This window comes from Psittacula echo (genome assembly GCF_963264785.1).
Source record: "Psittacula echo genome assembly, chromosome: 1".
Classification (NCBI taxonomy): Eukaryota; Metazoa; Chordata; class Aves; order Psittaciformes; family Psittacidae; genus Psittacula; species Psittacula echo.
Genome location: NC_137735.1, coordinates 78,397,555 through 78,522,788, shown reverse-complemented (window position 1 = coordinate 78,522,788; position 125,234 = coordinate 78,397,555). Strand labels below are relative to the sequence as shown.

The 125,234-nt window shown below is 41.6% G+C and overlaps 2 protein-coding genes across 6 annotated transcripts; both read left to right on the top strand.

The window, feature by feature from the left end:
• The first annotated feature begins 23,212 nt into the window (after positions 1 to 23,212).
• Positions 23,213 to 114,576, top strand: ANKRD17 (ankyrin repeat domain 17). 5 transcript variants are annotated; one of them, XM_080629598.1, is made up of 35 exons: positions 23,213 to 23,875; positions 67,002 to 67,155; positions 67,743 to 67,899; positions 69,998 to 70,145; positions 70,925 to 71,072; positions 72,168 to 72,401; positions 74,377 to 74,471; positions 80,055 to 80,292; positions 80,676 to 80,867; positions 81,223 to 81,332; positions 82,124 to 82,211; positions 82,940 to 83,067; positions 83,528 to 83,671; positions 84,189 to 84,291; positions 85,919 to 86,668; positions 92,806 to 92,954; positions 94,517 to 94,628; positions 94,781 to 94,926; positions 97,049 to 97,191; positions 97,905 to 98,118; positions 98,556 to 98,731; positions 99,400 to 99,562; positions 100,301 to 100,396; positions 101,448 to 101,564; positions 102,385 to 102,556; positions 103,238 to 103,465; positions 103,589 to 103,688; positions 104,419 to 104,574; positions 104,824 to 104,973; positions 105,480 to 107,128; positions 108,994 to 109,191; positions 109,891 to 110,139; positions 111,217 to 111,392; positions 111,740 to 111,904; positions 113,566 to 114,576. In XM_080629598.1, the coding sequence occupies exons 1-35, from the start codon at positions 23,510 to 23,512 to the stop codon at positions 113,623 to 113,625; spliced, it is 7,674 nt and encodes a 2,557-aa protein (XP_080485724.1). In that variant the 5' UTR covers positions 23,213 to 23,509; the 3' UTR covers positions 113,626 to 114,576. The 5 variants fall into 5 exon arrangements, with proteins under 5 accessions (XP_080485724.1, XP_080485723.1, XP_080485722.1 ...); XM_080629597.1 differs by having other exon boundaries at positions 23,213 to 23,866; positions 103,238 to 103,688; XM_080629596.1 differs by having other exon boundaries at positions 92,809 to 92,954; positions 103,238 to 103,688.
• A 1,138-nt stretch (positions 114,577 to 115,714) lies between these two features.
• On the top strand, positions 115,715 to 121,506 carry COX18 (cytochrome c oxidase assembly factor COX18). The gene is made up of 7 exons (XM_080626238.1): positions 115,715 to 115,839; positions 115,944 to 116,047; positions 117,002 to 117,102; positions 117,637 to 117,800; positions 119,672 to 119,784; positions 120,378 to 120,485; positions 121,210 to 121,506. The coding sequence occupies exons 2-7, from the start codon at positions 115,973 to 115,975 to the stop codon at positions 121,381 to 121,383; spliced, it is 735 nt and encodes a 244-aa protein (XP_080482364.1). The 5' UTR covers positions 115,715 to 115,839; positions 115,944 to 115,972; the 3' UTR covers positions 121,384 to 121,506.
• Positions 121,507 to 125,234: the final 3,728 nt, after the last annotated feature.

Genomic DNA, 125,234 nt, shown 5'->3' with positions numbered 1-125,234 from the left:
TTCTGAAATTGAGATTTTAAACATGTCTTAAAGAAACCAAATAATGTGTCTAAGTCTAAAATACTTGCATGCTATTTTCATTTAGAAAGATGTCAAGGCAATGCATCTTGTCTTGCAGAAAGACCATTCAGTTCTCCATGAATAACCACGTAACACTTAGATGATTTTAAAGAATAGTTTGATACATGAAATTTGTACTACTTGTAGCTTTGGCAAAAAAAGTTTACCATTTTTCCATTTTTTGCATTATCTTTATAGGTGAAAACCAGCATTCTTGTTAGTGATTTAAAAGAATGAGGCTCTATTCTGGGAATTAAAAGTGTTCTGCATAACTTTTGGGGGATGTAGGTTGGGAAGCCATATTTGCAGAAAAGCACCTCAGTTTAGTCAGAATGTTAGAAAATGAGATTATTTTCAGGTGGTTGTAGCAAAATCCCAACTTTCTGGAGAATTATGGGAATCAGGATGAACAATCTGGGCCTTTCAGACCTGTGCTGCCTAGCAAAATCCCAGGAAAGAGCTGGTTGAGCACTTCAGTGTGTAATTGGTTTTACTGCCCATATCCCTCTGCCAAAGAAGAATCCATCACTAAAGCATGGATCTTTTGATTAACTTGTAACCTTCAGGATGGCTGAAGGCTACCTAGGTTTTTTGCACAGCCTCTTAAATCACTGACATTTGGATAGATCAGCATTCTGAGTTTGGAAACTTCTGCACACATTTTGCACTGATAAAAAAAGGTGAGAGGTGGAATAGTGGATATAGGGGCTTAACAGCACTTTTTCCAAGAGCTCAGATAAAATGAATACCAGCAGCTGACTCAGCAATCCCAATGAAAGCCATTGTAAAATAGTATAGTGCTTTCCTACAAATATCAGCTTGATTTACCTACATCATGAACCTGTGGCTTCTTTCAAATCTGTACAGAGCATTCACCATAAACACCCATTTAGGTGTCTTGCTGACAGCCATAAAGTGATGGTAAAAGGGAATCAGACTGGAACATTGCCCAAGTCCAAGTGGTGAGAAGATGTGGTGGTGGCAAATCATGCCTTAGAACAGTGTGGGAAATGCTGTCAGGCTGCCCCAAGACAGTCTTCAGGAAAGGACAGCTTTCTGAGAGGGGAAAGGATTTTCTGTCACCTTGAAGTTAAGCACAAGAAAAAGCCTCACTATGCAATGCTGCATCTTGAAAGTTATCTGGAATTTTCCCCAGCAGCATTGTGCAGTGTTAGCAAGAACATGACTGGTCCCCTAGAGTTAATAGGTAAGTTTGTAATACAGGGTCCATGTTTATTTCTAGATATCTTCTGTTGTCTGTCCTGTACTTCATGCCAACATTTCATACAACTGCTGAAAGAGAGATCTGAATGCCAATGCTGATATTTGTTTAACAATATTAAATATTATACTGAGCTTCCTCTTACCCAATTCTCCTATACCGCACTGAGTATACTTCCAACAAATGTGTCCCGGTAGTACAAAAAGGATGCATCAATTGTGTTTTAAGACAAATTCATTTTCACACACATCTGTGTCTGAAGTCACAGCTGGCAACTAGTGTTATTTCACATGTGGGGGACTAAAGCACAGCAATGCCAAGAGTAATTGACCTGGCAATAAAAGGACGCATCATATTTAAATATTCCATCACAGCATGTTGTGCAAAGTGGAAGTGTAGATACCAAGTGGATTACTTCACTCTCATATTCCCACTGGAGAAATAGTTCCAGGAACACCTATTTAATCAGCTTTTGTTTTCATACAGCCAGGCTTCATTCTTCATTCTGTGCTGTGTGCTCTTTTACACTGGATACAACATACTTAGTAAGGATAACGAGATGCCATGGTAGAGCCATTGCTCTCAAGGAATTCCTAAGCCATGAATTTTACACTAACACTTCCTTTATCAGAAAAAAACCACCCATTCATCTCTGTGTTCAGGTGGTTTGTGCTTGAAGGAGATTGCTGCAGAGTGGGAAGCATTCAGAAGTTGAAGGGAAAGCTATTCATGTATCACTAGGATTAATGTTCCTACTAAAAGTTACATGAATATGGACCAAAATGTACTAAAATTGCATGACTTTTGGAGTAACAAATTTGATGTATCATCATAAGAACCACTGCCAGAGCACTTGTGGAGACAAGTCTTTTTCAAAGCTATCTTTCAAAAAGTAAGACTGTTACTAACCCTCTAATTTTGTGGCCCTTAAGTTTATTTACTGCAGTTTCCTGTTTATTTTAAAGACTAAGAGATTTGTTTGTGTGACTGAATCGCGAGCTACACACCAGACCTCGAGAGGTTCATGTGCCAGGATCACAATTACTGTTTTGGAGGTGGTTCTGTTCTTTGTTTTCCTTTGGCTTTTTACTTATCTCACGGTAACAGGAAGGAGGGCAGCCAACTAGCAATTTTTTTTCCTTCCTCAAGATGAAAAACAGCCTTCTGTTGAAGCGGATGGAGCCAATAAAAAGAATGCTGCTTCTCCTCTGTCTGCAGGTGGAATGATGCTGAAAAAGGTGTTGCAGTTTCCTGTTTCCAGCCCTGTGCCTTACAGACATGTCGAGTAGCTGCTATTTCTTTTTTTTCCCCACTGGACTGTATCTCATTTCTTAAATCACTACAATTACCAGTGTATACCTAAATAAATGCCTGTAGTTCTCAACATGTGGTCAGGTACCAGAGTTTACTTGCTCTGGTGCATTATATTTGCTATACTTATCATCAATATTTGGCCCCCATGCAAAACAAGCCAAACATCTCCAACAAATATATGCCTTTATTTGAACAGAGATGGACTCACAGATATAAAATGAGCAGGAAGGTCTATCTGATGAGCAAACATAAACATGGAAAAGATCTGATCACTGTGGCAGAATAGGCAGAGGCCTGCTATGGTGTAACTGACAGCATTCCAAGACAGTGCCTATCTGCTGGGCACATCCTCAGCTCTGACTCTGAACCCTTCATCTTGGGTCATCAGCCACTCTTCTGTAGGTTTACAGAGTTCTCTCTCATTAAAATAAGAATTTTTAAATCAACCAAAATGACTATTCATATTTTCACTGCACCTAAATAATTCAAACACCCAACTCCAATAAGCTCAACTTGTAATTTACTTTCTTACTCCTGCAGTCCTCTTCTGGAACAGATTCAAGATCAAAAGGCTACATCCTCAACACCAAAATAGTTTTGCAAGCCTGAACTTCATGCCAACATCCAGAACACAGAAGCGAGCAGCCAGAACATGCAGTATTTGGTGCTTAATTCAAAGTGGGAAGGAAGACCGCAGGCAGTGTATATTTTCCAGATTGCAAAGCTGAGCTTCAATTGGATAACCTGACTGCATAATTTGACACTGTGCCTTCCAAAGTCCATCTCAAGACACATGCACACACACACATATATATATGAATGCCTTCAATGTTTTAGGTGGTCTGCTAATTACCTGTTAACAGGGCATTTACCTTGGCAGGGGTTGAAGAAAGGTTATTTCACACCATTCTAGCATTAAAAGCCTTCCAAGCAGATGGAGGAGAAGCCAGCGCAAGTCAGTTGTCTTTGTGCACCTTGCTGACCAGGTCAGCAAGATACAGGCTGCCTGTTTTCCCAAGCTCTCTATTGTCAATATTATTGTTTTACAGGGCTGTCAGGATTTATAGCTTCATTAAAGTGAATTCAGTGCCGCCTTCCCTGCAGAAGCAGGTATCCATCGGACACTTCCTTTCAAGCGTACAGTTGGAAAATGGCTTGTGCATGGCCTTCTGCTTGAATTCTTCTGCTAAGCTGTTCACCTCTTGGTTATTTAGTAGGCTTCAGCCAATACATGCATTCCCTGTTCTTCCTAGTTTGTCCTTTCCTTCACTGGCAACAGTAGTGATGCAAAGATTGCCAGCATCAGGCTTTGGAGTCAGCGTTTTCCTACTCACGGTGGCATCTGTGTGTTTGTGTTGCTGTGCTTTACACTACAGTGCTGAGAAGTGTACCCAGTAGTTCACGTTTACTGTTTGACTGGCTGTGACATAAATGTCTGTAGCCAAGTTGCACCAACTGGCTCCAAACCAGTCATTGCAGTACAGTGTCCACTGAAATGAGAGGTTGCTTTGCTTACAGTAATCACTGCATCAGTGTCTGACAAGACATATCATGCCCAAAAACCTAGATAATGTTTTACAGTAATGAGATAATTTATGTACATTCCTAATGCATACTGAGCTCTGCTGGGAATGTTGCACATTTTCACTGTCTGGCCGTGGGTGGCATAGGTATTTACCAGGTCTTTTACCTCTCTTATAGTTATCTGCATGTAAGAAGTCAAAATGTCTCTAATGTATATTATCAATAATGTGTGTTTAATAGTATATTGCTTATATATGATGCCTTTTTTTCATCTACAGAACTTCAAGTCACCATAGGATTCTAGTAGCAATTGTGACCCTCTCTGATCAGAGCTTATTCTTGTTCTTTCCAGTTTCTGCCTTCAATCTCCTACACAGTTGCTTTAAATGTTGTTTTCCCTTAGGAAGAAAAATGAATTTTTGCATAGCTTTCTCTGTGTGATCTAGGACTGCTGTGTGAGAAATCATCTATATTCACCTCATGGTATCTCAGTTTTAGCTCTGCTATTCGAGCATCATACAACAATGTTCAGTGGCTGGGGAGGTGAAGTGTAGGGTACTTCATAACTACACCTTCTGATAATTTGCAGTAGTTTCTGAATACTCTCCTTCCCCTCTGTTCTAGTGGAGCTTACTACACATGCAGGTGATTGCAAGACTGCAAGATCCTTCAGTTGCATGTGCATTTTTCTGTGGGTATTAGTAAAATTGCTTTGTTTAGATGAACTGTGTCTCTTGCATTTCCACCTTCTACTCATTCTGGGTGTTTCTATATAGTAGGCTGACATGGGAAAAGAACCCAAACTAAATATTTTTTAACAAAGGCTTTGATATGATGTAATAATATCTTTCAGATGTGGGATATCTTCTCTGTTGGTTTTACCTGCTGAAAGCAAGCTGTGGGTAAGTTAGTAAGTATGCCACATGTGGTGCAGCACTGAGTTAGAAATCACCTTGTTCTTCCATCTTCCCTACCTATATCTATTAAAAAAATCTGCATTCATACCTTGCTACGTTTCTTGTCATGTGTCTTTACATCCAAAATATTCTCTGTTTCAACATGAATCTCTAAATGTTTGAGTGCTGCCCTACTTTTTGTGTCCTGTACATTTGATCCCCGGGGCATTCCACCATCCCTGCCACCTCATCTCGTAAAATCCCCAATATGGTGATGTAGCTGTTTTCCTGATCAAATGACAGTTGCCAATATCATCCTTTGGGAGCAAGTACAAGAATGGTTTTGTTTTGTCTTGGGAGGTAATACCTTACTGACTATGGCATTGTATTTTGACTCCTCTATCATACACTGAATTGCTTGAACCTACCCAAACATAGAATCTTCAGTACTAGGATGGCTATCAGCTGGCAAGGTCTGTGACTTCTCAGAATTAGGCTCTTTCTTCCATGTCCCCATGACTTTTTCTTCTGTCAGTACAAGTACGTAAACTCCAAAGTAGGTACTTGTCTTGATCATTGTATCAATTTCTAGTTATAAGGTACCTCAAAAACCCATCAGAGTGATGTTCTGGTGTGAGTGAAGTGCACATCTAATTACAAAAAAGACATAGGAAAGAGTTACCCTTGCTGCAGCGTTAGTTCATTAAGCCCTAATGAGAAAGAACCTTTTGCTTCAGTATTCTCTAAACATTTCTTTGATATGCTATCTGGAATTTAAATTGTAAGTGGTGTGGTTTATATTTGTTTCACAATATAACTGTCAGTGGTGATCTTTTTTTCTTTCTCTCACATAATTCTCCAGAGACCTTTGGAATCTAGTACGTTTACTTGACCCCTAGAAACATATTTTGGCACTCAGTTTCCCACTTCCATGCTCTGACCAAGTTTTGCAGCCTGTGTTCTTCTGAGTTTTCTGACCCACCTTTACTGGGTTTTATCCCAGACATGCCATGCCTCCATAGGAGCTCATATTCTTGGTAGCTGCTTGCACTGTTCTTTAAGGTGCCATTTAAAAAGTTGGCCTAGCTGATACATGCGGAACCAATACACAGTTCATTAGTGTGCTTTTTCAATAGCACAGGAAGAACTGATTTTGTTCAAACTATTTTTATTTCTCTGCTTCATTTCCCAACAATTTTGATATATTTTTCATGTGTTTTCATGTTTGATAAACCACTGGATCTGTTTTACTTGTGGTTATGTTTAGCTGTGTACTCAATGTATTTCTAATGATCCTGTTTGTTCCCTGAAAATTCTCACTAAGAGTCCTTGAGGTTCATCCTTTCCACCAGCCTGCCTCTGCCAGGGCTATGTGGTTTCTGATAGCTCATAGATGGCATGCAACCCAAACGAATTGTTGGTGGCACTGTGCCTGGAAAACTGCAACTGGTCTTGGTGGTCTTTCGCAGTTGAGAAGAACCATTCAGTGAACACAGTTCAGTCAAGAACCAAAACTGAAAGCTATTGTTTGTCAAGAGATTGCTAATATTTCTTTCCTAGGATTGACCTACTTCAGATTTAACAATGAAAAAGATCTTGAAAACTTCTGAGTAATGGAAGGAAATGTTTGGAAGATTTTTTTTGGTTTTGGTTTGGTTTGGTTTTTTGTTTTGTTTTGTTTTGAAGTCCTTTAAGGCATTTATCTGTGACCTCCAATTTATGAAAAACACAGCTGCTAACTTTTTTATATGTGTAAGCAGGTGTATTTGCTAAAATTAGAAGAAAAGTGTGTGAACCATTGGTTTTGCACCCCAAGAGTTGAAACTATTGCCTTATGCCTAGAGCGGCTGTAGGACTGTGGAAAATCTCAGATTTTACACAGACTCCCCATTCTGCAGCTGGCACACCCAGATGTTACTACACCCCTGACAGCCTTTGCCCCTCAGCTGTGCTGACGCTTTACCATTTGTCCTGGTTTTCCTTTGGTTTTATCACAGTTTTCCCACTCTGGCCTAAAAACTGCAGAGCTGATAAATATTTTCTCTCACATGCCTATCTCCATAGGAACAGAATCTGTGTTACTGCTGTAACTCTTCTCTCATTTTGGGCTGTTTTTTCTGGTATGGCCTCTGGATATTTTTTTTTTTTTAATGTTGGTTTGTTTCTTGGGAAGATACTAGCTGATTTATAGCAGACAATTTGTAAACGTTCAAACATTAAGGAGAAAGAGACTGAAGACTGATCCTGTTCTCATTCTTTCTTCCATTTCTGAGTAAGCAATTCCTGAAGGCAAAAGCCCTCAGAACTTTGAAAAATAGAAGGCTATTTTAAATGAAGCCCTGGCGCAGGAGTGGCATTTTCCAACTCAAATATCCCCTACTGCCTTTGAAATTTTTTTAGCTAAGAGTCAGGGCCTGAACCAGCACCTTGACAGGACAACAGAAGTTTGTGGAGCCATTTGCACGTCATTGTTACTGTATGAACATGTAGTTCAGTCCTTTCATGTTCACATCATTGAACTAGTCCTACATATACTGAACAAAGTTTTGTCACATCTGTATTCAAAACTATTGCTCCTTTCAGCATCCCTATCAGAACCCAGGTTTTCAATCTCCTCAAAGCAAGTACCTAGATAGAGTAGGTCTGCTGCAGCTAGGACTGAGCCTCTTCCATTTTTTCAAAGCAGGCAGGCAGAGAAATCGTGAAAGCTGGGACTGTCATTTACTCATTGACATAAAAAGATAATCCACTTCTGCATATTACTCTGCTATAATGAATTCTGAGGCTCCAATAATTAAACGTGACGCATTCTGTCCCTGATGAAATTCAAAACCACAGTAAAATATTTCAACATTTTTGTCTTAGCCTCAGAAGCAAAGTTCAGTCAGTCAAACCTAAGCATGTGTACTTTTCTGTCTGAAAAAATCAATTGTTTTTAACAACTAAAAGCTTTTTAAGCAACATTCAAACAAACCATACTTATTAGGTGATCTCTGGCTTTTAGTTCCAGATCCAGTACTGCCTGAAACATGAACCAAACTCTCAATGACATTAGCAGCACGTAATGACCTCCTAAGAGGAGAATCTGATTTGCAGCAGAAGCAACAAAATGTCCTCTTTCTTCCGGGTGCCCTTCTCCTTCATATGTTCTCCTTTACCTGTATCTGTTACGACATAACATATAATACTGGAAACTTGGGAAACCCAATGTTAAGGAAGTGACTAAAAATAGTATGAAACTGAGGAAATGTTGCTTGTTTTATTTTTCTCCTCTAGAGTAGTGCCTGCAAACTCTGATTTTCAAAGGAGCCAAGTCTTTTGGAATATCTAACTTGAGAGCCTTCAAGAAGACTTGATTCTCAAAGCAAGGTTCCCCAGTACATTCCAAGAATCAGAAAAATTTTAGCCAAGACCAAAAAAGCTGATTAAGCTTAGCAAAGATCAGTATGGTTTGTGTGGTTCTCTTAAAAAAGTAATAAAAAGACTGGTACAGAGAGTCATATCAAAGGAATTAAGAAGAGGCATCAGATAGTTCTGTGGCTTTGGTAGAGTCTTAATAGCTGTGTTGCTTTGTCGTTTTTTGTTTATTTTGAATGCTAACCTGAGAACCCTTCTTAAGTCATGAAAAGAAATATTAACAAACTCTTTGTACATGAAGCTTTTAGTGTTGTCTTTTGGATCAATTAGGCAGTGGCTATACTCGCTAGGCCATTCCTCTATATTGCACTTCAACCCCTTGCTGACAGTCCTTGACATCTGCCTTCTGTTCAAATGCTTTTTTATTCTCAGAGCAGCAGTGGTTCAATCAAGCATATTCATAATCTATCTTAGGTATCAAAAATAACTCATTAAATTAAGATGAATTTAGAATTGCCCTTATCTGTCTTCTGTGTTTTTGAGTGTACGTAAGGTTTTGGCTTTTCTCCAGGACTATGAGTGCTGTAAAAACAGAGTGGGATTTGTCTTACTGAGCTTCAGCTGTCTAGTATACAGAGACCTGAGCTGAAAAGAGACTCCAGGCTTCCTCTGAAGTCAGTGCAGATCGAGCTGCTACAGCCATGAAGTGAAGGACACGTCGTCTAAAGCAGGTGCTTGATTTAGCAAGAAGAGGAATCCTGCCCTGTGTCCCCTTTGGTAATGAGAGGGGATCCCCCTGTCCCTATTCATGAACAGCTAGTTGTATCACCTCACCGCTGGTGTCTTAATAAGTATTTTCTAGGCCAGAGTTGCCCGAGACTGCCAGATTCTGGCTCCCTGGGAAGTTGGAAGCTGTGCAAATTATACGTTGAACCAAATTCCTCACAGTTCCTACTGGCAGAGTGCTGAACCTAGTTCAGAGCCAAGACCTAGGACTCACCTCCTGGTGCAAGAAGAGGAAGCCTGAAAATGTGGAGAGCCTGATGTGAACATGAGTGTCACGGTTTCCAAGGTCCTGCTGCACGGTCGAGTGCTTTGGCCTGATTGCTGTTAGCACTGTAAGAGTTTGGGGATGGACACTTTGGCATCCCACAACACTGATGTTCTTGGCTTATCTCCTACAAGCACCGGGCCTGCCTCCCAGCAGGTTTGTTAAAGCCAGTATGATTCCATAGGAAACATAACTTTGGGTCTCATCAAAGTTTATGAGAACTCTGATGTTGCCAGTGAAACATTTTGGATTCAACTAATTGACATTTTAGGTGAATACTGTGCAATAAATAGGCAGACCAGCTTTACTTTATGTCATAATGGTTGCTTGATCAGAAATAGCACCAGCACAGCTTTGCTTCCGCAGAAGACAACAGTAAAACTCAAGAGTCTGAGTGATGGCAGCGCTGAATCCATGGGAAATTACCCTCCGGAATGTATTTGTCATCCCCAGGAATGGTCTTTTGTGATCTACCACCAAAGCAGCTCAAGAAAGAGTGAATGTTTAACATGTCCAAAACTTTCAAATGACAAACATCTTTTAATCTGCTAACCCTGACCTATGTGCAACAAAAAATCCAAACAAATTAACAAGCTACAACACTATACTCTCGCACCAGGGGTCAGCCATGACCTACACTGACAAACGCCCAGTTCTCAGACAAGGAATGACAGAGTCCACCTACTCTGCCTGACCTTGATGTCTCTTCTCCCAAGACTGGCTAGAGTGGTTATTAGCCAGTTTTTAAGACAAGCCAGTGTTTCAATACCAGTATACCAGTTATTAGCCAGTATTAAGACAAGTCTTCTAGAGTGGTTATTATTTTCCTCTTCAAACTTCCAGGAATGTGCAGATTAGGTTGTGTTAGACTCAGTGACACTCTCAGAAATGTAAGCCCACTTGCATTCCACGACTTCCAAGTTGTAAATGCAAATCTGAGGGCTAAATTTATCCTGCTGATCATAAGAAACAATCTTCAGTCTAAAAACTTGAAAGGTGTGAAAAAGTCGCCCAAAAGATGACTGCAGGCCCCATTTTGTCTTAAACTGACCATCTCATTAAACTGACTGAATAGAGACCAATGTGATATGAATTGTACCTGCAAAACTGAACCGTTTTGGTAGGCACCTGATTTCATGCCACAGTCAAATGTAAACAGACCTTAAGCTAAAAGTATGGGCATTTGAACCAAGTATAAAACAAAGAGAACAAAAAGATGCCAGTTTGTCACCCAGGTCTGCCTCTAAATTAAGATATAATCTCTGTGGAAATTCAAGAATTACTTTTTTAAGACCTACAGAACCAGATCCTATAAAAGCTTTGCAGCTGTCATGGTTTTAGAACAATAAATGTGGAAGCCCTTGGCTGGTAAGCTTCACTGGTTTACCGATAGCATGTATTTTTATCAGTCCTCATGGCATTTATTCATGATATATTGCACTGAATTTTCTGTTCTTTTGAAAAAAACCCACACAGTTGTTATATCATGTGGCAACAAATAAAAACTCCCCTGAAATGGACTTAAGAATGGTGTAACATTAGAACTAAAAATTATTGTGTGGATAGGGTGAAATTTAGATTAGACCTCCCAAGGAATTTCTGTGTAGTTTTTTGTTTGTTTGTTTGTTTTCCCAAAGAAAAATAATATTTTTTTTTGATTCCTGGTTATCAAGTAAGCAATCTATCTACTTCCATTTCTGAAAGAAAAATCAAGTACTGCCTCCCTTTAGCATATAACTGCACTTCAAGTTGGATAAGAACAGATTTAAGTGGGACAAATCAGAGGCTCCTGTCTATTTGGCACTGATATTGCCTAAGCAGATGTTTGACAACTTAATAAGATTATCAGGTTTTCAGTGTTGGATTTTTAAATACATTCCGCATTGGCCTAATTCTGGTCATGTTGAAGCCAGTGCTAAAACTCACCTGACTTCATTGGAAAGCCTGTTAGAGAAAAGCGTATGCTTTTGAAAAGTGCCCTGCTTATTTACCCCAGTTGTGACCAGAGAATTGAAGAGTCAAGAAATGAAGATGGGAAAGTGCTGAATAATCAAGCAATAAGAAAACTTTTCTTTTTTTCCTTTTTTCTTTTTTTCTTTTTTTTTTTTAAGTGAGGTAACATTGAAAATCACAGATTCATTCCTGTAAGGTCAAAATTCAAGTCTTTATCCTACCATGAGGTCTGTGCAAGCAAGCATTTATACCAGTGGATTTTCAAATATAAATATGATTGTGTGTACAATGGTTAAGCTCCAGCCCGGACACTGGTTGACAGGAATGGTGTAGAAACAGTTTATTTTACACAAGTTGGTACAACTATAAGTGGGATGCTGTTTTGCATGCAAAAGGCTTTTTATTTGGCCTTGGGTTTGGAAGATAGAGGGTTATTTTACAAAACTGCCAAGAGAGATCCTACCTTGGATCTTCCCATTTAGACACTGTACCGTATCCTAAGGCAGTTACTTCACACCAAATGACACAAACATTTTTAGTCCCCCTGGCTGAAAATGCCCATGACACACAGCAAAAACTTACTGTGGGTTCAGTTACCTCCTGCACATGAGGCCAAGATGGAACTTGGCCTCCACTGCAGATGGAACAATGGTGACAGATAACAAGGCTGCTGCAATGAGCTGTGGGGAAAGCACAGGCTGGAAGGAGTCTGGCTAAATGCAGAAGGTACAAGTATGGACAGTAGAAAGCAGGTGCAGTTCAGATTATGTTGATATTATTCTAAAACTGATGTTCAAGCTTAATCCTTTCCTAAAAGAGAGCACTGGCAGAGAAAGCTGCTATGTGTCCTGAAGTAAACAGGTATCAGCACTTGGTAAGAACTAGCCTTGATCAATAGGCAGCAAGCCTTTCCCAAGAACTCAAGTGAGAGAGGTGTGCCATCTATGGCCAACAAAACTCTGCACAGAGAAACTGTGGTCCTCCATGCTGAGAAAAACCTAATGCTCCTGTGGGCAAAGAATAGGCTATTCTTTCAGTTAATGAGAGACATCATTGCTACAAACGATTTCCAATGACTATTCCACCATAAAAAGTTTGTGAGGTGTTTCGCCATCCTTTGTTGCACTGCTGAAAGATGCTAAGACATAAGAAAACCTCAGTAACATCTGAAAACATGTAGATACCACACAATAAAGAGACTATCAGGTTGGAAGGGACCTCAAGGATCACCTGGTCTGACCTTTAAAAAAGATAAAAAGCCCATTTTATCAATTACTCATGAGACTTTTGTTACCATAAAAGTTGGTCAGAGAAACTCTCCAAGACTCAATTTGGAGCTTTAGAAAGTAGGCATTCTTTATGGCAGTGCTGGGTGCAGACACAAATCATTTAGCAAAGGTGAGCGCACTGTCATTTGCCAACAGTGGCTGTATATTTAGCATACTCATGCATATTCATAGCTTTTCCAGGAACTAAATATAATATTTGCACTCTAATTATGCATGTGCTTTCTTGCTGAGTGGGGGTCTCTGGTGGTCATCAATAGTCTTCCTCGCTGTGTTTACTGAATGATCTCAATGCTTGCGTGTGCTCGCAAGGTCCTAGTGCTGAGTTAGCAGTTGGTATGTCCTTGCTTCTGGTCTGTTCCAGTCTCACTCCACTTTGGGCGCCACTCTGCTATTTTGAAGGCTAGCATCCTTGGTATTATTTACTGTTTCCTTAGTTATCAGTATCATAATGTTACTTCCCCTGTCAGCTGAACATTCCTTTCTCTGTATGTGTTAGCAAGTTAGAACAGTTTGCTGTATTCTATGATGTTAGTTTAAAGACACACACACTATTGTTAGTTTAAACCTATAATTTAAGCCTAGAGTTTGACAGGTAGAAAAACCATTTAGCTTCTTCATGTTTGGCATTATGGGAATATATGCAGCACATTCCCAAACACTAAGCAGAAACCACAGAAGAGAGAAGCATCTGATTTTTTCCCTTAGCTCTAAAGCATTAGAGTTTCTTTCATAGCTAAGTGGTCTGAAATTGAACTTTATTAAAACACTGGAGGGAATGATCATGTGTTGGTTAGTTAATTCCATTTGAACTACAAAATAGCTTATCTTAGAAGGAGAAGAAGTGAAGGACTCAGCTATGAATCTGATGATCTCCTAAATGGTCTTCCTTCCAGTCAGAAGGTGAGAATTTATGTCTCTTAAAAATAACCCAAAAAACCCCCAAACCAAACCAACCAACCAACCAAACACCTCCCCCCAAAAAAAAACCAACCCCCTAAAACAAACTCCCAAAACCCAACCAACCAAAAAAACCCACAAAACTTTTTTATGGAGCTGCAGTTTTGTCTCAAGCTGCTTTCTTCAGCTCAAAGTTCTCTGAAACCATATATGTCTCGACAATTTCACTGGCAAAGTTGTCACCTAATGATTACTATTATTACTAGCTAAGTGTCACGTTGAATGCCGCTAACTCTAATGCTTTATAGGAAACATCATATAAAAAAGATATCACTACCAAAATAACCCATTTTGTTATAGCATACTTGTTCCCTAACAACTAACTCAGTTTCCTAACACCATGGCTGAATCAGGTACCACCACACAGCTGTTTCACATTATGGATGAAAAACATAGCCTAAAAAGACACATTTCTTTAAATCAGCTCCTTGGAAGGCTCTGATCTGCAGCATTCTAACTCACCCTGGGCCAGGCAAGTACCTGAGTGCCGGCTGCTGACCACACTTAGACAACATTTATACAGAAGGTAGGAAATAACTCCATGACAGAGTAAAAAAAGGAGAATAGTCATTAAGTAAGCAATTGTCTCTAATGTAATCTGTTTAATAAAACTCAGGTGTACTTGCTTGGGACTGACAGTGCACATAGGTGGGTAAGTAATGTAGCTTCTTTAGAATATTCTAGCATACAAACTAAAAACCCCACATCTAATATTCCAGTGAGAGTCATAGAAATTTGATATAGTGAAGTGTATAACAAAGCGATCAGCTTTTGCTGGGGTTTTGATTGGTGATTAAGAGAAAGCTTAACTTGCCAATGAATAAGGATGTGCCATTTATTTGCTGCTTGTATTGCAAAGTATGTGTAAGACTTTCAGAAGAACTTTTATTGAAAAATGTTTTCATTGTCCTTACGTGGGTCTTCTTAAATTAAAGAAAGGTATTCGAAATATAGAATGTGAAAGGTACTTTAAGATGCTAGGTAACACTGACAAAGTGTAGCATTCCAAACCTTATGAACAGCTTTTCTGAGTAGTAATAGTCAATAGCTAACAAAGAGGTGTGCAGGATTTGGGTATAGAAAGGTTACATGTAAAGTGCTTTGCTGACTGCAAGTAGGCTGAAGCAAAGGTTTTAAATCCCACTGAAGTTAAATGGCATTTAAGAGCTTTGCTAAACATGGAGAGACTGTAGTGATGTCTAAACTTGTGAATTTATGTTGATACTGACTCCTGGAATACAATGTTAAATCTTGAAAAGGAATATCTTGTGTATAACTGAAAATCACATACTTGAGAAAATGAATCAGATGTTTTAGGTTGAGCTTGATCATCAAAATTCACGAATGAGAATAAATTATCCAGATTAACTCACAAGACATTTACAGGTAAATGTGTATTTTGACTACTGCAGTCCTGTTCTCAAGTACTGTCTTGTTGTACTTCCTTATTTAGAAATATAACTGAATTCATGTTCATAAATCAGAAAATCAGAGAATGACAGGTGACAAAATTAAAATTCACCCCATCAGCATTCATTCCTTCCATGTACATGAAATGCTATTGAAAAGAACAGTGACTCAGGGACACAAAGCTGTTCAAGACAGCACCTAACTTTGTAATTAGCTTTCATTAAAGTCAATGGCATTATATATGTCACACAAGAAAAAAAACAACCTATCTAGTCTACTGGAAATAAATAACAAAGAAAACGGGGGGAAATTTTTTTTTTTTTTTTTTTTTTTTTTTATTTTTTGGTAAGAGAAGAAATGTGTAAGAATCAAATGCTTTAGTAAAATGTCATGTCCAGAATGTTGGGATGAGTAAGAATTTGTCCGTCCAGGCCCTCAATTCTGACTCGTTTTGGTTTTAGCTGAAGATGGATTGCCAGCTTCTAGCTCCATCTACTGTGTCAATGCGAAATAACAGAAAGACTGATCTAATTGTATCCCAACCTCTCCCTAAAATAAGACAGCAGGAATCAGCAATATATAGCTGTTGAAAGGAAATGCTTTGAAGCGAAGACAAAACGGCAAATAACATGAGTCAATGAGTAGAATAGCACACAGTAAACAAGGCAGAGAAGGTTCTGTTTTGGAAAACAGGCTCCACAGGATGGTGGGGGAATCAGATCATTTTAGGCTTTTAGACAATTTTTCTGGTTATCATTTGAGCTCTGTGAAAAAATGTTTTTCATCCATTTTACACTCCTTTTTGAGGTAGCAAAGAAATTTCTTACATTGCCTTCAGTGAAACCAAAATCTCACAAATTTTTACAGAGTTTCTCACCCTGTCTTGTCCAGACATAAACTAGCCTTATAGTATAAATATTTTCCAGGCACATTGTCTGTGAAGCTAGAAGAGCAACAGCTTGAACCTTGTTGTTCTGCATGTCAGCAGACAGCTGCTTGCATTAAGATCTCCTAAGCTGAACAAAGAGAAGCAGTCTCAAGGTCTGATTTCAGAACTAATCAGTTGTTTACTTAAAAAGTGGGTACTGTAGAAATTATCATTATAGACTGGCAGGATTCAAGCAAAACATGAAATGTAAGAAATGTTTAACATCCTGGCTGATTCTTGGGTAGTCCACAGTTCATGCTACCTTAAATGTAAGTAATAAAAAAACCTCAAACAACAAAACATTACTTTGACAAGTAAACTTTGATATTCAAATACAGGTGGTTTTGTCTTCAGGGGTCTTATTCACAGTTTTGGATTACAGATACATTATACATAAAATATACAAAACCTTCTCTTTATCTTACCATTTGCCTTCTTTTTATTTTATCTTCTACAGCACTTGAGAGAATCAGAAATAATTTCAGAATCTCATCCAGATGCTATTTGCCTCTACTTGCTAGGGCATTTTTATACTCACACAGGGTAAACATTTTGAAAGTATGTGAAGCAAATTAGGAACCTGAAACCTACTTTCAGACATCATTTCTGCATGTAACAATATAAGTCTCAGAATATTAATAAGTTTAAAGATTACAAGTGCTTAAGACATTTCTTAAATAAGGTACAGACTCCCAAAGTAATAAATATACTGCAGAATAAATGTCTTTCTAGCTTAACACTTGAGACCATTTGTTAGCTAATCACCTCTTTAGAATTTCAAGTTCAAACTACTGTTATATGGTGGTTACTGCTAGGACTATAGAGATGGGTATAAAATAGTGACTAGATTGTACAGCTCATAGTAAAAAAAATAAAGTACAAAAATTACATAAAAACCTTAATTTTAATACAAAAGGTATTCCTTCCCTTTGCCTCACCAGGCTTAGGATGCCACCAGTGTTTCAGCCCAGGCTTCTGTCAATCAGTCATCCTATAGCACCTACACTGTACACATATTGCTGAAGTGTAGCCTTGTGCTGGCAGGATTCTTACAGGAAGACTGTTTACCAGTCTCATGTCTCTAAGTAGAGCTCTGAATATCTAGCCCCAAAATAGTAGTGCTGTATTAGACATCGCTATTTACTCCTGTGCCGTTATTGTAGTTTCAACACTTGCCAGATTCTTTGACAAAACTCAGCGTGGCTACCAGCTTGCTGGTTTACATTAACATTCACTCCTGTGCTTAAACACTCGAGCTACATACAACAACTGCAACCCAAACTTGGGAGTGCTTTCCCTCAAAAACACACCAGAAGCAGCACCAAGTCCCACTAAACTACCTGAACAAACTCCAAGTATACGGGCAGATAATCATTGCGCTCAGACTAAAATCAGAAGTATTCCATGCTACTGACAGTTTCTAGCACCCCTATGGGCTTCCCAGCACATGCCCTGGCGTCAAACACTGTTCTGGACTTTGATGTCTTGTGGGTGGATGGATGTGACTAGACCGTGCTTGAGGTCTACTTGATTGCTTCTAGTGATGAGATTATGAAGGAACAGGGAGAAGACTGCCCTTTGTTAGCAAAGACTTCATGGGATAGAATGCCACCACTGCCTGTAGAACAACTGCGTGTTTTCTTAACAGAGCACTTGCATATTTCTCCAATGACCCAGTCTTCAGCAAGTTTTGCTTTCTAGGCTTGTTTTTACTTTCCCAATCCTCCCCATGAGGAAGCAGTCAAAGCTGGCATGATGTTGTATTAAGGTTCAAGGACAACTATCAGAACAGTGGTAAATTTTCCATCCCTGACAGTATTCAAGGCCAGGTTGGACAGAGCCTTGGGCAACATGGTCTAGTGTGAGGCGTCCCTGCCCATGGCAGGGGGTTGGATCTGGATGATCACAAAGTCCCTTCCAACCCAAACCAGCCTGTGATACTATGATTCTATGTAAGAGCAGTATCTGGAGAAGGAATATAAATACTTCCAAGACATTCGAGCAAGATGTATATGTATTTCAAACTGACACTGATGATGGAAAAGCATAGGAAATGGCAAAATAACTTAGCTTACCTGCCAAATGTAGACCAGAGTCAATCCCAAAAGGGCCATCATAGGCTGTGTATCTGAGCGTTAGCATTAATGTAAATCCTTCTGTCCACATAGAAGTGCTGCCTCTCGATGAACAGGGCTGCTGTAACTCTAAGCAGTCCTCTCAGGCTAGCACCACCCTGGTTTAATTCTCAGTCTGTCTGGAATTTCTTTACTTCCTTCACTCACAGGAAACTTGCTGTAAAGGAGAAATACAGATAGTAAAAAAATGTCATTTAAAGTAAATGCCATGGCTGCATAAACCCAATTTTTCATCATTATTTTTCATGTGTAATTTATAGTTATTAAAACAGAATGTTTTAGACAAACCTTAAAAATTTCTATCACAGAAAGCAGCACTTTCCTGAATGTAGAGACATTTATGTTCTTTTCTTTCTTTTTCCTTTCAACTTGGTCAGCAATAACTGTATAATTGCTAAACACTTCAAATTTATCATTTTTCTTTGAAATAATTATTTTTAGTTTATCTTGTCTCCCGTTTCAGACAGGTCCTCCTGATTTTGTTTTTTTTATAGAAAATGCTATGCATCAACAAGGTCCCATGAGCCAGTCCTTTTGGTATGTGTGTTGAAGGGATACAATCACTTGGGGTTCACAATTCCCAGAATGATCTGAATAAACACATTGCAGCACATACCGAAGCTGCAACAACTGTAAAACTGTATCTGTCAAAGATAAACAACAAATTCACTCATTCTATAACCAGTGAGAATGGCATTATTTGGGTTTTGGATTAATTTCATAGCTCATTTGAATAATCATCTCATCTGGAGAGGTGTATATATTCTGTGCTTGTACTGTGACAAATATTAAGCCTAGATATACTCAGAAGGACATAAACATGGGGAGAGGGTGTTTGGTAGTTTTAGGCTGACAGCATTCACCCTTTCTAAGAGGCAGTCACTCTTTAGCACTTAAAGGAACACAACTAAAGCAGAAAGAGAAAAATTGATTCTGAAACTGGTGGAGGGAGACAATGGGAAAAGGTAGCACGTTGTGGCAGCTGTAGCAGTCCTGAGTTGGGGGTAGAAATTCGGGAAGTTCTCACAAAAAAGCAAATACAGAGAGAAAATACATGCACCCATCCCTTCATAAAAAGTAAAGTATTTCAGCCATTCAGAAGTACCATTTCAGTGCATTTACAACAAGTTATTGAAGGTAAAAGCTGGATTATATAGTCATTGAGATCAAGAACAAGACACCTTCTTTCACCCCTTTTTCTCTCCAGCTCTCAACTGATCATTTCAGAAGTTCTGAACACTGCTCAGCAGCTCCTAGACTGAAAAAAATACCTAAGAAAGAAGAACTGAGCGGAACCAGAGTGTGTTTAGGACTGCTTGATGGCACGGCACGGAGCACAGGTGGGCTGAACTAGCCAACATGTGTATGGAGTGGGAGGGAGAGGGTAAAATCAGGGCAGAAGGGGAGGTGGAGGTGAAAGTCCAATTAATGGGGTGTGAGAATATGCAACTTGCATGCATGTGTGTTGGAAGGGGTACTGAAGCTCAAAGCAAGAAGAACTTTTTTCAGCTCCTGTATCAGTTACAATAGCAAACAAAACTCGAGATCCTTGCTTTCTGACTTCGATGATGATACTGCTTCCAGCAGTTATAAATGAAACTGAAAGCAGATCTGTGCAGATAATCACAGCACAGTGTAAGTTTAAACATGTCAGTTGTCCTATAGGACTTTTTACAGAATCTATCATCTATCATACATGAGACAGCTCCTGAAAGCATTCACTTAATTCAAACCTCAATTTTTCCTGCTATTCAATCCTATGTGTTAGGTGCAGTGATCAATAACCCAAAGGGAATTGAAAAAATACTGAAGCAGAAGTCACAGATCAAAGGGATAAGGAAGGAATACCATCTTTCTCAAGATTTCCTGCAGTTTTATGTTAGCAACAAACCCAAGTGTTCCAAGTTAATCAACCTCACAAAGTCACAAAAGGAAATGTATTTGTTAGTTACTACTTCCCTGATGGGGGCCTATGCTGCCTTCCCATTGCTATGCAATCCATTCCCTAAGAGCTGTATCAGCAGCACACCCATAGGTAAATCAGGATACATTAAAAAACTTTTGATTATTTACTCTTCCATTATTAGCCTGTCTTCATGATTATCAGGGTGTCTGCAAGATATATGATGAGAAAAGTAACATTAGCCAGCAGCGTGCGCTTGCAGCCCAGAAAGCCAACCATATCCTGGGCTGCATCAAAAGAAGCGTGACCAGCAGGTCGAGGGAGGTGATCCTGCCTCTCTACTCTGCTCTCTTGAGACCCCACTTGGATCATTGTGTACAGTTCTGGTGTCCTCAACATAAGAAGGCCATAGAGCCGTTGGAGCAAGACCAGAGGAGGCCACAGGGATGACCAGGGGCTGGGGCACCTCTCGTATGAAGATAGGCTGCCAAAACCAGGGCTGTTCAGCCTGGAGAAGAGAAGCTGCAGAGCAGCCTTCCAGTATCTGAAGAGGGCCTACAAGGATGCTGGAGAGGGACTTTTCATTAGGGAGTACAGCAACACGACAACGGGTAATGGGTTTAAACGTAAAGATGGGAAGTTCAGGTTAGATATAAGGAAGAATTTCTTTACTGCGAGGGTGGTGAGGCACTAGAACAGGTTGCCCAAGGATGCTGTGAATGCTCCATCCCTGGCAGTGTTTTACGGCCAGATTGGATGGAGTCTTGGGTGACACAGTTTAGTGTGTGGTGTTCCTGCCCATGGCAGGCAGGTTGGAACTAGATGATCTGAAGGTCCTTTCCAACCCTAACTGTTCTATGATTCTATATATCTGTAAATACAAAGCGCTGTTACGCAACCTGGAGACGTTTCGTACCTTCCCAAGTTGTTCAGACCATCCCAGGATTGAAAGCTGACTTCTGCTGGCAGCTTTTGCCATGACAAAGCCAAAGCTTGAATCTAATACTAAGTTTCTCTAAAGGCTGCAAGTGCTTTGGTTGCTGTTGCACTCACAAAAGGCTCCAACTGGTGGTAGGGAGAGCAGGTATAAACTCTATGTCATAAAACCAGAGGGAAACTACTTGCTTTATGCTGCAAGATTAGAAGGAGCAACTCTTTGATCAGAACAGAGGTCACCATCATAAAAGAAACTGAACAAACACCCTCAGATAGGCCACGCTGCCCGTGCCAACAGAAGCTCTCTTTTGTAACTACTCCATCGATTCAAGGCTGAGAAAAAAATGCAGAGTGATAACGTAACACAGTTGCTTTCATTCAAACTGGACTGGGTGGCTCAAAATACCATTCCCAAGCCTAGCAACTTAAATGGATATCTGAAGTAACAAGCAAATGTTGCAGCCCAGTATTAAAACACAATGGGACTGAGAGTCACTGCAGCCCTACTTGGCCTCTATCAACTCAGTGCCGGATCGGACCTTCGCTGCCATTTTCCAGCCTGGTGCTGCACCAGAAAGGGAGGGCAACTCCTTGCTAATAGTTCAAAGGGTAAAATACAGCCCTGCCACCACCCTTCCTGAACCCAAGCAGGTGAATTTGGGGCATTTGGATGGGCTATTCCTCTGCTGGGCTGCTTGTACAGCCACAGGAATCTAAGACGTGTTTTGTTCTGTTGTGGTTTAAGCTGAACCCAGGACATGTTCACAGAAGTCAGGCACCTCTCGGGTCAAGCGATGAAGACAAGGCCACTTTTCCACACTTATCGCTTGAAAAAAGTGACATCTTTTCATGTGCGCATCATGAATATCAGGTGGTAAGGCTGAGGTTACCTGTATTCACTTACAACTCCGTTTTCTGCTTCCTGGGATTGCAGTGAGTAACAAATAAACCATTTGTGCTCGTGTCTCTACGTAAATCAGTAAAAAACAATGCATTCAGCAAAGGACGACAAAGGGATTATTCTTGCCAATCTTGCATAATTTTTTACAGTCATACCAGGAAGTGGTAGGTAGCTGGAACATCCAGTTTATTCCTCGGATCACATCAAAGTGTCATCTACGGAGGTGTTTATAAAGGTATTGTTCAGCTTAGACCTTACACCTGAAGATTAGAGGTTAAGAACTAGAGTTGTAGCTGGATGACTTAGAAATACAGTAACTTATTAGAAGTGCTGTCACACTAACAGTCCTTTTATTAAGGACTTAGAGGCCTGTAAAAAGATGTAGGTTTAGGTAGGATGTAAGGAACATAAAGATTTGGGGAGGAAACTGTGCAGACTTGCTTTTCTGATGAGCGTTGGTGCTTTGAGATTTGTTTTTAAAAGCAGCGTTTCATTTCAGAGGTGCTGCAGACATGGCTCATGCTTTCCAATGCTACCCAAATAAGCATACAGACAACACTTAGGAATAAAGTAACCAAGTAACAACAAGCTCTTTGCATTTCTGCAAAATATAACTGCAATGGACACTATTGGCTTGAAACACTAACACATTTGTAGCGTTTCAGTGCATTGGAGCTATTAACACTCCTTACAGTCATGAATTTCTGTGGTTAAAAACCTTTTCCTTGATTCCCATCCCATTTAAGGGGAAAAAAACCTATGACAGTTCCTTCAGTGAGCATGCATTGATTGTCTGTAGTTAACTGCCACAACTTCTGTTACTGTAGGACCTGACCCACATTGGTGGAGGCAGCAGTTTTGTACACAAATAAACAGGCGAACATTATTACTACAGATGAAAGTCCTAGCCAGACGTAGGAAAAGGGATTAACTGACACAGAGCTCATGGCCAAAGTGACATGGGCATCCTGGCATTTCCTACTTTTTTAATAATACTCCACCAACTTCTTTTTAAAAAAGGGCTGAGGAGGTGGCTCCGAATGCGCTGTGCACTGTCTGAGGAGAACATCACTTGTGGCTAGCACTCTTCAGAGCCAAGTGTACTTGTAGACAGCCGGGGAGGGAGAGCTGCCCCACAACCTTACAAGGACCAGCCTTACCGCTCTCCCGGTATTTTTAGCCTGACGAAGTGACTCAAGGCTAACCCCAGTCTCATCAAACCGCTTTCTGCCTCAGACGGGTGTGAAGCACCAAACGCCATGCAGCGGAGAACCGCGGTTACCTCAGCTGCGGGGCGGAGCCGGGTCAGCCGAGGAGGGAAGTGGGCGCGCAGCGGCGGATGATGACGCTGAGGGCGCTTCCGGCGTGGTGATTGAGGCACGCACAGAAGAGGTCGCCGCGGCGGAGCGGGTGCGGCGAGGGACGGTGGGGCCCTAGCCCAGACCGGGCGTGGCGGCGTCGGCTTTTGCGGCGGGAGTGGTGCCCGCCGCCGCCGCTGCTGAAGGCGGCAGCGGCGGCAACAACGGCAACTACGGCAAAGACGACAAGTATCGCGAGAGGTGGTGCGGCGCCGGCCCTAGAGGTGACCGAGACAGCGGCGGCGGCTCCCGGAGCCTCCTCCTTCTTCTCCTCCCCTTTCCTTACCGGAACCTGAGCGAGGCGGATCGGCGGCTATGGAGAAGGCGGCCGGCTCGGCGACGGTTGTGGTGGCGGCGACCGAAGGAGGTGGTGACGGTGGTGAGGCCGGGAGCGCTACGGCGGGGCCCGGTCCCCCGGAGGGGCTGAACGGCGGCGCCGGTACCTCACCGTCGTGCTCGGCCGGGGCGGCGGCGGCGGCTGCGCCGATGGGGCTGGTGCGAGTGTGCGACCTGCTGCTGAAGAAGAAGGTGCCGGCGAAGGCGAAGCGGAGTGGCCGGGCGGGCCGGGCGGCCAGCAGCAGCGAAAGCAGCGGCGGCGGCAGCGAGAGCAGCAACAACGGTAGTGAGGAGGAGGAAGACGAGGAGGACGACGAGGAAGAGGAAGAAGAGGAGGTCTCTGAGGTACCACGGGGGCGGGCGAGACGAGGTCCCGCAGGGAGGGGAGAGAAAAGGGGTGGGGGGGCTGTGGGGCCGATGAAGGGGACAGTGACCGGGGTGGGGGTCCCGGTGGCGGGGGTAGGCCCTATTGCTCCCATTCTATCATTGCTGCATACTCCAGCTTCCCTGGTCTCCGCGAGGCCCTGCGTCGGAGGCAGGAAGGGGGCAGCACCGGAGCGGCCTCGTGGCGGGGCGGGCCTAGGGACCTGCGCACGGCGGGACGAGTATTGCGGTGGGGGGAGGCCGTGCTCTGACCGCCTTCTTTCTCTTCCTCCCTTCTCACTCCCTTCCACCCACCGGTGTGCCCGGGATTGGGGAGGGCTGGCGGACCTCCTGGAGCGTCACCCGCTCTCCAGCTTGCCCTGTGGTTTTGGGTATATGGGGCGTTGCTGGAGGGAAAGGCGTCCGAAGCGTTGCAAGTGCCCCTCGACCCCTTGTGTGGTGTCTCCGTGTGCGGTTGCCACGATTTGTATCGGAGCAGGAGAGTGTAATGGTGGAAATGGTGCTGGTATGCCGGGGCGAGGTGTTGGAGAGAGGCTGGAGCTCTGGGCACATTGCTAGACACGCTTGTGCTCCTGGGTTTGGGAATAGGTCATCCTGAGGAAAAGAAGTTGGACGTGCAGCTGAAGGCTGCTGAAGAGCTCTGGGCGCTTTACTCTCATCCTGTGCACGCTTCAAACCTGATAGCACCCACCATTCCTATGCAGTGTTGAACCACGTACAAGGAAGCATTATTACGTTGTTTTCGTTTAACATTACGTTTTTCAGGTAGGTATTGCTGGAAAAGGCCAGGCAAAACTAGAAGCTCTCTTCCTGATGTATAGTCACACAGAGCTGCTTTGCATAGTAGCTTTAATTCTGTAACCTTCAAAGCTGAATGTGCACTTGGGGTTTTTTTCTCTATTTTGAGTGGGTTGTTTGTTTTGTTTTTATGTTTGGTTTGGTTTTTTTTTTATAATGTCCTCAAAAAAGTCCACCTTAGGTTTGTAAGCTGTTGTTCTGAACTTTCCTTATATCACTTTTTAAGTGATATATCTACTTTTGTGTTAGAAATTAAAATGAGCAGGAAGAAGGCGAAGGAAGAGTCTGATAGGTTTAAGGCATGGCTGGGCTGAGATGGTGATAGGTTTTTGAATGATTAGGGACCACTCTGCATTTTATTTCTGCAGGAGTTGGTACAGGAAACATTTTATCCAACTTCTTTGAGGTAAAGTGCACACAGTGAGTGTGCAGTTAACAAGTAATTACCCTTGGCATTTTGTTTCTCTAGTGTTAATTTTTAAAAGTGGATATCCTTGTGTAGATAGAAGTTTTGGGGTTTTAAAAGTTAAGATAGGCAGCTATGGTCATGTGCTGAGCTGTGCTGTCTAGCAGTCCTGCAGGTATCTGAAGAACTCTCTTACTCTCTTGAGCATGTGATAAAGGGATGAAGGCCTTTTAATGACTGCAGGTGTATGGGTTGATAGTTAAGCACTGAGGTGAGTTGTGTGTAATGGCAACACAAACCTTCATGAGAAGACATGCAGAGAGTTAAAAAAGGCAAATGGACATTAAACTACCACGAACAGCAGAAGAATGCTTCGCCATTCTCTGACAGAAGGACACATACTGTAGATACCAGTGGTTAGGAAGGCAGTTTTACATCTGGAAGCTTCCCTGATGGTTTTCATAGTAAGTGAAGGCTTTCCCAGTCTGGGTGGTTTGGGATTAAATACTAACCAGGGGCTGGTAAACGATAAAAAAAGTAATAGTACTTAGTTCAGTAAGTTCAGGATAGTGTACATTCTGTCACATACCTGCTTAATTTGTAACAATTCCTTTTCCTGATATTCAGGGTGCTTGCAAAAGACTGTTGTAGTCTTTCTCCCCGTGACTCCAAGATGAGATAATACAGCTTGTAGGACAGGCACAGCTGAAATCACAGTTTTTGGGAATGCAAACAGGAGGAAGGCCTGATTAATGGAGCAGAGGATCTAACATCAAAGTAGTTCCCAGCAGCTTGTGGGGAGGAAATATGTTGTGAGTGTTCTCAGGGAAAGGGAGTTTTGCTTGTCTGAAAGCAACCTGATGCTTAATTTTGGCTTTTCAGAAGCTTTAAGTTAAAAAAAAAAAAGTTACCATGGGATTTTTGTTTGGGATTAAAATTTTGTTTAGTTCAGACGTAGTTGAGAAGAGAATAGATTGTGTGGCTTTCAGCAGTTAGATTGTGGTCTTCTGACCATGGGCAGTCTGGAAGACACTTAAAATGAAAAAACACAAAGTAATCCAAGTTTATGGTTTAGCTGTAAATGGAAACTGTTGTGGAAACACTGCAAAAGACGGTGTTCCCTACAAGCCCTTCTGTTCATTATCTCTATAAACTTAAGACAGTTTGTCTTAAGTTTTTTGCCTTTCCTATGCAGAATATGTTAAGGCTTCTCTAGCCTCTGAAGCATGGTACTTCTTGATTTGACTACTAATGAGACAGCTTCTAAAAATCAGAAGGACAGTAGCAACAAGTCCAAGGAGTTATAATGGGAAACCTGGCAGGTACTAAATGACAAAACTCCCATGAGTGGAACGACATGGTTTGGCTCAGTTGTTGCTGAGCTGATGGAATGGAATAAAAAGTTGCAATCAGACATTTTCACCTTAGATCTCAATGTGGAGGCATAGGTGCTGGGTGAAGTTGAATTGAAATTTCGTACCAACAGCTTAATGAGCTCCTACTACAGTGTTCATGGAAACCTCCAAGGTTGCTTTTGGGAATTCCAGCAAATCGCTGGATTCTAGGTAGTGTGGTCTGGTATTGTCTGTAAATGGGAAATTGCCTTTTCCCTGACCACCAGTTGATTAAAAAAATGGTGAATCTTTTCAGTTTGCAGGAAGAGGGATCTTAAAGTAGAAGTTAGATACTGGGAAGGTCTGCTTGCATGCTTCCTGGCTGAATTGTGACCTCAGTTTATGAAGGATCACGTTCAGTTTCCATAGAAGCAGCCTTTTCAACTGCTCGAAGAGCTGTACAGTTGTTAAATAGGACTTTGTGCCTGTTTAAGTGCCCCTTCTGTCAGGTGATAGCTCACAGGGAGTGTGTGTTCAGGCAAAAGCTGGATAGGTCCAGGGGCACATAGGGAAAATTTAGTCAGTTTACATGTTAGATGTTGAAGGGTGAGGTGAAGGGACATCTCTGCAGATAAGACAAATGAAAGCTGACATAAAATGGGAAGCTTGAGGATGTTATTAGGGTTTGGAAACTAATGTTTCCCTTTTTGTTTGAAAACATGGTTTAGCAGTTCCTTTCAACAGGCTCAGATAAATACAGATAGGCAGTTATCTTGGAAGTGTTCTTATTTTGTTCAACATTAGTCTTGAATAAATAGTGAAATAGTACAAAAAATGAGCAAGTTGCTACTCAAAAATCTGATGTCAGGAGTGCATTAGGGCTTCTCTTATTAAGCACAGAAAGGTTTAATTGTATTATAAAAACTGCTTACAAGCTTATATCAAGTCATTGAACCTGTGGGATGTTTGCTGCTGGCAGTGAAGTTTATAATTGCTTTTCCTAATACAGTATCCATTTTAAGAGTTCCTAAGTTCAATTTTTCCCTTAAGCAAAAAGTCTCATGATGATTAGATCTGCATAATATTCAGTCACATTAACTATACCTGAAAGTGCTGCCCTGTGTAAAGGATGGTTTTGAGATGTTCTGGCTGTTTCTTATGTGTTCTTGTTTTTACTTGGTCCTCCTAGGTGCTGTAAATAAAAGTTTTTATTTTCTCAGCTGCAATTGAATTAGTAATGGAACTGACTAGTAAGAAATAAATAAAACAGCAACCAGTTCTCTAGAATTTCTTAATGCAGAAGAAACTACTTTTAACCTCTTCAGCTTCACATGTAAGGTGTTAATCCACAAACTTGGGCTTACTGCTGTGATTTCAAGAGCATCACAGACACATGGTTGTAGTACTTAAATTGTGGAAGGCTTTAACAGCTTAAGTGTTGATTTGGAACACAGAATTTATTTTACAAATTACTTCTTTTAATCCTAACTGTTTTAATTAGAATTCAGGACTAAAGCTCGTGGATTCTGTAGGGCTGCTGAAGAGCCAGTATGTCTCCCTTGACCATGTTATGGTATGTTCTGTGTGCTATTGCTTTCATCTCCTTGTGTCTTCAAATACATGACTGAACCTGCAAATAGTTCGGCTCTGTCCCTGTAGCATGTGCCACCCTGATGGACACTTCAGTCTTGTATACTGCCAGGTTGTTTATGCTGTAGGTATGCTGTTTATGTAAGTACACTGTTTATGTTTTCTTTCTCCCTACTTGGACAGTTTTTTGCCTCTACCAGTTTGTTTCTTGCCTTCAAAAGAGAAAAATAATAGTGAGATCCCTTTAAACAAAAAAAAAAAAAAAAAAAAAATAAAAAAAAAAATATAACCCCCCCGAACTTCTGTAAGACCTAAGGTGGTTTGGGCATTTTCGTCATCAGTATAGTTACTGTAACATGTAGCTTGGTCTAGCAAGTTACCTCACATCCTGCCCATGGCAGGGGGTTGGAGCTAGATGATAGAATCATAGAATAATAGAATAGTTAGGGTTGGAAAGGACCTTGAGATCATCTAGTTCCAGCCCCCCTGCCATGGGCAGGGACACCCCACACTAAACCATGTCACCCAAGGCCTCATCCAACCTGGCCTTGAACACCGCCAAGGATGGAGCATTCACAACCTCCCTGGGCAACCCATTCCAGTGCCTCACCACCCTCTCAGTAAAGAATTTCTTCCTTATATCCAATCTAAACTTCCCCTGTTTAAGTTTGAACCCATTACCCCTTGTCCTGTCACTACAGTCCCTGATGAAGAGTCCATCCATAGCATTCCTGTAGGCCCCCTTCAGATACTGGAAGGCTGCTCTGAGGTCTCCATGCAGCCTTCTCTTCTCCAGGCTGAACAGCCCCAACTTTCTCAGCCTGTCTCCATACGGGAGGTGCTCCAATCCCCTGATCATCCTCGTGGCCCTCCTCTGGACTTGCTCCAACAGTTCCATGTCCTTTTTATGTTGAGGACACCAGAACTGCACACAATACTCCAAGTGAGGTCTCATGAGAGCAGAGTAGAGGGACAGGATCACCTCCTTTGACCTGCTGGTCACTCTCCTTTTGATGCAGCCCAGGATACAGTTGGCTTTCTGGGCTGCGAGTGCACACTGCCAGCTCATGTTCATTTTCTCATCGACCAACACCCCCAAGTCCTTCTGCGCAGGGCTGCTCTGAATCTCTTCTCTGCCCAACCTGTAGCTGTGCCTGGGATTGCTGTGACCCAGGTGTAGGACCTTGCACTTGGCATGGTTAAACTTCATCAGGTTGGCATCTGCCCACCTCACAAGCGTGTCAAGGTCCCTCTGGATGGCATCCCTTCCCTCCGGCATATCAACCGAACCACAACAGCTTGGTGTCATTGGCAAACTTGCTGAGGGCGCACTCAATCCCACTGTCCATGTCACCGACAAAGATGTTAAACAATACCGGTCCCAACACCGATCCCTGAGGGACACCACTCGTTACCGGTCTCCAGCTGGACATTGAGCCATTGACCACAACTCTTTGCGTGCGGCCATCCAGCCAGTTCTTTATCCACCGAGTGGTCCACCCATCAAATTGATGTCTCTCCAACTTAGAGACAAGGATGTCATGTGGGACAGTGTCAAATGCTTTGCACGAGTCCAGGTAGATGATGTCAACTGCTCTGCCGCTGTCCATCAGTTTCGTAGCCCCATCATAGAAGGTGACCAAATTGGTCAGGCAGGATTTCCCCTTAGTGAAGCCATGCTGGCTGTTACCAACCACCTCCTTGTTTTTCATGTGCCTCAGCATGTCTTCCAGGAGAATCTGCTCCAAGAGTTTGCCAGGCACAGAGGTGAGACTGACTGGTCTGTAATTCCCCAGGTGATCTTTAATGTAATGATGTCTCTTCTAACCCAAACCATTCTGTGATTCCTCAATTGAACTGATGTGGCTAAAAAAACAGGTGAGCCACAGTAGGGTCCATGGTACAGACTACTCCATCTCTAGGAAGAATCTTGTCATGATACTTGAGAAATGCCAGTTCTCACCTCTATGTTACGTGCTCCCAACACAAAGCCCAATATCGGAGAAAATATTTTAATTGGATTGGTGCTGTGGGTGAGATCTTGGTTTTATTTTTCATGAGGGATATGGTAAGTATGATGTAATAGAACTGGCAAGAGCATCCAGTAATTGCTTTTGAAGAGGAGCAGAACTTGAAATTGCCTGGAAGGACGTAAAGTGTGTTCTCAAAAATCCCTGAAGGAACAGGACTGATGAGGCTCTTGGGTGAATCATAGAATTACAGATTGGGTTGGAAGGGACCTTAAAGTTCATCCACTTCCAGCTCTCTACCACAGGCAGGGGCACCTTTCACTAGAGCAGGTTACTGCAAGCGCTGTCCAACCTGCCATTGAACACTGCCACACAGCCTCATCTTCTCTGAGGAACCTATGCCAGAGCCTCACCACCCTCACAGGGAAGAACTGCTTCCTAACATCTCATCTCAATCTCCCCTCTGTCAGGTTAAAGCCATTTCCCCTTGTCCTGTCCCTACAGGGCCTTGTCCAAAGCCCCTCTCCAGGTTTCTTGTAGTCCCTTTAGGCACTGGAAGCTGCTCTGAGTTCTCCCCAGAACCTTCTGTTCTCCAGGCTGAACCAGCCCAGCTCTCTCAGCCTGTCTCCATAGCAGAGGTGTTTCAGCCCCTCACAGCATCTTGGTGGCCTCCTCTTGTGTTTGGGGCCCTCAGCCAGGTTTCACAACAGTGGAATTGGCTGTAACTGACCCCAGGAAGCAGTAGCTGAAAATGTTTAACAACCTTTCATTATTGTTCCCAGGTCTGGGTTTCAGCAAAATCAGCTTGGAAAACTGCAGTAATGATTCGAGTGGCTTTGCCATTTCCTGCTAAGAACCTTTTAATTGCTTCTGGCATCGTCCTGTAGATGATGACTAGCATATGCCCCCACATACTGTGTTACCAGAGTTCATGGGCTGGGTAGGAGGTTGAGTGTTCTGTTAACTGGCTGAGGTGGTAAGCAAAGATAAACCAGTGTCTTTTATGTGCATGGCAAAGATCTAAGGATGCAGAGCTCATCAATGGTGTCTGGTCAAACCTAGTGCATAATTTTTAAAAGACCTTAAAGTTGGTTTTTTTGGGGTGGGTTTTTTTTTTTTGTGTGTGATTTTTTGTTTGTTTGTTTGTTTGTTTTTTGTCTGCTCTATTCAATTGAAGTTATTAGTGAATATCAGGGTTTAAAAATAAGCCCTTTGCATAAGATGACATCTTGAAGAAGGTGGAGCTAGGTGAGCTAGCACCATGTGAATTTGTTTACTTCCTCAGCTATTCCTTCAGGAAATGTCCTTATAAACATCATTCCTGTGAGCAGGCTGGAGCCAAATACTGCGTATTTTAAGCTAGTAATTTAGTCCTTTAAAGAGAATGATGTCTCTGAAAGAGATATAGCTGAGAGAATTTCCTTATCTTCTGGCTTTGAAGGCAAATGGGATTATGCATGTTTGGCTTTTTCCTCTAGCTGTGTTTTAAAACCAGAACTATTTGTGCTTATTTAGGGTATAGCTGATTGGGAAATTTGGTTTAGGAGTTGGAGAATCAATGCTGCAGATCCAGGATAACAAAGCTTAGTTTCTGGTGTTGAAAGAACAAGCCCTTCTAACTTAAAAAGAATACACATTTGGTATTAGTGCTTTAGGCAATTTGAGCAGAATCTCTGGCTGCCTTGGCGGATGTTGTGCTGCTTTTTTTTTTTTTTTTTTTTTAATCCTTCCCCCTGCAATGATGTGCTTTTGGTTTCTTGATGGTATGGCATTTTAGGTGACTAAGTTGAAATAAGAAGTTGAATATGTGCTGTATCTGAAGAGCTTCTGTACTACATGGGACTTCTTTGTCACATCAATAACTGTGAATGGGGAAGGCATATTGTTTGGGTAAGGTCATTTAACACCTCTGCTTAAGGAAAAAAGGTCTTCCTTGACTTGTGGTTAGCCTTACCAGTGCATATAAAGTGTCCTGTGCTGTGTCAACAGGAATGTTTGGAAAAAAAACCTCCCATGGTTGACTAATGCAGGGCAGTATTTCCTCTCTGTGTTCACTAAGTGTTAACTGATACTCAGAGAGGTTATCTCAGTATTCCAGATGTTTTCAGCCACATTTTCCCCCCATATGCAATCTTAAACTGGCAACTATCTGAAAAGCTAAAGCTGTGTGGAGGTTATTACTAACCTGTTGTGTCACCTTCTTTTCCCATTAGGTAATAGTTGTATACCAGGCTAAAAATCATCTAGAAAACCAAGTGTATCTTTCTTTGTGCTTGCAGTATTTTCTTTTAGGCTGAATGTTGTAATTAGGATGACTTTGTTTGGCATTACCCAAAGCAGTTTTTGATAAACTCAAATTACTAGTGTTTGATGTGCAAGTGTCTTTCCTCTGCTATATTTTAGCTGAATCCTGAAGTCTTTGGAGGATAATGGTATTTACTAGGAAATGAGCTGAAATAAACCTTGATTTTATTTTTTTTTCCCTGCCCCACCCCAGTATGTTAGGTTTTTGTGGTGTTAAGCATCAGGAATGGGTAATGTATTCAAATATACAGCTGTCCAGATGCTAGAAAGAAGTTTGGAGTATTAAGTCTGATGAAACATCACTATTTAGAATATCACTTTGGGGTTTTGACCTCCATTCTCCTCAACTTGTACTTGGAACAGTCAGAAAGTTTAGTGTCTGGCTTCTTTTTTTCTTTTTTTTTTTTTCTTCTCTTTCTTAGGGTAAAATTAAAGGCATCTTTAACACCATAGTATGACTGCTTTCTGCAGAGGCTACCTCATTTTTGAGCTCAGATTTATTTCCCCTTGCCCAAATAAAGCAGGAAGGATTGTTTCTGAGCCTGGACATCTGTCCCTTTTCACAGGAGGTGTTTTGTGGATTGTTGCCTCAGCAGAAGGGGAGCATCTGAAAGCTCTCTCTAGGGCAGGGAGTGATTCAGAGATAGGAGGAGGAAGGTCCTTGTCATACTCCCAGTTCTTCCCACACACCAGAATAGAACGAAACCCTTTCTTTAAGGAGAAGCTGGAGGTCCCCAGTACATCTCTGTCTGGCAGGTATCTGGTGACTCACATGTTTTCCTGTCCTGGAGCTTTACCATTTCAAAACTTCAGGTATTTCTTCCCTTTTGTTCAGCCTTGTCCTGAAATGCTTTGCCAGTGGAATTTTCCTTTTTATGCTGTTCTGCAGGTGTGAATTGTTCTCCTCCACAGAATGGTGAACAATGCTTTAATGAAGTTTAGTGTGTAAAGTCATGATGTGGCTTAGCTTTTTTTTCTCAAGTGCTTGGTGTGGTGTTCAGCCTCTGTGATGTGGGAGCTGATCCCACTGCAGTCAGAGGAGTTGGGCTCGTAGGAAGGTTGCAGTGAGCATGCTGCTGCTGCCAAGAAAGAACAAAAAGAGAGGCATTCAGTGCTCCTTCCAGCCATTTCGGAAATGACCTTGTTGAAAGAACTCAGCAACAGAAGAAGGGTGTTTACAGTTGATGGGTTCCTTGATCCTGTCTGTTGGCAGTGTCAGGAGCGCTTGTGCTGAAACAGCAAAGAGCCAGGAACTTGGGCAGGGTTTTTGGTGGAACCATTCATTTAGATGGCTGTCAAAGTAACACTTGCATTGTCTTTGAGGATTTGAATTGTTAAGAATGGTACAGATATGAGAATTCTTGTGTTAGAGCAAGGTACTGACACTTCCTTTGGATCTTCCATTTCAGTGTGGCTGGCACTGGCCTGAAAAGACAGATTTCAGAGAAATATTCTTTTGTGCAGCTTGAAAACTCAAAAGCTTCTTGAGATAAAATCAGCACTGATGGTTTTCTGCCTCTATTTGTTAAGGTTCTTGAGAGTGTGTTAGGGATGGGGAGAAAGAGAGGAATAATGAAGCAGTGCTATCTAAAAATGTTAACATGCTTTGGAGTATCATTGTTTAGTGCGGTGCAGGAAAGCAATCACTTTGCACGCTGACAAGCATGAAGTAGTCACAAAGCACAATTGTGATCAGTGTGGCAGTTGTAACACAAATATCTAAGCTAGTTTAAAGAGAGAGAGCTCTCAATGTAGCAGTTTGATAGATAGATGAACATATGCCTTCTGTCCATCTCCATTGCTAATAGAAGTGAAAGTTGGCATAACAGCATGCTGGTATTTTGGTGAAGCATTGGCTTGATAAAGGAACTTCTCAGTGATAAATATAGTGCCAAACTGTATGTGCCAAACTTGGCTAAAGGGCTTTTGCGAAGCCTAGGAGAGAGGGGGGGGGGAATTTTTATACTTCTGTGTAAAATCACCCTGGGGTGTATTAGAATGGGGGTGGTCAGTAGGTCAAGAGAGGTCCTCCTTCCCCTCTACTCTGCCCTGGTGAGACCGCATCTGGAATATTGTGTCCAGTTCTGGGCCCCTCAGTTCAAGAAGGCCAGGGACCTGCTGGAGAGAGTCCAGCGCAGGGCAACTAAGATGATTAAGGGAGTGGAGCATCTCCCTTATGAGGAAAGGCTGAGGGAGCTGGGTCTCTATAGTTTGGAGAAGAGGAGACTGAGGGGTGACCTTATTAGTGTATATAAATATATAAAGGGGGAGTGTCACAAGGATGGAGCCAGGCTCTTCTTAGTGGCAAACAATGATAGGACAAGGGGTAATGGGTACAAACTGAAACACAAGAGGTTCCACTTAAACTTGAGAAGAAACTTCTTCTCAGTGAGGGTGACAGAACACTGGAACAGGCTGCCCAGGGAGGTTGTGGAGTCTCCTTCTCTGGAGACATTCAAAACCTGCCTGGACACATTCCTATGTAACCTTATTTAGGTGTTCCTGCTCTGGCAGGGGGATTGGACTAGATGATCTTTTGAGGTCCCTTCCAGTCTCTAACGTACTGTGATACTGTGATACGTGTGCTCATGGCTCCCAGCTAAGAAGGTGTGCTTGTGGCTCCTGGTTGAGGTGGATTCTTGGAGATGCACTAGTATGTGTGCTGAAGTTGGGTTCTGCAGACATATTTGGGATGACCTAGTGTGATTACTTGATCTAACAGCTTATCTCTGCTGAGAGGGGGAATCTCTTCTTCCAAGTTCTTCTCTGTTGTGCCTTTAGGCTGGTGGTGTTTCACCAGTTACCACTACAGCAGGTCACTGGCCAGAAGGGTACAGTGGGTACAGAGGGACAAGGAGGAAGAGAGCTGTGTGGATCTTTTGTTCCATTGGTCTTTCTTTTGAGTCTGGAACTGAGGTGTTGCATCAACTCAGGACACTGCCTTGTTCAACTCTTTCATGTATAGCTGAGCATTGGTGGAACAGCTCTGCCAAGTGCTGTGTTTGTTATGAAAGTTGATACAGATGCTAATCCCTCGTGTGTTTTGGAGCGGTGTGTGCTGCTCTGTACCAGCATTGTTCAGTTAGGTAAATGTCTGGCCAAAACCATGGTTAGGTTGCAGATGTCTTTGCCTCCAGTAACTTCATCAGCGTTACTGGTTTTGAAGAAGTGTGTGAAGTAGTACCACTTGGTAAGCATTGCCTTCAGTGAGTTAGACTTGAGGGTAGGATTGGCGGTAGTCCACTGAATCCGAACCCCCTATTCTTTTACATCTTAAATGAATGCTTTTTGAGAAAGGCATCATCTTTGGCGGTGCTTTTCATTGTAATCCAGAGTTGGGCATTGCAGAGCATGCAGTCTTTCCAACCCTGGAAAAGTTGTTAATAGAAATACATCCAGGCTGTGGACAGAATATTTGTTACAAAAATCAATTGCTGAAAGTATTAAATTACTTTTTTTTTTTTTTTTTAAATTTCCAATGCACTTATTAAATGTTGTCAAAGTAAAATAATTCCTTTAGGCTCTGATTTGATTGAAATATCAGTGGAGGGGGCAAGGTTTTGCACAGGTGCATGTGTTGGTTGTTTTGAGAGTGCAAAGCCAAAATTGCTTAAAATATATTGTGTTACAGCAGGTATAAGAGAAGGCATCTATATTAGGGAGCCTGTATACCGTTATTAACTGGGTAAAACTAAAAAGCAACTCCTCCCAAAGCAGGAGCATCAAATAGAGTGCATGGATAGAGCATATGTTAAATGAGGATGGTTTTGATCTTGTTCGCTTTATTATGTGATGATTTAAGTACATATCTTGGATTAGTACAGATCTTGGAATTTAAGATGTGTTAGTATGAGTGTTTTTGGACTGTATGTGGCTCCTACATGTGCCATCATTACTCAGTTTAGAGGCTATTCACAGTCTACTTATATTATACCTGGCTTTCCTGTTGCTGATATGTCACATGTGGAATGAGAGAGGAATACGTATATAAATTTGTTTGAAGAAGGATCCTTTCTATCCCATGTTGCCCATCTTACTTGTGTTTAGCCCCAAACCAGATCTCTTTAGTTGTTCAAAGTTCTTGGATTAAAGGCTTGGAACAAAGCATTGCCCTGTGAAAACAGACTACTTAAAGTGAGAACTTTAAGGAAGGTCTCTTATATAAAGCTCCCCTTAGACAAAAATGGGTGCCAGTAATCTTGGACTTCTGTTGAAAAACCCTCTTAAAATAATGAGGTAATGCTATGCAGTTTTGTATCACATCTGCACCTTTGTGGAAGTTGCACTGAATTTGCATTGGGCAGCTCCTCCTCAGTAACATGTGGGGCCTCCTCTGATAGGAGAGGAAATACCATGGACAGATACTCAGGCAGAACTGCAGGAGTATATCCTGGCACAGTGGCTTTTTAATGATGTTCTTGTTTAGTTCACCTTCAGGGCAGTGCTATGGATGGGTAAAGGTGTGTTCTGGTTTTTGGGTATGGTGTGGTGGTTTTGTTTTGTTTTATTGGTTTTTTTTACCCCCTCCTTTCTCCATGCATAGATTGGACTTATGGAATTGAAATACAGAATAGTGGGACTGATGTAAGCACTTACTGGGGAGGATGGCTCTTGGCTGATGAGATTCCTCTATGCTGGAGTGCTTCTTACTTGCTAGGCTATAAAACTGTTTAGATGCCAGTTTCATTTAAGCATAGATGAAGACTTATTTCAGAAATAGTTTTATGTTGTGCATCTACCTTCTGGTTAGAGGTGGATGGTGTAAGAATAAGAAGCTGCTAATAGAATTTAAAGCTATGAACTTACAACTCTTGACTGACTGACCTTTGAATCTCCTATGTAATAGTAATGCAGAGTGAATCTGAAATCCCCAAGCTATTATTGGAAGGAGATAACACCTATTTGGAAATGGCTTTCTGTATGTGGAGTCATCATGTTCCCTGACCCCACCTGAACCTGATAGTTCATGTGAGCTGCAAGGTGTATTTCGCTAGTACAGTATTTCTGTTAAGGGAGAACAGATCTGAGGATGCTTTTAAGGAGGGAATGGGGCAGCGTTATTCCATCAGACATGTCATAAACATCTTAGTCTGCTGTTAGTGGTCAGTCTTTAAACCTCGTAAGTTTTATGCAGTCTTTGAAATTGATGTAAAAGAAAACTTGGGATGTGTTTTATCTTGGCACTTCCAAAGGTAGTTAAGTACAGCACCTTTGAAAGATACTAGTTTCCTTGGAGCTGTGGACAACCTAGGTCTTGAGAATTTCAGCCTCTCCAGATTTATATGCTGACTAAAATGACTAACACTAAATGCATGACAAGTACTGAATGAGGCAGAAGGGTCTTGCATGCCTTGCAGCTGCCCAGGCCAAGTGAAGAGTGTGCTGGGCAGAAAGGAAAGATCTGTCTTGGGAGAAAGCTTTGGTTTTGAGTGAGAAATAATCTTGAATAATCAAAAAAAGTTGCTACAGCAGAAAAATATGTGGATTTGCTATGGAAGTTTCCTTATCTGTGGGAGGTAATGGAGCTGAAACAAGGGTGGTGTGATAGTAGGGGTGGGCAATAGGGATAATCCAGTGATTGTGAAACTCCGGGAATGCTTCATGGCAGGTTTTGGCAGAGAAGTCTGAAATTCCCTTAAAAAGATACAGAATTATAAGGATAAGGGAATAAAAAGAAATAGAAGTATGTGTTAACCCCAGTAGGTTGATCAGGTTAAAGCCCAACATCCCTGTGCACCCTTATCCCCAATAATAAAAAATAAAGGAAGAAAGTAGATTTTAACTTATTTTAAATTCACTAAAGCACTTAACTGGAGGATGCTGGAGATTTAGTCAGGCTGGTAGCTGCAGAGATGTGATTGCTGCAAGAAGTAAAGAAAAAGAAAGCAATATACTATGTGAAAATAGGAGCAGCAGATAAGGGTCATGACTTGAGATTTTTCCTGAGATCTGCTTTTGGATTGACTTGATTTTTTTTTTTTTTTTTCCTTTTCATAATCACTGAGGATCAAAAGTAAGGAGTTTGGTGAATGTCTAGAGAGAGAAGACCAAACAGGAGGTTTAAGGCTTCCCCCCATTGTCATAGAACTAATGCACCTTGCAGAAAGCACCAAGTGATGACTGATGCAAAGAACTACGAAGTAGAGGTCATGCATTTGTGGTATAACAAAATTTGTATATTTAGAAAAAAAAATTAATATGACAAGTAACAGAGAAGAACATGTTTAATATCTTAATGGTTACCTAAGCCAGCTACTGATACGATGGGTGATGAAAGTGATACGCATAGGGGGATGTAGTTCCTAATGAAGGTTGATAAATACCAGTGCATTTACTTGGAGTAGTGTGTACCATTAGGAGTGTCTGCTTGTGAAAGTACTTCTGACTTAGTTGGAGAGGGTTTTGTTGCATTTATATGTTTTGGTGATCCACTGGTACAATTTCTAAGATGGAATAAATAAAGTCCAGACTACAAAAAGCTATCTCTTCAGGATGTGACGGCTCCTGAAGACATTGGCCTGACCTTTGTTGATTATTCTGTAGCTGATTTCTTGTGGTACATAACATGTGCATCACAAGATAGACAGTAATACTTAAGCAATAATAAGACCTAAGCAGTAATACTACTTAAGCAATAATACTCCTCTCTCAGTATCAATGCTAAGGCTTGGGACAGAATCTCTAAGACATTAAGTTTATAGGTACTCTGCTACCATTACCTACTGCTTTTCTGCTGCTGACATGGTTGTATTTCTCACCCCTGTGGTCCTTCAAACACATGTTTGAAGCAGCCTTTGAAAAAGCTATCTGAATATTGCTTGCATCATTAATATAAACAACTGTTCATGTATCTTGTGGTTTTTCTGGTTCATGTTAGAAGGGGGAGCTTGGTCATTTGGAAGTTCTAATGATGAAATTTGCCTCTTTGTGGATTGAGTTTTCTGATTTCATGGATATTAATCCATGTGAAACATCAGTCTTCTCTTTGCAAGTGTACCCTGTCATATTCTGCATATTCAAATAAATTTTGTGATAGATGCTTTGGTTTTCAAGGTCTTCCCTGTGACAGTGGTGGGATTTTTGCCTGTTAGCATGCTACACTTAACAGAAAACCAGAATGTCACAAGATTTGGGCTGGAAACCTACTCTTCTTTTTGGTCTTAACTGTCTTGGGAATGTTTTGATTGTATCTGAGGTAATCTTGTTAGGACTGTCTGCCTACTGCTGTGGAGAGAAATCCTTGGGAAAGCTGTGCTGAAGGGAATAACTGAGTGATGCTTTGTACTATATTGAAGGGCTATTTTCAACTCTTTATTTTTTTTCTCCTTCTCAAAATGATTTATATTTTCATTAACGAATACACCTCCTGGTTCTTCTGAATAAGGTGTTGGCATCCGCTTGGGACACAGTTTAAACAAGCCAACCTTGACACCGAGCTCTGTGACTCTGAAAACACACAAAAAAGTGTGTTCATATGCTTTGGGATGGTTCATGACCAGTACAGCTTGATCAGCTGTAAAGAGATAACAATGTGCTTTTGTGATATAAGAGTGGGAATTGTCCAACTGGTTGTTCAAATGCTTACATTTCAGGGTGCTAGAATATATCTCGGATCAATTGTTGAAATGCTTGTGTTTCAGGGTGATGTAATATGAGCAATGCCAGTTCAAAAGCCATGGTGGCCTTTGTGGATCTAGAAGATGGAACCAAGAATTTTCTTTGAATGCTCAAGAGCCAGCAGACAGTTTTTTAGCTTCCCACTGTGCTTCATTCTCTGTGAAGAACTGCGTTCTTGCAAATGCTTTTATCTTTCCTTCAGTAAAGTCATGTGCTTCCCACTCAGTTTTAGCTACCAGTGCTGTGTGGAAAACACCATAGAGGAAACTAACATTGGTTTGTACTTATGTCTTGGTCTGGCTTTCACAGAATACTGTCTCTGGATTCCCTTTGGTTTTACATGTTTCAATGTAGCTTGAAATAGGACTTCCTCTCTCTTCCCCCCCCCCCATTTTGAAGCAGTGCTGTGCTAAGTTTGTCTCCTGAAGCTGCACTTCAGATGTTTATGCTCTCACCTTCTGTGTGGGGAACATAAGGGCTTTATTGTGTTTCAGGCTGGCAGAATGTGAGGGACCATAATAAAACATGATGGATGCACATGGCTTGGGGAGCTGTGTTGTGTGAAGATACCTCTTGTGCAGAAGAAGAGGCTGCTTTTTAGTAGTGGTTAGTAGTAGATGAGTACTGGTTAGATCATGCGCTTCAGAGTAAGGGAAAATAAAGGTAATAAGCTTTCAGATAGAAGCTGAGATGTTTCAAAAAAGATACCATTCTTTAGCTATACAGCTAGTTCAAGTAATTCATAGAGGTGGACTTAAAAACAATGAAGGAATGGATTTGTGTTCACTTGTGTAGAACATGAAGATATATTTCCTGACCTGTGTTTAAAGCCCAAAATTGCCCAATAGAAATACGAAAGGAATTAATCACAGACATCTAAGTATATTTTTGTTGGTTTGTTTTCCCCCTTAGATCCCTCTTTTTCTTGCAGGAACAGAATGGATACCTGCATTAACACCTCTGTTTTACTGAAGGCCTTGCAGTGTTTAGGATGGGCCTTTGGAGCTTGATATCTCATGCTATAAATGTTTCTGGAGTGCCGAGTGAAGTGGTGAAGTTATTTGGCAAACGAGTGCTTCCTTAAAGCCTTCACCAGAGTATCTTGCTAGGGGTTGGCATATCAAGCTTCTGAGTGTGAAAACAAACCAATGCCGGGTGTGACTTGCTTGCAGTGGAGTATCTAGCTGGTAAGATTTGTTGCTGCCCTCATTGCTCACACAGAGAATCTGACTCCCTGGAGTGTTTCTGATGCTGCACATCAGCTTGAGAAGCTCTGAATTTATTCTTTTGGTTCAAGTTTTGTAAATGAAGGGATGTTACTGTAGACAGAACTTGTTGTTGGTCTTCCAAATGGGATGGGAAATGGCTCAGCTCTTGAGGTGAGCTGTTTTTTTTTTTTCTCTCCTGAGAATCTTGCATTTGTTCTGTGAAAATGGAAAAGATGTTGATATTCAGTTTGCACCTTTTGTCCTTTAGACTGTCTTTCCATTTGAAAATTGTTTTCAGTGGTGTCATATGTAAAGTTTTTTTAATTTCAGTGCTAAGTTGTGTGTATTAGGGTTTTGGTTTCTTTTTCCTTGTGTTTTGTTTGTTTGTTTTGGTGTTGTGTTGGTTTTTTTTTTTTTTTTTGTTTTTTTTTTTTTTTTTTTTGTGTCTGTTCTGAGGTGTCAGTTCTTTCCAGTGCTTGGAAGACCAAGTAACTAGTCTTTTGAGACATGAGTGTTAAGTGGGAGGTGGTAGCAGCTTTTTATGTATAAAGGAATCCTTCAAGTTGGCAGGGGTAGCTTTGTGCTTGGGCTAACACTTGTGTTTAATGGCTAGGCAGCATGTACGCAAGATCAGTTGCAAGGGGCTGCTAAGGATATTAGAACCTCTGACCTAAAAGCACTGTTGAAGAGGAGCCGTGGAATTCTGTCCTGTGATTCTGCACATGGACAACAGTTTCTTATGGGAAGTAGATTGTGAAATGTAGTCTGTGTGACTCATTTTCCTCAAGGCAGCTAAGACTTCTATTAATCTTCTTAAGTATCTAACTGGAGGTTGCTGAGCTTTGGCTTCCATAGGTACACATGCCTGATGAAGTTTGATGGGATCCTGCAGCAAGTGCTTCTAAGACAGACCTAAGTGGGTTGAAGTCTATGGTAAATGTTGGCAAATGTTATCTTGTCCTCAGAGTTAATGTTGTATAAGAATAAGTCATTAGATGGTTTTCTTAATGTTGTTTAGAACTTAAAAAAACCATCCCAAACTGGCTAAATAGCAATGGCTGGATTTACCTTTTCTACTATAGTACCTCTGAAAGGAAACCTGACCAGCTAAAGAGGTGAAGTTCAGAACCTGGGAAAGTAGTTCATGAATAGCATAAAAATTCTTCCATGACATGAATTATTTAGGATATATTAAGCCCCGAAAACAGGCTCAAGACAAGTTATACAGTGTCAAAGATGAACAGTGTGAGCAGAATGAATTCTGGTTAAAACCCTGTGAAATCTGGGATGTTCCCCAACGTGGAAAAATAGTATGGACTGCTTGAGCAGGTGCAGAATTTGTGTAAAATGAGGGACTTCATGGTAGGTATGTAGAATGGGGGTTTAAGGAAAAGAATTTTAATCAAAAGAACATAGCTGTGCCTAAAATCTAGATAATCAACTAGAAATTCTCTTTGTGATGGTAGTAGTCAGTCTGGTCATCTTTATAAACCCAGGTAAGGATATTCTTGCTGTTAAGAGAGTATTTGTTGGCATTAGAACGTATTTTTTTTTAATATGTTAATTAAAAGAAATTGATTACTAGTAGCATTTCTTCAAGTGAAAATGTGAATTTAATTCCTTTGACCATTAGAACCTTTTGTGCTCAGCTCAAATGTGCTCATGAGAGAGGAGGTTTTTGTGGGGTTGACAGGATTTATTGTGCTGTATTTTTAGAATGGAAAATATTTCGAGAGCTGCAATTATGATTGCTCAATGATTCTGACCTGGTATGTGCAGAGTGGGTACCACTGTCACCTGGTGTTTGAAGGAGTGTGTAAAATTACATGTTTTTGGTCTCAGTTGTCACTTAATGTTTTGGGTAAAGCAGAGAAGTGTGGAGATGATGATGGTTCTCAAAAAGACCTTGTGGAGAACATTGTTCAAGTGGTCAGTACCTTTGTTACCATCTTGTTGGCTATTTTGGGAATTCTAGATTTCTCCCTGCATTAGCCTCAGGCAGTGGAGCTGAAAAGGATGGGGTTGTTGGAAGCACAGTAGTTGTGCAGCACTTAAGATGGGTCAGTTGTTTTTAGGAGGTTTTGGTGTAATAGGAAGCCAGACATGGGAAGAATTGTGGGCTGTGTCATAGATATGCTTAAGGTGAGGATTGGTGTTTTGTGGTGTGGTGGTGTTTTGTTTTTTTGGTGGGTTTTTTTTTTTTTTCCATTTTTTTTTTGCTTGTTTGGTTGGTTGTTTTTTTATTTGTTTTATTTCTTAACAGTTTTGAGGAGTGGTTAGGATAGTATGGTGATAAATAGAATCACAGACTGGTTTGGGTTGGAAGGGACCTTAAAGCTCATCCAGTTACAACTCCCTCCAGAGACACCTTCCACTAGACCAGGTTGCTTCAAGCCCCTGTGTCCAACCCGGCCTTGAACACTGCCAAGGATGGGGCAGCCACAGCTTCTCTGGGCAACCTGTGCCAGGGCCTCACCACCCTCACAGGGAAGAACTTCTTCCGAAGATCTCATCTCAGTCTCCCCTCTGTCAGCTTAAAGCCATTCTGCCTTGTCCTGTCCCTACAGGCCCTTTTCCAAAGCCCCTCTCCAGGTTTCTTGCAGCCCCTTTAGGCACTGGAAATGGCTCTAGGGTCTTCCTGGAGCCTTCTCTTCTCCAGGCTGAACAAGCTCATCTCTCTCAGCCTATCTCCATAGCAGAGGTGCTCCAGCCCTCACAGCATCTTGGTGGCCTCCTCTGGATTCGCTCAAAGGAAATACGCTCAAGGGGAACTCCCCAGAGTGGATTTGTGCACTTTATTGGGTCAGGATATGTTCCTTACAGTGTCCTCAGGGATGCTGATGTGCACCTCAGCAAACTGTGGGACCCTTCAGCATGGAGAGGTTGGTGCAGGGGCAGGAGAGGAGAGGTGGTATGAATACCATGAGAAGGAGCTGGTTTCCGTAGGATTTTTTTAAATTTTCATTTCTCCCCTCCACCCCGCTCTGTTCTTTCTAGGGGAGCGGATCCCCGGCCTCCGCTTCTCTCCCTCCTCCCCCTATCTGGATTGGTAATTGCCCGCCCTGCGCGGGGTGGAACAGTCCATTTCCTGTTCCCGTGCTGACAGCGGGGGGGGGCGGGGGGGGGCAGCGAACGTGCTGCTGCCGGGCGGCCGGTAGCCCGTCCGTCTGTCCCGGCGACGGTGGAGGGCGGGAAGGGGAGAGCGGAGCATGGCCCGGCGGTGAGGCGGGGCGGAGGCGGCAGCCGCCGCCATGGAGGCGTACGTGCTGGAGGACATCCTGGAGGTAGGGGCGGGAGAGGGCCGCAGAACAAAGGGGTTCGCGGGGCCGGCGGCGGTCGAGCCCCCGGGGAGCGGTAGGGCCTGCGGTGGCGGCGGGACCCCCCCCGCCCTCCCTTAGTCCCGCCGCGGAGCTAAGGGTTGGATGGGGGCATACAGCGGGGCCTAGGCCGGAGCGCGGGGCCGCCCCCCGTGCACGGCAGTAGGGGCTGAGGGAGCTGGACACCGGCAGTTGGCCCGTTGGGTGGCTGGGGTGTCTGCACATAGACCTAGGGGTGCTGCTGCTGGGCAGGCCTGGGGCCTCCTTCCTGCCGCTGTGGGATGCTGCTTACTCCTTGAGGGGCACCTAGAGTGCTTGGGGTGATACTGTAGTGGGATGGCTGCACCCCTGCTGCAGGACATTACCTGTCAGAACTGGAGGGATTGTTTGTTTTATCCCCCCCATGTCTTAGGCTTGTATAATTGCTATTCCAGTGTTTCCAGCTGTCACCAGTATAGCCTGCCTTTATTTTCTCTGCAGAAGCAGGCCCTGCATTATGAAATAAATGTCATTTTCCCTTTTTGTGAGAAACACTGTTTCAGTCACATGAAGACAGGCCTGCCTAGAAATCATGAAGTGAAACTTGTATTCCAAGTGGCAAAGGTTTCTAGTCCAGATTGTATTAGCTGTAATACTTCAAGGAAATATCTTTTTCTGTTGTTTCTGTGGTTTTTCTGGTTTTGAGAGCAAAACAGTGGTTTCATTGTCAATTCACTTTTAAAAATATTTGCATATATTCTTTATTGTAACAAGAATCTGCCCCTTTTATTAGCTGCTGTCAAAATTTAAACAAAATAGTGCTTTCAGTGGTGCTTGTCCTCTAGGATTTCTCCTTAATGGCCATACTTCCATTGCTCTAAAGTTTCTAGATCAATGGAAATACTTACTGTTGGTGTCAACTTCCTTGTGAACCTTTGAACTGTTAAGCATCCAGAATGCTGACACAACTGCTCAGTTTGTGCTGAAGAAACCGGTACAGGTGCATGAACAAGACATTTCTACCACTATCTGTCTGCATGGCTGAGTTTCTGTGATGACATTGGACGACCAGAAGTATACTGGGCTTTCTGCCATCAGACAAATTTCACTACTTCACTGATTGAACACTGAAAGCTTTTTCTTTTTTTTGTCTGTCTTCATTGTAACTAAAGTTGCCATGTGCAACTCGATAGTATGTTAAATTAATAAAATATTTGGTATTTATTAATAGTCTTGTTTGGAAAGGCAATTAGCAAACCAATTTTGTCAGTATAGCAGTATTTTGGGTTTGTGTGTGTGAACTAGGTGACTATATCTTGCTTCTCAGAGTAGGATGCGGTGACTTCTCTGTTCATAATTTCATCACACATTCTCTTCCTGGTCATGATATTGACTGTATCGAGGTAAAACATCTTCAAAAATCAAGTATAGCTTCTCTGACTTGAGATATGTGTAAACTATGACCAAATTGGTTGTTGGTGAATCTGAAATACCCTGGTAGCAGTGGAGGCCGTCCATCAGTTATTAATGAATCAGTGGAAGCAGTGTGTTTGTCCTGCATTCCCAGTAGGGGTCCAGAAGTAAAACTTGGTTCCCTTAAAGCTTGCTTCTGTTGTAACTTCAGACAGTCTGTTTAGAGTGTGTTATGTTTTGACATTTTAGAGCTTTTTTTCTCCTGTGGAGCAGGCTCTTTTGTTCGTCCGAAGACAGTAGCGTAAAGATGGAGAGAACTTCTCTTGCTTAGCAGAATCTATGTCAGGATTCTGTTCTATTGGACAGATTTGGTACTACTTAGTATTTAGTTAAATTGGAGGCATCAGTCTTAGTCTCTTCATAAAATCTTCAAGAAGGCTTTTACCTCTAAATTGGTTATGATTTAAAACAAGGAAAAAAAAAAAGGCATTTTCTGTAAGATGCTAGTTGTGCTGAGTTAGCACAGAGACTGAGGTTCCAGTTGTGGTAGAGGTCCTCAATGCAAGCAGCAAGTGGGGGCTACTGAGGCAAAAATCAGTTTTGAGTTAAAAAGGTAGCCAAGTAATCAAGTAGTTAATTGTTCAAATGTTCTAGCTTGCCCTAGTGTTAAGACTACTTCTTGGGAAGAGAAAGAGGCAAGATGAGGTAAAAGCATGGGGTGCTTAATGCTTAACCTGAGCTGGCTTTGCTGCTCTTGGCTGAAGATGAATGTTGCCTTAGCCCTGATGCTTGAATCTGGTATTGAGATAGCTGTGTGGGGAGCACAGTTGAATAAAATTCAGACACCATGGAGTTAATATGCAGTTAGCTTCTGTTCGTCTGGTTCTTGTGATATGTGTATCTTGGCCATACTTTTTTGTTTATGTGTGACCTAACTGACAACAAGGCTTTTTGTTGTTGGTATAACCTTTCAGGTTTTTGCTCATACATGCTAGTGAAGGAATAATTATGTTACAGGAGACCTTAGTGTGGCATTCAAAGAGAGGCAAACCTGTAGCTGTGTTCTTGAGGCTTGAGTTAGCCAGCAGAAACATTTTCTCTGTTGAGACACAAGGAGGTGTGTTTTGCCCTGACAGATGAGGATGTGGTGTGTGGTGTTGTATGCTAACAGCACAGAAATCCACTTAGGCAGCTTATGGTGGTAGAGGGGTGAATTTATATTCCCTCTGTTGGTTTGAGACTTTTCAAGGTAAGGAACTGTGTGTTTTGACCTTCAGGTTCTTTGAAAGCTTGTTTGTGCTTGACTTTAGGGCAGCAGGTTGGAGTGCAACACAAGCCTGCATATGGCAGTTTCTGTATGTCCTTAGGAAGGGCATTTATTTCCTTCAACTTAAGGTAAATACCTTTTCCCTACTTTGAACTGAAACTCAAAATAATTGCAAAGAGACCTTCATTTCTTTTTGTGATATTGAAGTATTTTGCAACTGCATAAGTTTCTGGTTTTAATTTTGTACTTGAGTTGGGGTTGTTTTAGGAATGGCTGAGTTGCTACCTCAGTTGCATTGCATGTAGCTGCCACTGGGGTTGGTAAGAGTTGAGGTAACATGAAATGATCATGTGTTATACCTTCAGTCATTTAGGCAAGCCAGCATGGACAGCAAAGTATAACTGTATATTCATACAGAGCAGAGACTAACCTGCTTGAGCACGTGGGTGCTTGATGAAACAATAATGGAAGGCAAAGCAAACATTCAGTAGCAGAGTGATCTATAAAACATGTTCAGATACCAGGGAGGCCTCTGCAACACAATTTTTTTTTTTTTTAACTGGCCAAGGCTTTTAATATGTATAAATGTTGTAGACTCGTGGTCTGAAGATTAAAATCAGGATTGTATAATGGTATTTCTGTTTTTGGGCATGAGTAGTGCTTCCATGTTCTAGCTCTTAAACAGGCTAATCCTTTCTGCATTTTTGTTCTTGTAGCTTTTGGTAATCTTAGCTGTTTTACTTTGTACCTTGTTTTCTATTCTTTAAAAGTCTTTGCCTATAGGAAGTCAGGATGGGCTACTGACGTGCTTCAGCATGTGGTTCATGTCAGTTGTTCATACATTATCTGTCAAAACAACTTCTTCAGGTGTTATTGTCAAGTAAGTTGGAGCGCTGATGATTCCTTTTATTAAAGCATCATTGCTAAGTTTGGGCTGCATCTAGTCCCAGCCTGAGGTGATGAATGTTAGATGTTCCAGTCTGGGGTCCAAGGTAGCTGATTTTTCTAAGGTTTACTCTTAAGCAATACTAAGCTGATCTTAATAAGAAGATCTACACTTGCTGTGAAGTTGTCCCCCACAATGATGTTGAAAAGGTTTAGCTGAAGCTGGTGGCAAGGCAGCAAGAATGCGGGATGAAGTGCTGTAAGTATGTCAAGAGCTGGAGTCATATTTGCTGTGGGCCTGAAGTAGAAATGAAGGCTTTATCAGGATGCATGTTCTGCTGGAGAGTGGGTGTGACCTTAGGTTTGGTTAGTCGTTTGTGTGTGGTTAGTGTGCTTGTTTTTGCCCAACTTTGAGTAGCAGATGGTCTTGGTTGCTGTTTAAAGCTGAGGAGCAAGTGGTTCTGAGGTGAACTCATGTTCCAGAAGCACTCTGGATGAGTGAGAACTGATCTTAGCTGATTATCCCTTGTCTGGAGTATTGTTCAGAGGAGGAGAACTGGTCTGAAGGAAGTCAAGCTATATGTGCTGACAGACGAGGCTAAAATTCGTCAGCCATCTTATATTGAGGAGGTGGCACTAATGCCCCTTGTGATGTACAGTAAAGGTGAGTAGGTAGACTGGGATGCTACAACTTGTACTGTATCTGTGTTGCTGGTAGTATCATATGAAATTTAGGACATTTTAGAGGAAAAATGGTTGTGGTTTGTTTTGTTTGTTTTTCTTTGCTGGTTTTGTTTTGTGTATTTTTTTTCTTTGTTTGTTTTTGATTTTTGACCTTCTGTTGAGTCAGACAGAGAAAAGTGGCTTTCTGAGCTTGCAGGCTGAGATACTCAGCTTACTGATCTGCTATGCAACTGTTTATATAGCGAAAAGTTTTTGTCCCACTGCCTTCTTCCCTGGCTTGGTAGCTGACAGAATGGTGTCAGTCTGACAGAGCAGCAGTGATGGCAGTAACCTAGGCCCTGCTTGCTCCTATGCTTGCAGCTTCTCAGAGGTGAGTGGGAAAGTCGTGTGAAGCTGCCTGGCTGGTTCCTAAGGGCTCTTCTGTATAGTCATCTAGTGCTTTCAAACAAAAGGCGATTTCCCCTTCCCTTGAAACCACTCTGCCCCCTAATACTGCCTTCTCTGCCCTTTTTTCCTTTGGTGTGAGGTAGAGCTTAAATAGAACAAGTGTGTATGTTGAGTCCTCTAGAAAAGCAAACTGTATCTTTGATGTCTGTCACTTTCTCCCACCCACTTAGTTTGGTAAACGTGTTTTGCAGGGTGAGGAGCTCATTTTCAGCTGCTAGATCTGGGTTCCTATGTGTGACAAGCAAGAATTAAAAGCTGGTAGATGTGATTTCTTTGGATCTCAAGCTGTTTCTCCTTGTCTTGCAGGAAGAGATTACAAGTTGATGGTGTAAGTGGTGTAATAAATCTTATTTATGCTTTATTGCTTATCTTTTTCAGTAATGGCTTGTTCTTGGTACAGGAATATGAAAATGCAATTATTGCAAGAAACCTTTAAGGCAATAAGTAACTTTGTACTTGGGTGACTGCTGTTTATAGGATCAGCGTTATTCAGTGCTTGTATCTGCCAGTGAGTATTTTGCTACTTGGGCTAAGTTAACCAAGGCCTTCACTAGCAGGTGGAATCCGATCATCTGCAAAGGTCTCTCTCAACCTCAGCCCTTCTGTCTTGTAAGATGGTCATTCAAATCAGGTACTTAATAAAAAAAATATCAAGAGAATTGAGAGAGACTTTTTAGTGAATTTATTTAGATCCTTTCCTCCACATAACCTGTCCTTAAGCTTCACTAGGAATGTGTCAAAAGGTTCTTTCTGTGCAAGGGTACTTGTTCCTTTGTTCCTGCATGCACATAAAATCTCCTCAGATCTTTGCTTTGCTGGAATTTGCGGGCTGTGTTGGCCAAAAGGAAGTCACATGCTCTAAAACTGAAACCCACACTCAAAACAGCAACCTGTTACACTGCCTCAGCATCAAAATCATGTGAGAAGGAAATCTGGATGGTGGTTATCTGCCACTTTATGGCCAATGTCTCCCATGCTGCTCAGTTCTTACATGGTTTCTTCAGTTTCTTTGCACTTAGAACATTTCTGATGGTAGGTGATAGACTTGGGCATCTTAGATCTTTTAGGAAGAGATGTGTTGTTCCTCTCTCTGGCTGTGGACAAGCATGTTGTAATAGGAAAAGGAATTCTGTACTAGAAGTTCTGTCTGTTATCTGAACATGGCTGAATGTTCCTTTGTGCCCAGGGAAGGGAAGAAGAGGAAATGAGTTACGATGCAGCTTGTCCTACTGAGAAGCTGATCCTGGAGCTATGTTCATGTAAACACTGAATTAATATGCTAAAATATCTGTGATCAGAAGCATTAATTGGAGGGAAGAAATCAAAATTTTGAGGAACTTGAGGCATGGTTTTTATATCTAGCATGCAAAGCAAATAGTGAAAAGGAGGGACTCTGCTTAAAATTGTTGTCTTGGCCCTTAAACTTTGGTTTTTGTGGTTTTTTTTTTTTTTTTTTTTTTTTTGTTTTGTTTTGTTTTGTTTTTGTTTGTTTTGTTTTGTTTTTTGTTTTGTTTTTTTTTTAATAGGACCTTTCTTAATGAGAGGAGTAAATACATACTTGGATTTAGTCAAATACTTGTCCATTGTTTTAGTTACATTCATATGTCTGATAATTTACTATATGCAAAACCTGTTCAAATCTATTCAATATGCAGAAGCTTTCAGTTGAGTGTCAAACAGAGCAAAGAGAATTTGTAAATCATTTATTAGGTATTAGGCCTAATAGCAGTTTGCATTGAAGGAAGAGTAGAGTGGCTATCAAGCTTGTCAGAATTCTAACCAAATGAGTTGAGGTTATTACAAGTAAATTCCTTCTGCGCTCAGTTTCCTACAGCGGTAACGGTAGCAATTCGAGTTGGATACTGAACTTGACTGTCTCCTACTGTAACTTTTATCTTCTTGCTTCTCATCAGAAGAGAAGAATGGTAAACTAGGCCATACCAGTTCCTTTATTAAAAAAAGACCAAAACCAAAACAAGCCCAAAAACCCAAACCCCACAACCAGCCTTGAATTGTAAATGCCAGGAAAGGAAATCCACATGATGTTTTGGTTTGTTCCTTTTTTTTTTTTTTTTTTTTTTTTTTTGGCTCAATTTTTATGTGTGTGAGCATGGTCAGTTGTTTTGGGATGGTTGCAGAGCTATTGCTCCATTTAACTTTATAGGACAGGAATAAATAGCAGTAAATAGAACTGGAAGGTCTTGAAGTAGTCCCCACGTTCTTGACCTAACTTGTCAAGAAACTCAACTTTCCCCGTGTTGTCATTTTTCTTGTTTCTAACGTGCATTAGTGTCCACATCCCTTTTCTGTTGGTCACTTAATGTAGTGTGGGTTGACTTAAGGAGCTACCATCTAGTGTCAAGGTAGATAACTTCCGGGACACGCATAATGTTTTTTGAGTTTTTTTAGTTCCTGGAGTAACATACTGCATTAAGACCATGAAGAGAGGGATGGAGTCATCTTACACTTGTACAGTGCCCTGCACAGTGGACTGATGCTCTGATCAATTTGATGATGGGAATGGAAAACTGAGACTAAGCTACACATTGCATCGCTTGAAGGAAAAAGTGGTTCTGCTGTTCTTGCATTTGGTTTTACATCTCTGCACATAAGTTGATGCTGTATTACCACGAACACGCTGGTGTTTCACTTATGCCAAAGGGAACTCTGAGTTGGACTCTTTCACGGAGTAGCTGTTTGTGTGTTCATTCTGTCCCTCCTCCACATGTCTTCATTCCCTTCTGCTGCTTCATCCTTTGGTGCAGAGCACTTGCTATTGTGAAGAATAGCTGACCAAAACCACTTACAGATGGGAATGATTTCCTGCCAAATTTGTGTAAGAAAATGTGTGGGCAGCTTAAAACTATTTCTGTTTCAAAACCACTTGCTGTTTGGCAGCTCAGGCCACTTGCTCACCATGCTTTATGCTCAGTAGCTCAGATGAATGATCCTTTTGGTGACTGTGAACCTGAAATGAAATGTGGTGGAGTATGTGCAAGAGATATCAGAATTGTCAATCTAAAGGGATTTTTTTTTTTTTTTTTCTGTACAAGAACAGCAAAGAAGTAGGCAGCTTAGGTGCAGAGGTGTAGGAATGCTGCTGAGGCCAGGGAAAATACTGTTTATCTAAAATTGCTGTCTTTATTTTTTAATTTTTTTTTAATGTTTTTATTCTCTGCTGTTGTCTTACAGGATTAAAATGGTTGTGGAGGGGAGCAGAACAGGGAGACTGGAGTGGGAGGCAAACGGCTTTTTTTTCCTTGTTGTGCTGGGAGAGATGGATGATGTCTTGTCCTCTATAGATGATCTGAGCAGAAGCAAAGAGACAGTCTGCCACCATCAGAGGGACAGACGGGCAGGACTTGAGTGTGTTGTGTGACAGGGTTTTGTGTAGCGCACAACAAGGTTTCTTCAGTCCCTGATGGTATTTTGGACTTCTGGCTTTGGTTTGTGCCCTCTCCAGTGATGTGGAAGACAAGGCAAGGAGAGAGCTGGTAGGCACACCTGAAGCTGGATGCTTCAACAACTCCCACCAAATGCAGTTTTGCTGCCCCGGGATTGGTGTATGATCCTGTAAATGGCAAACTTAAAGCTGGCTGGTGTTACTGAAGCGTTATGCTAACTTCCACATCATCTTCTATTAAAAAGAGATAATGGAATGCTTGAGCCTTTTGCCCTCTGTGTGTTCCACTCAGATGTAGTTTTTGGTGTATACCTTCATTACTGTGCAAGAGATTTGCCTAAAAATCTCCGGTTGTATACAGTGATACCTGTGTAACTGCTGCAAGCTTCTCTTAAGCCTTCTGAAAACTGATGGAATGCATATATGCAATCTGTGGTCTCTGTTCAGGTAAGCCCCAAGCACTTAAAGCAACATTTGACAGTAAATAACTGGAGTTAACTGCAACACAGTGCCAGTAGTGCAGGTTGTTGAAAAGTGTATCTGAAAAAGCCAATTGCTCCTGTAAACCCCCAGTGAAAGCCATTTTGTGCATCTTCTGGCCAGGCAGTCTTGTTCTATTGCCTCTGGTTCACCTTCTTGAAGGGAACCTGGTTTCAGGCAGGACTCTGTTAAAATACTGCGATTTTGCTGGGATTTCTCCATAAAGCAGTTGATGTAGATGCCTGGTACATGTTCTTGATCTTGGCCACAAAAAAAAAAAGTGGGAAACGACCAGCTGTGTCTTTGCTTCTTACTTGATGCCAGTCTGATATTTTACAAGGGTTTTTAAACCTTTCAGATGCTGCAGTTGAGTGACACGCACACACTCCCCTTGCCAGCAGTTCTTGATTGAGATTGAGGACAAACCTCCTGATGGTTTTTAGACATGAGGAGTCACTAGAGGAGTAAAATTGGAATTGTTTGTGCAGCAGGAGTAGTGTTGTGAGTTCCTTTTCCCACAAGAAGAATGTGTAGTATTCATCATTGCTCTGGAGTTTCCTAGAGCTGGCAAACACTGTGTTGGAATCGATAAAGCAGTGCATTTTAGGCATCAGGAGATCTGAGGTTTAGTCCTGAGGGTAACAGTAACTTGTGACATAATACAGGCTGTGTAAACCTTTATTTCTTTTCCTCTTACTTCTCTTGTTCTGTGATCTGATCAATGTGTAGCATAGAATCACAGAATGGTTTGGGAGGAAACTTAAAAATCATCTACTTCCAAACCCCAGCATATCTTGGTATCTGTGTTGGGGGATGAAAATATGTGTATAAACATGGATTGATTGTCTTCTGTTATTGTTGAAGCAAAGTAATGTTGACTTAATAGCTTGTTTGCATGTTGGAAGTTTGAGGGAATGCAGGATCTCCCTCTGTGTGTATATTGGGGCCAGTGCAGTAGAGTGGTCTGTCTTCTATTTGGAGGTTTTGTGGTGTAAATGAGCTTCTGAGAGTCCCTGCTTCTGGGGTTGAGTTTGGTTTTAAGATCAGAGTTGGGAAACACACGGAATTATGTAATTTGAGAACAGTTAAGGAGCAGGAGTAAACTCCTGGTGGGACTTTAACTGATTTACCACTGCTATGGTCACTTGCAGATGCAGGGAGGAACGAAGCCAAGCTGACTAGGCTGAATGTTGAAGGTTGTGCTGACGGAGAAATGCTTTCTGGCAGATCTAGCATAGCAATCTGAAGTATCTCTTAATGAAAACTGGGAATGTCAGTGGTTTCCCTCTTTGTGACCTTACAAATAGAGTATGCTCTGTCAGTGAGAGCTTGCCGTGTAGCAGTGTGAATGGATGCTTTTCTTTTGGAAATTCATTTGAATGTATGTAGGATTCTGGTGCCTTGTATCATATGTAGAGAGGGGTAAGAGGATGGTCTCGCCTGTCTTCTTTTTCCACTGAATCTGCATAGTTCTTCAGCTTCTTTGTCGTGGACTTCCAAGGCCAGGTTGGATGGGGCTTGGAGGAACCTGGTTTAGTGGAAGGTGTCCCTCCTGTAGCATGGGGTTGGAACTGGATGAGCTTTAAGGTCCCTTCCAACCAAAACCAGTCTGATCCTGTGACCACAGAGAAGCTTTTCTCGATCATCTGAGGCCTGGCCTCATCACAAGAAATAAGTGTGTGTTCAAATCTGAACTGCTCTCCTATTAACTATGGTTTTAGAAAATGTGGATGAAGGAAAGGCCCCATGGTGCTATTTCTGCATCAAGCTTTATTACTGCTAGCTTTGTGTACACAGAATTTACGATGTTGTGTTTCTATTGTTCAGCTGTGCTGATCTGCAGTCCTTAGAATAACAACTTCTTTGAGCTGGAAATGAATGGGTGTGCACAGTTCTGAAATGGAACTTCAAGCGAAATGGAAAAGGTGAAAAATACTGCTGGACAAGTGCTTGTGAGAAGTTGGGCTTCCTTTAGTTGTGCTAAGCTGCTCTAAACTCCCTTCTCAAAGGATTAGTTAAGGGTCTTGATCTGTTACAACAAAGCCTGAGCCTGACAGAGAAATGGCTGCTTATTGAGCTGTGAACAGAAAGCTCAGGATACTTCTCCCTGAAGACTCTGCAGGCAACAAGCATGCAGACCTGCCTGCTGAAGTTAACCAGTGATAAAGATAATGAATGGTGTTTGGGATTTCAAGCTTGGCTCTTGTAGAGATAGTGGAATCAAAATGATCTGTTCGTGGTTGTAACAGCTCAGGGTTTCATTTTTTTCACTTTTTCCTTAGGTGTCATTTAAAAGGAAGATGCTTCAAGATTCTAAACGAGTTGACATGGATGTTAGTGTAGCCATGGGATGCTTGGAAATGCTTGTCTTGAGAATGCATCCCTTAACTCTGTCCTTGGAGTATATAAAGGCAAAAAGTGAGTCCAGTGGAAAAGGAATGTGAGCAACTACTAGAGAAGTATTTCCTTTCTTGTGAGCTCACCTCCCTTAAACAAGGCTTAAGAGAATAATTAGTCCCCTGAAAGTAGGGCAGTGAGGAATAGGATGTAACAGTGCACAGCAGGGCTGCTTAGTCCTTTCTCAATAGTGCACATGTTGTTTGGAAGTGCAAGTGTACTGTGTCTCAGGGTGCTCTTCATGTCCAAAATGTTTTAAGAGCAGTTCTGCTTCCTGTACTGCCCAGTTTTGCCATTTTGAATGACAAAACTGGAAAGACTTTCATACAGCTGTGTTGTTCTGTATTCCTTGTGTTCTCAGTGTTCCTTAGGCCTCACTACTGTATCCATGGAAGCTGGCCATGTTGTGATTAGGGGTCAGTGCTCAGTCTTAGGTTTTCAGAGAAGTACAAGTTTCTCCATAGAGGTTTAGAATCCTTAAGCAGGTAGAGAGGTGGGAGGACTCTAAAATGCCATCAGCCTAGCTCAGAAGGTTTGTCTTGAAGAGCCTGTGATAGAGGCTGGGTGAAAAATTGGCTAGGTGGTCAGAGACAGCATAACCCCTCTAAGATTTTTTACAGCTCTAAGGAGTAGGCGCTGGCTTGGGTGACCCTATAAGTAACTTGCTAAGTAGCTTAAGTGATGCTTACCTCAGATATTGAGAGAGTCATAGTGGACTGCAGTTTAGGTGTGGCATTGGGGGACTTCATTGATGAAGAGAGAAGGTGTTTCTCAGTTGCATTGTCTCTTTTCTTCATGGTGGTTCTGTGCTCCCTTTCTTGTGTGTCTCAGATTGTCAGTGTTTGGGAAGAGACATGACAGGTTACTTGTTAAGGGCAGCAGAAATTACCTGTGTAGGATCAGGTTGGTTGTTTAGCGTCCTTCAGCTGTCAGGGTTGTTTGGCAGAGAGCAGTTTCCATTTTGGTTTGGAAAGGTATGACAACAACCTCTTTATAGGTATTACCTATTAGTCAGTGGTTTGTGCAGACTACCACATCTCAGGGTTGCTGCAGAGACAGTCACGGTCCATGTGAGTTATTCCATGCTGTCAAAGCTTGGTTTTCTTTTTTTGTCAGTTCTTCCCAAGCCCACTCCAAAAGAGATGGTTTCTATCAAAAGTTCGAGATCGGTTTTTTTGTGGGGCTTGAGGGGAAAGAAGGTGAGCAACTGTTCAGGTGGCTGGCTTAGAAATGGGGCAGCTTTTTTCTTGTTGGATGTAGAAGTATTGTCTGAAGCTGAGCTTTCAGAAACATGATGGCAGACAGCTCTAGAGTGTTATGATGTGTTTGGTTTTGTTTTGGGTTTTTTTTGTGATTTTAGTATCCTGTCAGATGTCAGAGACTAAAACGTGTATGTTGTTTTTTCCCCACATAAATGTGAAATTGAGACAGGGAACTCTAAGATGTGAGTTGAGGTGTTGTTTTTACACTGGCATGAAAACTGTCTTGCATGAACAATTGCAGCGGAATACTGGTTAATGCATGAATTCATTTAATGTGGAAGTATGTCGAGTGTTTGCAAGTGAGATTTGAAATGGGAAGAGAATGTTAAACTGAAGGTGGTGTTCCTTGTAGTTTCACAAGCTCCTTGGAGCTATAGGTTTCAGTCTGTCTGCCTGCCTCTCTTAATTGTTGGTTGTAATGCTGGGGATAAAGACTACAGAGGAGAGGAGGGAATTTTCATGTGAAAACATCAGCACCTGTCTCGTCATCATAAACAGACTGCAGTAATAATGCAGGTGTGCCTGCAGCAGAAACTCTGGTGGTGCCAGTCATGAGGATGGTGTTAATGCCATTTCAGCAGTATGGACTGTCCTCCTTCCTTTCTTCCCTCCCCCTTTGTATTTTTTTAGCAGCAGCAAGAGTAAATGGAGTGTCTAGTTGATGAATAAAATGAAAGAAGACACCGTTGAAAAGTTACATCTGCTGGACTTTAGATTTTTGCTGAACAAGGCATTTAGGTTTGGGGAGGGTCACTGCATGTTCAGAAGACAACAAATGGGATTATGTATCCCAGAGAATGGGAAGGAATCCTTGCTATATGGGGGAGAAATGCTGCTGTAAGACTTTGTGTTTGTGGCAACAGTGCTGCTATATTAGCTAGGTAGGGTAAGGGAGGATCATGCAGCTTGTTCCTGTTAGAAAATAAGATTCTAAGAAATAACATAAAAGCTGAGAGACTGAAATGGAATAGGCGGAATAGGCTGCTTCACTGGGCTTCAGCATTCAGCAGCCAGGAAGCTCATATTTAGCTAAAGAAAATGGTGTCCTGTGTAAATATCCAGTAAGCTATCACTTGCCCTTTAAAGCTCTGTCATTTAAATTAGGCAGTCATGATGTTCTGTTTTGTCCCCATGTGAATGGGAACCAATGCCAGAAGCTTGTCTTCAGTCAAGTTTGGAATGGAATTTTTAATATGATAACATTATTAATCCTGTAAAGATCTACATCTTAAAATGGCTTGAAACCTGTGTTAACTAAGGTAATGTCACCTGAAGACCTGTAGCCCTAGGTGAAAAGGCAGAACCATGTACTTTGCCTTAATAAATTTAGTTTGCTAAAAACCAAATCTATTCCCAGTGCTTTATTTCAAGATGTGTGTGAGTTGATTGCTTTGTGTTGATGTTTTAGGTCAGAGTATTTTTTTCCAGTAAGCTGACTTTCAACTGAGACAGATTAATGCATTTTGAGAGTGATATTCTGAGGGCTAAAAGGTACCAGGGTAAGAGAGAGCAGGCATGAAGTTCTTGATTTAGTGTGAGACATGTGAGGGACTGAAAAAATTTCTGACTGTTCCTTACACTAAGCTGACCTGTGACTGAGATGAACAGAAATGCAGTACATGCACATGGCATGGACATTATCAGGTGCCTTTGGAAGAATGAGTCTCCTAAGACTCCAAATGACTTCTTGGCACTTAGGATAGAAAACTATATAAAAACTTCAGTAACCCATTATTGTTAATAACATGATGGAATTATGCATCTTAATTTACAGAGTTTTGGGGTTGCCTGTTGGATGCTGAAGTGAAAACTTGGTGCTTGGGATACTTGGCCTGATTTACCGTGTTCCAAATATATCATCCCTTTGTTTTGATCCCTCTTACCTCACCAATCTCTTGATGTGTGTTGAGTGTTTAGATATAAGACATGAAAAATATGGAGCAGCAGGGTTGTGCAAAGGCAGCTCAGGTTGTTATTATTCAGGGTTGGGCTTTGCTCTTGCACTGGGAATGTTGGTTTATTTCCTCTTATATGTTGCAGTTGCAAGGTGCAGTATAAAAGTGGCTAGTTTCAGACTTACAGGGTATATTCATGAAGTACGAAGTGGAAAATGTTATTTTTAAGAAGTTCAAGTTGTATGAAAGATGGAGGTAGGTTTTCTTTGGTTTCGGGTTTTTTTAGTTTGGCTTTTGGGGGGGAGGGGTTTTGTGTGGTTTTTTTTTTTTTTTTGTGGTGCAGTGTTTTGTAATAAATTGGAACAATTTCACAGTCATTCCCACTGCTGCAGGGAGTGTTCACCAGGTGCTTAGTGGACTCAGAAGGAGCCGAAAAGTATGTGGGGACCGTTTTTCATACAAGGGTGGGCAGAATAAAACCATGAGAGGAGTCTAGATCCCCGGGTGCAGGGGAGTTCATATGCTTGTCTGGGTTCTTCTGAAAGAGGTTGGTCTGTGTGCCAGCCTGTGCCCTTCCTGCCTGTCCCATCTGCACATTCTGTTCCAGAGGTGGAAGTTCTGAAGGTCCAGCTCTAACTAAATAAATTACATTGGCTGTAAAACCTACCTGTTGTCTTGGTGAGATGAAGCACGGGGACAGAAAGGATTAGTGTTCTGCCACTTGTTGTGAGAGAGCTAAAACTGACGTGTAGTGAAAGCTGAGGTCATCTTGGACTTGAGTTGCTAGAGTGCAAGGGGAAGGTAGTGTAACTCTGGGTAAGGCTTTTCTGCTCACCCGAGTAGCTCCTTATCTAAATTGGGATTAGAACTGCTTGCTGCATGAGAGTCATTTTTAGCTAGGGAAAGGAAGAACCTGAAGCTTCCTTACTCCTCAAGCTGGTAACTTGGACTAAAGGTGATGAACTGACCTGGTAATGGTTTTTGGTAATTATTTTGGTCTGACGGTGGCTTTGCAATACCTGATAGATTTGAAAATCCTTGTTAAACTTTATATTGTCTTTAAAACACTTTTGCTGCTCTCCAAAAACTTTGGAGCTGGGAAAAAACAACTGTTGGAGTGCTTGCAAATTGGCAGTAAGTCCTTCTGTCCCTCAATAAGGAATAATACTAAAAAGACTGTTGGTGAAAGTCTGTTTGAGGTGGTGAAGTTCTCTACATGGCAACAGCCACTAGCTGTTGCTTGTGTGCTGGCTCTTCAGAAAAGCTTTGTAGTAAGTTTTGGTTCTCCCTCGGGCTATCAAATACCAAAGGTTGAAATGCCAAGGTAAAAATTGAGCAAATTCTGAAATTGTTGGAACTAGATGACCTGTAAGGTAATGGGAGTCATCTGACAAAAGCTGAGAAAAAAAATCTACGGTTGGACTGTAAGCCTGGAAAATAGTGGCCAGCCCCAAGAATTAGACACAAACCTGCAGAGAAAATACATTTTTTCCACGAAGGGTGTTTTGGGGGCCTTTAAAAATGCTTGTCTGGGTTACTGTGGGTCATCCAAATGAGGTTTCAGAGCTTAAAAACACTGTGGCTTAAAAAGGTTTCATCCTATTATGCTAATGAATCCACCTTGCTTTTCCACAGCCTTCAAGGTCTGTTGTTTGCAGTCTACCTGCTGGACGCCCAATCTGCATTTCACTGCTCTCTTGGTACCTTAAGAATTGCTTACTGCTTTTTATGAGCATGTCTTCATGTAAAGCTTCAAGAAAAGAAAACAGACCATAAATTTCTCTATTACCAACAAAGGCTAAAATGAAGCTAGGAACTTGCATTGCTTCCAGGAAGGGATGTTTGGCCACGGATGTTGTTCAGGTTTTTCATAGCGAGTGTTTAAGCTGAGTTGATGACACTGTGCCTAAGTGTACCATACAATTCAAGAACTGTTTGGTGCATTCCATCTCTGTGCATCACTGCCAGATGGGATGTGTTAGAGTAATATTATGTTAATTTTTATAATTTATGTGGAATATGGGGTCTCAGATGTTTACTCTGTGCTGATTTCTGACTAAACACTGGAAAGCAGTAGTGCATCAATACCATATGCGCATGGGATGGCTATGAGGAGGACTAGGGAATAGAATCAGCAAAATGGGCTCTTAAAATCAGGTGAGAAACCTGGGAGGAGAAAATGATGGTATACAGCCTTTTCTGAAGGCTCAGCTTTGCTCTTGGGTCCTTTCATTGTGCAGCATCAGACAAGTTTAGAACTTCTTACCGGTGAAGTTGTGTAGTATATCAGAACTGAATCATGCTGTTGTCAGATGTGGAGTGCTGTTTTTTATGGTTTAATGTATATGAAGTTTTTATACTATAAATTGCCAATATGTGATTTTGGGACTTTGGCTGAGAGCAAGATTAGGCTTGTAATGAATATTTTTAGGTGTTGGGTACCCATTTAGGTAGTGAAAAGACTTGCCTGGGTTGATACCTTAGTTGATAGTGTGGCTCTAGAGGAGTTATTTGGTATCAAGTACCCAAATGCATAGGGCTTTTTGCGTGGTAGAGGTTTTTTTGGGTTTGTTTTCTGAGGGAATCTGTGGGAATTTATTGTTTAACCTTAGCGTACATCTGTTGGAGACCATGTGGAGGCATGTGTATAGACTTGGAAGACACTGCTACAGGAATATGGGGGATGCTTACTATGAGGATGCTGGGACATTGGACCAGGTTTCCCAGAGGAGTTGTGGCTGCCCCATCCCTGACAGTGTTCAAGGCCAGGTTGGATGGGTCTTAGAGCAACCTGGTCTAGTGGAGGGTGACCGTACCTGTGGCAGGGGCTTGGAACTGGTCTCTTCCAACCCAAACCATTCTGTGATGCTGCTTACATCAGTGTGTCTGCAGTGGGATCTATTTGATAGAATCATAGAATCGTAGAATAGTTAGGGTTGGAAAGGACCTTAAGATCATCTAGTTCCAACCCCCCTGCCATGGGCAGGGACACCTCACACTAAACCATGCCACCCAAGGCCTCAAACAGCCTGGCCTTGAACACCACCAAGGGTGGAGCACTCACAACCTCCTTGGGCAACCCATTCCAGTGCCTCACCACCCTCACAGTAAAGAATTTCTTCCTTATATCCAATCTAAACTTCCCCTGTTTAAGTTTGAACCCATTACCCCTTGTCCTGTCACTACAGTCCCTGATGAAGAGTCCATCCATAGCATTCCTGTAGGCCCCTTTCAGATACTGGAAGGCTGCTATGAGGTCTCCACGCACTCTTCTCTTCTCCAGGCTGAACAGCCCCAACTTTCTCAGCTTCTCTTCATATGGGAGGTGCTCCAATCCCCTGATCATCCTCGTGGCCCTCCTCTGGACTTGTTTCAACAGCTCCATGTCCTTATGTTGAGGACACCAGAACTGCACACAATACTGCAAATGAGGTCTCAGGAGAGCAGAGTAGAGGGACAGGATCACCTCCTTTGACCTGCTGGTCACGCTCCTTTTGATGCAGCCCAGGATGCGGTTGGCTTTCTGGGCTGCAAGCACATACTGAAGCTGGCTCATGTTCATTTTCTCATCGACCAACACCCCCAAGTTCTTCTCCGCAGGGCTGCTCTGAATCTCTTCTTTGCCCAACCTGTAGCTGTGCCTGGGATTGCTCCAACCCAGGTGTAGGACCTTGCACTTGGCATGGTTAAACTTCATAAGGTTGGCATCTGCCCACCTCACAGGCATGTCAAGGTCCTTCTGGATGGCTTCCCTTCCCTGCAGCGTATCAACCGAACCACAACAGCTTGGTGTCATTGGCAAACTTGCTGAGGGTGCACTCAATCCCACTGTCCATGTCACCGACAAAGATGTTGAACAAGACTGGTCCCAACACTGATCCCTGAGGGACACCACTTGTTACCAGTCTCCAGCTGGACATTGAGCCATTGACCACAACTCTTTGCGTGCGGCCATCCAGCCAGTTCTTTATCCACCGAGTGGTCCACCCATCAAATTGATGTCTCTCCAATTTAGAGACAAGGATGTCGTGTGGGACAGTGTTGAATGCTTTGCTCAAGTCCAGGTAGATGATGTCAACTGCTCTGCCGCTGTCCATCAGTTTCGTAGCCCCATCATAGAAGGCGACCAAATTGGTCAGGCAGGATTTCCCCTTAGTGAAGCCCTGCTGGCTGTTACCAACCACCTCCTTGTTTTTCTTGTGCCTTAGCATGCCTTCCAGGAGAATCTGCTCCAAGATTTTGCCAGGCACAGAGGTGAGACTGACTGGTCTGTAATTCCCTGGGTCATCCATTTTTCCCTTCTTAAAAATAGGGGTTATATTTTCCTTTTTCCAGTTTTAGATGTGTATGTGTCCAGTTTTAGATGTGTATGGCTTGATGGGAAGAGGTGTGGATGAAGTTTGAGTTAGTGTCAAGAACTGAGTTATGTCTCCAGAGTAGATCTAGCATCACATGGTGGCAAGCTATGCTGGCTAGAGCAAAGTAACTCAGTTGTGCTTTGTTTTCTGCTCTAACTTGGCATCTATTAAAATGTATGCTCAGTATCTGGTATTTGATGGTCAACATAAAATTACTGACATCTTTCAGGGCGTTCTTCAAGGTGTATATAGACATGAGTCCTGGTGGTTCAGCTTGTGCGTGTTTGAGATGTATATGTATCCACGGACCAGATGGTAAAACACTACCAAAAATGCAGAAGTACTGCTCTTTAGGAAAGAAAAGATAGAGCCCCTCCCCTAGACTACTTGAAAAACTTCTAGTGCATTTTTTTGCCTAGAAAAACAGGACCCTGAACATGTCATGCTGCAAGTACCTCAGCACATTTCCTTGAGGTTTGTCTTTCTATACCTGTTAACACCATGCTTTTCAAAGCCATTTTTTATACCTCTTTACAGTTGTGTTCAGTGCATCAAAACTGTGGGCTGTTCTGTTTGAGAGTACTCAATACTTGGTCATTCTGTGCTCCCAGCATCTTTTTTCATCGTAGAAGCATAAGATACACTAGAGGTGATTATGACCAAAGTAAACTCGGGCAAGTACAGAACATGAGATTTTATTGCAGGATGAGAGAGGAGGAGAAATCTTGTAAAAGGCCTTTTGTTGGGGCCTGCCTGAACAATTGAGTTATGTCAGAGTATTGTTTGATTGGAGAAATACTGACTGAGAAGGCAGATTAAATATTCTGATATGTAAGATGGAGCGTTTGTGGGCTATTCTACAGGAGTTTTAGTTAAAGGAAATAAAATACATCTGAAGACCATTAAAGGAAGTGTCTATTTACTTAGCCTGGTAAATGGAATGTTTTGTTTTCAGTTTGTAACTTCTGTAGAGCAGGAAGGATTTTCTGAGAAGGGGAAATTGAGAATTAGCTTTTACCAAAATACAGTTTCATTCTCACTGTTAGGTACTGTGTCTGTTGCTATGAGCCTGTATGGTGGTCTGAATTGTGTTGAACCAAATGAAGTTCTTCAGCTAAAAGGCAGTTGTGAAACTACAGAAGAGTGTAACCAGAGGCTTGATGAACAATTCTACAAGCAGCATGTTGAAGATGTCTCTTCTCCCTTAGAAAATGAGAACCAGCTATATTTAATGTCATAAAATAGTCAAAATCTGTTACTGAACAAGTTAATTTCTTGAGTTGTTGCTCTGAAATGGTTTAAGTGATTGCACATAAAGAGTTTCAAAACTTCATTGCAAGAGAAGCTTTCTTCTAGATATTTTCCCTATGAGGGTGGTGTTTTGGACAAGGGCTTGGAGCCAGCTGCTCTAGTGGAAGGTGTCCCTGCCCATGGCAGGGGGTTGGAACTGGATGAGCTTTAAGGTCCCTTCCAGCCCAGACCACTCTGATTCTATAAATTGTGGTTGCATTGGTGCAGATGCTTGTAGGTGGACTGCTTTTTCTCCCCATTCTCCTGATGTTGGTTGTTCTTTTAAAGCATACTGTGCTCATAGTCTTGGCTGGAAGGCAAATAGGAAGGCTTCCCATATGAAAATTAAACTGCGTAAAAGACCTAATTTGAGAGGAAAGGATGTGAGTGGGGAGAGACGTTTTCCTATTTTGACTTTTTCCTTAGCAAATATTTCATAGTGCTAGGAAGAACCATGACCAGCTGTTAAATATCTCACTCCGAGGAGTTTTTTTTCAGTTTGTGCAGCAGAGATTTTGCGTGGGTTGGGGGAGCCAAGAATCCTTCCAACTGTTCAGTAGTTTGCCTTCCCAGTGGTGAAATCTGTCACTTAGCTCCTGAACAGCAGATTAGTTTGTTTCGCCTGCTGCTTGCTGCAGCAGGCTTAGTCCTCTCAAAGAAGACAAATGGCAAGTCCTCAGATGAGCCAAAACCAACCTAAAACGGATGAATGGAGCAGAGTTCTTCCACCTGGGAAGTGGAGTTGCCTTTACTAGTGTGCCAGACTGGGAAGCTGCAGCCAGTGTGAGTATCTGTTGGAAAAAGAAGTGCTGAGGAGCAATATGCAGTACTGCAGGACTGCCCTGTCCCTGGCAGTGTTGAAGGCCAGGTTGGACAGCACTTTGAGCAGCCTGGTCTAGGGGTCGGTGTCCCTGCCTGTGGCAGCGGGTAGGAACTGGATGAGCTTTAAGGTCTCTTCAAGCCCAAACCACTCCATGATTCTATGACTGTCCCGTCGTTGAAGTCAGAACTACTTTCACCCCAAGTCAGAGCCCCTCTTCATCTTGCTCTGTTCCTGGGTGTGAAGAAGGAGGGCAAAGAGGCTGTAGAGGGGTGGAAGGAGGTGTACTTTGAGGGATGTACTTGTGTATTGCTAACAGCTGTCTGAGGGGATGCTGTTTCTCAGTGGTATCATTGAAGTGATAAATTGAAGTAGTTTTGGAAGGAGTTCTCAGCCTGCTTTCCTAAAGGACCAAGGTGTTTAAGTTCAGGCTCTGCACTAGTACTATATCCTAGTAAGTTTTGAGCTGGAGGCAGACAGCAGGAGAAATTGTTGGTGAGCTCTTAACTTCTGACTGGAAAACAGATGGAAGGATGGCAGTCCTGGGATGGATTAGTCACTCTTCTGGTGTATCTGCCTGCTTAGATTAGGACCTTTATTGGCAGGAATCTGAAGTTGTGATGCTCATGAGATGGCTTTTAAACTTCAGAGACACACATGAAGAAAAGAAGAAAAGAAATTGTATTTCTATCTTGATGAACTGTGTTCCACATGGAAGTAAATTACTGCTGTACTATGGACAGTAGCTGCATTTATCCAAAGATGATTGAATGGTTATGTCGTAGGGGTGGCTGGGCACATGGATTTGGTTTATCTAGCAGCCTTGCCTTTAGATTGATTTTTATTTTGGGTTGGGATTGGCTTTTACCTTTATTTATTTGATTTTTGAAGGTGTGGATTTTTGAGGCTGTTGAGCTTTGTAGGGGGATGTTTAGACTTTGTCTTTATAATCTAATAAGTGGCTTTGATGGCTAATACAAAGGCGTAGGGGTGTGTTCATGGAGCTCTGAGAGGAGCATCTACTTTAAACTACTTGACTCAGTCCTCCTTTTACACACAGTAAAACACAGATAGATGCTAGGGGCTTTTTTCTCTCTAACACATTGATCACTTACTTAATCTCCATTTGTTTCCCAACCAAAACAAATGGAGAGTACAGAAAAGCAGGATCCTGAGAAGAACTTAGACCATTCAGCATCTGTTTTCTGAAAAAGTCAGGTATAATGGGTTCCATATTCTGTAGGTAATGTTTTAAATGTTTTATTGGCAATATTCTGTGAAGCCGTTGTGTGTTGCATTTGAGTTGATTAGATCTGGAACATGTTGCTGGTCCTTTTGTGCTTTTAAATACTGAATTGGGAGACATCAGGCTTGAAAGAGTGACATAGCTGAGAGAATTTGTCTGCAAGTCAGAGCAGTTGACATGAAAATAATGCTGACTTTGTTTTTCTGGCTTTTGTGTGCTAGTAGAGCTTAATTCCATTTGAGGGTAGGTTACTTCTTCCAAAGGTGACTGGGTTATATGAAATAGATTAGTTCTGTCCCTGTTGTGTGTATCTCATGCTTTGAGGAGGGAAAGAACCCCACCAAACCAATAGCTTGCATGAAACTCATGGCAACTACCACCTTTAGGCCTTCTGGAGTGAGACCTATTCTTTCACTTTTCCCTTGTTGTGTTAAGTTGGACTTGAAAACTGTAAAGTGCAGTGTGGAGATGTGAAGGTTATCTCTAGCGGCTTCTAGTCAGAGCAAATAGATGACAAAAGGCACATTCTTGGCATGCAGTTTTGGAAAATCTTGTTGCTTCCTTTGAAATACCTTTTGGAGTCAACTGAGGATAGTTTGGCTAACAAAGTATTTGAGAAGTAAATGCTTAAGTGACAAATACAACTCTGTGGTTTTTATATTTCAAGTATATTTTGTTCAAGCATACCATTCTTAAACCAGATCTGTTATTTTTCAGGTGGAATCGTTTATCTTAGATCAGGATGATCTCGAAAACCCCATGTTGGAAACAGCTTCTAAACTCCTTTTGTCAAGTACTGCCGATGGTGCTGACCTGAGAACAGTAGATCCAGAAACCCAGGCAAGATTGGAAGCTTTACTTGAAGCTGCAGGTAAGTACTCGTGTCCCATGCAGATTTAACCCCAAAGCCCTTACACATAAGACTGTACTGGATCTGCCTGCATTGAGTTGGGTCTGTATGAGCATGATGCAAATACAGAATGTAAGGAGGTGTGAACTTGTCAAGGTTGCGCAAGTCTTTGAGGAAGAAGAAGTTCATTACAACACTTCGGATTTTGGAAAATTAGGATTTCCTGCTTCTGCTTGGATTCCTCCAATGCGAGATTTCTAAAACCCTGAGTGAAAACTGACACCTGACTAGGGCTTGCGGCCCTATATAAACCCCTAAATTGCTCAGTGAGACTTTGTTTTGTATTAATTACTGAATGAAAAGCTTTACTATTTGCTTACCTAAAGTACTTGTCAAAAGTTGTATCTGTGGACTGGAGGGTTTCATTCATGCTCATCAGAGTGCAGCTTTTAAAGTTGCATTGTAAACAGTTAATCCCTTCAGTTTGGAAGCTATAGTTCATGATGCTTGGAATGCTTCTGCCAGCAGATCTCACAAGCTCAATTTCAACTTCTCTGTTCTCTCCTTTTCTGGCATGCCTCCTAATGTATTGTAACTTGGAATGAAAGGAATAGGTAAGCTGTCCACAGCTGATGGCAAAGCATTTGCAGATCCTGAGGTGCTTCGCAGGCTGACTTCTTCAGTCAGTTGTGCGTTGGATGAAGCTGCTGCTGCACTTACCCGGATGAGAGCAGAAAGCACAGCAAATGCAGGGCAGACGGACAAGTAAGTCACCTTCCACACTGGGAGTTGTTTTCAGTACTTTGCTACTTTTAGAAGCAGTTTTTCTTCTATTAGTTCTGATTCCTGGATGGTGAAACTCTTACTCAAGTGGAATTGGTGTCAGGTTATCACTTGTGGTTCTCCTGTTACATTTTCCTGGGCTATCAGGTCTTGCAGTGAGGAGGGGCGCAATTAATACGCTTAGAATTCTGAAATCATGTGCCAAGTAACTTTCATTTGATCAACTACAGAAACAGAATTTCTAATCTCTTACATAGTATGGGCCTTAAAACTGTATCTGAAAATCCCTCAATGGGTCATTCAGCAATAGCATGATTTTAAAACCTTTGGGACCAAGCTCCCCTCATCTGTTGTTTTAGAGGACTTGAGTGCCTTTTTAATTAAGAAAGACACTTTTGATGGCCTGGAGCTTCATGGTGGTCAGCAGCTTTGTCATGTTGTGTAGGACCTTGGACAGAGTTTTGGACAGAAAATCCCAGCTTTTTGACTGGACTTCCTGGCTTAATTTGTGGGGGGTTTTGCCTTATTGGGATCTTTATGAGGGAAAGGAAATGAAAGTTTCCTTCTAGACTGTCATTAAGCTTCAATCCAACAGAAGCAGAGTGTTAGTAGGAACAACTGAGGGCTGCTGTGCTAGTTGGCAGTTTGTTCCTTGTGTACTGAGTAATGTCAAGGAAGCATTTCTTGGTGTGTTGATCAGGACATACAAAGACCAGAGTATTTTGGAGTTATGCCTGCAAATATTGTGTCTCTTTCCTGCCCTCAGCTTCTTCTTTTTTTTTTTTTTTTTTTTTTTTTTCTCCAAGGAATGGTGGCTGTGGCCACAGTTGTTTCCAAAGACAGTGGGTATGAGAAATAAAAATAGGTGTGTGAAATGCAGTGAACAGATGTATTTGAGAAATAATTCTCTATATATTAAGATTGTGGCACAAGTTAAATTAGAGTCCTGAGCGCAACATACACGTATAAGTCCTTGCTACGCAAATACCAGCTCTTACATCTTGAGTATCTGAAGAATTGCTCATATGCATGTTGTGTTGGATGATTTGCTAAAGTTTGTCAACTACCTTATTTTTCCATTTCCTTAGCTCTGTGTTGGTGGAACTTCCTAAATGGAGGATAAATGAATGGGCAGTGGCTGGGTGAGGCCAGTAGTCATGGATTCATTATTATTGATCCAGTTATTTGTAGCACAATAGGGAAATATGTCAGAGTTGAATTTTTACTTGCACAAGGCAATAGCTGTTTTGGAATGAAGGCAACGTAGAGAGAAGACAGAATTGATGGGATTGAAGATATGCTTCCAGTAGTTCCTTGTTTGACTGAAAAAGAATAGGAATGATAGAAGTGAAGAACCTGGGACATGAGAAGCACAAGTACTCTGACTTGCAGCTTACCAAACCGAAAGAATTTTATACTTTCCTGCTTGGCTGAGTTACGGCCACAAATGAAGCATCAGGTGGTATCAGGTAACAGAATTCTGGTGTTTGTTTCAGCACAGGACAGGGGAACAGGTTAATTTTGACATAGGAGAAAAGTCATAGAGGTTATGTGTCTTAATTGAATTAACAGTGCTGAACAAAAGTTAAAGGCCTGTTAAGATGGAAAGGCAGTTTCCTTGTCCTCTGGTCCCGTGGTCAAAGAGAACATGGATACAACTCATGAGTACTTCCTGTGATATAACCAGTTCTACTTTGAACCTTACTTCAGAAAGTGAATGGGACAAAACCTGTTTTCAAAGTGGAACAGTAGATCAGATCCACAGTTGTCTTCTTGCAACATGTTTTCTTCAGTTGTATGTAGTGCAGAATTTAGTAACCTAAATGGCTATCCTGCAGGTGTTTCTCCTGTAAACTTCTGTTAGAAAATAATAGTGGGAGGAATTGTGTGTACACATTACCCAGCTTTCAGAGAAGTTATGTGGAGAACCTCAAGTGTAAAAACAGCACCTCTTTAATTAGCTGTGGGCACTTTAGATTGTTTCCCTCTTTGATTGCATGCTCATGTCAACTTGGATTGCACATAGATGAAGCATTTCAAGCGTAGTCCACTTTCATGGACATGTGTTCTGTCTTACTAGCCGCAGCTTGGCAGAGGCTTGTTCAGAAGGAGATGTAAATGCTGTGCGGAAGTTGCTGATTGAAGGAAGGAGTGTGAATGAACACACAGAAGAAGGGGAAAGCCTCCTCTGCTTGGCCTGCTCAGCAGGGTATTATGAGCTTGCACAGGTTGGTTTCTTTAGTGGTTTTAGTGTGTGTGTATTGTATAAAACCAAGTGTGAGTTCATGTGTGCCAGTCTTAAGAACCTGGAAGGCAGTGTTAATCATAGAATCACAGAGTGGTTTGGGTTGGAAGGGACTTTTAAAGCTCATCCAGTTACAACTCCCTGCCATGAGCAACGACACCTTCCACTAGACCAGATTGCTCTAAGCCCTGTCCAACCCGGCCTTGAACACTGCCAGGGATGGGGCAGCCTCAGCTTCTCTGGGCAACCTGTGCCAGGCCTCACCACCCTCACAGGGAAGAATGTTTCCCTTATGTCTCATCTCAGTCTCCCCTTTGTCTGTTTAAAGCCATTCCGCCTTGTCCTCTTCCTACAGGCCCTTTTCCAAAGCCCCTCTCCAGGTTTCTTGTAGCCCCTTTAGGCACTGGAATCTGCTTTAAGGTCTCCCTAGAGCCTCCTCTTCAGGCTGAACGAGCCCAGCTCTCTCAGCCTGTCTCCATAGCAGAGGTGCTCCAGCCCTTGCAGCATCTTTCTGGCCTCCTCTGGACCCTCTCAAGCAGGTCCATGTCCCCTGCTATGTTAAGGTAGTGGGAAATGTCAGCTAACTCGCAAGTGAAGGCTTCCATGTACACTGAATGTTGCTAATGCATTCTCTGTGCTTACTTTCTGTGTTTCTAACACAAAACTGTTGGTGAAGGGTTGGGGGTTTCATGTGGTGTTTCAGCCATCTTGACATGTTGGTTTGTCACTTGCTGGTGTTGTTGACCATAGTTCTGTTGGCAGGTTCTTCTGGCAATGCATGCTAATGTTGAGGATCGTGGTATTAAAGGAGACATCACACCTCTCATGGCTGCTGCTAATGGTGGACATGTCAAAATTGTCAAGTTGCTGCTAGCTCATGGTGCTGATGTGAATGCGCAGTCATCAACAGGTAAAGGAAGTGTGTCAGGGCTTGTTGAAAATGGCTGGAAAACTGAGAATTGTATGTGCAGAAAACACTGTGGAAATTTGGGAGGAATGGGTCTCAGCCAGGAAACACAGAATGCTTCTTTGTGGTTTCACTGTTTAGCTTCTCTCTTTCTTTAAATGAAACTATATAATAATAGTTGGATGCAGACATAAGAAGGTGGATAAGGTCAGTTAGTTTGCATGCATAAGATTGGTTGTCACATGGTATCTTAGGCACAGTCTGGGAAATTTGTGAGTGCATAGAAAGCTGTTTTGTGCCAGGTCTAGGAAACCAAGGGAAAATAGTCAACATAAGATGCCTCCCCTTCCCCATTGCAGTTGGGTAGGCATTTGTGTTGAATTGACCAAATTTGGAGATTTTCTTAGTTTGTGTATCCTTAAAGTGGAGAGGCTGTGTGTAGTCAACAGTCATTGACAAAGGAAGTACTGACCCTGAATGAGGAAAGAGTTGAGATACCAGAAGATACCTTTTTAATTACTTTTTTATTTTCATTGAAGTAGTTCTGAGCAGTAACACTCCTTTGATCTTTTAAAATTTTTCAAGGTATCTTCCATAAAGGCAGAGTCTTTGTTCTGTTCAGATAACGTTTTTGTAGTTTTTCCAAGGAAGTTGTTTCCCTCTCTATGTAAAGACTGTGGACATTTTCAAACTAGCCCTTTAGAGATGCTTAAGACATTTAGAAGCAGTTCTTTCTGCTCCTTGTTTTGAGCTTTCATTTTACAGCATGGTAGGTTCCTGCTGATTAATAGTACAAGGGCTGTGGGTTTGTTTTTTTTGTGACAGAGGCTGGGACTAGTTGGGATGGAAGTGGGAAAAGTGCCTCAATAGATTCGCCAGGCTCATGGCAGGCTTCAGTCTGCAAGCACTGAGCTATTTTTGTTTTACCCTCCTACCCCCATGGTTCTTGACCTGTAGCCTGAAAAACAAAAATAAATAACAAATGCTTGTTTCGTAAGGTAGCCAGGTAAAAGGGATGGAATGGAGCAGAAGTTGAAGTTCCTAGTGTAGAAATGCCATCAGATCCTGTTTTCAACCCTTTTTCTCTTCTGGCTTTAGGCAATACAGCTCTTACATATGCCTGTGCTGGAGGCTACGTTGATGTTGTGAAAGTACTGCTGGAATCTGGTGCCAGCATCGAGGACCATAATGAGAATGGTCACACTCCTCTGATGGAAGCAGGAAGTGCTGGCCATGTGGAAGTGGCCAGAGTGCTGCTGGAAAATGGAGCAGGAATAAATACTCATTCCAATGAATTCAAGGAGAGCGCACTTACGCTGGCTTGCTACAAAGGTATAGTGCCAAATACCACATTTGTTACCAAGGTGTAACAAGTATGGAAGAGTGTGATGGATGTGAAGAGTTTTCTCAAACATGTATTTCTGCAGCCTTGCTGTCCAGGATGAAATAAATTCACAGGCTGTGAGTTCTGATTGTGTTATACCACATAGCATGTTTATGCTGTATGTAAACGATGATCGGTGTAAGGAGTGTAAGTATCAAGATTACAAACCTCTTGCCTGAGTTGCTGTGATGTTTTCAAAGATTCTCTATTAAATGTACTGGGAGATGAGGAACTGATGCCCTTTATCATATAGTGTGCATGGTAAACTTTATGTATTATAGCTTTTTTATAGAAGGTATCTCTGCTTAGTTCTAGAAATTATTTAATTTTCAAGGCCTTATGTCTTAGAAAACATGCAGAATCTAGCATCTTGGCTTTTAGGTGTCAGTGCTTAGGCAACAGGCCTGTCTTGCTTCCCTTAGAGTATTAGGCAGCAATGTTGTATCACCCAGCCAAGGTGATGAAGATGTTTAAGAGGCTAAATATGTTCACACAGCTGAGCAGTTGCTGTTACAGTCACTTAGGATGTGTTTTATTAGAGCTATTAGAATGGGTCTTGGTGTCACAGACTAATTGATGTTAGTACCAGGGGTACTTCTTTGGCAGTAGAAGACTTTTATTTATATTCCTTTTATCTGCCTTGATAAATTCCTTGGTTTGCTGTTGCTGAAGGCCCTCATAAGCCATGGTAATTTTCTTTGGTGCTGACTGTTAGAGCAAAGGCTGTATTATGAAAGAGAGGAGTGGGACCCCAGAATAATATTCTCTCACTGAGAAAATGTGCTTGGGCTCTGAATCTTGAATTGAGGTTGGAAAGCAGAGATAAAAAATTATAAGTCTGTGGTTAGTCAGTTGTTCACTGTGGTATGTGGGACAGAAGGAAAGATACTCAGCCTTTTGCCTTTCACCTTATCTATATGCAATTTGTCTGCCTCTAGTGCATTTCTGTGTTGCTCCAGATCTTGTGTGTAGGGCATAAAAATAAGCTCTTAATTTTCTCATGTTGCTTGCTTTCTGTAGTAGAATGACACGTTATACTTGGGACCAGGAAGGATGATAACTTCTCCCAGATAAAGGGGCAAGGGTGGAAAGGTAGTATAGCCTTACATTGGGAACTGTCTGCTGTTCACTGTGTTGCTAGATACAGTTCTTTTTTTAAGCTTTAGCCATGGTCATGTTGAGTTATGTAACAGCAGTTTTTTTCCTTTGACTTGGTTTTATATGCTCGCATATTGTGTTGGTCATGACAGTGTAGCAAAGTTGACTGGACTTGGCACACATACAGGATTTGGTGAACAGGAGCTGTGAATTAATGGAATGGTTGATAGCAAATACTTTAAAAAACCTGGTAGGTGTTCTGATACAGAAGATGCCTACAGATAGTTGAATTTCCAAGAGTATTCTTGGAAGTGTGAAGGTTCATCTGCTCAAGTATGTGTTACAGTTTGAGGGCTGATGTGAGCTCTGAGCCTCATTACAATGTTGTGTATAAAAACGCTAATCCTAAATCTTTAATGTCAAGCAAGAAGAGGGGAAACCCCAACCCCCAATGAAAAACCAACATTCTGTAGATGAAAAAAATGCCAGTATCTTTGTACAAATTAAATCACCCTGGTAAAGCTTCTGAAGTGCACACTACTGAGTTGTAATGTCACCTCAAGGAATGCATGTAGTGCAGACATGCTTTAAGAAACTCAATGAATTGGATTGTGTTTATGTAACAGCTTAACTGTGCTGTTAAGCTTCTGTGTGCATTGGATGCGTAGATATGAACGTGCTTTTCAAGAGTGTTGCATGGGATTTTGGTTTTACATTGAAACATGGCCTTCTGTTACTTTTATGTCATCTGTTAGACCCTTTTTGTGACTGCCAAAATGTGCTTTCTGAAGTGGTTTATGCCTGTTCAATTTTTTCACCATGCAGGTCATCTAGAAATGGTGAGATTTCTGCTGGAAGCTGGTGCAGACCAGGAACACAAAACAGATGAAATGCATACTGCTCTCATGGAGGCTTGCATGGTAAGAGATGGATGGCTTGGGCAGTGAGGCATATGTACTCTCTCTTTACTTCCTGAAGGATGGACACAGTGATTCCTTTTGGTCCAGAACCTAACTATGTAATGTTTCGGTTCTTTTGATGTTAGGCCCTTTTGCAGAAGAAATTTGGGGAGGGGAGGATATGTGGTTCAAGAAGTATAATACCTATAACAGCAAAATTTAACTTGTTCCTCTGGTAGCTGACAACGTAGTTGAATTCTTCAGGGACATTGGCTAAAACTTGGTAGCATGTAAGCATTAGCAGGAGAGCTCTGCTAACCCACGCTTTGAGTAGGTTTCTGGATGGCCAGGACACTTAATCTTTTCCTTCAAGTGTCATAACTCAGTGCTCATTGTCCCAGAGCAGCTTCTGTAACTTCCTTGTGTTGTTATATGTCACTTGCTCTTTGCTTTTTGCCCTTCCCATAATCACAGAGGCCTGATTTAAAACACATTTTTGAGACCCTAGTTCAGAGAAATTAATGAGTTGGAGATAGACAAAAGTAAATAATAGTAGTTTATTTGAACAGAACCTTTTTCGGTTTTGCTTTGTGTAAATATGCATATTTCTGGGTGAGCAACTTTTTCAGTTTATGATGGGAAAATCCTTCATACAGGAATGTCCAAATTAAATAACTTGAAGTGAAAGTTTCCCAGTGGTTGTTGCAGTGCTTTCAACAATTCCAATGTGTGAAACATGGGCAGTGAATATGGTCATAATGTGGCTGTTAGAGGTATTTAACATACCTGTGTCTTGTGTAAGGGGTTTGTAGGCCAAGTTCTCTTTGGTGTAGGTGGTTATGTTACAGGGGTGTGTGTACAGCTTGTGTTATTATGGTTCACAGAACCAAGTGCACCTCGAAAGCACAGGTTCAGACTGTTGGGAAGCAACTAGGAGATGGAAGGGCAAATTGCTAACTTCGTACTACTGTGGGTACTTCCATGTTGCTGCTTTGCCCATCTAAGGCAATTAGAAGATGGCAGTGTAGGTGAGAGAACCTGTTTATGAATTTTAGTAAGATCTTGAGGACAACTCTGGTTCTTGGATAAGTGTTTTGCCACAGAGTACCAGGATATATGAAACTTCCCCTGGAAAAGATTGTGTATGTGTACATTTTAACTCCGGAATGCTGTAATTGATGCTGCACTGAAGATTATTGCAGGCTTTTATGGTGAAGAAGACTTACAAAGTGGATAGATAGTTTTCTGTTTGAAGTAGTTAAACTATCTAAGTCTCATGTATCTGCATCTTCTTAAAAGTACACAGCCTATTTGAAATCTATTTCCTACGTATTACCTGAAGTAATAGGATTCAATTGCTTTGGGCTTTTCCTTTGGTAGTTTCTTTTGATGACGGAGTAAATGTGCTCATTTATTCCCTTGATTTCTCCTCCAGGAATTGTGTAGCCTTTGCTGCTCTCTTAGGTGAATACTCTGCCAGAAGTTTGTTAACCCTGCCCCATACTGAGGGATAAGCTGGCAGGATGGAAAACCTAGCAGGTGTCAATTGGGGTGTTTTTAGAGCTAAGAACTTCTGCTGCTGGAGAAATGAAAGTGAAACAAAATGGAGCAGAATTAGGCTCTGTTTTTCAACACCTTCCCTCCTCCCTTTGTGACCCTGAATTGCAGTTGTCTGTTCTGCAACAGTTGTGGTGGAGGATTCCCTACTATGTAGGGGGTGTGGCTGCAGCACGCTTAGGTAGGTCAGTAGTTTGTTTATGCTAACATATTCCAGATCCTTCATCTAAACATGGACTTGCATGTAAAACTGACAACTTGTCTCTTGGGTTTCCCTTTTACCTTCCTCTCTAAATGGATTTCTCATGGGTTGGATTTTTCATGTCACTGCCCATGAAGCAGTGCCACAAGCCTGTAATTAGTCTTCCCTTCCCTGAAAAAAACTGTAATGGTGCTAAAATCAGCCAGTGATGTCTATTTGAAGAAGTTAGTGGCTTCAGATAGGGGAATCCTTAACAGAAACCATTACACTCACAAGAAGTCCTTAGAAAGAAAGGCATATAGGTAAACAGGTTTGAGCTAGTGTTTGTCTTGCTCTGAAATGTGACTAGATTAGCCTCATAAATATTATGGGCGCTGTTCTTGCAGTGAGTTCCCCGGTGGGTGATGATAAAATTACATTGTTTGATGTTGCAGTAGCCTTCTCATTAGGACAGGCTCTTGACAGGTCAGAAGTTTGCAGAAAAAGCTGATATTTCATGGAGCTATGAAGCAAGTCATCTCTTCCTTGCCACACTCTTCCCCCTTTTCCCTCTGCCAACAGACTTAAAAGTACATCAGACTTGCAGAAGTCTTGAGACCTATTTTTTATTAAGACTTACTGAGCAATAGGAAGCAATCACTCTCCTTTACTTATGCAGGAAACTGTTCTGTAATAAGTGTTTTTACACTGCTGCTCAGAACTGACAGGTGAGAGAGTCTCAGTACCTTCAGTTCTGCCTGAGAGGGGGTAGCTTTCTGTAGCAACACATAAAAATGTTCAGGCACTTAAAGCCTGAAATAAAGCTGTATTTTCTGCAGAAGCAGTTGTTGCTTTTCTGTAGCAGAAGAAACTACGTTTTCTAGAACAACATTAAGTTTGAATATATCGTAGAATCACAGAGTGGTTTGAGTTGGAAGGGTCCTTACAGCTTATCCAGTTCCAAGCCCCTGGCACAGGCAGGGACACGTTCCACTAGACCAGGTTGCTCCAAGCCCTGTCCAACCTGGCCTTGAACACTTGGTACATATATTTATTGTGGTTTAAGCCCAGCTGGTAGCTCGGAACCATGCAGCTGCTTGCTCACTCCCTACCCTCCCTTCTCTCCCCCCTGCTCCCAGAGGGATGGGGAGGAGAATCAAAAGAATGTAAACCCTATGGGTTGAGATAAGAACAGTCCAATAACTAAGGTATAACACAAAACTACTACTGCTACCACCAATAATAATGATAAGGGAAATAACAAGGGGAGAGAATATAGAACTAAAAAGGGAAAGTTTAAAAAAGAAAAAAAAAAAGGCAAACAAGTGATGTGTAACATGGTTGCTCACCACCTGCTGACTGATACCCAGCCCTACCTGAGCAGCAATCTGGGCCTTCCAGGTAACTTCCCCCAGTTTACATACTGGGCATGATGTGCTGTGGTATGGTATACCCCTTTGGCTAGTTTGGGCCAGGTGTCCTGTCTCTACTTTGTCCTGACTTCCCCTCCTCTCTGGCAGAGCATGAGACTCAGAAAGTCCTTGATTGGGGTAAGCATTACTTAGTAACAACTGAAAACATTGGTGTGTTATCAGTGTTGTTCTCAGGCTGAAGTCAAAAACACAGCACTGCACCAGCTACTAAGAAGGAGAAAAAATAACTGTTGTAGCCGAACCCAGGACAATATTACACTTACATACAAGCCAGTGAGAGTGTTTAACCCTTCTCCTACCAAGTATTGGCGAAGACTTCTGACCCAGAGCTTATTTATAGATAAGAGTTAACATGGGTTTAATGCAAATGAGTTGTTGGGCAATGGGACTTGCCTTGTGGGAGCAAAAATCAGGTTTGTTTCGTTTGAGCTTCCTCTTGCTGAAGTAACCTGATTTTCCACAGGGAGGTCTAAGTACCAATTGCCTGCTGCGGTTGATGTGTAAAATGTACCTGGTGCAGATTGGTCAGATGATTTTTTTGTAGATCTCATAACAGTTAAAAGAGTTTTTCTAGCGGTTGTAGAAGAGCTTGAAGAACCACCACTCCATTGCAAGGCTGGTCAAAGCATGGATAGAATTCCTTTATGAGGCTGAACACCAGCAATGACTCTCAAGGCTGCTTGTCCCACATCAGCAACTTGGAAGCACACCTTCCTCCTGCTGTTTGCCATTCTTGTCCTGCATTGGGTGAGGAGTGAGCTGTTCTGCCAGAGTCTGATAGTTGAATCAAACTGCATTTCCCTGAGGAGAGATTCCTTACAGAATCTTGGAGTTTTTCCCCTTGAAACTGTGTTGTCATTTCAAGGTGAATACATCCTGGTTAATGTCCTAGATGATTTTCTGAGAGGAAGTCTTGCTCCCTGGGTCTTGGAAGAAGGTATAAAACACTTCAGAAAATTAGGTGTAAAAATGTCAGTTCTGTGTTTTGTCTGGAAAAGAACTGTTTGGGATTATGGTTTCTAGCTTGGCAAGAAATACATTCTGCCTTTTACCAGTTACTCTGAGGTCAAGGTGTACTTACCTTGTTCAGCTATAACCTTGGAACAGGACAACCTTGTGTTCCTGATAAGCTGCTGTTTCTTCTGTGCCATCCTCTTGTGTTTTGTGTGTCAGACCTTTTCCCATTGTGGTTACTTCATGTTGGAATGGTGGCAATTTCCGCATGGAGAAAACCAGCTTGGAGAGTCTGTGCTGTTGTTGGGCTGCAGTGACTGAGCCAGCCTCTGCTGCTATCTAAACAAAAGCAGGATTGAATGGCAGTTGGGTATGTCATTGTCAGGCCTCCAGGGTAAACATCCAGCTGAAAAGCCACTTCAAATAGTTTCTGGATTTATGGGATACTGAAAACATGACGAAGATCATACCGTCAAATATTAGCTTTGTTTCTAAAGGAAGAAAGTAAACTAAGGAGCAAGGTTTTGGTAAAACAATTTTGACAGCATGGTAATGGTATCTGGCAAATCCTGCCAAGGGAAGGCTGTATTCAGGTGGCTCCTGTCATATGTGGGGAACCCTTGGCAAAAAAAAAGTCTTAGGTTTTGCTTTTCTCTTGGAGGGAAAAAGTCCTGACTCTGCTATTAAATTGAGCAGTGAAATAGTTCTGCAGGTGCCAAGAGACAAGCAGTATTACTGTGTGCCGCTTCTTTTTAAGAAAGGAAGGAAGCAAAATTGTTGACCTTAAGTCCTGTCCTCTCTTCCTCTTTCTTCCCTAAAAACTGTGTCTGTAACATAAATACTTAGACACTAGCAGTCTGCATGGATGTGAGGACAAACTGTGCTGCTGATGTGCATTGTTTTTGTAACTGAAATACACTGTATTGAACAAATAATTCAACTGCATGTTAGATGTAAAACAAAATTCCCTCTTGTTGAAGTGGGGAGCACTAGCATTGAGTGCCTTGTTTCATTCAGTGACTTGTTTGCAATGTAAAAGTTTTGTAGTCTTTAGGAAGAACATCAAAACCTCTTACTACATCCAAGAGAAGATAGATTTTTTTGTTTGTTTGTTTGGGTTTTTTTGTTTTGTTTTGGTTTTTTTGAGTGAAATTCTAATATTCCTTTATGTATTAGGCCATCTGTGGTGTTAGTAGTAAGTTTGTTGGCAGAACACAAGAAAAATAGATTTGACTGATAACAGTTCTTAGAATTTGCATTCGTTAAGTTACTTAGCACAGTCTTTAACCAAGAGGAGTCCTGGGTGTTAGAGGGTTTTGGTATTGCTCTTGTGGAGGAGGCAAGCTCGTCATTGAGCTCCCTCTCAAGGGTTTGGGTTTTGCTTTGTTGTTTGTCCGGTGACTACTTAGAGCTCTGGAGAAGAGGAGCAATTTTACTCTTTTGACTGCCTTTTGATCTTGTTTTTTTCTGAACTCCTAGGATGGCCATGTGGAAGTGGCAAGATTACTGCTTGACAGTGGAGCTCAGGTGAACATGCCTGCGGACTCTTTTGAGTCTCCATTGACTCTGGCAGCCTGTGGCGGGCATGTGGAACTGGCAGCGTTGTTGATTGAACGTGGAGCTAACTTGGAAGAGGTCAACGATGAAGGATACACACCTCTAATGGAGGCAGCTAGAGAAGGCCACGAAGAGATGGTGGCACTGTTACTTGGTCAAGGTAACTATTTTGGGACCTTCCATGGACTGTAATTCAATAAGTGTTTGCATGGAAATGTTCTTCAGAACAGGTTGCCATTTTTCAAACAGGCACTGAATAGTGAACGGTTTATGTGGGTAACTTGCACTCTGCATGATCACCTTGGCCTATCTTGAGGTGGTGGTATTGCTGAAAAGCTGTAGAGAAGTGCTTTGAGGTGCTTGGGGGGGTTTCCACTGTAGTTCAATGAAGTTAAAATCTTGTAGTTTGATACACTGTGACTTGAGAATAAAATTTCTGCAGCTCTAAAAATGAGAATTTACACAATAAGAAGATGCCTTGTGCATCAGGAACTGTCTTTGCTGATACTGCTTTCAGTAACTGGTGTTTTGTTTGGTTTTAAGGAGCAAACATCAATGCTCAGACAGAGGAGACACAAGAAACCGCATTAACTCTGGCTTGCTGTGGAGGTTTTCTGGAGGTTGCAGATTTCCTCATTAAAGCAGGAGCTGACATTGAACTGGGTTGTTCTACTCCTTTGATGGAAGCTGCTCAAGAGGGTCATTTGGAGCTGGTCAAATATTTATTAGCTGCGGGTATGGAGTAATTTTGGTAACAGTTTTGTAGAGGCTTATTGTAACATGGAGAGAAACACCTTTACCCATGTTTGTTACCTTCTCATTAGTTGCAGAGGTTTGTGGAACCTTAAGTAGTTTACTAGTGGGACTCTCAATTAAGCTTTTGAAGATTAAGTTGATATGAATGAACTTTTAGTTCATTTTTATTTTTTCTAATCCTATTTCAAAGGATTAAGTTCTCAGTTTCATGCATGTTCAGTTGGAAGGGAGAAGTTAAAAACTTGATGTCTGATGTGGTAAAGGTTATGAAGAGACTTGCATGTGTTCTATGGTGAATCTTGTAAAGCTTACATGGTGTTTACTATTGCTTCAGGGGCTAATGTGCATGCAACAACAGCAACAGGGGACACAGCACTGACATATGCCTGTGAAAATGGCCATACTGATGTAGCAGATGTCTTACTGCAGGCAGGTGCAGATTTGGTAAGTTGTTACCTTCTTAATTAGGAAAGAAAATTAGAAATGTCTTTGTTTCTGGTTTTGTTCTGGGTGCATTGCTGAAAACTTACTGAATTGAATTATTATAATTGTATTCAAATTATCTTCTAACCTTTTTCTTTTAATGAAGTGAGAGTTAGTGATGTTTTCTAATGGATTTTAGGCTGTTCAGTTACCTGAAAGTGTGTAGGTCAGTTACAATACTTTGGTGATTGAGCTCTAAAGCATCTCCAGGCCATTCAGAGTGGCTCTACAGAGAAACAGGGGATTTGGTGGTTCTGTCATACGCAGTTCTGAACAGCATTCAGCTTTAAATTTTTAAGCTGATTATGAGTTATCTCTTGTACCTTCAAGTTTGTTATATTCGTAATGCAGCAAATAGTTGATAGCTCTGCTCCAGTGTAATCTATTGGTGTACCGTAATGGAATTAAGGTGACAGAGGTAAATGGATTTTTATATGTCAGTAGGCTTGTAACCAGTGTGTTAGCAAAAATTGCAGTTAAGCAGAACTGAACACTTTGTGTTTAGGTCATATCCCCACCATGTGCTTGAGTGCTTCTTGTACTGGAGCCTCAGACATGTATGAAGGTAGTTTGATCGATCTGCAAGATATGCTCAGTTCAAATGTTATGTAAATGCTGCATCTGTAGTTTGTGAAACATTAAAGAGGGATCTTCTATGTCTGGTGCCTTTCCATGCAAAAATCCCCAAGGCTGAACTGCATCCTTTGACCCGTGCTACTTCTGAACTTTAAGCCTTTCTCTATCTGCTGTAGGAGCATGAATCAGAAGGTGGAAGAACTCCTCTTATGAAAGCTGCGAGGGCAGGTCACGTTTGCACTGTTCAGTTCTTGATTAGCAAAGGTAAGAGTGTGAAAGGGTGTTGGTTTTCCTGCTGTTAGAAATACTCAAGATTAGGAGCATGTCAGTTCTAGCCTATCTTCCGTGGATTTGTTTCAAATGCTTTAACTCACATAGCTCATTGATTCTCAAATTAGGCATGTAATGATCACCTCTGGTTTCTGGCAAGATAGTTGAATGCTTAGAGTTGATGTGGAGCTTGGAATTGCTGTTTTCTGTCTCTTAAGCTGATGCTGATGGATTTTTCATGGACCTTCCTTGTATGGAGGAGGACTGACCTGAAACTTCCAGTGTGTTGTAAATTTCCTGTGTAGATTGTAGCTTTGCTTCTTTCCTCTACAATCAATCATTTACTAAGATGCATGGATCCCTATGTTAGATCTTAATGTTTGGTTTTGTTTTGTATTTAAAAGAGGCCTAGTTCTGGCACTGTTGGTGGCAAATTTAAAAGCAGTAGGTTCACCTGCCCTGTTATGTTCCATACTTAGACCGTAGCCAGTCTAAGTGAAGAGTGAGCTTGGAGTGCTAGTGCAGGTTGGGTTGCTTTTCTTTTTGTGCTGTGTTAAATAGTCTGATAATAGTAATAATTGGCTGTTTAATTTATCAACTGTAAGACTGCAGCCATGGAGAACCAAGTTTCCATATTTAATAGGAAATTTAATTGTCCCTTTTGGTAAAGGAGAACCAGTTGAAGTATTTTAAAATAATCTTTCCCTCTCTTACTTTTGAAGGAGCAAATGTGAATAGGACCACAGCTAACAATGATCATACAGTGCTGTCGCTGGCCTGTGCTGGAGGTCATTTGGCAGTTGTGGAGTTACTGCTAGCTCATGGTGCTGATCCTACACACAGACTGAAGGTTTGTTGCTCAACTGCCTTATTTCCACTGAGGTGATGTCTCATTAATCTCAAAACTAGTGAAAGCCAACCAAATTTTGGCCTTCTGTGTTTTCTGCAACTGACCCAACATGCCATGGTTTTAAGAGAAGATGCTAGAGCTGGTACTACAGCAGCAGGCATTGTGCTCATGAGCATGTTTATAAAAGTTGGAGTTACTAGGACTGCAGCTTGATTACCAAGATGTAAAAGTTGCACTGCAGTTTTAAAGTCATAATTGTGGAAGGCGAAGGAAAATTTTAGCAGTTACTATAGTTTTGGGGAGTAAATAAAGTCCTTAAACTTACGTGCGGACCTGCTGCAGGTTGAATCAATGTTTATTAAACCAGTCTTAATAGATAGTGTCATGTCTTCCAAAATGCTTCAGTGTTGCCAGGTTTTGATGTTACTGTTCTTTAATAGTGTGATCTTTTCCTCTTTAGGATGGCTCAACTATGTTAATAGAGGCAGCAAAAGGTGGTCATACCAGTGTGGTTTGTTACCTTCTCGATTACCCAAACAACTTGCTTTCTGCTCCTCCTCCTGATGCTACGCAGCTGACCCCACCTTCTCATGATTTAAATAGGGTAAGATTTAGGGGCTTGCTGGCTGTGGGTTTGAGGGGCTTTTTGGTCTTTCTTTTTTGCAGTTTACTCAACTTTAGAGATAAGTTGTGTTCCATCATTTCATGAACTATTGAAGTGTGTGTGGACACACTGAAAATGGCTTTGAGCTGTTGTGAAAATGGTGAAGACTCTTTGAGCATTACTGAGGGGAAAAAACCCAGCACGCAAAAAGGTCTGCTTAAATAATGAGGCTCTTGAGAATTCCATTTGTTGCCTATTGTGGCATGTATTTGCTTCACTGTCTAGAGCACTGTACCATGCTGAGATAAGTAGTGTTTGGCAAGTAATTTTTTTAGGTTAAAAATACAAAGTATATGGAAGTCGGATGATCTGAAATGGTTAACTATTGAACTTGGCATATGAAAAAAATGTATTAAATGTTACGAGTCACCATTAAACTCTGCTTTTCTAACAGATTTTATTTACCTAACTAGATTAGAGTATGAGAAAAGTAATCTGTTAGTATCCAACATTTTAGGCTCCTCGTGTACCAGTGCAGGCGCTGCCAATGGTCGTCCCACCCCAGGAGCCTGACAAACCCCCTGCTAATGTCGCCACAACCCTTCCCATCAGAAATAAAGGTCAGTCTTAGTTCTGGAGCTTATTTTCTAAATGTCTTTCTGAGGTAGAAGATAGAGGGTTGCACTTGTGGCAGAGTAGTTCCTGTGAAGCATGTTTCTGGATTCAGTCAAGGGACCTGCAAGGGTTTTTTGGGTTTTTTTTTTTTTTTTTGGGGTTGTTTTTATTTATTTATTTATTTATTTATTTATTTTAATTTTTATTTTTTTTGGAGTTGTTTATCTGCCAAATACAAAATATCAATCATGAACCCTGTAATCATAAAGCGTCAAGAAATCTGCCTTAAATAAATATGTTAAAACATGTATTAGTCTGACATACTGGACTAATGCAAATTGTCACCCAGAAGCCTATATAAATTTGATAATGGAAGTTGTAAAAACAAATGTTAAACTCCATATTGTAGTTGATTTGAAAACTTGTGCTTACTTAGGAGAGTAGTCGCGGAGTGGGTTTGATTAATTGAAGGCGGAATTTCTTGTGCTAGAAAACATTGAGTCTGATGTGGCTCATGTCCTGCCAGGACTAAATTTGTATCTATTTTGATATTACCATTTTGACACTTAACACTTTCTGTCCTTAAGAATTCTCTTCCAAAACCAATTTATATCAAGGATCAGCAGTAGTGCAAATACAGGCGTGCATATAATAAAAAAAAAATTAATGCTGTGTGTACACTTGTATTGTTCTGGAAATACAGCGAGGATGACTGGAAGAAACTGGGCACCTCCACTGACTCAGACCCTGAGTTGTGATTTGCCTTTCGCCCTTCAAAATTAACCGATTGTTCCTTCTGCAACCGATATGGCAGACCGTGTCAGCTGTGTTACTGTGGACTTCTTCATAAAAGATGAATTGGATGAGTCCATCGCTCATTCTTGCAGGAAGGCTGAAACATTTGCCTTGCCTGGGCAGAGAGCTGAGTTTTGACACAGGCAAAGTCATGTCTGCTAGGGGTAAAATGTAGGGGCTAAACATAACCCTGTTAGATCATGTTAACTATAAATGACTATCCTGGGGTCTAGTACTGTTTGTCAACTGAGCAAAGCTGGATACCTGTAGTGAAAGGATTCAGTAGTTCAAGGAAGCATAGTGCATCCTAAAACTTACCAAGCCACTCACAAAACCAGTGGCCCAGCACAAGTCACCTGTCGCTCAAGATGTTTTTGCATCACTTTTGCTGTGCTTTCAGGGCTGTAACCATACATTTATGTCTTTAACACCATACCAAAAACATCACAGGCACAAAACATCAAGTAAGGAGCCAGCATATCCTTTTCTTTGTTTCCATTTATCTTGTAGTGCCACTTGATAGCAGTGGCTCTTGAGACAATGGCTTCATTGGGCTAAAGTCTTAACAGTTGTTGGAGTAAATGTGTCCATATAGCGCAGGGTTATTTGGGATGTATGTGCAGTAATCTGTCCTGTTAATTGCAATCTGACTGCTGTGTTCAAATTGCTAGTGGAAGATGAGAGTTTTCTTGGAAGGCCTTCCAGTACATGCTGACCTTCTGTGGATGCTGTGTCTTGGTGCATAACTGGCCATGTAGCATCCCAAGAGTAGCTCTGTAATGAGGATGCCATTCGTATGCACTTCATTGGTTCTGAGGGGGTTTCTTTTTCACACAGCTGCTTCTAAACAAAAGTCCAGCAGTCATTTGCCAGCAAACAACCAGGATGTACAGGGTTACATCACCAATCAGTCTCCAGAGAGCATTGTAGAAGAGGCTCAGGGCAAGTTGACAGAGCTGGAGCAGAGGATAAAAGAAGCCATAGAGAAGAATGCTCAGCTGCAGTCCCTGGAATTGGCACATGCTGACCAGCTCACCAAAGAGAAGATTGAGGAGCTGAACAAAACCAGAGAGGAACAAATTCAGAAGAAGCAAAAGATTTTGGAGGAACTGCAGAAAGTGGAGCGAGAGTTACAGCTGAAAACTCAGCAGCAGCTCAAAAAGCAGTATCTAGAAGTAAAAGCGCAAAGAATTCAGCTACAGCAACAGCAACAGTCTTGCCAGCATCTGGGACTACTGACTCCTGTTGGGGTAGGAGAACAACTCTCAGAGGGAGACTATGCACGATTACAACAAGTGGACCCCATCTTGCTTAAAGATGATCCCCAGCAAGCTGCTGCGCAGACGGGTTTTGCACCAATTCAGCCTCTGGCGATGCCACAAGCTTTGCCTCTGGCAGCAGGTTCCTTACCTCCAGGGTCCATCGCAAATCTTACAGAACTGCAAGGTGTTATAGTTGGACAGCCAGTGTTGGGCCAAGCACAACTAGCAGGGCTGGGGCAAGGAATACTGACAGAAACACAGCAAGGGTTAATGGTAGCCAGCCCTGCTCAGACGCTCAATGACACGCTGGATGACATCATGGCAGGTGGGTTTATATTGTTATGAGCAGGTATAATATTTTCTTGACCAGTTGAGGGTATGTCCACTTCTCTATGTGTATGTGTGTTTGTGTATTTCCACAAGCTCTACACCAGGCTACATTAGCCTGCTGGTCCCTGTCTTGAGAAGGGCAGAAAACTAGGTTTAACTTTTCCATTTGCAGGGATGCCTTTACTTTTGTTGAGCTAACTGGTGCTTGTGGGTCAGGTTGGTATGTTGGAAGTGGTGTTTACAACTCTTCACAGTTTGGGGGGGGATGTACTAGGGTCTAATAGTTCCATTTCAGCGGGTTTGTAGCTCAAGAACAGTATCTTGATTATATTAGTTAGTACTTTGGACTAGCTGAGAATTGATTTGGAGCATGCAGAATAGTCTTTGAGCAGCTGTAGCTGCTCAAGGCTGTAATGTGTAAGAAACCTGTAGACTTGTTTCTTGAATGACAGCTTGTTGGGTAGGCCTTGAATAGTCTAACTGTTGACGCTTTTACTTCTGTTTGGAAAAAAATATGATAATCCTCTATATCTACTTAGAAAATGGCTGCTTTGCCAGTGAAAAACAAATTTAGCCTTCCCAAAGCTGTCTTAATCACTTCAGAGAATCTTTAGCCAGTGCTTTAAACCTTAAGTGGTAAAATAAAAGAGTGGAATGTATTTTAAATACCATAGTAAACATGAGGTTTTAGTGTTGCTTTCCTTTATGCCCATTTCAGTTGCACAAAGTCCCCTTTCCATGCCTGAGCAGTTGCTGAGATATTAATTTTGACTCCTTAACTGAGTACGGGATAACTGTTAGGATATAGTACTATAAAAATCACATCACTTGATGAGCATTTCCTGGTGAACTGTCCTCTTTAAAAGTGCTATCTGTTTTGACAAGCCTGCTTTGTAAAGCACATTGAGATGAGGGCATGGGTCAGAGGTCAGGCAGGTCTCCAAGTACATTTTAGGGCAGAGGTGCAGGTTGTGTGTATGCTGCAAGAGTTATTGAAGTGCAGTAATGGTGCAAAGCGAGCTAACTAGTAATAGTTAAAAATATCAGGTACTGATTGTTTAAAATACTTGGAACAACATTTTTTACATTAGGCATCTAATGGGTAACCTGCTGTTCAGGCAGATCCTCATTAAAGATGACTGGGACTTATGGGAGCTACAGAGACTCTTTTCTGACAATCTGGTGTTAGAATTGAAGTGTAGACATACAGACTGGAAGCTGTCAGTGGATGCAAAAATGGATCCAAACTGAATGCATGAAAAAGGATATACAACTATGTCCATCATGTATTGGTAGTGAAGCTTTCTCTCACATGATGCTGCTGGGGTACGTAATAATACCAGCCTACTCAGTTCAGGAGATGGGATAGTTACAGTTGTGGGTTACTCATGCAGAGTCTGTGCGACCATTTTAATTGTGTTCTAAGTATAACTTAACAAATGTCCTAAGTAAAAGTTTATGTGCTTAACTGCATATAACATGTTGAGAATCTACCATTTTAGGTCATGTGCCACGTACCCAAATGCTCATGCATCCTTTTTGGAAAGGTCAGGTACTTCAAATGTGCCTTGGAGTGTTTCTGTACTACTTAGTCCCACCTCTTAGTATGTGCTGCAATTGGTCATGAGGTCTAAATTCACAGAACAGTAGAATGGTTTCTATTGGGCAGGACTGCAGGTGGATCTCACCAGAGCAATGGTAGAGGGGGAGAATCACCTCAGTGTACCCTCTGGCCATGTTCCTTTGGGTGCAGCTCAGGATGCAGTTGGCTTTTGGGTCTGTGAGTGCAGATTGTCAGGTCATGTCCAGCTTTTCATCCACCAGAACCACCAACTCTTTCTCAGTCCCTTCATCCCCCAGCAGATTGAACTCTGTAAGGCATTTGTGTCAAGTCTGTGGAAAGCTATACAGATGCAATTACATCTTTGCTTTTCTGTGAGGTGGCTAATTTTAGGCTTGGTTTTTTTTTTTAAGCAAGAGCTGGCACAGACCTGAGTATACAACTTAAGTGCCAGCTTGAATCCACACATCAGAATTCAGTGTAGAGCTGAAATGGGCTCAATGTAACACAAAACACTTAAACAGCAGCTATATATTTTATGTCTGTTCTATCAGATTTGCTTTTTAATGGGAACCCTCTACAGTATTCCATGGACTAAAATCTCTGTTCTTGAGATGACCTGAGTTGAGTTCCATCACAGAAGCTGCAGCTTGTAGCACCAGTTATGAAAACAAAGCTTCACCTTGACTGTGCAAGCTTTATTTAATCCTCATGTCTGTGCTTAATTAGCTGCAAACAATGAGTTTAATTTTCCCATTTGAAGCACTTGTTTAAAACAAGGCTAGGTGTGCAAGTGCTGTTGATTCAGAGGTGAATACAAGACATGGGTGTTGATGTAGAGGTCAAGTGTTGTTGCTAGATCAACTCTGGGACTCCAAAGTAGGATTCCTTGCTGTTAGGGAAAGAAATTCATGTTCCCGGAGTGCTACAAGTTTGCCTGGAAACACAGTGAGAGAATGTACCAAGTTAAGGAATTTGGGGTTGGGGGTTGTGGTGTTCAAGGAAAGAAGTAGGATGAGTTGAAGAAATAGTAAATAATCTTTCAGGTTGATCTTTGAGATCCTACCTGATCCTGCTGGAATGAATGACACAAAAAAGATTTTCTCTTCAGCTTCAAGTGCTGCACAAGGTCTTAGCTTGCAGTGAAGCTAGTGAACAGGAGTTTGCTTTGTAACTCTTGAATTAAAAAAAACGTGTTAAATGGTGTGTTAAGGATATAAAGAATAAAATGTATCTGTTTTGAGCAGCACATTTTTTTTGGAAGTAGTAACTACTTGAAGGATTATGTCCAGTAGAGAAGCCTCACAAAGGAACTTCAGGAATCTTGAAGCACTTGATAAGATTAATTCCTGGAAGCTACCTTGTGGGATGAGTCAGTTTTAACTGTAACTGTCTAAATACCTAAGAATATGCTTTGACTGCAGGTTCTTCACAGAAACTCAGTACTGAAAAAAGCACCAGCATCACAGAAAATTTGTGATGTTCTGTCCCACTTGTGACCTATGCAGGAGCCATAGGAAACTGAGGATGAAAGCTTTTATGCCCTGGTGTAACTACAACTGGTTGCTGCCAATGGTTGTATTGTTCTTGCGAGTGTATGGTGAATGCATCTAAACCTTTGTCCTTGGAATGTTGAAAGACTTACATCTATTGCTAGGCAGTTGGTTTTGAGTGGGATAGAGCCTGTGGTAGCCCGCCTTTTGGACTAATATATATACATCTAAAACTGTATATATAAATATAAATGCCAATATATATAAAAATACCTAATAATCATCACTACTACTGGTGTGGGATTGCTTTCAGGCTGCATCCATAGAGCTGTTAGCTCATAGAAGCCACACTGTGTGTTTGTTCTGGAATTCAGAACATAACTGGGACTCTTGTAATTCAAGGCATGTTATGCATCTGAAGTGCTCTCTATTGATTTTTAAGCATGTGTGGCAGGAATGTATCTTTTAATAACCTAAGATACTACAGAGTAATTGGGGGCAGAGGGGAAGGAACTGATGTGGAACAAGCCTGTTGAGTTGGCTTGAAGTAAGTTGGAAAAAGCTGAGCTATCTAATACATTTCTTGTAAGGAATTTCATTTTTTCAGTCTCTCATCTTGGCTTATTGCAATGAAATGTAAAACAGTTTTTACACATCTGCTGTTGACCTTACAGGAGATAAGGGGTAAATAAGTAAAAAAAAAAAATAAAAAAAAAACGGTATGGCCATGATCAGACAACACTAGTAGGAAACTTAGTGGTTGATATAAAAATGAAATGGGATTGTAAAGGTGCTTGGTTTCTGTAACATCTTGCACTTGGTGAAAATATGAAGTATTCAAGGAAGTAGCAAACTTGAACGGTGCGAACAGCTCCATGTTCCTTACAGGAACATGTTGGGCTTTTTCCAGACACGTGGTTTGATGCAGGACATGCAGATGAGTGAAGGGAAAAAACCCTCTTGGGTTAGTTCTCGGGTTTTTTAATTGGTCAGTGTCTCTCCTCTGATACGGGGGCAGCAGCTGTAAGACTAGTGCTTCTCTTGGGCTGTTGGGCATGGGGGAGAAGGTAGCAGTTGTGAGGATGTCCTCTTTTTATTATTGTTGTGGTTTAAGCCCAGCCAGTAACTCATAACCACGCAGCCACTCACTCACCCCTTCTTAATCCAGTGCATGGTAACAGTTACTTTTCTCCTTCTTAGTAGCTGGTGCAGTGCTGTGTTATCTGCATTGTTCTGAGACTAAAGACAAAACAGAGCACTGCACCAACTAAGAAGGAGAAAAGTAACTGTTACAGCTGAACTCAGGACAGTTGTAAAGAGAGAGAAAGCTTAGATGGCCAGAAAGAAATGAAGAGCAGCTATGCTCCTGATATCAGGAAGCACAAAACTGACATGTAGAAGACTTGAACTAGTGAAATAATGCTTTGACAGATGTTTTCTGACAAGCTTGACCTTGTTCTGTAATGCGATGAACACTGGTAGCTGGTCCCATACAAAGCTGTGTATATACTAAAATATTCTAATGGTGCACTAGCTTTGAAGACTTTGTTATCTCAGGCATGAAGTCATGATGTCTTCATGTTCAACTGCATGCTCCCCTGAAGGATGTTTCACTCCAATCTTTGGTTAGTAACTCCCTTAGACCATAATCTTTCACCTTCTGACACTATATTTTGACTTAGTTTCTGTGTTTCTTTTAATCCATACTTAGTGTGATTTGTCTTGTAACATGAGAACAGTTTTCAGAAGACACTCTGATACAGAGATCAAGGGAGTTTGAATTTTTATTTACTTTTAAATATAAGGTTGTGATTTTTGTAAGTTCTTTGAGTCTCCCAGTGACATTTATTAGCTTCTTTTCTGGGGTTTGATATGAGAAGTCCAGAAATGAAATTAGTAATGGATGAAAAACCTGGCAGAGGTGGAAGTACACAAATTGGTGTGTTAGGATACAGTTTTTGTAGCATCTATTCAAAAACTTATTCACACAAAATGTAGAAGGTACTTTCCAGTAGCTGGCAGTTAGGGATTATTAAACCTGTTTGGAAAAAAACCCAACCAAACAGGACTTGAAAATTTGAGGTTTAAGAGGCATTATTTTCATGTTCCATGAGGATACTCCCTGGTGTGTACTAGATAAACACTGAGAGCACGTGGAAAGTGCCTGTCTTTCTTTTTTGCAGTTAAAGGTGCTTTTATCAACTCAACAGAAGAAGGGAACAGGAAAAACAGAAGGGAACTGTAATCCATTTTGTCCTTTGCTGATCACACTTGATAAAGACCTGGAGAAAAGTCAGGGAGAAAAACGTGGAGTTATTTTAAGAAGGGGGAAGAAAAAGAAGAGTAGGAAAATGAGATATTTTCCTCAAAGGCTGTTTTAGATTAGTTTCTTTGTTTTTTCAAGCACTGTATGTATGAAATGAAATGTGGCAGTCAATGCTTTTTTATGTCAATTTACTGTCACCAGCTGTAAAATGGTATTACCTTTTGGTTATCCTAACAACCATGACCAAAGTTTCTGCAAAATGGCTGTTCAGAAGCATTCACTGCTCTGGTTTTAACCAGTTCTGCCATATGAGCATCCTGACACTAGCACTTTTTTTATTTTTTTTATTATTTTTTTTTTTGTCATGTTTACGGGGGCTGGGTGCAGGGGTGAAGGTTGGACGGACACTTATATGAATATCTTTAAACTGTTTTAAGAAAAACTGGATAGATACCCATTGACTGGACTTGCTCTGCTGTCCCGCTTCTCAAGGTATGGAACTCCTGGTCCAGTTAACTGAACTGTTGGAGGATATATACATATACATAGATACGTGATGGGCTTCTGGAACACATGCCAGTCTGGTACTTCACTATTTTCTTTGCATACAATTAACTTTTTTCATAGTTGCTAAATTGAAAGAGTTAAAGGCCCAAAGATTGGGTGAAATATGTGGAAAATAAGTATTTGTGGAACTTTTTGTAGAGAGTCCTGTCTGCCAGTGGGAGTTCTGTCCCACTGTCCACTTGTCACATTCAGCTTCAGAAGTGAAGTGTTTTGCTTTTACTGAGTGTAATTATTCTGTTCAACAGCAGTGAGTGGAAGAGCATCTGCAATGTCAAACACTCCTACCCACAGCATTGCAACTTCTGTCTCCCAACCTCAGACGCCAACTCCGAGTCCTATCATTTCTCCCTCAGCCATGCTACCAATCTACCCTGCTATAGATATCGATGCTCAGGTAAGCCCACAATTGTCCCTAGAGGGACATCTATCATGGCATAGAGGCACGAGGCTGTTTTGTTTCTGTGGCCTGAAAAATTTAGCACTAGTCACCAGCTCTGTTGTTTAATGAATTGGGTTCTAGAGATTTGCTGCTTTTAGAAAGCCTCTGTGACTCCCTGGAGAGTTGCAGCCTGTTTTTCTCTGTGCTCTCGCTGAATAAGAGGAAGTCTTCGAATGACTGAACACTTGCATTTCTTATTTCTTTGTTGTCAGAGTGATAATGAGAAATAGCAAAGTTGTCTTCTGAAAGAAATAAAATATTTTTCTGGGCTGATCTAAGACAAAAAACCTAAATCTTAAAACATGGCACACATTTTTTTTCCAGTTGTGCTTGAGGTTGTTGGCGAGTGATCACCCAGCTTGACAGGAGTAGGAAAGTATTGAAGCTATTAACAAGGGGAAGTAATACAAGCTCTCATTTCCACTAAAGAAGAGACATTTTCTTACTGCAAGTAATTATAAAAAGGGCTGCTTAATGTTGACTTGCAGCTAGCTGGCCATCAAAAATCTCAAACCAGATGCATATACTAACTAGTATACATGTATGCATAGGCCTAGACTATATGTAACATGGTTAATGTGGGCACTGTAGAGAAGAGGAAGGGTGTGAGATTGTGGAGAAAGGGAGAGAAACCTCTAGAAAAGCGTCTTGGCTACTTCAGCTGCTTGTGGTGCTTGACTTGGCCTCCTCTGTGACCATGTCCAGGAGCTCTTGGCATAACCTGACTGGCCTTGTTAGCTGGTAGACACCAGTGCAGATCAAGGTTATGGTAAGTTGCCAACTACGCTGGATCATAACAGAGTAAACTAAAAATAAGTTCTCAGAGTAGCTAAGAAGTGTGTGTGTGTGTGTGTGTGTGTGTTACAGGCTTTGGGATGGTTTTGGTGTTTAGTGCTTGTTTAAGAATAGAGAAGTGCCATTTTAGTCAGTCCTTGCGCTGTAACTAACAGTGCCAGGAGTCCTCCAAATTTCTCAGTTGCTCTTTCAAATAGGATGGTAGCCATTTATATGGGTTCTGGCAACACTGAGAAATGACATGCAGGTTACTGGGTTGCAAGAGTTTCACAGTCAGAGTCGAAGTTGATAAGGGCTCAGTTCCACTATCATGAGCTATCTGCCAATAGAAATGGTCACTTGGAGACTATGTATGAGTCTTAACAGAGAAAAAAGAGCTAAAGATGAATTCTTATCTTCATTATGCCATCTAATGATCCCTGTGAAGCAGTGGTAAAGAAGTTGATCAAGTTATCAAAGCACACATGAGATGTCTGTTCTTGAAGGATCTTGGTTCTTGTCAGGAATTGTTCTCATGTCAATTCAGTTGGGAGATGTGAGAACTAGAATCCTATTACCAACTTGGAACACAAAAGATAACTGGGAAGTAATGAGTGTCTTACACTTACATAAGCTTTTTATTGTCACAGGTATAGTTTTACTTGGGCTAGTGTGCAATATGAAGGGGTTGTACTTGAAAAAGGGAATACTTATTTTCTGTATCTGATGTCTGTTTCTTTTAGACTGAGAGTAATCATGACACAGCATTGACACTTGCTTGTGCTGGTGGCCATGAAGAGCTAGTACAGACACTGCTAGAGAGAGGAGCTAATATTGAACACAGGGACAAGAAAGGTAAGTACCTCACGGTGGCAATACAGACCCTATCTGGTATTCTAGTATCACACCGAATAAACATGCAATATGCATAGTCTTCATGTGGAGCTTTTTGGCCTTACTTTTTATGCTATGAATGTGGATTCTTCAAACATCTTTTTTCATTTCAGGATTTACTCCGCTTATTTTGGCTGCTACAGCTGGCCACGTGGGCGTTGTTGAAATCTTACTGGATAATGGAGCTGATATTGAAGCCCAGTCTGAGAGAACCAAGGACACTCCCTTGTCTTTGGCTTGCTCAGGAGGGAGACAAGAGGTGAAGTAAAATTTAAGTCTTCAAAAGCCTTGTGTAGATCACGAGTTCTGTCAGTGTACTGAAGCAGTCTGCAAGAAAAGTTACAGTAACTTAATTCAGCATTCTGTTTTAGAATGGTCTGCTTTAAAAGGATGCAGAGCTTCCCATTGTCCAAGTTTTAGATTGCAGCATGTCTTTAGAGATTGCTTTTCTCTGTTTCTAAGCTGGCCTGGTGCTGTGCACATGACCTCATGACTGTAATCATCATCGGCTCATTATGGGGCTCTTACCAGCGTAGTTAAATGTAGATACAAAAGTGAATGTGAGGAGTGTTCTTATTGAGAAGCTGGAGTTAGGCATGAATCAGATTCCTATATGAGCTAAGAAAACTATATGAGTTCAGAAAGCTAATGGATCCTGTATAAGGCATAGGATATTGGAATACTGCAGATGACTCCAGTGTGTCTCGCTAAAACCACAAAAATTGTTTCTCAAATGATTGAGCAACAGTAAATGTAGGGGTAAAAAACTGTATTATGTGACTTAATCAAAATGCAGATCCCTTTTGTTGTGGTTTTGGTTTTGTGGTGTTTTTTTTTTTTTTTTTTTTTTTTCCTTTTCTTTTAACTAATGGGTGCTATAGATCTTAAGTGTATAATTCTGTTAATGCTTGTACTATTTGGATTGCAAAAGCCACAGTGGAAGCTGTATAATCTGGTACAAAGTCACCTTCGTCTGTGGCCATCTGGAAATTAATGAGGTTGGAGACATCTCTCCTGCTTCTGCAGATTGTCTGAACAGTAATACTGTTGTATTTAAAAGGTGGTTACTTCCCTTGACAAAACCTTACTGAAAACTCGAAGCTCTTCTGGCCTGCTTTTAGTGCCATCCAGAAGCTTTTAGGCACTGAGGGAATGAGGTGCAATGAGAATCCCATGCTCTCTGGGGAAGGGAGAGGCATCCCTTTTAGTAACTCTGTCCTAGCAGCCTCATACAGCAGAGGGTGAATTGAAGCCTAACTTTTTAGAGAGCTGATTGATCTGTGTTTCTCAAACAGATCAGTTGTTATTGAGGAATGAATCATGGGTGTTTTTTCATGCTTTTTTGGGAAGAAGATGGGAAAACACTGGGTGTTGGGTAGTAGAGATGATGTTGGCAGGCCCTCCACCCCAGTTTTTGTTTTAGACACTGTGTTTGTCCAGTGATTTCACAGGAACATACTCTGACTGAAAAGCCCTTAGCTTTTGTTGCACAGGTCTAATCTAAACATGTTTTAAGCTTAAAAGCTGAAAGTGGAACAAATTAAACGTTGCAATGGAGATAAGACAGTGGGTTGTCATCTCGATGTTCGTTTTGATTTTAAGTCACTTTAGGTTCTTGTCAGGTGATCTGCAGAAACTTCATTACAGAATGCAAGCTTTGTGTAGACTATGGGAAGCTATGAATTGCTTGGGCTGTAAATGAATCTGCAAAGAAGGAATAATTAATGTAAGAAGTATTTGTGCTGGTTTTGTTAATGTAAAGTGCAAGCCAGCTGTGGGACACAGCCAGCGAGGGATGCAAATCTTAATTTTACTAATAGCTCTTGCATGAGATACCTGTGGATAATCTACACACTTCTTGATGTAGTGCTGTATACAGAGAATGTAAGATATAGAAGCATTGTGGAGCAGACAAGATAGAACTGCTTTCTTGGTTGCTCCACAGCTTTGGTTTGAGGATGTTTTTAACATGATAGTGAGCATTGAGAGGACAAAAAGCAATACCTGTTCAAACTGAGTTTAGCTTTGGCAGTCATAAAAGTTGGCTGAAATACTCATAAAAAGATATAAATTTCTTCCTGCTGTTACAACATTAGATATGAATGGTCTAAGCATGCTAATTGGGTGATCAAGATTGATTTTTTTTTTTTTTTTTTTTTTTTTTTTTTTTAAAGGAAGTTTTACAGTGGCTTGGGGAACATTGTTGCAGCCTCATTATTTGTTCGTGGAGGTGAAGAGTATAGGGAAGCAACAGAGTAAAATAGCTTTCAGACTGATGTTGGAAGATGTCAGTGATATATTTAGGCTTTAGAAAGCATTTGCCCTGGGATGGATGTGCAAATCTGGGAGAAAACTGAATGTTATGTTTTACAATGCTGCAGGTGGTGGAGTTGCTGCTAGCTCGAGGGGCAAACAAGGAGCACAGGAATGTTTCTGATTATACACCTTTAAGCCTCGCTGCATCGGGTGGCTACGTGAACATTATCAAGATCCTGCTAAATGCTGGGGCAGAAATAAATTCCAGGCAAGTTCCCTTTTCACCCCTTATCTCATGGCTTTTGTAGTGGTTCTGCCTTTCCAGAAGGATTCCTTGAAAACTGTGGAGCAAAATCTCATTATTCTTACCTGGTCACAACCAGTATATTGTTTAATTTGTAGTAGGCTTCTTTTAAGTCGGAAATGAAAGGTTTTGACTCACTTTTAACTTCCATCTCCCTCTGTTTGTATTTTGTGAACTTCTTTCCTATACCATACAATCAGTCATCTTTTGTTGAAGATAAAAAGTCTTCTTACTCTGGTTGGCCAGCTGGGTTGAAATTAGTTCAGGGTTAGATCAGGGGTGTGTTTTATCCCATTGGTTTCCCTCTGTAGCTTAAGGGGAAAGCTTTTGCTGTGTGTATATGAATGTATGTAAAGCTTGTGCACCCAGTGTGAGCTAGAAAATTGCCCTGAGCTGCACAAGTCAAATGAAAGGTTCAAGCAAAACTTATGTACCTCATGAGAGATGGCTTTAAATTTAAAGCAATTAAAAGGTAATGTGTAGTATTTCCAAACAGAAGTACTTGTCCTAAGCAGTGCTACTATGGAGAACTTCTTGCAATTTCAGTAATAATTGCTATGTAGCTGAGTTTTTTGCTATTGGATAAGTACTCTGCCTTCACTAGCTCTCTTAAAGTCATTTTAGAAATGTGACTAGTATTTTATAGAGCTTCTTGGTTTTTCTTCCTTCTCTTTCAGAACTGGTAGTAAATTGGGCATTTCTCCCTTAATGCTGGCGGCTATGAATGGACATACTGCTGCTGTCAAGCTGTTACTGGACATGGGCTCTGATATAAATGCCCAGATAGAGACTAACAGGAACACAGCTCTGACTCTGGCTTGTTTCCAGGGGAGAACTGAAGTGGTTAGTCTGCTGCTTGACAGAAAAGCTAATGTGGAACATAGAGCTAAGGTAAGGAGCAAATGGCTGACTAAGTCTCCAAAAACAGATGCTTCAAAGTCATCACTTCTCTGGGGTTGTCTGATTTTCATTGTCTTTTGTGCAGGTTGACTTCTTCTAGGTCAGTTGGATCCATATATTGTAAAGGAAATCATGGCTGTATTAGTGTATTTAAGGTCTAGTATTTTGGTGGTTCATCAAAAATAAGTATTTCATCTGAAGCCTTAATTAATTTCCAGGTGCTTACAAACATAAGAAGAGTAATCCACTAACTTAAAAAAAAAAAAAAAAAAAAAAAAAAGGAGAGAAGGCTTCAGAGTATTCAAAAATAAGTAACAATTGGAGTCTGTACACCAGAGCTAGACGTATGTTGCTGGAAGCTGAAATAAATCCTGGCTCTCAAGTAAACACCCAACTAATTGCTTATTTTTCTTGCTTGATTGTCTAAGACTGGTCTCACACCATTAATGGAAGCAGCTTCTGGTGGATATGCAGAAGTGGGCAGAGTTCTGCTGGACAAGGGTGCAGATGTTAATGCTCCTCCAGTACCTTCTTCAAGAGATACAGCTTTAACTATTGCAGCAGACAAAGGGCACTACAAATTCTGTGAGCTCCTCATTAGCAGGTACTGTATTTGCAGCTATGCTTCTTGAAGAAAAACATCTGTAATATGGCCTTAGACTAATCTTTCACAATATATAATACTCTTTTCCATTATATGCTACAGGGTAAGAAATGGGAAAGGTTCTCTGTGTGTCGACCATCACTATGTATTTTTATCCATCAGAAGTTATCTGTTCTCTGTGGTGTTAGTGCTTTGCCCAAATGGACTAATTAATTTTTTTCTGTCTCACTAAATCATGAATGTTAGAAATAAACAACTTCTTGTGAAGTTTACAGACATGGTACTCGTAACCATGACACAGAGCCATCATAGATAGTAACATAAAGTCCTTAAACAACACAAGATGTGCACAAAGCATACATCTTAATGTTTTGGTTTTGGCTTTTTTTCCTAGCTTGATCATGGAGCACATTGAGTATAATCGTGTTTTCTGAGCAGCTTTAGAGTATTAAAAGTACTTTTTAGGCTGAGTAGAGGCTTTTGACAGCATCAGATGAAAAAAAAATTCTGGGAGCTGAAGCACTCTGTCAATGCATATGCTTGATGTAAAAACGAGTACTGAATTTTACCCTGTTGTTCTTGTGTTGCATGTCCAGTTGACCAATCCAGTTGATACAAGAAATGAAAGCCTGGTCGAGAATTCTGATTGAGAGTCTTTGTTTTTGTAGAGGAGCTCACATTGATGTGCGTAACAAGAAGGGGAACACTCCACTGTGGCTGGCAGCCAACGGAGGGCATCTAGATGTTGTCCAGCTGCTAGTTCAGGCTGGAGCTGATGTGGATGCTGCTGATAACAGGAAGATAACTCCTCTTATGGCAGCCTTTCGAAAGGTAGAAAGTTCAGTTTTGGTCTCACCTTGTGTTGTCTGAATCATTCGTATGCAGTCGTTATAAGTAGAGTGTAGCTGACAGGAACTACCTCTTTAAAAATATGTCAAATAATTTGAATTTTTGCCTTTGAATCCCCCAAAATAGGTACGTGTGTCACCAGTGGAACATCTGTGTTAAAGTCGACTAGAAGTTTGCTTTATAGTCTGGTTCTTCTGTGTCTGTTGAGAGGCAAAATTGCAGTGTATTTGTGCAGAAGCAGGGGAATATGTGATGAAACTGGGGGGAAATTGAATTGACATCTTATGCAAGAGAGGATGAGCTCTTTTGTCAAAAACCCTGTGGCTTAGCCTGATTTGGCTCTAGAGACAGTTGTTAGCAAGGGAGTGAAGTTCAAGTGCTGTAGTACTTGGAAAAATAGCAGATGACTGCAGGAGCCTGCAGGTATTTAGTTAGCAGAGCTGGGCATTTGATAACTACCAAAATAAAAGGCAGAAGTTTGTGAAAATATGGCTGGATTAAAGATAACCTGACAACAGGTACTGTAATTTTTTGCCTTTGTATGAAGAAACATCTCTCCCTAGTTTAGGAGGTGATGAAGATTAAAAAGTAAGTTGAGGACATGGTTTGAAGGAGGTGAAAATAAGTATTTTACAAAGAGTGCTTGGACTAAAGTGTTTGTTAGCAATGCAGAAGCGGCTGGCCTGAGACAAAATGTTGTCCTTGAAATCTGTTTTTCAGGGTCATGTGAAAGTGGTGCGCTACCTAGTCAAAGAAGTAAACCAGTTCCCATCGGACTCAGAATGCATGAGATACATAGCAACTATTACTGATAAGGTGAGATTGTAAGAAGGAAAATATTTGTGAAGGGCTAGTGCTGTGAATCAGCTATTGAATGGTCTTTAGCTTCCTGCCACACTGGATTTCAGCCAAATTAGGAATCCCATTGGGCTTTTTGGTAAAAAAGCATTGCAAAAAATGGGAACACGCAGTGACAAAACTTCTGTGTTGTCAGAATAGTAGTAAATGAGGTTTTACTTCTTATCTCTACTTCATTTCAAGTGTTCTCCCAGTCATTACCTCACTCTGGTCTGCATTCCTCCCTCTTGAGCAAGTTTATACTGAATTTATGTGGCTTTGCAGTGGGGTGGAGATTACAGAGTGAACTTACGCTGTGAGTGTGTGTGAGCTTCAGTATGAAGATTCATAAACTTGTAAGAAAAGTTTATATTAGAAAGAAGATAGAAAAAAAGATGATTGGCAGTGAAGTGGTTTCTTAGTGCATATGCTGCTTTTTGCTGTGGAGATTCAGGTTTATTTGGTTTACCTTCAGTCCAGATGAACAGGGCAAAAAATATTTTGTAGTAAGACAAAGGAGAATAGCAGCTGGTGCAGAAATATGATCTTAATGCTTCTATATCTTCACTGCCCTGCTGTGCTGCAGTTGAGTTGTCTTCTTTCTGGGCATCAGATTATGATGAACATGTTGACGCTGAAGAGGTGCTAATGTTTAAATTGGTATGTGTTATTACCAGTGGTGGTGATCACTGCCTGCTTCCGTGATGCTAGCACCTGCTGAATTAATGCACCTTCACTGACATGCTATTAGTATAGGTTTGTGAGCAGTACTAGAGTATTCACCTATTTCCCAGGTGTTTAAAATCATCAACCGACCTTTCTTGATGATACATCTTTATTTCTACAGTTGCTTCACCTTTCAGACCCTTGGCCTTATATTTCATTAAAATTTTTGGTTTTGATTATGGGCATATGTTATGAATGGCCTTTGTACATCACATTGGTGACTGGAGTATCAGTTTGCAAGGCTGGGCTTGAAGAGGAGCTTATCGGAGGAAATCAATTCTCTGTTTGAAATACTTCATTTCAGGAGATGCTGAAGAAGTGCCACCTGTGCATGGAATCAATTGTTCAAGCCAAAGATAGACAAGCTGCTGAAGCCAACAAAAATGCAAGCATTCTTTTGGAGGAACTGGACTTGGAGAAGGCAAGTTTAAAGAGTTTGGAGCTGTGAATATTTATTTGATAAAATTCCAGTTTCACAATCCTACAAGCTTATAAGATCGATGAAAATACGTATTAAAGTGTAGAGTCTATGTGAATACTGTAATTGGAGTGTCTAGAGCTGAGCATCTTGTTGTTCACATGAGCTTTGAACTTTGCTTTTACTGTTACTTGGATAAATTGGATTGAGAAAGTCCGATAAAATTATTTCTTCTGGAATTATATTATTCCAGAAGAAGAATACACACCAAAAGAAGTTTTCTTTTGAGTGTGTTCTTTGGTCAGATGCCTGACAGATGGGTATTTTCCAGGCACACTGGTGCGGATTTTAAGTCTAAACCCTATTTTGTGTCTTTAATATTAAAAATAATATACTAATAATGTTACTAGAACCATAGTGCTGAAGTAGAAATCTAATGGAAAATTCAAAGTACAGATATAACATTAAATGGGCACGTGCTTTTTATTTAAGCTAGGTGAAACCACTTCATGTCTGGTCTTTGAAAGGGAAATGGGTGGTGTTTGGACTACACTGTTGAGACACAAAGAATCCTGAACGTGTGCCTTGGCAAACTCTGACTTCAGTTTAGATGCTGTCTGTTCTGTTTCTACACTAACCTTCTATTAACATGAGTGAGCAGTCTGTTTGGAAGAAGTATCTAAAGACATGGATTGTAGAGAATTTAGCTTGTGTTTTGTAAATATGTTAATCTAAAATGAAGTTCAGCTTCCTGAGAAATGAAAAGCATTTCTTGAAATGCATGGGACATGCTGTAATGCTGTTCAATGTGCTTGACTTGTAGCTAAGGGAAGAAAGCAGGAGACTGGCTTTGGCTGCCAAAAGAGAGAAAAGGAAGGAGAAAAGGAGGAAGAAAAAAGAAGAGCAGAGGCGAAAACTAGAAGAAATAGAAGCAAAAAATAAAGAGAATTTTGAACTTCAAGCTGCTCAGGAGAAAGAGAAGCTAAAAGCTGAAGGTGACTTGAAATATTCGCCTTATTTTTTTTTAAACGCAGCCTTGATTTTATACTTGGTATTTCTTGTCAGAACTGGAATGTAAACTTTCTTAGGACCTGCTGAGTTTTGCTCTTGTTCACCTTTCCTGTTAAGTTTGTAGATTAGTACAGTGGTCCCGGTACTTAAAACCAGGTCAATTATAAGCTTACAAATGGAATAATAGCTGAAAACCTGGCAATGTGGAAATTCCAAATCTGTATCAGCCTCTTGTTATCTATAGAAAACTCTTTCTTCTGCATCTTGTGGTGATGAGTTTCACGTCATGTACTGAGAAATAGTTTTCACTGATTGCTCCCTCACTCTGACATGCTGAAAGAAAAGGAGGGTGTGACAATTATTTTGTTGTTTTATATGTTTGTGCCCTAATTGCTTGTGTCTGTCTTTCCATGTCTGAATTCCATTTCAGTTATTAAATTGCTGCTGCATTTGTTCAAAGAAGTTTGTGTATCAGTTAGGATAAATGACGGGGAGAGGCTCTATGATATGATAGATGTCCCATAGCTAGTGGCTGTGCTTGTTTCTTGAGCTCTTGTATAGTTACTCATGAGTCATTTGATAGAACAGGTGTAATTTAGAAGACAAACCCACTTAAGTTTCCTCAAGCCAACTAGATTACTATGTTTTTTTAACTCTTCCATCAGATGATCCAGAGGTTCCGATGGAGCCTCCAAGTGCTACCACTACAACCACCATAGGTATATCTGCAACTTGGACAACATTAGCAGGTTCCCATGGGAAGAGGAACAACACCATCACCACAACAAGCTCCAAAAGGAAAAACAGGAAAAACAAAGTAACTCCTGATAATGTTCAGATTATATTTGATGATCAACTCCCAATTTCCTATAGCCAACCGGAAAAAGTGAATGGTGAGTCCAAGAGCAGCAGTACTAGTGAGAGTGGTGACAGTGACAATATGAGGATCTCCAGCTGTAGTGATGAAAGCAGCAATAGCAACAGCAGCCACAAAAGTGACAATCATTCTTCCACAGCCGTTATTAACACACAGAGCAACAAAAAGCAACCATCAGTTCTTGTCACTTGTCCAAAGGATGAGAGGAAAGCAGCTACTACTGGCAAATCATCCATCAAGTAAGTTGCTGTGACCATCTCTGCCACCTTAAGGTAGCTGTTGTCCTATGTTTGAATGCTGTGCCCTTGTCTTCACAGACTTGCTTTCCTTAATCCATTGTTAGGAAGTGGGCGAGGCAGTATCCTTGTTCTAGTGTGTATGAGGAGTATAAACATTGTAGTATGAACTTGAACTTAGGTAGTAGGTTATGAAGCAAGAAACATAAGGGAGTGGGACTTTTTAAAGGACATGTAGTGACAGGACAAGGGGGCATGGCTTTAAACTGACAGAGGGGAGATTTAGATTAGACATAAGGAAAAAATTCTTCCCGGTGAGGGTGGTGAGGCCTGGGCACAAGTTGCCCAAAGAAGCTGTGTCTGCCCCATCCCTGGCGCAGTGTTCAGGGCTAGGTTGGAAGGGGCTTGGAGCCACTTGGTCTAGTGGAATGTGTCCCTGCCCATGGTGACGGCTTGGAACCGGATGAGCCTTAAGGTCCCTTCCAACCCGAACCATCCTATGGTTCTGTAATGCTATGAAACATGACCATGGATGTGGAATGAAGGAATTATTGGGGTATTTTGAGATGTAAGAATCTCAATTCAAGCAACTTCTTCATAACATAGTGCTTTTGTGGGGAAAGAGAAAAAAATGGGTTGGGGACAGGGGATGAAGAATGGGCAAAATGCAAGTAATCCATCTGTATTTTAGGATTTTTTATTACATAATGACAGCATCTAATTTCTTTTAAAGGTTGCCAGAAGTTATTGGTGAAGTGGCAAGTAATTCCTTGTCTACATGCACAAAGTCTGGTCCTTCTCCCCTTTCTTCTCCTAATGGCAAGCTCACCATTGCTAGTCCTAAACGTGGTCAGAAAAGGGAAGAAGGGTGGAAGGAAGTTGTGAGAAGGTGAGCAAAATATTCCACTAATTTCCTCCTTATTGATGTCTTTTTTCAGAATGGCTTCTCTAGTGCAGCACTCTGAGGTTACTGAACAACCTTCTTATCAGACCTGATAGACTTCATGATTGTTACTGCTGCGGAGGTTGAATCATGAGTTATAACATCGTTTTGACCAACCTGTCCACTGCCTCATGCCTTGGAAGCATTTTCCACTTAATTTGTTTTGGGTGGTTTTGTTTGTTTGTTTTTGTGTAGGTCCAAGAAGGTTTCTGTTCCATCAACTGTAATTTCCAGAGTCATTGGCAGAGGAGGATGTAACATCAATGCCATTCGTGAGTGCACAGGTGCACACATAGACATTGACAAACAGAAGGACAAAACTGGAGACAGAATAATAACAATAAGGTAAGCAGGCTTTTTTACCAGATTTGCTGGTTCTGGGGTTGGGGTTCTCCATTGTAGAACACTATTGTGTAGAAAAATGTAAAGGTTTGACCTCATTGTCCCTTTAAAGATGACTTCTGGACAGTTAGTTCTTTGAGGGGAGACAAATGGGGTGGGGAAACTGCAAACAATTGCCAGTTGATACCATCATGTTGGTACAAAAGACGACTTGTGAGATGAGCATAAACATTAGGATTCTGCATTTAGACTTGTTTAGGTATTGCTAAACATGAACATCTATTTAGGGAAGTAGATGTTTTAACTGTTTGGGGGTGTTAAGAGTTTTCAACTTAAGCTGCTTAAACTTGTAAGCAGCAAGAACATGCTGAGCTCAGTCTTCAGATGTGGAGTGGTTTTCTCTCTGTGTTAGCATGACGGAAGATAGGCTGGATCGTGTCTTGGAGCTACTTGGCAATACTGTATGTAAATGCTTTAGATGCACTTTCCCTTTTTCCTTCCTTTTATAGGGGTGGCACAGAATCAACAAGACAGGCCACGCAGTTGATCAATGCTCTGATTAAGGATCCAGATAAAGAAATCGATGAACTTATCCCAAAGAACCGCTTGAAAAGTTCAGCTGCAAACTCCAAAATGGGGTCGTCGACACCTGCCGCCACTACAGCTGCTAACAGTTCTCTTGTGGGCATCAAAGTGACCACCGTAGCTGCTTCGTCAACATCTCAGACTGCCTCCGCGCTCACCGTGCCTGCAATTTCTTCAGCATCCACTCACAAAACCATCAAGAACCCAGTGAATAACGTTCGGCCTGGTTTCCAGGTCTCTCTGCCATTAGCATATCCTCCTCCACAGTTTGCACACGCGTTACTCGCTGCTCAGACTTTCCAGCAAATCCGTCCGCCTCGGTTGCCCATGACACACTTTGGAGGCACTTTCCCACCAGCTCAGTCCACATGGGGCCCGTTTCCTGTTAGGCCCCTGAGCCCTGCAAGAGCTACCAACTCACCGAAACCTCACATGGTGCCTCGCCATAACAGTCAGAACAGCGGCGGTTCTCAGGTGAATTCAGCAAATTCTTTGACAACTAGTCCAACGGCTACAACAAGTTCAGTGGCTTCTACTGTGCCTGGTTCTTCTGCAAACGGCAGTCCAAGTTCACCTTCAGTCAGAAGACAGCTTTTCGTCACAGTGGTGAAGACATCGAACGCCACAACGACCACGGTGACAACCACAGCAAGCAACACGAGCACAGCGCCTACAAATGCCACGTATCCAGTTCCTACTGCCAAAGAACACTACCCTGCATCTTCCCCCTCATCTCCTTCTCCTCCTGTGCAGCCAGCAGGTGTTTCCAGAAGCAGTCCTTCCGACTGTGCAGCAACCTCTCCCAGCAAAGGTGCGCCTTCATCTGATCCCGAAGTGGGTAGTCCTCCAGCAGTGGAAACAAGCAGCTCAGCCAGCAGTAGGCAGCCCAGTTCCAGTACTGGCAGCTCATCAGTGCACCCTGCTCATCAGCAGCCTCCAGGAGCTCCACTGCCAGAGGCAAGACCCCCTCTTCAGCAACCTCAGGTTCCCACACCAGATTCTCGCATGGTTGTGCCTCCGAATTTAGCAGTGACGAGCTCATCTGCACCTGTGGCAGGTCCAGCTAATGCCCCAATGACCTATCCCATGTCTCAGACATCAGTAGGGTCTTCGCAGCCTGCAGCTAAGATGGAAAGCCCGGCTATCAGGCCACCTGTTCATGGAACCAGTAGCGTCCATAAGAATCCAGCTCCTGTGCAAAATTCTGCTGTTGCAGTCCTCAACGTTAATCACATCAAAAGGCCCCACAGTGTTCCTTCATCGGTGCAGCTCCCTTCTACCTTAAGTACACAAAGTGCTTCTCAGAATTCAGCTCACCCAGCAAACAAGTCCATGGGTAATAATTTCAGTGCTACTCTACCATTTGGGCCCTTTAGTACGTTGTTTGAGAACAGCCCAACATCTGCTCATGCCTTCTGGGGTGGTTCCGTCGTGTCATCTCAGACAACACCAGAATCAATGCTGTCGGGAAAGTCTTCATTTTTGCCAAATTCAGATCCGTTACATCAGTCTGATACTTCCAAAGCCCCAGGTTTTAGGCCACCGTTACAGAGGCCAGCTCCAAGTCCCTCAGGTGAGTCTGTGTTTTGTGTTCATACCTTAATAAATACACCTAAATAACTGCTGCATGTTTTTATTTTGAACACTTACACTTTCTGCCTAAGCTTCTGTGGTCATTTAGAGTAAATCACTGTCCACCTTGCAATGGAAGGCTGCTCTAATACAGTTTATTTCTATAAGCAAAGTTGAGTTCAGCTTCCTTTTTAAGTACCATCTCAAATTTAATAGCCATTTCTCAGCTGATGAACTTCATAGAAGTCAAGCTGAGGCATTCTTCTTTCTGTCCAGTCTGCTCTTCTGCCATAGCTGAGATAGTAAACCACTTCACTGTGGTTTCAACCTCCCTTCCCAACTACTAGCTAATAACTGTTCCAGTTTGTGATAACCTGCTTCTTGTCCTGAGGCCGCAAGAGAATATGCAGCATCTTCAGAGTGTTAAGATGATAAAAGAACTGTTTTCATGTGAACTTGATCTAAGGTGTTTTAACTACTAAATTTGATCGGAAAAGCTTCCTTGCATTGACTTCCTGAGTTTTGTTGAGCCTTTTGCACAAATGAAAGCCAAGGGGTTGTTGCAGATCTTGTTCTGTGAAGCTTCCAGAAAGAACACACACAGTTGTACCATCTGTGCCTGTTCTAGTAGGACCTGTGAGGTGTTTTGTAGGAAGTGGTATGTCAGTTCATAGGAAAGTAACCCCTGAAAGCCTTGAGAAATTTGACCAAAAGTAAAGGTTGGGTCTTGATAACAGAGGAGGTAGGTGTTGTACTGCTTTGTTCTTCTGTCTGGCACTGCTGAAGGATTTACTGCTTTCCTTGCAACAAAAACTGCAAATGTAAATCTTTCGTCAAATGCCTTATGGGCCCAAAGCCTGATTTGCAGTGTCCAAAGCCTCCATTTATCTTTCCAAAGTCTTAGTTTTTGCTTCTAAAGTCTCATTTTAGGCTTCAAAGACTCATTTTCAGGGCCCAAAGGCTCAGGTTTAGCTTGCAAAGTCTACTTCTCAGATTCCAGTGTGTGTCATCTTCAGGATCTGTTGTGTCATCTTTAGGGTTCAAGCAGTCTCTTGAATGTCCAAACCCATCCTGAAGGGCTCAAACTTCAGTTTTAGGTCCCAAAGTTCTTATTCTGGATTTGAAAGACAACTTTTTATGCTCCAGACCCTTGTTAGGGTGCAAACTGCTCATGGAGGGATCAAAGTCTTGTTTTCTTCGAGTAACCTGGTCTAGTGGAAGGTGTACCTGCCCATGGCAGGGGGTTGGAACTGAATGAGCTTTAAGGTCCCTTCCAACCCAAACCATTCTATGATTTAATATTAAGGGGATAATAATTCCTGTACTTTGAATACCTTGGCTAATTGGTACTATTGGGTATTAATAAAAAATAATTTTCTTAAATAAGCTAAAGTGTATTCATGTTTTGGGGGAAGGAACACTTGAGTGTTTATCAGGGTGTACATAGCATTCTGTCAAATAAAAAAATGGAGAAAGTCTTCAAATCTTTAGTAGTATTTCTGCCATTCTCAGTACAGAGTCATATTACCTAAATATAAGAATATAAGTTCCAGGTCAACAAAATGCCCAATGTCCAGTTACATATTATATTCCCTTAATTTAGTTGCATTCAAGGTGCCTGCATGGTAACATGAGAATCATTCTTGATTTATATATGCAGCGCAACTGCCACATACTGCTAGGACTCACAGATTATGAAGGCTAAGACACCCAGTTCGCTTGGGGAAAATAGTAACAATTCCCCACTCCCTCCCAGCAATTGACTGGGTAAAAGTTTTCCTTCTCTCCATTATTTCCATGATATGGGTGACCTGTTTGTGGAGATACTGGGGTTCTGGGAGTCACCTGTGCCCATTTCTCTCCTAGGTATTGTCAGTATGGATTCACCCTATGCTTCTGTAACACCTTCTTCTACACACCTGGGTAATTTTGCCTCCAACCTCTCAGGAGGTCAGATCTATGCGCCTGGGACTCCTCTTGGTGGAGCACCTGCAGCTGCTAATTTTAACAGACAGCATTTTTCCCCACTTAGTTTATTGCCTCCATGTTCATCAGCATCAAATGGTGAGTTCTAGTCATCGTTCTTACAGTCATCTTGCAAACAAAAAGTTGGGGTTTTGGTTAGTGAAGGTAATATTCCAAGTGTGAGTTGTGTAAAACTTGTAATGATGTACTAAAGCCAGCATACAATGGTGATGGCTTAGTGTCCAGGAAAAAATACCTGGGGCAAGTTCTGGTACCTTCCTCTGTGTGTTGCCCTTGCAGTATTGGCTACACAGTGGAGTTTTTGTACAAAACCCAATTAAGCTGTTGAGTGGTGGCTTATTCAGGGAACAAGTTAGTCTGTTACTGGGAAAAATAATGACAAAACCTAGAAAAAAACCCTCAAACCAACAACAACATGGGTTTATTTCACTATGGTTTTGGATATAATCCTCCAGTCCTCCACTGCTGCTTCACAGTAACGTTTAGTTAAGGTTTTGAACCTGCCTCTTGTCATCAGTTGTGGTGTGCGTCCAGTAGCTGAGCCGACGGGGCATGATAAATCATTCAATGTGAGAGAGTAAATTGGTGGTGAATGTGTCTCTGCTCTGAAAGGAAAACCACTAAAATTATCCTGAATTGTTTGCTATATGAATCTGCCATTAGTAAACTATCCATTTTCACTTGTTTGATGTATGGCTTGACATCAAAGCATAGGTTTGTGGTCATTTGAGACATTCTGGTTGTTGTTACTAAGTGCTTTCATTGCTCTTGTTGCAGAATCTCCTGCTCAGTCAGTGTCTTCTGGAGTAAGAGCACCATCTCCCACCCCTTCAGCAGTGCCCTTGGGATCAGAAAAACCCAGTAATGTTTCTCAGGACAGAAAAGTTCCTGTTCCTATTGGGACTGAACGGTCTGCACGTATTAGGCAAACTGGAACATCTACTCCATCTGTTATCGGGAGCAACTTAGCTGCTCCAGTGGGACATAGTGGGATTTGGTCCTTTGAGGGTATAGGTGGCAATCAAGGTATGTAATGGTAGCAAGATGTCCCTATGCTTGTGTTTGACCCCAGTATTGTCTTTTCCTAATTTGTCTTTGGAGATGGAAGATGACACAGAAATGAATGCCTCAAAATGCAGAGTGCTGTTGACAAAGGAGTTGGATCAGGGACTTCTGTTTGCCCTCCTTCCCATGTGACTGTGTTGTAACAAGGTCTCAGAAAGCCTCAGGGGTTCTGAAATGCCTTGACTGTGAAGATCTGTTACTCCAAGCAAGAAGTAACAGAGAAAATAAAACCACGGGGTTGAACTGAGTGAGGATCACTGGATTTAGGAAGAGGGGAAGTGAAGATACCTCAAGATAACTATGTATTTTATATCTGTAGAGGAACAGATTATTTTGTACAATGGGAGTTAATATTTAACGTGAATTAGTAGCCTGCACAAAATGAGATTTCAGTTTTCCTCTCTTGCTGAGTATTAGAATGGCTTCAGAAATGTTTCTCTATTCCTTTTCTGCTTCTCCAATTACAATTTCCTTGTTTTATTTTGAAAAATTGGCTTTCTTGGATGTCTGAGGCTTGAAGTGTAGTAACAATAACAAGCTGTGTCTAATGAATTTGTGTAATTAGAACATGAGCACATGTCTCCAGCTGGTCATTTGCTGGTTTAGCTTTTCAAAAGTACTTCTCTGTCTCTTAGTTCGTTATCATTCTTCCATGAATTATTTAATGAAGCGGAGCAAATGCCTGCTAGAGTACCTAGCCTTTTCACAGCACCAAATGCACAAGGGATTGAGGGTTTTGGAGGAGGGAGAGTTAGCACAAATGCCAGCTTTCCCTTTCAAATGAAGGAAAAGCTCAGAGGTAACACTTAAGTTGCATATAGCTGTTGAAAACGCCTTGCACTGCCTCAGTGGGGGCATGCAGGTGCCATTTCTGATTTTCTCCATCCCATGCACACCTAAGTTTTAATGTAGCTAGATGCAGAGGAACTGCAAGCAAAGTAAATGCCACTTTAGGAAACATTCAAGTGTGCATTTGGGCTGGAAAATGGGTGATAAGCAGATGTCATTTAATGTTGTTGCTCTCTTCTGTGTTGCTAGATAAAGTGGATTGGTGTCACAGCGGGATGGGGAGCCACATGATCCACAGGCCCATGTCTGATCCCGGTGTGTTCTCACACCAAGCCATGGAGAGAGACAGCACGGGAATTGTAACGCCTTCCGGTACATTCCATCAGCCCGTTCCTGCAGGATACATGGACTTCCCAAAAGTCGGGGTAAGGACCTTCTTGGGCTTGATACACATGGTACTACTCCATTTCCGTGTTGGCTCATGAGGCAGATGAACAACCTGGAGATATTGTTTGCTGTGCTACAATGCTGACTGGCACTCACAGTACTGCAGAAGTGCTGATCTAATAAAAAATAACTTGTCCATGATGCAATAAATAGATGCATAGAAAGGTTTGATTTTTTTTTTTTTTTTTTTTTTTTTTATTCGAGCATTTTATTACTGCTTTAAGACAGAGTTTCTTTAACTGGTATCCCCTTTTGTCATTCTGCCCATGCTGTAGTAGCAGTGTTTATGAACACTTAACTGATTCTTGCTTTTTCCTCCCCTAAGGGTATGCCTTTTTCTGTGTATGGGAATGCGATGATTCCTCCTGTAGCCCCCATCACAGATGGTACTGGAGGCCCTATATTCAATGGGCCTCATGCTGCTGACCCATCTTGGAACTCGCTGATAAAGATGGTTTCAAATTCCACAGAAAATAATGGGCCTCAGACAGTAAGTTTTGAATTTTTATGTTCTCAATTTTGTTTTGACTTAAACAGTGTGGGGAAGGAAAGATCTTAATGGTTAGTATGGAAATACACTGTGGTGTTTCTTAGTTTTGCTCATGTCTTTAAGCAGCTCATACAGCCCCTCCTACTCACTACAGCACTGATGTGTCAGTACTTAGTACTAAACTTCAGTCACCTCTCCAAGATGCATCCGAAGAAAAATCAGCATCATTAAGATCAGCAGTTCTAGGATTGTGCTGTTTATTTTCGTGAATGCATTTGTGCTGGAGAGTTGGGAAGTTTGCTTCCATCTGAGCTTAGTGCAGCTGCCTATTCTATCAGGGTAGGCACCTGGTTAGTTAACTGCTGATCAGCTTTCTTGGTGATATGTTTTAGGCAAGTCTGGATAGAAAAGATAGTTCTGTGCTGTATATTGTGCATAAAACGATTGTGATTTCTTTCTGTTCAGTTTTGCATTTGGAAAAACACAATCAATTTGCTTTTATTTATTTGCTGTTAGGTAAGATTTCCATCCCCGCAAGGGCAAACAGCGTTAGTTCTGTGGGATTGTTGCCAGGCTTTTGGAAGATCTGATGCCTTCACAGTGGCAGGAGTTGATGTGGGAAGGCAGAAGTATCTCTCCTCTCTGCTGCTCTGATCTTGCCTGGGTTATAGGCTTGTCCACTAAAGATTATTTAGGTATAGGGATTTTGTTCTCCTAAATCTCTTGTTGGTGCATACCCAACAACTAATATTAAATGGCTTCTCAGTAGCTCTTGTTACATTATATCCTGTGTTTATTTTTAATAGTACAGTGAGCTCTGTTAGTAAATATATTTCTGGATATAATTTCCTTGAGAGCCCTCCAAGCTGCAAAGAGCAGCTCCCAGCACTGGCAGATCATAGGTGTGCAGAAGAAGCAATCTGATTTTAGCCACAGTTCATGCGCTGTGCTGAAGTGGCTCATGTCTGGTAGAGGCTACTTCTGGTTTAGGGAGAAGACCTTGTACCTCAGAGAAGGATTTAGCTGCTTGTCTTTGGGTTTCTCCAGAGCTGAGGGTGTTGGTATGTACTGAGGTAAAACAATTCAGGGTGCCAGAAAGCAAGTTCTTGAAAGTTCAGACAATCTAAAGTAAAGAGGAAAGATAGTCTCTTGTTCTTACTGGAGGTCTTCAGGTGCTCTCCTTGCCAAGAATTTTGCACATGAAGAGTCCTGTTACTTCTCCTTGGCAGTTTAGAGAGAGCACTTGTTTTCCTGGGTCTAAAGGGAACAGTAAAATACTTACTATATCAGTGTTGCTGTGATGGGGGAACTAGTGGGCATAAATAGCATTGATTTCTCTTTGATTTTGGGATGAAGGGTTGGGCTGGGTGGGAGTACTTTGCTACACTAAATAAAAAGGAAGAGGAAGATGGACCGATGCTTTGGCCAAGATAGAAAAGTACAGGCAGAAAAATTAACGCCCCATTTCCCTTTTTTCTCACCTGAATTACTGCTGGATAAAACAAGTGTGGGAAGGAACTTTGTGTAGTTTGTGTTGCCATGTTATATGATGCCAGACTTTGCTTGGGTGCAGAGAAAACCATAAGTACCGAAAGTAACTTTGACTGCTGCTGTTTTGACTGATCCCAAAGCATGGTGTTAAATGAAGCTTTCTCTTTCAGGTGTGGACTGGAACTTGGACACCTCATATGAACAGTGTGCATATGAACCAGCTGGGCTGAGTGGGATCAACTTGCTAGCCTCAAGATTCCTTTTTGGCAGAGGAAAACACAAGTGGCAGAAACAGTTTATGTCCTCCCAGATCATTCTACTGATGTGCTTGACTGAAGTGTGTAGGCTTTTTGCAGAAGAACTTACTAACTGACCTTTTTCTGTGAACATTGTGACCGCCCATTCCCCACCATCATACGTTTCAACTTAGTTAGCCTTTATTCTTTCTTTTTTTTTTTTTTTCTTTTTGTGTGTGTGTGTTTAGGTTTTTTTTCCTCCTTTTTTTTTTTTTCTTTTTGTTTGTTTGGGTTTGTTTTTTGTTTTCCTTTTTTTTTTTTTTTATATGACTTTCTGTTGAAGCTGTTCTTTGGCTGGTTGGTTTTAGTACTGTAAACTGCTTCTGAGCAAACACAGAAATTTAGCAAAACTTATGTAAACTTGATCCTGAAGTTTTAGAATGGCAAATAAATGTACAATTGTTTACATAACAAATGGCTAAGCAGAAAGTAAATTTCAGTATGTCAGTATAGAGGCTCTACTTTACGTAGACTTAAATTAATGTGAGATATGTACCTTCATATTCAGAAATCTGGATGTTTCCTTCATACATTAAACTATTAATAAGCATAACTTTTCTACTTGTGTAATTTAAGTACATTATAAAGAAAAAGGGGCATTCTCTGAGGGCTTTCCCTGTGTGCGCGGTGGATTCTCTGAGAAGGCATGCAGCAGTTGGAACCAGATCTTTTGAGAGTTTCCATTTTCCTTCCGTTGAAAGGCTTTCCAGCAAAAAGCACCCAAGAAAACAGCCTTTTGGCACATGCAGTACTTCCCACACTGAACTCCTTCCCTACTTGCCTGGTAAAGGGCATCAATATATCACACTCTGCAGCATCTATTAGAAGTTATTCTTGCAGTTGGCTTGGCGCAGCAAGGTGTGTTCTCTTGCCACAAGTGCTCCCAGAACTGTTTCTCTGGCTCCTTCCGCTGCCTACAAAAGTAATTTCAGAACACATCCTTGGTTTTCACCATAAGTCTCATCAAGGATGAGGCTTTTAGGGTGCAGCTTAGCTCATAAAGTCAGCTCCAAAGGAAAGCTGATTTTGGAAAAAGTGTCTTTGTTCTAGTAGATTGTCTTGATCCGAACCTTGTTCCAAACATCCTGGTAAACCATGGAGATTTATTGGGAGAGTCCAAGTGTGAATTCCCTTACAGTCATTGTTGGAAGCCATCACTTTTTCACTCACCAACTCGGAGTTGCTTGGAGTGAATGGCAAGACCAGGAGTGTTTCTCAGGGGTTTTATGAGGCAACACCAAGGCAGAAGGGACTCACTGCTCCAGTCAGGAAACCTATTGGGTTTGTGTAGATCTACTTTCAACCATAGGTTGGATTCTGGTGGTCAGGAAAATGGAGGGTCTGTTTTGTTGACTTGAAAAGTCAAACAGGCCAGGGCAGTGGAGGGTGGATGGTACTAGTGTGGTGTTGGGTTGGGTATGTGGAGTTCTGGGGGGTGAGAGGATCTGGAAGTGGTATGAGGAACATTTGGGGGTTCTATTTGGATTGGTTTTTTTTCCCTCAGACACATTTTTTTAGTACTTGAACTATAATGCTTTTTATTTGACCAATACAGAACAGGTATGTACTCCTTCTGGGATGTAGGAGGTCGTCTTTATTAAAGGCAAAGAAAGAAAACCTGTGTGCCTGCAGTGGCTCCCTCGGGCTCTGTGCGCACTGAGGCGGTTTTCCCCCTCTCCGTGCCGTGGCGGAGGTAAGCAGCCACGCTTCCCACCGCGCAGGAGTCCCAGCAGTGTGCAGTGACCTCCGCGCCCAGCCCACCCGCTAGTGAGGAGCTGTCAACTGCCAAAAGGCCCTCCTCAGCCCTCTGACCGCCCTTCCGCCCTCAGCCGCTATGCCGGCCGCGGCGCCTGGCGCGTGCGTGGCTCCGCCCCCTGGCGGAAGCTGTCAGCCATGTGGCGGTTGGCGCGGGCGGGCGCCGCTCGGTTAACGGCCGCGGCGGCCCCGGCGGCGCCGCTCGGCGGCCCAGGCGGCTGGTACGAGTGGTGGTCGCAGTCGCCGCCTGTGCACTGGGCTGAGGGCGGTCTGACGGCCCTGCAGGCGTCCGCGGGGCTGCCGTGGTGGGCGGCCATTGCCTGCGGCGCCGCCCTTCTCCGCACCGCCGTCACCTTGCCGCTGGCCGCGCACCAGTGCCGGCTCCTGGCGCAGGTGGGTGCCTTAAGGTTTACTTCACGTTTTTGTTGCTAGAGCTGCGGCATTAAAAACGTGAAGTAGCCTCCAGCAGATTCTGAACGCCTGCTTTCTCTAAAAAGGGAGAAGGTTGAAATCACTGAAGAAGTTCATGAGCTGCAGCAGAAGGAGCCTGTGCTCTGCATGGAAAAGTGTGTTTGTTCCTCCCGTTTCTGCTGTTTCTTGTGTATGTATAACATATATATACATACACACACACATACATGAAGCCACTGGTGTGGTGCTTCGCAGGTGCTAGAGCTTAATTTGGTTTGGAATCAGCTAGATCTTTATTACTTACCTGTGTGTCAGGCTGGTCTGTCCAGGTGTGGTCATGGACGGGGTTCATCAGTGACCATGGTTCAAAGAGTGTTACTGCAGAAGAACCATAATGTAATCCTTTTATTGCAGTGTGTTTGAGGTGGTTTTTTTTGTTTGTTTCGGTTGTTATAGTAATGCTTGCTCATTTTCCCTTTTGACTGCAGAAGTGATTATGGTATTGCACTCCTGCATAATGGGGCCTCTTATTCTTCATGATTAGTGACTTCAGTGACTGCAGGGTTGTGTCCTGCTGGGCTTTAGAGGTTTTTGAGGCGACATTAAAGGGTGGGGTGTTTTTTGTTAAGTAAAGTAGCTTAAAGGTCACAGTTGCTGAGTGAAGGTAGAAAGATTCTTATTCAGAACAAAATATAAAATTTTAATTTTGTAGTTACATGTATAAATTCATACACGCGTATATTGTTATATATTTTTATATTTGTATATATAGATTTATATATAGATTATATTCTTAAAGGTCTTTTCTAACCTACTTGAGTCTGTGATTCTCTATAGATTTGCTTATGTATATGTATGTATAACATACAGGTATATGTATGCTTATTTAGATATAGATGCATATAAAATATATACATTATACACACACGTATATTTTTATATACTGTATTTTGAGTAGTATGTTTGACTTTTGCTGTCAATACTTCTCGCATCATATCTTGATGTGGTTATGTTGTTAGAAGGTCTTCACAGATGGCACCTTGTCCTTCGCAGTGGTTTTTAATGCCTGTGCAGTATCAGTTGGGGAGAGAAACTGTTTGCTATGTGTAAGTGTGCATAAACATTTTTCCTTTTCTTTTGCTAGCTGGAAAACTTGCAGCTTGAGATTAAAAACCTGGCTGAGCGCCTTCGCTATGAAGTTTCTGTTCGTGGAAAGCAACTGGGTTGGTCTGAAAAGGTGGCCAGGTAAGGTGGAGATTATATGTATATCTTACAAGCCCCTTCCAGATTGTGGAACAGCAGAAGGGACAGCCCCATGCACAACAGTTGTACAGAAGGATTCTGCCCTTACCCAGAGCTGAGATTTTCTTACCGCTTCTACTGATTTGTCTTTGTTATACTGCCCTTCAGAGCATATCTGGTTTAAAGCTCTGTATTTGTGGTAGGCTTATGATTATAGGGCCAAACCCAGGATTACATTTTTTTTCCAGTTGTTGTCTTTACTTGTGGCCAAAGTTCCCTTAGCTATGGTGGTATCTTAATATTGCTTGAATGGTTGTGGTCGTGCTGATTTGTTAGTGTAATGCTGCACCCTGTGTGTAGCAGTGTGTGGGTCTAAGCCAGGATGCTGAGGATCACATAACTGACTGGTTGCCTCTGCATTGAGGAAGTCATACCCTAGTTCAGGCAAAAAAGCACCATGAAATAGCATGTCAGACAAGTTACTGGTTGCTCTCTAACAGCTATTGTGAGAGGACTTCTTTTGTTTCTTTCTACAAGGTTCCACTATAAGAAGAATCTGCGGAGAATTATCACGGAGCTGTACATTCGAGACAACTGCCACCCCTTCAAAGCCACTCTGCTTGTGTGGGTGCAGGTTCCCATGTGGGTCTGCGTGTCCCTCGCTTTGCGCAACTGCAGTGTTGGTGCCACGGGCTCAGAAGGTGACTCACCTGAACAGACACTCTCTTAACAGTCATTTTTAGTTCATTTACTGTTCTTATAGATGCTTTGTTGCTTAAAGAACACTGTCTCCTTAGCTTGACATATAAGCTGATAAAAAAACCTACTCCACTACTAAGTTTTTGAACTTAATATAGTTAAGCATAGATAAACAGCTGATAAAGTTGAATTTCAAAAGCTTTGGTTCAGCCTGGAGAAGCGAAGCTGCGTGGAGACCTCAGAGCAGCCTTCCAGTATCTGAAGGGAGCCTATAAGGATGCTGGAGAGGGACTCTTCATAAGGGACTGTAGTAATAAGACAAGGGTTAACGAGTTAAAACTGAAACGGGAAGTTCAGGTTAGATGTGAGGAGGAAGTTCTTTACTGTGAGGATGGTGAGGCACTGGCACAGTGGTAAATGTCCCATCCCTGGCGGTGTTCAAGGCCAGGTTGGACAGAGCCTTAGGTGACATGGTCTAGTGTCAGGTGTCCCTGACCATGGCAGGGGGTTGGAACTGGATGATCTTAAGGTACTTTCCAGCCCAAACCATTCTGTGAGGGTGTGTGAGTGTTCAGTTATTTTGTCGTCTTCTGAAGACAGAGTTTATTGGGGAAAAAAATTGTCTTGGATTTTTTATGGTTCAAAAGCATGCTTAGCAGGTGGCATTACCCATGCCACAGCACATTCATTATTAATCTGTGGGGGGTTTTTTTCCATATGAAACTTCATATGAAGTACTGTAGACAAGGTAAGTATGGGGGGAATTTTTTTTTTTTTTTTTTAATAAAAATACTGATATTTTGGTTTTTTTAGAAGAGAGTTTATAGTTTGTTTTTCTAAAAATTATAGCAGGTCATACAGTTATTAAGAAAAATATAATTATTTCAAAACCACAAAATATGTAGTGGCTGTAGGTTGTAGTATTGCATATTTTCCTCATTGGTTTGTAAGGTGGAGGTTGAGATCCAGCTAATTCTTATCACAGCTTTACCTGGCCCTGCCACTAGCCAAGTTGGGTCTCAGCTGTTATCTCCCCCCCCTTTTTTTTTTTTTTTTGTACTTCTGTTGATAGCAGATTGCCTGGAAACACAATTTAAACTCAAGATTTCTGCTTTACCAGTATTTATTGCATAGTAAAAACATCCCCAGAAACTTGGATGATTTGATTATTGTCCTCGGTTCAGCTGTAGCAGTCATTTTTCTCCTTCTTAGTAGATGGTGCAGTGCTGTGTTTTTGGCTTTAGTCTGATGACAGTGCTGATAATACACAGACGTTTTTAGTTGCTGCAAAGGAATGCTTACTCCAATCAAGGACTTTTCTGTCTCTCATGCTGTGCCAGCGAGGAGGGGCACAAGAAGCCAGGAGGGAGCAGAGACAGGACACCTGACCCAAACTAGCTGAAGGGATATTCCGTACCACAGCACATCATGCCCAGTGTAGAAACTGGGAGGAGCTACCAGGAAGGCTGAGATCGCTGCTGGGGTCGGGCTGGGTATTGGTCAGCGGGTGGTGAGCAGTTGTATTGTGCATCACTTGTGTTTATTATTTTCCTTTTCCCCTTTTAGTTCTATATTCTCTTCCCTTGTTATTTCCCTTATCATTATTGTTATTGGTGGTAGCAGTAGTGGTTTGTGTTATACCTTAGTTACTGGACTGTTCTTATCTCAGTCCATGGGAGTTACATTGTTTTGATCTCTCCTCCTATGGGAGCAGGGAGGGGAAGAAAGGGGGAGGGGGAGTGAGCAAGCGGCTGCATCGTTCTGAGTTATGGGCTGGGCTTAAACCATGACAATTGTAATACATGGTACAGTTCTAACTAACCTGAGGTAGCAAATAATGCTTAATTCCATGTTTTCTTTGACCTTGTTGTAGTTCAGGAGCAGTTCTCAGCAGGTGGAGCACTGTGGTTCACAGACCTCACAGCACCAGACTCTACATGGATTCTGCCAGTTTCACTTGGGCTTGTGAATTTGCTGATAGTGGAGGTACGTTGGTGGAATGAATAGGGTGATTGCAAACGGATAGTTGTTTTTATAGAATTTGAAGACAGTATTACCCAGTTACAAAACATGGCAACATATTGGTAGTTTCAGATTATCACTGCTCGAAATGCATTGGACAGAGCTGAAAATTAACTTAATTGTATGTATTTATTTGAATGTGTGGGTTCTTGTTTAGGGATGACAGATTCTCATGTGACCTGTCTCTGATAATTCATTGGCTTTGCTTAAGCCTCAGTAAAATTTAGTCTTGACTTTGAAGTTCCTCTTAAGAGTGACATTCTAATCAGTTCCTGGAGCGTTAAGCATCCAAAAGCATATGTGGGGTTTCTCGGTTTGTTCTACCCCCTGTGATTTGTTACTGCATTGTGGTCAAAAGTAACAATATTATGTTTTCTTAAGAAATTGAAAAAATCCAGAATTTTTTTGGATTGTAGCAGTATGACTGAAATGGAAGGTGCAAAATGAAAGTAAGACATGAACGAGAGATCTGTGTTACAGGAAACCCTTTGCCATCTTTCTCATGTTAGTCATTTCCTAAAGAACTTGTTTGTAACTCTGGGTTTCTCCTCTCTCAGATCTTTGCTGCACAAAAGATGAAAGTTTCCAGGTTCCAGAAGCTTATTACAAACTTCTTTCGAGTGGTGTCAGTAGTAATGATCCCTGTTGCTGCAACAGTCCCTTCTGTAAGTACAGAGTCTTGCTGGTGCCTCCATTAACCCGTGACTCCAGTATGATCCTAGTACTTCAAAAGCAGCCCAGATGCTGCTCTTTAATACATCATTCTGTTATAAGGTATTTTGTCTATGTGTATTTTTAAATTCTTAGTAAGTTTGAAATATTTTTGTCTAAGAGGGAAGAACCTGCAAAGTTAATGTTTCTAAACATCATTTTCACAAACTGGGGCTTGGAAACACATTCAGAACAGCTTAGTATCCTTTTTGTGATTTCAAAAGTGAGAGGAAAACTTTATATAAGGACACATAGAGAAAATGTTTGCTTGCTGTCAGAAGTAAGCAGCAGAGTTCATAAGTCAAGGCTTTTCCCACAATTTTGTTAAAACACTTCTCACTTTACCAGGTGTTTTTCTACTTATGAACATAAAAATAATCATCTGGTTGTTTGGCTCATCAACTTAGAGTTGGAAACATAGAAGTTTAAGCAAGTGTGATATGAATTAATTTATGAACTGTTGTCAAGCTTCAGTGTATGTGATTCTTTTTCCCAGAGGAGATGAGAAAGAGTGAAAAATACATTTTCAGTGGAAGCCATTATTATTGGGAGGAGTAGTTTTAGATGAGTTCCTTTTCTGGGTGACTGGGATTAAGCAGTGGCTGTAGTTCATGCCAAGCTGCTGAAGTGATTTCAAATGAGAACAAGGAGGCTGAACTGGGCTTGGTCTCATTGCAGTCCATGGCGTTGTACTGGCTGTGTTCCAGCTTCGTGGGACTCGCTCACAACCTGTTGCTGCGGTCTCCAGCCTTTCGTCGACTGTGTTGGATACCAAGGACCAAATCAGAAACAGATACTCCCTACAGGGATATCCTGTCTGCCTTGGCTACCAAATACAGTTTCAAGAAATGATGTAGTTGGAAATCTCAGAAGAGCTGTCCCACAGATCTTGCAGGGGTAATTATGTTTTATTGAGATGTACTTATTTACGGTAAGATATTGCAGCTGGAATTATGTTTATTTTCTGAATAAAGAGCTGGCTGGCCATAAAAAATGGCTGTGTGGCACAACTGTGTGTTTATTGCGAAGTTTTGACTCAGAATAATCCAGCAATACAGGTTTGCTTCCTGAATTATCACAGGAAATTGTGCAGATGATTTAAATAAAACTGGTTCATCTGGTGGAGCTGATCTGACCCATAGTCTAGTGAACAAGTTTTGGGGTGAGGAAAAAGGCTAGACAGGTTGATACTGTAGTTATTGGTTTATTTAGTTAAGACCCCAGTGCAGATTGATTGGAAATCAGGTATAGTTGTTCAGTATCCATGTGGTTCACGTGATATTCTCCATAACAGTTCTGATAGCTCATTTCCTGTAACTGCAGAGTAAAGTGGTTGTCAGTCTCTTACGCATTTCATTTGGAATCGGGAGAACAAATTTCTTGTATAATTTCTGTGAGTGGCAGCACTCTGTTTTTTCCTGATCTCTTTGTGAATAAAATAGTGGCAGCTGCTTATTGTTTGTACTAAAATGAGGCAACTAGCAGCTTGAAAAAGGTTAATGATTATGAGAGACCAAATACTTCAAATACTGTAAGGGTATTCAGGCTCACATCTCACCTTGCTCTGCAGACATCTTAAGTCAGCAGACATATGTTGCTGGGAAACTCTGCACATGAATGTCCCTTGGCACAGAAGTCTGTGCAAGTCTTGTCTCATAAAATATCATTCCTTTTTTTAGAGAACCAGAAATCAGGATCAAGGACACAGCCTTACCTATATGCTTTGCTGTCAGGTGGTGGTTGTCATAGTGCAGAGTCAGGAAGGTTCATGTTTTAATTGTGAAAGCTGGTGCTCATTAATCTTTGATAATCAGAAGTGATATTTAAAGTAATGAAAAAGTTTGTGCACTGGGAAAGAGAGAAGCAGGTGAAATATCAGGCAGACATAACAAGCCAATAGTCACATGCTTTTGTTGTGGTGGAAAGAGTCTAATCTTCTGTATTGTTTCTTTTGTTCATTTGTTTCCAATAGCCATGAACCTTCAGCAAAAGAGGGGGTTGAAGGAGGTTATTGAGGCTTTGTGTGTAGATAGGACAGGGTTGGTTTTTTTCAGAAATGTTATTTGGAATGAAATGTTACTCATTTTCAGTCCTGATACCACACTTCAGATTGTCTTTTACTGGACGTATTTTTGCTAGGGAAGTGCATGATATATTTTCTCACGCTTGCTTCAGAAGCTTAAAAAAAATAATACAAATTCTGTTTTCTTATTAAATTTTATTTGAATTTAATATCATCATATGGCTCTTCAGACTGCAGTGTACCTGCTAGATAGGACTGAATGGCAGCAGTAGCAGCTGGGCTTGGTGTGTTGGTCTGGCAGTGTTTCTTGAAGGAGTCAGGTCCTGGCAGTGACCTGGCAAGGTGATGATGTACAAGTAAAATCCTGCCTTCTCCTGAGGTGTCTGGTTGTAGGAGAGAAGTTGTTACTGTCAGCAGTTCTTGAGGCCATGTCTGGATGCTCCTTCCAGTTGTGGGCTCCCCAGCACAGCACATTGAGTGTACTGGAACCACATCCAGGGGAGGGCTGGAAGCTGGAGCCTAGGATGTGCTGAGAGAATGAAGTTTTGTCCAGCCCATCAAGAGAGAGGGAAAGGGGAGATGTTTCACTCTCTACAAGTGCCTAGTGTGAAGTGGCAAAGGAGATGGAGCCAAACTTGCCTTGAAAGTCCATAGAGGAAGGACGAGAGGCAACAGGGACAAGCTGGAAGACAGAAGTTTCAGAACTGATAGAAAACCATGGTTTTTACCTCAAGGATGGTCCCACACCTGGTATCCTGGAGTGGGAAATTATAGGATCTACATTGCTGGAGGTACTTGAAGTGCCAATCAGACAAGGCTGTGAGGATCCTGCTTTAATGAGCCCTGCAGTTAGCAAGAGTTGGACTAGAGACCTCCAGAATTCGCTTTCTAGGTACATGGTTCTGTGATGATATTAGTGTCTTACCTGGAGAAATATCACAGATTATTAAAAGGAACAATTTTCAAGCATACAACTGGGAGCAGAGCAATTGATTGGAATAACTAAAGATGGTTTTTTTGTGGAACAGGTGGAAACCGTGATAATTACAAAATGGAAGTTATATTCCCCCATTACCAAACTGATAGCTTTAACTAGTATTTTTACTAGTATTTTACTAATATTTTTATTACTGAATTATGTAGCTGTTGTCCAGGCGTAATGCAAGTTGGCATGATGATGCAGTCCTCGATACAGACTAGTTCTTCCTGTCCAGCCGTACTCTTGTATTACTGTAGCTGCTGTAACTGATTTCGTGCTGTAACTGATTTCGTACTGTGCCAATGGAGAAAGTATCCTAACCTTTCAGTTTGGCTGGAGTAGACAGTGATACAGATCTTTAAAATGTCTACATTTGATTAAATTAATGATATCTGTTGAAATACTAACAATGAGTTTTCTGTAAAATAAAAACAAGCTTCTAATTCATGTACGGTTTCTCAACTTCAGTCAGTAAATCCTGCTCCACAAATTCTTTAAATACTTTCCGTATAATCAGAAGCACTGGAATTTCTAAGTTGTTTTTCCTAACATTACTGAAAAAACCCACCCGAAAAGTAGCAACAGCTACCATAAACCCCCTGGAATCTCTTGAGAATATTAACCTGATCTTTAACAGTAGCGGAAACAAATAAAATTGAATAATTGTTTCTACTCTGCCATGCTGGATGAAAAATCTGGAAAAGGGGATTATTAAATACCATTCCAGGCACGAAAAGTTCGTGAGTTGCAGCCACGAAACTGTCTTAAAGCTATTGAAGAATAATGATGGGACAAGCTGTAAAATAAACTGCAAGGCAGGAGGTGTGTGTTCCACCCCAGATGGAAGAAAACTTTTGTTGAGCAGCTATATATACACATACCTTTAGACATGCATGGGCACACACTCTCCTGCTGTTTGGCTTGCAGCCTTTCTCACAGTTCTGGTGTTTTGAGAAGAGAGTTTTATGTTTGCTCCTAATTTTCAGATTAAAAGCAGTGGCAGTTCAGCTACATGAGCTTGAAGCACGAAATCAGACTCTACAACTCAAATTTGAGTTATAAAGCAGGTATGTTTATTACGGCGCCGAGTGCAAGGAGGATTGCTCCTCCTAACTTGCACACCGAGGGGTTAAGCAAGCAGATATTTATTACACACAAACATGCATATTCATTAGGTTCCTAAGAGTTTGGTGATGATATTACAATTAGTTTAGCTACTCATAAGTTTCCTCCCTTTTGGCGCTTGCGTACTGCCCTCCGATGGTCATGGGCACGGGTCTTCAAGATGAAGTAAGTAAGCCTCCTCATGTGGGCAGATGTGGCAGATTACTTCAAGATGAAGTAAGCAGCCTTCCTCACGGTGCACTTTTCACCTTTGGCACAGTTGGATGCCCCAGTAATCACAAAACTAGCTGAAACCAACCATATCTGCAAGTTTCTTATAGCTGGCAAAGATTTAGAACAGTGGGACCTTTGTACAAAATTTGTTGCAAGCAGAACAGGATGGGCAGACAAGAAGTATCCTAAGCTAGCAGATGTTCGGGAATCAGTCTCCAAACTAACTGATAATTAGAAGGATGGTAAGAAATAATTCACTCACTAAATTCTGTTATCACACCACAGACTTACAAACACAAATGTTGTTCTCTATCTTAGACCTAAGTTAAGTTAAAAGTATCTTAACCCTATGTTTTCCAGGCA

Excerpts from the sequence above, each read along its gene's own strand:
- ANKRD17 (XM_080629595.1), top strand. The coding sequence starts at position 23,510 with ATGGAGAAGGCGGCCGGCTCGGCGACGGTTGTGGTGGCGGCGACCGAA. Across the intron at positions 98,732-99,399 it reads TGTGAGCTCCTCATTAGCAG|AGGAGCTCACATTGATGTGC; the intron begins GTACTGTATTTG and ends TTGTTTTTGTAG. Across the intron at positions 107,129-108,993 it reads GCCAGCTCCAAGTCCCTCAG|GTATTGTCAGTATGGATTCA; the intron begins GTGAGTCTGTGT and ends TTTCTCTCCTAG.
- COX18 (XM_080626238.1), top strand. The coding sequence starts at position 115,973 with ATGAGCTGCAGCAGAAGGAGCCTGTGCTCTGCATGGAAAAGTGTGTTT. Across the intron at positions 116,048-117,001 it reads CCGTTTCTGCTGTTTCTTGT|CTGGAAAACTTGCAGCTTGA; the intron begins GTATGTATAACA and ends TTCTTTTGCTAG. Across the intron at positions 119,785-120,377 it reads TGAATTTGCTGATAGTGGAG|ATCTTTGCTGCACAAAAGAT; the intron begins GTACGTTGGTGG and ends CTCCTCTCTCAG.